At 39.5% G+C, this 144,179-nt stretch overlaps 3 protein-coding genes across 4 annotated transcripts; 1 reads left to right on the top strand and 2 right to left on the bottom strand.

Moving 5' to 3' along the window:
- The first annotated feature begins 46,858 nt into the window (after positions 1–46,858).
- On the top strand, positions 46,859–125,084 carry LOC126817079 (deleted in malignant brain tumors 1 protein). Its single transcript, XM_050543866.2, has 34 exons — positions 46,859–47,413; positions 86,914–87,083; positions 87,791–87,968; positions 88,268–88,431; positions 89,368–89,527; positions 90,202–90,546; positions 91,284–91,598; positions 92,197–92,520; positions 93,068–93,385; positions 93,831–94,139; positions 94,691–94,865; positions 96,263–96,432; positions 97,219–97,533; positions 99,268–99,579; positions 100,176–100,496; positions 101,854–102,162; positions 103,269–103,419; positions 104,431–104,603; positions 105,477–105,806; positions 107,552–107,872; positions 108,255–108,572; positions 109,139–109,456; positions 110,018–110,122; positions 110,619–110,834; positions 111,867–112,196; positions 112,812–113,135; positions 113,976–114,308; positions 114,747–115,076; positions 115,747–116,097; positions 116,586–116,906; positions 118,105–118,428; positions 119,696–120,019; positions 121,096–121,413; positions 122,655–125,084. Exons 1-34 carry the CDS (start codon positions 47,338–47,340, stop codon positions 123,377–123,379), a joined length of 9,573 nt encoding a protein of 3,190 aa, XP_050399823.1. The 5' UTR covers positions 46,859–47,337; the 3' UTR covers positions 123,380–125,084.
- Positions 125,085–129,978: 4,894 nt separating this feature from the next.
- LOC126817117 (cilia- and flagella-associated protein 161) lies at positions 129,979–136,420 on the bottom strand. 2 transcript variants are annotated; one of them, XM_050543935.2, is made up of 7 exons: positions 136,245–136,420; positions 134,972–135,061; positions 134,140–134,381; positions 133,803–133,881; positions 132,953–133,111; positions 131,982–132,055; positions 129,979–131,294 (listed from the first exon to the last, which is right to left on the bottom strand). In XM_050543935.2, the coding sequence occupies exons 1-7, from the start codon at positions 136,311–136,313 to the stop codon at positions 131,039–131,041; spliced, it is 969 nt and encodes a 322-aa protein (XP_050399892.1). In that variant the 5' UTR covers positions 136,314–136,420; the 3' UTR covers positions 129,979–131,038. The 2 variants fall into 2 exon arrangements, with proteins under 2 accessions (XP_050399892.1, XP_050399893.1); XM_050543936.2 differs by having other exon boundaries at positions 131,231–131,294; positions 132,887–133,111.
- Positions 136,421–138,534: 2,114 nt separating this feature from the next.
- On the bottom strand, positions 138,535–143,425 carry LOC126817098 (hepatocyte growth factor-regulated tyrosine kinase substrate). Its single transcript, XM_050543911.2, has one exon. It carries the CDS (start codon positions 143,282–143,284, stop codon positions 140,906–140,908), a length of 2,379 nt encoding a protein of 792 aa, XP_050399868.1. The 5' UTR covers positions 143,285–143,425; the 3' UTR covers positions 138,535–140,905.
- Between the last annotated feature and the right edge of the window lie 754 nt (positions 143,426–144,179).

The following is a 144,179-nucleotide window of genomic DNA, read 5'->3' as shown; positions in this document are numbered from 1 at the left end:
CGAAATGGCCTAGTTTGTGTCGAGTGGACGTTAAACCCCATCTCTCTCTCTCTCTCTCTCACTTTAAAGAAAGAATGTTATCGTTTCACTGTCAATTGCGTACTATGTAATTGATTTTTCAGTTGAAGAAAAATAAAGATATTTTATAATAGGACGTTTGAATATTCCGATGTTTCGTTCTTTTCTGTTTTTTTAAAACATGAATTAAATTAAACAACAACAGTCTATCCACGGCTAATGGGTTTTAACGTCCTATTCGTCTGCACCGAATGGGCTAATGAACACGGGCATACGCCACACAGTGTACTATGAGGGTAATTTTGCCCTTACAGCGGCACTATGGCCTAATCTTATATCGAATTCCAACTGTCAAGGATTCTTTTACATGCACGCTAATGTGTTCACGGGACCTCGGGTTTTCGTTACATCCCATGGGGAAACGTCTCGGACAACACCGGAAGCGAACTCGAGACCTCCAGGACAGGCGATCCTACGCCTTGTCACATACAACCAGGGATTCGAAACCACGCCAGTTGACTTAATGACAGACCTTATGATACAACGCGCATGCGCTAACCACTCGGCCATCCAACTCCCTGTCCAGGTTAGCGAGCCAATGTCCAACTCACTGATGTTTAATAAACGATAGTTTAAAACACCATGTTCACGTTTCTCAAAATACAAGTCAAAAACACGTCGTTTAATTTAAATAAACAGTGATGGGTGTCGATCACACAGTATGCGATACGTTTTCTTTCAAGACGGCCTCCAATTACTTCTCAATTATCTGATGATGTATCAATCTGTTTCACAGAATATTACGAAAAACTTCTAATATCTCTGTAAAAGATAACTGTCTTCAAGACGTGACGCCACATCACGCGGCGTCAATCATTGGCTCAATGGTGCGTGCATTGTTTACATAAGACATTACTGATTCAAGCAGAATGGTACCTTTTACTCATTCTAATACCCATTTACACTAAATAGGAAATAATTTTTACTTACAAATACTTCAAACCTTTATTTTTCGAAAACAAAAAAAACAATGTTTTAGTTTTTAATTTGTCGGAGTCAAAATGTTAATATTTGGGGCTCCCGGAGAGAACGTGACTCCCTTGGATTTCAGAAGCTGTAGCTACCGCAGAGAGAAATGAAATGAAATGAAATGGAGTTTAACGTCCTACTGTTCTGCTCCTAACCTGGGCTAATGAAGACGGGCATTTGCCATACAGTGTGCAATGAGGGAAATTTTGCACGGGCAGCGGCACTATCGCCTACAAGGGATGTTTTACGTGCACGCCAATGGACTAGACAGCTTTCCTTGTCAGCCCCTCCGTCCTGCATCACTGACAAGGGAGAACCACGCCGGAAAATCTGGATGACTTTCTCGGCCAATGCAGGGATCGAACACCCGACATCCAGGCTAGCGAGCCAGCGTCTTACCCACTTAGCCATCGTGATCCCCTACCGCAGAGAGAGAGAGAGAGAGAGAGAGAGAGAGAGAGAGACCGATGTCGGTTGTCTGCCAAATGACGGCATTGAGAAATCAACTGACCACTAATAAGAAATAGCCGAAGACTGGAGACTGCGAATGAGAAAGAGAGAGAGAGAGAGGGGGGGGGGGGGTTAACGTCCACTCGACACAAACTAGGTCATGTCGGGAGTAACATATGTTTCCATTTTATTTCAATAACTACTCCCTTGCGTGGAGGGGTCTTTAGCAGTGGGAGGAAACAGGATGACCCGGAGAAAACCACCCATCAGCATTATATTACTTTGTAAACATCATGTCGATAGAATTCCAATCGGTATAATAATAGTTAATTTACTAAATAATTGTCTACAAATCTGATAGCTAGGTCGTCCGAGTTGTTGTTTATGATATATCTCATTAAATGGTTGTTTATGGTTTATTCAATGGTCATAACTACTAATTATATAAACCTTATATCCTACACAATCAGTTCATCATTATCAATATGGCCGTCAATAACACTATGTCACATGGGACAGCTCATCTAATTAATCTGACTTTGTTTTTCAGATTTAATGGCCAAAAGACACGCACGTAAGTAGTAATAATTCACACATTTATTTCTTTTATTTCTTTTTCCAGTTCAATTATTGACCATTCGTTGACCCCCGGATGGGAGTTCGTGGCATTTTATGAGCTACGTAGTTTTCATTGAGCAAGATGTCATAATTCTTGTACTTTGAGAATACAGATGGGGAAATAAAATGGGGTTTAACTTCCTACTGTTCTGCACCGACTGGGCTAATGAAAACAGACATACGCCATACTGTCTGCCTTGAGGATAATTTTGCCCGGACAGCAGCTCTACAGCCTACTGTCGATGGGTTTTCTTTTGCGTGCACGTCAATGAGAACGCGGGACCGCGGTGTTTCGTCCCATCCGAGCGACTATAAGTTGTCTCCCTTGCCAGGCCCTCCGTCCTGCACCACTGAAAAGGGGGAACTACGCCGGAATATCCTGTTAAACTTTCTAGGCCAACACCTGGATCAAAGCCGAGATCTCCTGGTTAGCGAGCCAACTCACCGAGTCATCGCGGCCGAATGCAGATACAATTGTCTTGGTTTCCATGTTCTAAATTTATAGATCTTCGCTTTAAAAGCCTGTCTGAAAGGATTATCATGCATATTTTGGGGGAGTTGGGGGGAGGGGGGTAAATTGGTCATTCTAAAATGCACCAAAATGGCTAATGCTAGGTTCCCACTGTCGTGCGCGATGCGTTACGATAGGGTTGTCTCTATTGAATCCACGATCTGGTACGTGCAGATACGTTTGGATACATTTCGGTACGATCAACACGATTGCTATGACAGAAATGAAATAAAATGGGGTTTAACGCCCTACTGTTCGGCTCCTAGATTGCTATGACAGACCTCAATATATGATAAGACCTGATAGGATCACCACGATTTAAATCTAGCACGAATCGTGATATTGGGAACCTAGCATAAGGCGTTTCAGCTTGCTCTGTTCGTCGACCTTCCTTGTATGTGCATTTGAACGGCAGAGGGGTACAGCGAACCACCGTTGCTACTCACCATCAGAAATAGACGAGATGTTTTCTTCATAAGAAAATATCCGGGGCAGTCTTTTATACAATAAAAATTAATTGGCATCCTGGCGGCTCAGCATCTCCACCAATTGCAATTCAATGATGTTTATTATTGTAGGTGTACAGATTATTGGAGCCAATGATATCAGACGAGGTAGTGTGATCTATATCGTATGTAATGTAACAATACTAGAGGGGGAAACAGAGGGTGTACAGTGGCTTAAAGACGATGTAAGGCTAGACAATATAGAAAGCAACAGAGTTAGTATTAAAAATTCTGTGACGTACAACGCTAGAGTTAATGACGTCATAACTAGTAGACTGTCCATTAAAAATGCTGACGTCAGTGATTCGGGGTACTATATGTGTCAATCATCAGATGGTTATCAAATGGCGGGAATTAAAGTACAAATTTTATCAGGTATGTAGACGTGTTTATCCTAAAGGTTGAATTACTCTATTCTTTAGCACCTTAAATGGGTCTAAAGGCAAATATTAATGTAAAATAAATGTAATATGTTAAGAGAGGGATAGAGAGAGAAATGGGGTTTAACGTCCACTCGACACAAACTACGTCATTTCGGAATTAACATATGGTTCTATTTTATTTCAATTTGCTTGCGCGTAGGGGTCTTTAGTAGTGGGAAGAAACCGGAGAACCCGGAGAAAACCCACGGGGTTTGACAGGCGATCCTACTCTTTGTCACGTACAATCGGGGAATCGAAACCACGTCAGTTGAATCAATGACAGACCTAATGATACAACGCGCACGCCCCCCCCCCCCCCGGGTCTAAATGCACCTATTCATGTAACATGAATGTATATAAAGTGATTTATGTTATTTTTTAGAAATATTACTCTAATTTCTAATCAATTATGCTCCGTGAGATACATGAACTAAATAGAACGGCAGTTAATTAAACGAATTTTGTCTCCCGCCTTTCGAAGAATGGGCTTGTCCATCTATATGTCCGTCCGTCTGTCCGTCACACGGTTTGGGACACAATAACTCCTTCTAATTGAGCTAGAATGTTCAAACTTGGTGTAGGTGTTTATTAGGTCAATGCCTTGATTTGACTTTAGTTCTAATTAAGCGAGAGTGATGAAACTTGGTGTATAGTTTAATTACATCAATACCTTCAATTTGACTTTGGAACACAATAACTCTCCTTCTAATTGAGGTAGAATGTTCACACATGGCGTAGGTGTTTATTAAGTGAATGCCTTGATGGAGTTCGATGATGAACACCGTCTGCTTACAGTAAGCAGGGATAAGCAATCTGATTGGTTACTGCTTTGGGACACGATAACAACTTTAGTTCTAATTAAGTGAGAGTGATGAAACTCCGAGTATAGATTAATTTTATCATTACCTTGACTAAGTTCGATGGTGAGAATTGTCTGCTTAGGATAAGGAGCGATAAGCAATTTGATTGGTCAAGACTTTGGAACATAACAACTCTGTTTTTAATTGAGGTAGAATGTTTAAACTTGATGTAGATGTTCATTAGGTGAATGTCTTGTCTGAGTTCAATGATTAACATTTCGAGCTAAAGCTAAGCAGAACCAAACAATTTCATTGATCGATGCTTTGGGTGAAAAGTAACTTTGATTCTCTCTGATAGAGAATGATGAAACTTAGTGTATAGTTGATAATCAGTTTGATTGCTCGATACTTTTGAAAAAAATAAATGTGCGATTAATTAATATTATTTCGGGATTTCGACGGGGGACATCAGCCTCACGGTTGGCTTGTTTTATTATTATTTTGTTGTGTCTGAATCAGACATTACTAATTACTTCCGCATTGTCTTGTAGGAAATATATTTCTTTGTTGATTACGAATGACGCCCGAAACCACAGGGTACATGACCTAAATTTCACGGCAACACAACAACATCAATAATAAAATTCATGTTTTTAATATCGAATATTATGGAATATAATGAGTTAGAGGTTAAGCTCCTTTAACTTACGTCCAACCTCTTGGGTTTTCTCCGGGTCCTCCGGTTTCCTCCCACTGCTAAAGACCCCTACGCGCAAGCGAATTATTGAAATAAAACTGAACCAAATGTTAGTCCCGAAATGACCTAGTTTGTGTCGAATAGACGTTAAACCCCATTTCTCTCTCTTTCTTGCTCCCTTTAACTTACTGTTTCGACGAAGATTTAAATGCAACAACCGCATCATTAATAGCGCATGCGTAGCTTTTATAATCCGAGAACTGACATTCAGTGGCGCGGCAACTTATTCCCTAATTGGCACAAAATATGACGTTTTTTGTCACCCGTAAAGATAAGCTAAATCGCTTGTTTCGCGTAAACACGTTTAATAATTTAAAGTGATTGGGTTATTTGCATAAATCTATCCTTTAAAATAGTCATTACCTGCTGTTGTCGCAATTACTACATAAATAATAGGACTTATTTTAAAGCGGAACGAATTAATAATATGCACTAATAAGCCATGTCTATTGAAAATTGTTACATCTGAGGCGGAAGGATTTGATAATAGGCCTCAATTTAAAACGGACGTCAACTTCGGATGGGTAAATTGTCCTACGTATTGTTCGATTATATAAATAAAATATCTTAAACGATAAATAGCTAAACATTCGATTGCCGCGTGTTCTGAATTATTCATATCACTTAAACTATATTTGCGTCACTTACATTTTCCGGTAGGTACGAGATTTTCTGCGACTTAATTCACGCTAGAAATTACTTAAATGGATGATTTCATATTTAACAAGAACAACATATCTAAATATCAACGGTAGGTAATTCCCCGGAATTAGATTCAATTGGATTAACTGAGATATGGAGTTTAACGTCCACTCGACACAAACTAGGTCATTTCGGGACGAACACATGGTTCAGTTTTAGTTCAATAATTCGCGGAGGAAACCGGAGGACCCGGGGAAATCCCACGAGGATGGACAGGCGACCCTAGTCCTTGTCACGTACAACGAGGGAATCGAAACCACCCCAGTTAACTCAATGACAGGCCGTATGATACAGCGCGCACGTGCGATGAGCGATGATGATCATGTTGTATGTGGTCGGTGGCTTTAACGGGCCTCCACGCCATCACTGGAATTCGGAATCCTGCAATGGGGATTCCGAATTTCATCCGAAAATTTCATCGGATTCACCCGACACTGTCGCCAGAAACGTCTGCCTATGGTTCGTAACTCCCCAAAAAAATTCAATTTTAAGGCCTCGGCAAAATTTGATGATAGTTGGTCTTGGCGATACAATGATAATACGTTAATTAATAATATGACGATATGATAATTTCCCAGGTTCATGGTTGTAAATTACTTGCAGGTCGGGGTTTTGGCCTAAATTAATCGATTTATAAGATATATTATTTGACAGAGATTATAATCAGATATGCCACCAAATCGCATATTTGGGTTCATTTTTCAAAATGTTCATGGGGGAGAGCCACCGGAACCCCCATCCGGGCTCCGCGGTCAGTAAAAGGGGCCGCTTCGACAAGGGAGGCCGGGAACCGGCCCCAATCCGCCCCTGATCCACCCCCCCCCCCCAATGGAGTAGAGCCGCATTACCAATTTTTGGATATGGTGGCCATTCAGGACAGAGAGTTTATTCTCAAGGTAGATAGCCCTCTGTGTGCAGAATGGTGGTGTATGAGAACCAATCTGATTAAAATACAGATCCTATTTCGTTTCGTTTTTTTATACTTTCGACGTAAAGACAAGTAAAACGAAATTTTGAACTATAAAAAGCGAAACGAAATAGGATCTGTGATTTAATCAGATTAGTATGAGGACATTGAATTCTAAATGTCACGGGATATTTTAGATCTGATGAGCTAGGATATTATTTATAACTAAGTAGTATATTTATCTATCAGTGATATAAGATGATATATAATCGAGGTTAAGATAGAATGGCAGGGTTATTGGTGTGGTTTATATCAAGCTATGTACTTGTAACCAGATCAGTCTATAACATAGCACACTGAGAATTAATAAGACCTGTGCTTGGACCGTATATAAATCTCTGTCTGTTGGGTATTTCTACGTCTACCCAGTACATGTAGGTTACACTAAGGTTCACGGACTAACGATATATTATACTAAATAAAATGAAACGGGGTTTCTGTTTGGATGCTAAATTTGTAATAAAAAAACAATAATATCAGTTTAACGTTCAACTTCTGTGCTCCACCAGGGCTAATGAAGAATGGAAATACGCGTTACAGTGTGCTATGATGGAAAGAGAGAGAGGGAGAGAGAGAGAGAGAGAGAGAGAGAGAGAGAGCGAGATTAATATATGGTTCAATTTTATTTCAATAATTCGGTTGCTTGCGCGTAGGCGTCTTTAGCAGTGGGAGGAAACCCACGAAGTCAGACACGCGACCTTACTCCTTGTCACGTACAAGCGGAGATTTGAAACCACGCCACTTAACTCAATGACAGACCTTCTGATCCAAGACGCACGAGTTGACCATTCGACCACCTAACCCCCTAAGATCGTAAAGACATGCCTGTTAAATGGTTCATCAATCACACACACACTGTAAATAAACACATCTGTTATTTACATGTCCTCTCTTACTAACCAATCAATGATCTTATCACAGCCTAATTAAATTAAATCAACCAATCGATAGAACCGACACATTTAATACAAACACCATTACTCTCACATGTCGTCTTGCTGGAATACGATAATACTGTTAATATTATCTTTAAAGACGAAACATGGCAGAATACATGTTAAAATAGAGTTATCGCCAAAATGAATGTTAAAATACAGTTATCGTCCCAAAAATATTCAGGGGGTTTGAAGACCGAATGGTTAGCGCGTGCGCGTTGTATCATGAAAAAAAAACATTTTATTCGTACACGAAGTACAATAAATATCAAAAATCAATGCATATAAATATTCAGGGGGTTTAAAGGCCGAATGGTTAGCGCGTGATCGTTGTATCATAAGGTCTGTCATTGAGAGTCAACTGGTACGCGCAAGTGAATTATTGAAATGAAATTGAACCATAAATTAGTCCCGAAATGACCTAGTTTATGTCGAGTGGACGTTAAACATCACCTGTATTCTGAGTGAAGTTATCACTGTTTAAAGGTGTAGCATGGGTTGTTTGTTTGCAGCCATCCGAAGGCTCTAGAGTTGATTCTGTGAACAAATATTTATGTAACATTTGAAGCCAAATTAAAGACCTGCGATAGGCAGATTTAGCTCGTCCATAATACACCTTTAAAATTCTTTAAAATTGATTTCAAACCGTCATCTTTATGTGTCTTAAGATTTTGTTCTATAACCACATGTACTGAATCACGTTTTCATGGAATAAACCAAGTTGTCATAGATACAAACTACTGAATATGATCAGTGAAATGAAATGAAATGATGTTTTAACGCCCTACTGTTCTGCTCCGACTGGGCTAATGAAGAAGAACATACGCCATAAAGTGTACTATGAGGGACATTTTGCCCAGATGTCGGCAATACGGCCTACACGTATATCGAATTAGAACTGGCAATGGTTATTTTACGTGAACACCCATTACATCCAAACGACTAGACATCTGTCTTTGTCAGAAAATCCGCCCTGCATCACTGACAAGGGGAAAGCACGCCGGAAAATTCCGATGAACATTCTCGGCGAAACCGGGAGCGAACATGAGACCTCCAGCTTAACGAGCCAATGTCTATATCACTGAGTGGTCACGGTTTCTGAAAAAAATGACTTCACAGTATCATGTTGTAGTATAGAGATTTAAACGATCTGGTAGAGATTAATATGTTTTGTTGTATTTTTTGTTTCAGGGTCACAGAATACAAAGCGAGGTAAGTACGTTTAATGATTTAACATAGGTTACTCGTACTAGGCCACTCATTAAAATACTAATATTACTAGGCTACTCATTAAAATACTAACATTACTGGGCTACTCATTAAAATACTAATAATACTAGGCTACTCATTAAAATACTAACATTACTGGGCTACTCATTAAAATACTAATACTACCAGGCTACTCATTAAAATACTAATAATACTAGGCTACTCATTAAAATACTAACATTACTGGGCTACTCATTAAAATACTAATAATACTAGGCTACTCATTAAAATACTAACATTACTGGACTACTCATTAAAATACTAATATTACTAGGCTACTCATTAAAATACTAATAATACTAGGCTACTCATTAAAATACTAACATTACTGGGCTACTCATTAAAATACTAATATTACTAGGCTACTCATTAAAATACTAACATTACTGGGCTACTCATTAAAATACTAATAATACTAGGCTACTCATTAAAATACTAATAATACTAGGCTACTCATTAAAATACTAACATTACTGGGCTACTCATTAAAATACTAATATTACTAGGCTACTCATTAAAATACTAATATTACTAGGCTACTCATTAAAATACTAATAATACTAGGCTACTCATTAAAATACTAATAATACTAGGCTACTCATTAAAATACTAACATTACTGGGCTACTAGGCTACTCATTAAAATACTAATACTACTGGGCTACTCATTAAAATACTAATACTACTGGGCTACTCATTGAAATACTAATACTACTCATTAAAATATCAATACTACTGGGCTACTCATTAAAATACGAATATTACTAGGCTACTCATTAAAATACTAACATTACTGGGCTACTCATTAAAATACTAATAATACTAGGCTACTCATTAAAATACTAATAATACTAGGCTACTCATTAAAATACTAACATTACTGGGCTACTCATTAAAATACTAATATTACTAGGCTACTCATTAAAATACTAACATTACTGGGCTACTCATTAAAATACTAATAATACTAGGCTACTCATTAAAATACTAATAATACTAGGCTACTCATTAAAATACTAACATTACTGGGCTACTCATTAAAATACTAATATTACTAGGCTACTCATTAAAATACTAATATTACTAGGCTACTCATTAAAATATCAATACTACTAGGCTACTCATTAAAATACTAATACTACTGGGCTACTCATTAAAATATTAATACTACCAGGCTACTCATTGAATACTAATACTACCAGGCTATTCATTAAAATACTAATACTACTGGGCTACTCATTAAAATACGAATACTACTGGGCTACTCATTAAAATACTAATACTACTGGGCTATTCATTAAAATACTAATACTAGTACTACCAGGCTATTCAGTAAAATACTTATACTCATTTAAAATACTAAAACCCCTTTAAAGTACAATTATTCATTTAAACATACATTATGCAAGAGCTAAATCTGCCTATTTCAGATCTTTCTTTAGGTCTAAAATGTTATCTAAATTATTAATTAGACATTAGTTAAGATACCCAGACCAAAATCAACTCTCGATGTCATCGCTAGCCAGCATTATTTACTGGCTTAGGATTTGCTGCTCAACTTTCATTCATGATTAAATCGTGAAATGGATAATTGAGACTATGATTTTTGTCATACCGATTTTAGTAATGATAATCGAGGCTAGGTCGAAAATCCAATTGCTGAATTCCCGATTCAGAGTGGATCCCCTTTACATTATCTAATTTTTAACTATTAATAAATTAATAATTTATATAAATTAGGTAACATTTAGCTCTTGAATAATGCATTTTTAAGATATTGGGGGGGTAGATGGCCGAATGGTTAGCACGTGCGAGCTGTATCATACGGTCTGTTATTGAGTCAACTGGTGGGGTTATTGAAATAAAATTGAACCATGTGTTAGTCCCGAAATGACCTAGTTTGTGTCGAGTGAACGTTAAACTCTCTCCCTCTCTCTCTCTCTCTCTCTCTCTCTCTCTCTCTGTTTAAGATATCAATAACTATTAAAATATCAATACTTGTTCTCTTCTGTGGCTCCTTATCCAGTCTTTAGTTTTCGATGAAAAAAACATAAACCGCGTCTTTCATCTCATTGTCACACCAAGTTCTCGCTGAAGATAAAAGAACAAAATTCTATGAATACAGAAATTGATAAACATGACCCACTTGTAGTTTATACGGGAATCCATTTCCCTCCAAAAACACGGCTCTGATTTAATTCCTTTTAATATTCTCTTACATCTCCACATAATCACACAAAGTGCTGAAGCAAAACAAAACAAAATTTCCATGAATATAAAACTTTAATATCAGATAAAAAAACATGGCCGTTTGTGGTGATAATATTTTTATAACTGGCATCATCGTGTGCAAGTACGGGGACACATGGCCAGCTACCATGAAATTAAGTCTGAAAAACTTCAGTGTAAAGGATGCATTATGCATTATTGTTTTGGACGTGAGTAAAATATTCTATCAGAGTTAATTTGAATTCATGACACAGACACGAGAGATATTTTTTTAGACGTTTGCTGTCAGGTTTAGTTTGGGAATTTAATGGAAAGCTGCCGCCATTATGAATACACTGAGTCCCGGAGGAATAGAAGATAGTTCACTGATAGGTCTAATCTTTGACGTAAATATACAGAAACACAATAAAATTAATCACGAGTTGTCTTTTGTTATAAAAGCTTGAATACGAAACAAGGCGTTGTGGAGAGAGAGAGAGAGAGAGAGAGAGAGAGAGATGTTAGTTCCGAAATGACCTAGTTTGTATCGAGTGGACATTAAACTCTCTCTCTCTCTCTCTCTCTCTCTCTCTCTCTCATCGATCGAGACTAGCATATGCCGTTGTATGCAAGTGTTGTGACTAGACACATTGCACGGTTTGTCTCCTCGACATGAATCTTGAAATGAGTTTTGAAAAGTTCTGGAGAATACCTCCCATCGTCGTTATAGGATGATTTTTGAAATACAATATATTTGGACCTGCAAGAGACAGGGTCGATTGTGGTTAGTGCTAAATGATAAGGCCAGCCTACAATCTCGCCAACAAGCACGTGTCCTGACCTTATTTACACCTCAGCGACCTTGAGAAAAATTGAAGGCCTTAACAAATAGATTTAGCCATCGATTATTATCTTAAATGACTAGCACTTCCGGAACCAGACATAACACATTCGTCTCTTTAATAGATCATGCGCAAAGGACATGATAACAGAAACATTAATTTCGTTTTTATCATCATTTTACATTTAATTTAACATGATAATCTTTGTATTTTCAGCAGGAAAAATGCAGGAAATGAAAGTCGTTGGCTCAAAATCTAATGGCAGTTTAAGCAGGGCATTCCATTCACTCCCTCTGTTAAAATATGTCTACGTTTTAGTGTTAATATTCTACACAATATTATGATAAATGAAATAACCCAGGGGTTATGTTTGATTAAAGACAGAGAGATGTGTAGTGTGTGAACAACGGGCTGACGTATTCTAATGCATTTATTACGTCACTAAAGGACACTAAAACGTCAGAATCAAGTGACGTTGTCGACGACGTTTAAAACTTTTAAACGCCAACCGTATAATCAAAATAAATGTCATGCGAGTTGTTGTTAATTACAAAAATAATACATAACAAAAGCGAAGATATTCGAAATTGATTTGCCCCTGCACAAACTTACAGCAAACGTGCATTATTTATGTGAACCACTTGAACACTTTTAAAATCATTGCCCAGGATCCATGTTCACGAAATGTTACCATTTCTAAACGTCTATGCTCATATATGTTCATGTTCAGTAGACACTTGTCTTAGGTTCCGTGACAAATAAGACTCACTTTAAATGGATATTTCTGTTCATGTAGCACTGTCACCATATGTGCAATTTCCGTAGGCAATTGGTGATTCGTTCGTCAACACGGCTGTTGTACTTTCGTGGCTCTTATGCGCCATTTCCGTAGGCAATTGGTGATTCGTTCGTCAATACGGCTGTAGGCTACTTTCTTGAAATTTAAGTTGAATCATCACAAAGACATGTATTTGTTGATTAAATGTTCTAACATTCGACACGGCGAGTACCATCTTACAACATCAGGACTATAACATAGGCTCGTGATTTTATGAAAACATATTTCATCAACATTTGGTTCGATTAGGGCTTTAGTAGTTTTACTCTACCGCTTATATAATCCACTACCGGCCGGTGTAGCCATGAACCGGAAGTAGATAACGCCACCTCGCCTGCGATAGTCCAACGCCACTTAGTCTGTGTTACTCCCGGGTCCGAGCTACCCCTTTAGGCCTACACCAAATTTCAGCCTCGGACAATCCTAGTGTAGCCGCCAACCCTGAACAGGCAGACAAAAAAACGAGTCACAAATATTAGTGGAAACAGGGCTTTAGACTGTGGATTTGGTTACGCGGAGACACCTGGTTAAACTACGATTGTAGATTTTCTGATACTATAGTGAACATTTTACCGAAAAAAACGAGAATTTCCGATTGAACATACTCTGAAAGTCGTATTGACGGAACACCCGACAAACTTCAATTATATACAGAGCTGTAACTAGCTCAGAGCAATGTATATCTATTGTTTTTATGGTCGACAATTTTTTCACGGGGGGGGGGGGGATTATATACCAGAATATAAAGTCATATTATCATGTAAAATGTTATCATTGAGAAGTGTCATTGAGTGTTCCAGCAGGAGTAAGCAAGATCACCCCGTTTTCACGATATTACCAACTGGAATGATGGTTAAAAATTAGAATCAAATGCGAATAGAGGTCAATGTGTGCACCGGATGTGGTTAGTGTAGATGACGTCACGACACCTGAACCCGTCTGCACGGTATAAACAATTTGATCGATCGCTTAAAATTGGAATCAAATACAAAAAGAGGTCAATGTGTGAACCGGATGTTGTTAGTGTGAATGATGGTGGTTGGTGCTAATGACTTAGGTAGAAGAACTACTTTGATAGTGAAAAGTATGTTATGAATGTGTGAACCCGCGCGTTGCTTGTCAAAACCTTGACAACTGTGTGTTAATGTCGTCACGATAACTCGGGTGGGAAGAACTACTTTGTTAATGAACATTCTGTTGTGAAGGCGTATGAACTTGTGAAAACCTGATCACTGTGTGTTAATCAATGATGTATAATTGATGTGTTATGACAAGAGGAAGTGACGTGTATCAACAGTAAATACAAATTACAAATGACGTCCAGTAATCATACAATCAGATAACACGTGTACGACTGTCAGAATGACCCATTTAGAGGTTTGTAAATGAAAGGCATGAACTACGTGAACTGAATACATATATATGATAAGTGTTATTAGATTTTCTAGGAGAATCAGCGTATTGGTAAAAGGTGAACTTAATCAAAATATACGAGTAGTGGTATCCGGTGTAGAAGCAGAACGTGACATGAATTAAGGGGGTGGGGGCTGTCATTGAGTCAAGCGGCATGGTTTCGATTCTCCACTTGTGTGTGAAAGAGTGATAGGGTCGCCTGTCCAACCTCGTGGGTTTTCTGCGGGTCCGCCGGTTTCCTTCCACATCTAAAGATCCCCACGCACAAGAAAAGTATTGGATTAGAATTGAACCATATATTAGTCCAGGAATGACCTAGTTTGTTTCTAGTGGACGTTAAACCCCATTGTACTAAAATTACTATTGTTAATCGACTCTCTCTCTCTGGGGGTTGGATGGCTGAATGGTTAGCGTGCGCGCGCGCTGTATCATAAAGTCTGTCATTGAGTCGACTGGCGTGGTTTCGAATCCCCGGTTGTACTTGACAAGGAGTAGGGTCGCCTGCCCAACCTCGTGGGTTTTCTCCGGGTCCTCCGGTTTCCCCCCACTGCTAAAGACCCCTACGCGCAAGCGAATTATTGAAATAAAATTAAACCATATGTTGGTCCCAAAATGACCTAGTTTGTGTCGAGTGGACGTTTAACCCCATTTCTCTCTCTCTCTCTCTCTCTCTGTCGATGAAAATTTAACCTATAGATGGGCATTGCAGGGTACGACGGAATTGCGGTGTCACGTGCGTTACAATAAGATTTATATGTGGTTAGATTTGTTATTCAAGCGCACAAATCCAATGGTTTTAAGGCGATTATTAGTTGTGCATAATAGTAGAAATCCCGATAAGCGCGCATGGTGTGAAATAAACCATTGAACGTGAGTTGAATAAAGATGTAATCCTTCAGTTACAATGTATTCAACTTTATAAAATGTCACTTGTATGACGTATGTCCATCCTAATTAGCCCAGCCGGCGCAGACCAGTGGGACGTTAAACCCCATTTCATTCAGTTTCATGGTTTTATCCGCGGTTTCAGTTTTTTCATATAACTATCGATATAACATTCCCTATTTCTACTTCCGGTCATGGTGTTCAGTGATACATAATATCTTTGTTATGTTCGTGGTCATTAATACTATGCATTCATTGCCGGTGCATGCAATATGCAAATATACCCCACCACAATATCGGGTACGGGGGGGGGGGGGAATGGTTAGCACGTGTGCGATTTACCGTAAGCTCTGTCATTGAGTCAACTGGCGTGGTTGCGATTCCCCGGTTGTACGTGACATGGAGTAGGTTCGCATGTCCAATCGGTTTCCTCCAAATGTTAAAGACCCCTACGCGCAATCGAATGATTGAAATTAAAAATTGAACCATATGTTAGTCCCGAAATGAACTAGTATATAAAATACTGTTCAGTGACTGGGATGAAGCGAAACATATTACGAGCATATTTTATTTTCCAAGCTTGATTCGTATTGAAGTCTTGCTGAATATTCTAAATATACATTAAAGTTATTGAACTAAATGTACTAGGTATGTTTTATTTGTATTCCAAAATGTCTAATTATATCGTTTAAACTGGGACACGTGCCCATTTATCAACCAATCAGTGTATAGAATAGTATTATGTAGACTATTGTACGTAAAACAAGAAATATTATAATACGTTTCTTAGTTATACAATGTTATAACTAGAAATATTGTGTTATATGATAAAGATTACAATGTTATCACTAAAAATATTGTGTTATATGATAAAGATTACAATGTTATAACTAAAAATATTGTGTTATATTATAAGGAATACAATGTTATAAATAAAAATATTATGTTATAATAAATAATACAATGTTATAATAAGTAATGCAATGTTATTTTATTTTAAAGAACGTTGTGTGATATTATAAATGGAATGTTGAAATACGAAATGCAGTGTTATAACTAGAAATATATTATAGATAGAGAATTGAATGTTAAAATAAGGAATCCTACTTTTTCAATATAAATTAAAAAGTATAATGTACATATATTTTGTTGATGGGGGATGTAGAATGCGGGGGGTGGGGGTATATGGTCGAGAAGTTCACGTGCTTTAGAAACCGCCATCCTTCAATCTTTGATGTATATTTACTTGTAATAATAATATATATTAACAGAAGACTATCGTGACGTATCAATGACGTTAGTCAACCATTTCATCAACGTATCTGTGATTTTCATTTATTTATGGTATCGTGCCACATTCATTATATGATATGCATGGTGTTTCATTGTGCCACATTCACGATATTTATTACATTTATGTTACATTCATTACACTCATGATATTTATTACATTTATGTTACATTGTGTCACGTTTATAATATTTATTACATTTATAGTGTTACATTATACTCATATTTATTTCATGGCGTTACATTGTGCCACATTCGTGATATTTATTACATTTATGTTGTTACTCCGTGCCACATTTAGGATATACATGGTGTTACATTGTGTCACATAAATTGTATTTATTACATTTATGTGAAATTGTGTCACATACATGGCATTTATTAAATTTATGGTGTCACATTATGTCACTTTCATAATATTTATTACATCATAGTGTCGAAATAGTCCACATTCATTGTATTTATTACATTTATGTTTTTACATCGTGTCACGTTCTTTATGTTTATGATTTTAAAACGACAGGTGTCAAGGTGGATCGGATATGTCGAAGACGGTTAGTGCTAAATGATAAGACCAGCTCAATTTTTCATCATAGGTTACGAGGTGTAAACAGGACAAGCGCTAATCCCGACCCTAACCCTAACCCTGGACCTAGCTCCAATACTTACCCTAACCCTAACCTTCATTCTCGCCAACAATCACGTGCCCTAACCGTATTTATATCTCAGCGACCTTCACAAAAATAGAACTGGACTTAACAAATAGATTAAGCCGTCGAAAAATGTGAGAAAGTGCGAATTTGGCGCTAGATACAAAAAATACAAGTTCCTGACAATTTCAGCTACTTTTTAATGCCATGACATTTAATCCTCGCTTCACCAGTTTTAACATGATCGACAGGCACGTTGGCAATTATTCGCATGTTACATGCAAATTAATCATTCCTTTTGACTGTTTGAGAAAGTTATGTCCTTTCACCAAACTCCATTAAATGTATTTATTATTCATATTCCTACGTTTATAAATTATTTATATGTAAATAGGTGTTTAGAAGAAAAGCACTTTGTCCTGAAATATATATGAACACCGCCCACGAGAGAGTTTACAGGTGGCAAATAACGAAATGAAAATAAATGAGGTTTGACGTCCTACTTGTCTGCCACAATCGTGTAGGCAGTGCTGTGTAATTCGAAAATATTAGAAAAAAAAACCGCCGCTGTCCGGGCAAAATTTCCCTCATAGCACGGTTCAAGGTGTATACCTATTCTCATTAGTCCGGTTGGTGTGGAACAGTAGGACTTTAAACCCCATTTCAGGAACTGGCAAGCAGTACGGTCGCCTGTTCAACTTCGTGGGTTATATCTGGGTCCTCCCACTTTCACCCTCTGCTTAAATTGAACCATATGTTAATCCCAAAATTACCTAGTGTATGCCGAGTGGACGTTAAACCCCATCTTCTTCTCTCATTAGCCCAGTCGTAGCAGAACAATAGGACGTTAAACACCATTTCATTTCATTTATTTTGTTTATAGTTATAACGTTTATTGGACGTTAATTCCACGTCGTGTAACTACGAAGTATGGAATGACTGGACAGTCAAATAGTACATAACCGCATATTTCTAACGTGCTGTGGCGTTTATTCAAACAATATGTGTTTTAATACTTCGTTCTTTTCGTGTTCACGATAATCACGAAGTTTCTCCACTTAGAAATATATATCACTTTCGAATTTGTCTGGTAGAAAACTCGTGGTTACCGTTAGCACGAGATGATTGGAACGCAGCATTATTTTGAATATGGTACTTTTATCATTGTATATCACTAATGTTATATATTCACATCCGGGCGATTATCATAATGTAAATACATATTTTGTTACAAATATTTCATTATGCAATAAAATTATTCATGGTTTTACAATTTTCTCTCATTTTATCATGTTACGTTGCCATGACAACAAGGTAGGGGTGGGGGTGGGGCCCACACTGGAGAACCGAGATATTCTTGTGTTATTCGCCCAGAATATAACTTAGAATGCAACCAATCGAATCTAGTTTTCAAACTTTTGTCTTTTGTGAGGGAGGACACACACACACCCTTCCCCGGTGGCGTCCCGTGACTCGGGATCCTACGCCTTTTTTCATAATTCAGCCCCCCCCCCCACGCTCCACCACCCACTGACTTGTTCCAGGGGCCTGTTTCACGAAATTTTAACTAAGATAAAATCCAAATTTTTTCAATTTGATGGGATAATATTAGATTGATTTTAGTGCTTAGCCAATCAAAATTGAAGTATCTACTAAAATTTGGATTTTATCTTTAGTTAAGATTTCGAGAAACAGGACCCCCACCCAGGCCCCTAAGGGTTAATCCGGCCCTGCAATAATGGCGTAAGAAGTGCCTGGGCAGCGGCGTTTCGAATCCTCGTTTCTACGTGACAAGGAGTAGAATCGCCTGTCCAACTTCTTGGGTTTTCTGCGGTTTACTCCCACCGCTACGCACAAACGAATTATTAAAATAAAATTGAACAATATATTAGTCCCGAAGTGACCTAGTTTGTTTCGAGTGGACGTTATACCCCATTTCTCTCTTTCTCTTTCTCTCTCACCTTTACATGCACGCCAACGTGTACACGATGATTACATGCACGCCAACGTGTACACGATGATTACATGCACGCCAACGTGTACACGATGATTACATGCACGCCAACGTGTACACGATGATTCTGTCCCCAACCAGGACAAGAAGAAATCATGATGGAACATTCAGTGAAACTTTCTCGGTCAACACAGTGATGGAGCACCAGGGATAATGGGGGATTTAACAAGCAACTTAACCGCTGAGCCACCGTGTCCTCCCAAGTATAATAACTCCTAGACACTTTACCTGGGCCTTTTTTAGACTTGCATGTATGTGCTTATTTATCTATGATTATGGAAATAATATTATTCGCACTAATTTAAAAGGACGTCGGCGTTTTCGTATTTCAACTGCTGAGGAATCTTTCACGTTTGTTACAATGTGTACATGGAACTAGTCGCACTTTCCTTGTCCGACCGACTGGCTCCGTCCCTGACTTGTTAAAACCGGGCTTAGAAAAAATCTTCCTGTTGGAGCAGAACAGTAGGACGTTAAACCCCATTCATTTCACTTAGAAAATGCGGAAAATTCTGCACGGCCAGCATCATATAGTTCTACTAATCTGATTAAAACACAGATCCTATTTCGTTTCGTTTTTTATAGTTCAAAATTTCATTTTACTTGTCTTTATTCTGGAAGAGTTGTTATATAACCCGCGTTCTGGATTATGTGAGGGATTAGCCAATGAAACGGTCTTCTACGGTGCGTTTTTGGCGTGAGGTGCACGGAATTGTGGGTATCCTACTAGAAACGTCAACGCTGATTGGTTAATCTTAGAGTCAAAAGTCGCTCGTATTACCCCTGACGCGACCTTCCACTGCATCCAGCCAGATCTTCATGTAGTAGAGGTCATCGAAAAAATAAAATAAAAACGAAACGAAATATAGATTGAACAAAATTATGTGGATTCTGCTTGGCCAGCAACCGATTACTACATCCAGCAATTATAACCCGGGAAGTTTCCTTTAAACCAAACATCCTCGTTACAGCGATTGACCATTATATCAATGACAATAGTGTGTATGTTGATACAGAAATCTAATTAACAGTATGAAAAGATAGCATCACCTCTAGTAATTATATCAAATAAACCTATATTGACATGGGGTACTGTATATATAGCAATTATACTCATAAACTATATTGACATAAGACATTAAATAGCAGAGAGAGAGAGTAGAGAGAGAGAGAGAGAGAGAGAGTAGAGAGAGAGAGAGAGAGATGGGGGTAACATGTTTCAATTTGATTCCATTAATTCGCTTGTGTGTCGGGCATTACAGATGGGGTTTAACATCCAATCGACACAATCTAGGTCATTTCAGGACTAACATACGAGCGTATGTTGCAATTGAATGTCAATAAATTAGTTGCTCGTAAGGGTCTTTAACAGTTGGGGGTGGGGTGGGGTGGGGTGGGGGCTTGAGTACCCGGAGAAAACCCACGAGGTTTGACAGGTGACCCTATGACAGACTTTATGATTAACTATAAGGTATTATTATCTAAACAGTTAGATTATAGTGGGCATTATGTACGGGGGATAACAGTAGCTAAGTGGGTAACACGCTGGCTCGCTAGCCTGGAGATCGGGCCTGCATTGGCCGAGAAAGTTCATCCAGATATTCCGGCGTGTTTTCCCCTTGTCGGTGGTAGGACGTTAAACCCCATTTCATTTCATTTCACGGAACTGTGGGTAATCCACTAGTAACATCAATGCTGATTGGTTAATCAAATGTCTGACATCATAGGTCAAAAAATGCTCGTATGACCTCTGACGCGACCTATCGCTACAACCGGTCAGATCTTCATGTAGTGCAGATTGACAAATTTCCTGCTGCTAAAGTAGAAAGGCGAAACTCAAAAAGAAGCCTGGATACATATTTTGTTTACTAAATTGTCATTTGTGCTTGATAACGATAAGGGGATACTTGTCGAAACGTCGTGCTTTTAGAATAAAACTAGTGATTGTATCCCATAAAAACTGTGTTCTGTTAAAGCCTGGATACGGTTTTAAAAACCATTACATGTTAAAGAGACATGCACCCAACGCCGCAAGGTAGATCATGAATTGATGCCGAGCGTGAATCTTATAAAAAAAATAGTATCCAAAACAGTGGCGGTGCCAAAGGGGGGGGGGACAAGGGGGGTCTGCCCTCTGTTTGCCCACACCCCCCCCCCCCAATAATTTTAGAAAATAAAAAAAAGTATTTGTGATACCTTTCGGTAATCAATACCTTCTACAGTGATTAAATCCCACATCCCCACTCCGTCATCTTGCATGTTGTAGAGCATTTCCGACAGTCTATGGAGGTCCCCCACAACGACTCGCTACTTTGGCTCTCACAAGGAGACTGATTTCGTTGAGGTTCGTAAGTCCGTTCGTTTGACACTTTACCTCAACGATCAGTACCTGAAATACTGCCAAGTTGCATTTCCGGCAGCCTGTTTTTCAAACTTTTCTGGGGGAGGCCCCCCTACCCCTTAACCTTGGGATATGCCCCAGCTTTGCCTCTCCAACCAACGACGGCTGGCGCCGCCACTGATCCAAAATTATAACATACCTCAAAATGTCACAATTCTAGAAAAAAACGAAACAAAAGGGATGGGCATATTTAAAGTGCCATATATTATTTATAGCTGATTAAATGTTTCTCTTTCATCAGTTATGAACAATCAGAAACATTATAAAACAGCATGTAGTGAATCATGTAATACCATTAATGGACGTATGATTCTATGTATTTGGAACCGTAAAACAGACGAACATGGATCTAAAAGTACATATTAATTATAAATGTATACAAGGTGATTCATATTCAATTGTTCAAAACTTGATTTTAATTTCTGATTAAAGATACATTATGGGAGATAAGATAAAGAGATGGCAGTTCTCGCTATAATAGTTAAAAACCAGAATGTGTGAAGGTAATTTGCTGAAAATTTCAGTCAAATTGATCCACTATGAGCCGAGAAAGAAGCGGGTGAAATTTTTGCATAGTCTCGGTCATCATTACTAAAATCATTAATATAAACAGCATAGTCTCGATTATCCACTTTTATTGATTTAATTATCAATAGCCGTTAGCGGCATATAGGAATCTAATCCAGCCAACATCGAAGGCTAGCCTTGACATCGAGAGTTTATTATGGTCTGGATAAGTTAATTAATGTCTAATTGATAATTAATTTAGATAACATTTCAGGCCTAAAGAAAGACATGTAATAAGCAGATTTTTGCTCTTGCATAATGCATGTTTAATAATTCGGTGAAATACGCGAACGGTCCAAATTGAACGACAGTCATTGACGCCTGCTTAGTCCTGCCGTTAGCCTTAAAATCTGCTCCGTCACTTTCAATATATAAATCTAAATTAAAGACATGCCTATTTTCTAAATATTAAGAAAAATGAGAAAAAAAACCAAACAAACTGTAACGTAACTTAGAATTAACGTTGTGTGCGCTTTAAGCATAATTTATTGCTTGGAGTTTACTTCTATGTGAAAATCCTTTTATTTTATTTGAAAATAATATATGTGTATATGTATGTATATGTGTATGTATCGGTGTATATATTTATATATACAAGTTTTAAACTGTAAATATCCTGTAAGATTATTCTTGTAGAATGAAAATGAATTTTGTATTCTGTATATTTTGTGAATATTATCTAAAAGAAAAAAAAGGAAATAAAAATTATCCTTTTACACGTTTTTTTTTATTATTATTATTCTTTTGGTGTTTGTGAATCAGCATAATAATTACTTCCGAATTGTCTTGTTTTTCTTTTTTCATTACAAATAGTACCTGAAACCATAGATTAGACGACTCGTGTACTAATTATAAAATATTCATTGTGTCGTGAAAACTATTGAATTAGAGAGTCATTCCCTTTAATATTAACCATTTCATACTTCTATTGCTCACTAGTTCAACTATACAAATATTGTAAACAAATATGAAACCATTTAAAACTAGTCTAATGTGTGGTATTGAATAAGATATTGGGACAGCTAACTATATATTAATATTTACCCTATCACCATTCATCTATTAAACAGTGGTTTATTTTCAATATGCCATCATGTCATTAATAATAGTACAAGTTGCTATATAATAGTTGATTGTGTTTGAAGAGTAGCGCCGGGATGCATGAAAGCGAGATTAGTAAATGTTATCAAATATTGATACAACTAAATTGAAATGAAGTGGAGTTTAACGTCCCCAAACGCCATGCAGTGTGCTAAGATGGGTATTTTGCCCGGGCAGCGACGCTATCACCTACACTAAACGCCAAAGAAATTGAGATTAGTAAAAGTCATCAAATATTAATACAAATAAAATAAAGTGGAGTTTAACGTCCTGCGTTTCTGAGGGGGTTGGGTGGCCGAATGGTTAGTGCGTTCGTGCTGTATCATAAGGTCTGTCATTGAGTCAACTGACGTGGTTTCGATTCCCCGGTTGTACACGACAAGTAGTAGGGTCGCCAGTCACACCTCGTAGGTTTTCTGCGGGTCCCCAAGGTTCTTCCCACTGCTAAAGACCCCTACGTGCAAGCGAATTAGGAATTAGTGAAATACAATTGAACCATATGTTTGTCCCGAAATGAGTGGACGTTAAATCCAATCTCTCTCTCTCTCTCTCTCTCTCTCCCCCCTACGTTTCTGCACCGACGCCATGCTGCCCGGGCAGCGACGCTATCGCCTACTTTAAACCGCAACGCGTAATTTATCAAATATTTATATAACTGAAATCAAATGAAGTTGGGTTTATAACGTCCAACGTTTTTGCACCAACCGGGATAATAAAGATTGGCATACGCCATGCAATGTACGATGAGGGATGTTTTGCCCGGGCAGCGGCGCTACTGTCGACCCTAAACGCAAACGTAATCAATCAACTGAAATCAAATGAAGTGAGTTTCTACATCAACCGGGATAATACAAATCGGCATACGCTATGCAATGTACTATGATGGACGTTTTGCCCGGGCAGCGACGCTACTACCTATACTAAACGCCAACGTATACATGGGAGTTGTTCGGGGTTTTTTTTCGAACGATCCGAACGACTGGGGACTGTTCATCACCAGGTACTCCGTCTTGTGCTACTGACAAGGGGGACCCACGCCGTAAATCATCTAAGAACGTTCTAAGCCAACACCTGGATCGAACCCAGAATATCCTGGGCCACCGTGCCCTTAATTTTTATAGTAGTTTTGTGTATAACAGTCTTTCTTCAATTCCACATTTAATTTAAAAATAAGAAAAAAAATAATACAATACCAAGTATCAACGGAAGATAATCTTCCATTTGGATTAAAACAATTACAAATTATAAGTTGCATCATAAGGTCTGTCGTTGAGTCAACTGGCGTGGTTTCGATTACCCAGTTGTAAGTGACAAGGAGTGAGGCCGCCTGTCCAACATCGTAGATTTTAACCGCTTTCCCCCCACTGCTAAAGATACCTACGCACAAGCGAATTATTGAAATAAGATCAAGATCGAACCATATGTTAGTCCCGAAATGACTTAGTTTGTGTCGAGTAGACATTAAACCCCATAACCCCCCTCTCTCTCTCTCTCTTTCTCTCTCTCTCTCTCCCTCCGTCTCGTGGGTTTTCTCCGGGTCCCGAAATGACCTAGTCCCTCTCTCTCTCTCGCTGGTTGCTGACAGTGTCGGTATAGTTTGTGTGTCTTGTCTTATAGGTTTTGTTTACTTACTATTTGGTATCTGTATGCAAGTTGGGATTCCGGTATATAAAGGGAGATTACTACAGTAACCTTAACCCTAATTATTGGGCCAAAGACTTTAATTTATTTCTTTAACAATCCATGGAGTCAAACAGTTCGATTTATAACTACACGAATTCAGATGAGGGGGGGGGGGTAACGTCAACTCGACACAAACTAGGTCATTTCAGCATAAAGTTCAATTTTATTTCAATAATTCGCTTGCTTGTAGGGGTCTTTGGCAGTGGTAGGAAAACGGAGAAAACCCACGAGGTTGGACAGGCGACCCTAATCCTTGTCACGTACAACCGGGGAATCGAAACCTCGCCAGTTGACTCAATGACAGGCCTTATGATACAACACGAGCTAATCATTCGGCCATCCCCCGCCCCCCGAATTCTGATGAACCTACATAGAACATGTTCCCCAACTGGACGTCTGTTTGTCTCTTCATGATTCCCCTCAAAAGTATTAATATTCACCGAGGTCTGGTAGAAAATTAAAATTTCAAAGCCTTTTCACCCGTTGTATAGACTTAAAGACATGACAATAATACGGTCATTTTGAGACTGGTAATATCATTTCCGTTTCTATGATAACGTGTGGACGACTTTTACCGCATGACATGTAAGAAAATGAAGTGAAATGAAATGGGGTTTAACGTCCTACTGTTCTGCCACGACAGGTTATAATGAAGACGGGCATACACCATACATTGTGTTGTGAGGGAAATATTGCCCGGACAGCGGCGCTATAGCTTAATCTTATATCATACTCCAACTGCCAAATAATTTCAAAGTGTACACGGGATCTCTGTTTTTTCGTCCCATCCGAACGACTAGACAGCTGTCCTTGGCAATCCCTTCGTCCTGCACCACAGGACTTGACGACCCACATCGGGATTCGAACTCGGGAATCTATAGGCTTTGCCAACACATTTACAAACGATAATACAATACGGAATAATGTCAAACAGCGAGGGGGAAAGAGAGTACAGTACTCGGGTCAAAAGTTTCACTGTGTATGAAATAGTGTTATTTAACGAGTGAAATTTTAATAAGGTGATTTATTCAACCGCTTTAATAGTGTAAATGGTTGTAAGGGGAAATAACTCTAGTCAGTATCCAAGAACCGGTTTCCGCATTAGGCAACAGCACTAAATATTTGCCCATTGACTTTAATGTTAATTCTCGTCTCTTAGACCGGCTCTAATTTTTTCCCAAATTTTCGTTGGTTAGAACGCTTTCTACCACATATGGAGCAACATGTGGCAACCTCTTGCCCAAAAGCACGTATGAGGTTCACCATGGAAAACTTGAGATACACAAGCTGGAAGTAGAGACAAGAAAACATGCAATTTTGGACCATACATTTTAACCTAACCAACCTCTCAACTCTTGTATCCTTCCGCCTCAAATCATGACTATTCACCAAAACCTGGTAGAAAATGTATTTTCAAACCCTTTTCTTCGATTCTACACCAAAAAGTCAACAAAAATCGCCATGCAAAAGGGGGAAAAGGGAAAGGGAGAGAAAGACTAAAAAACTTTTGCCCTACATTCGTTGAGCTGTGTCCATTAGAAATGACTTCTAACCGGAAACGAATTTCTAGGTAGATTCAAATACAATTCGGTAACCTCGAACATGTTGTCAAAACTCTTAAAAACTCTCCATTTGGGGAAATTGTGCTTCTGCAAACATTCTTGCGATTCAACTCTAAGAGTTCATTTAGGAAATGAAATGAAATGGGGTTTAACGTCCAACTTGTGTTCACTGTATGAGCTAATGAAGACGGGCATACGCCTTGCAGCGTGCTTTGGGGGAAATGTTGCGGCCTCTTTTACGTGCATGTCAATGCGACACAGGACCTCCGTCTTTCCTCCCATCCTAACAACTAGACAGCCGTCCCTGCCAGACCCCCTCCCCCTCTCCCGTTCTGCGCCATTGACAAGAGAAAACCACGCCGAAAACAATCGAAGAAATTTCTTGTCGAACACCGGGATCAACACCGAGACCTCTGGGCTAGCGAGCAGCGGTTACAGGGGTCTTCGCCACTGGTTTCAAATAACCCGAATATGTAGGCAACTGCGAATGAATGTGTCTTATTCAGGGGCGGATCCAGGAGTTTTTGCAGGCGGGGGTTTGATAGGTACCTCTGATAATGTATCTTTGCCCCCCCCCCACGACCCTGACCCTGACCCCGACCCCTCCGGCCTTAAGAAGTTGTGGGAAATACATGTCTCTGTCGTCTTTTAAAGGTATATTATACACATATACTTTAAAATGTTATTGCATTTCAAATGATTTTGAATTTATCCTGATATTACAATATATGTCGTTGTAGCTTAGGAGGGACCTCTGGAAGATTAGGGTTTTTTGGGGTATTTTGGGGGTTTTTTGCAAACTAAATACGTTGCCTCATTAAATAAAGTTTTTATTATTATTATTATTATTATTATACACTGGGCGTTTTATAGAGAAAACCCCAACATTCTGTATCACGCCAGTTTTTATTATGAATTAATACGATCACATTATGATTCAATTATATTATGAATGAACAGGATCACATTGTGATTCAGTTTCATTGATGCAAGGCATGAATTGTGATATCACATATGTCTATATCACCATTTCGCGCTTTAAATTCCCATCCCATCCCACCATATGACGATAGAGGATAAAGCACACGGTTGTGACACTTTTCTCATAAAGGGTGGGTTTTGGGTTTTTTTTTTAAAATCTGTAGCTGAGCAGGGGGTGGGGGGACCCCCTAACCCACCCTTTGGATGCGCCCCTGTTATTGTGCTCGGTCTATAAAAACCACTCAAAATAAAATCTATTTCACCTGTCACAACCAGGAATGATTGATGTTAATAAAAAAAAACATGTTTATTACGGTGGATACAATATGACTTTATTCTGATAAATTACTTACATCAATTATATTAGAAATTAAATTAAAAAATAAACAGGGTATTTTTTATACCAGGTGAGATATATAATAGATAAAGTGGCGTCGAGGTGTATTTTTAGTTTTTTATGTTGATCAAATATTGTAAAACAAGAAAATAAACAGTGTAGAGTTCTTATTTTGCTAGATGAGAGTTAAAATACATAAGGGAGTCACGGTGGCTAAGTGGGTAAGGCGCTGTTTCGCTAGCCTGGGTGTTCGCCGAGAAAGTTCATCTAGATTTTCCAGCGTGGTTTACCCTTGTAAGTGGTACAGGACGGAGGGACTGACAAGTACAGCTGTCTAGTCCATCGAATGTGACGAAAAACCGAGATCCCGTGTAAGATACCTTAGCAGTTAAACTTAGGACTTAAACCCCGTTTCAGTCTAAGATAAAGCACGAGCCTGAGGTTATGCTGGGGGAAGAACGAGTGAAGAAAATAACCCGAGAAAAAGAAAAACCGAGGTCTTTCTTCCCAGCATAACCGAAGTCGAGAACCTTATCTTGCTTATAAACCGTAAAATGAGAATATCCTAGCATTCCAGTAAGACACACTCTATATCATGTTTTCTTATGGACAAAAAACCTAACATGGAAGAATAACTCATTACAGATTTAAAGGACTAACCTCAAATTCCCCTGTATATATCCAAAGACTTCCCCGATTTATTCCGGTCATAGATTATACCCCAAAGATCAAAGAGATTTACCGTTATATGTTTATAATTTCATTTAAAATACATATAACCGCGTCAAACTTCGGTTGTTTATGTTCTTTAGGTGTTTTTCAGGTGTTTTAAAATAAATACCTAATCTACTAAATATATTTACCTGTAATAGCCAACTGACTTATCAAGTTATGATTATATTGTATCCGAAATACCCGAATAATAGGCTCAACTAATATCCATAATTATTTGGTCAAGCGGTTAGATAGTAGAACTTGGAAATTATTATCACAAGGTACAAATCCTTGGGCTATTTAGAAAAAAAATAGATGTTTTTGTGTGTTTGGGAAAACCATAAAGTCAGTTAATCTCTTCATTATTTTTTATTATTATTATCGCCAGAATTTAAGCTAGGGTTTAATGGTGTTCGTTCGTGTTACAAGGCAAGCATTCTTCGCGTGGTATGTAAACCTAGGGGTTACTGGGCGTGCACATTGGCGTGCACGTAAAAGACCCATTGTCGGAAAGTGAAGAGAGAGAGAGAAATGGGGTTTAAAGTCCACTCGACACAAACTAGGTCATTTCGGGACTAACACATATTTCAATTTATTTCAATAATTCGCTTGCGCGTAGGGGTCTTTAGCAGTGGGAGGAAACCGGAGGACCCGGAGAAAACCACGAGGTTGGACAGGCGACCCTACTCCTTGTCACGTACAACCGGGAATTCGAAACCCCACCAGTTGACTTAATGACAGGCCGTATGATACAGCGCGCACGTGCTAACCATTCGACCATCCAATACAGGAAATGCTGCTGTCTGGGTAGAATTCTCCTACCCCGTATGGCACAGGTAACCACAGAAACAAAATAAAATTATACTGACACTAGATTCATTTAGCCATAGTGGACGACATTCGCAAAGTAGTGAACTATTGACCTTATGGTCGGGTGTTCGATCCCATCATTGCCCGAGAAAGTTCATCCAGATTTCCCGGTGTGGTTCCCCCTTGTCAGTGATGCAGGACGGAGGGCCTGACAAGAACAACTGTCTAGTCTTTCGGATGGGACGAAAAACCGAGATCCAGTGTACACATTGGCGTGCACGTAAAAGATCCATTATACCGTCTTCATTAGCGAAGTTCGGAGCAGAACAGTAGGACGTTAAACCCCATTTCATTTCATTTCATTTTATTGAACTTGAATTTGTATCGGGAGCAGTAGTGACTCGGCGAGTAAGACGTTGGCTCGCTAATCTGGGGGATTCGGTCAAACCCCAAAAATAGTGACAATCGCGTGCAAATGGGAATTTGGGGTTGGAATTCTATATAAGAGTAGAGCACAATTTCCCTCATAACACACTGTATGGCGTATGGCAATCTCTAGTGTCTGGTTATTTCAGTCTACACCGATAGTATTTATTGCGCATGCTTTCCAGATAAGACTATGGCTTCACCGTTTGACATGATTGGAATATGTCTAGCCGCGTTCTTCGAGTTCCGTGTTACAAATGGCGCTGAAATGCATTGTGGTACACGATTCGTGTACCAATGGTAAAATGTTTATTTTGTCTAAAATATTGGATATCAGAAGCCCATCTTTTCCCGCTAAAATAACAACATCAATGTTGATTTATATTGACAAATAATTCGTGTTTTCAATGTCGAAGACTTTGGACGATATTGAGTTAGAAACTTAGCTACCTTAAATAATGTTGTTTATAAAGTCTAACATAATTGATGTCGATAAAAAGAAAATGTAATCCACATAAATTAGTTGTTCAGATTTATCTCCTTTTATCTCCAACACACTGTGAATAGAAGATTAGCACACGGTTGTAAATTATTTTTGTTAAAGTGAAATGAAATGGAGTTTAACGTCCTACTGTTCTGCTCCGTTTGTTAAAAAAAGGTGAGACCTAATTAACTAACCACTACAAAGACTGTATTTATTGTTTTTTTTCTTATTTAAATTGATTTAACACCAGGTAATCAGGAAATACAAAAACACCTGAGGCAAATCAATCAAGTTCTCATACGTAACTTTATTACGCTGTTTGTCAACAATTAGCTCCCCGTGACAACAGACACGAAACTAGTTGGCCGACATTTTAATTCCCCAATCGAGAGTTTTAGTCGAAAACACTAAGTATGCGTCAAGACCCACTGGATAACCTGCTCTAAAAAATCAGACTCGCTCCTACGTCACTCCTTTTCTGACTTGCATTATAGATCTGTATTTGAAGTCAGAATAGCGCAGTGACGTAGGAACCAGCCTAGCGTCATTTAGAGCAGGTTATCCAGTCTAGCGTCAAGACACAGGGTTTAAAGACAGACTAATAAAGACGCGCATATGCCATGACTGTTTCCGTCTACCCGTCATCGAATTTCATAGTCTCGGTCACCCAGAACCTCATAGTCTTCGTGACTTTTCTGCCAGACGGGTAAAGTAAAAACAAAAATTATTATTTCAACTAGTAGGGAAAATAAAATGTCTGAAATCTAATAAAACACTAATTTTACTTTTCTTTTAATTGAATACCACGAATTTGTTCTCAATTGACTATGGATTAAAAAAAAATTGCCCTGAGCCACTTTACTTTGTGCGACATATTTCGGGCAATATGATCCAAATATATAAATGTTGAATCACACCACCTATATATTTAACGTATATAATTTCAGACTTATTCAACAAGGAAGTTACTCAAATATCTATTTGATTTTTACACATGTGACGACGTTAAGGAGCATAAAGGTCGGATTATTAAACACTCGTGCCAATCAGTAATAGAAATAGATGTTAATGCAACGACGGTCTTAATGTAAGGTTCCCAGACTATCACAAAAACGCCGTCAAATTTTATTCAGCAAGACGGGGCGGGGCGGGGCGGGGCAGGGCGCCGGACCTACACAAGCTTCACCTCTTGCAGACAACCGGCACCGCTGTCTGTAACCCGACATTTTTTCGGGCATTTCAGATTCTGCCCCATAACACACATCGAGCCCGTACGCCCATGGACTTGTGTAATTGTGTAGTGCAGTCCTCCCGCACTTAGGGGGGGTTGGATGGCTGAATGGTAAGCACGTGCGCGCTGTATCATAAAGTCTGTCATTGAGTCAACTGGCGTGGTTTCGAATCCCCGGTTGTACGTGACAAGGAGTAGGGTCGCCCGTCCAACCTCGTGGGTTTTCTCTGGGTCCTCCGGTTTTCTCCCACTGCTAAAGATCCCTACGCGCAAACGAATTATGGAAATAAAATTGAACCATGTTAGTCCCGAAATGACCTAGTTTGTGTCGAGTGGACGTTAAACCCCATTTCTCTCTCTCTCTCCTCCCGCACTTATTCATAAAGTGACAATACCTCTTTAACATGACTATCAACAGCAAGAAAAGTTTGGATTTGATTGAAGTGTTAATACCCCTTGAAAGTGACTATCACAGCGTGTGTGTTAAATAGCTTTATTTAACGTCCGCTTCCACCTAAGTGATATCACAGCAAGAGCAATTTAAATTTAATGAAGGATCCGATCACCCAGCTAAGTGCAGATCAAAACAAAAACAAACCAGTCACACGGGGGGAGGGGGCAGTTTAAATTCTTTTTAACAAACAAGGATCAAACAAACCACCAGACACTTGCGACAAAAACTAAAAACATGTCAGATTTGTCCTTCAAATAATTTCCATAACTATTGCGTTATATAACGTACCAGCAAAACACTATAAAAACACCCCTGTAATTGTGTTTTTGATATATAGGTGATTCTATCCAAGTATATATTTTATTGTTAAAAAGTAGGTGTTTCAACTCAAACATAAAAAACCGTAATAGTAGATGTTATTGAAAGCACGTTATGCAGAGAAATAGACGTTATTAAAGGGACGTTATGTAGAGAAAATAGATGTTATTAAAGGGGCGTTATGCAGAGAAAATAGATGTTATTAAAGTGACGTTATGCAGAGAAAATAGGTGTTATTAAAGGGACGTTATGCAGAGAAAATAGGTGTTATTAAAGTGACGTTATGCAGAGAAAATAGGTGTTATTAAAGGGACGTTATGTAGAGAAAATAGATATAATATTACTATAAAGGAACAAATGTTTCTGTCAAGTTTGGTGAATGTTGGGTTCTCTTTCGTAATAAAGATGATCATGCTCTAAACTATGTAGTCTGGAAGTTCCGCGTTCGATTCCTGCGTTGGACGGGAAAGCTCACCCTGATTTTCCAATGTGGCTCCCCTTTGCCAGTGGTGTAGGAAGAAGCGCCTGGCAAGTGACAAGGTATAGTCCTTCGGATTGGACGAAAAACCGAGGTCCCGTGTACATATTGACGTGCACGTAAAAGAAACCTTGACAGTTGGTATTCGATATAAGAGTAGGCCGCTGTCCGGGCAGAATTTCTCTCTTAGTCCACTGTGTGGTATATGCCCGTCTTCATTGGCCCAGTCGGCAGGAAACGTTGGAAGTTGAACCGAAAAACATTGTCGGCAACAAGGGGTCATCTAAGGCCCCAGACATAAATTGGTTTTTGGGTGCATACTTTTATTCAAATGCGATCAATTTACAGCGTCATATATAAATGAAATGAAATGAAATGGGGTTTAACGTCCTACTGTTCTGCTCCTATACTGGGCTAATGAAGACGGGCATACGCCATACAGTGTGCTATGAGGGAAATTTTGCCCGGACAGCGGCACTATCGCCTACTCTTATATCAAATTCCAACTGGCAGGGGATCTTTTACGTGCATTCCAATATATGCACGGTACCTCGGTTTTTCGTATCATCCGAAGGACTAGACAGCTGTCCGTTCTGCACCACTGACAAGAGGAAACCACGTCGAAAGCGTCATATAGACTGAATAATAATCACTTTGATTATTAACGGTGAAGATATGCATTATAAAGTATTTTTGAAACCATAACAAATCTATAAATAACTTAATTTTCATTTCCATGAAGAATCGTCTTTTGACGGGGTTGGTAGAGTACCTAGATTTGTTTTCAGATCTAGATTACTAGAATGGCCAACAATAAGAAGGATTCCAAATACAAAGCTAGCACTGAGCGCAGAGCAGATTAGACACTTGTAACCAGCAAAATGTTGATAGGAAAGGGGAGTCCACAAGACCGATAATGTAATACTCGTAGTTTCTTGTCAAATGATGAATGTTGGCACTGCCTAACTTCCGTTCTATTTGCAGGATTATATTCGACATTAAGTAGCTGACAATGTATAAAATTATTGCTAGACAATTATGAACCAGTTCCTCACAAACGTTAAGGATATGGTCGTGGGGTCCCGAAATATCCCTTGTATACGCACAAGGGTTAACTTTTTTCATTGTAAAATTTCTCTCTTCATGGCCCATATATAGGTTTGTTTAATTAATCGTCACGATTCATGGTTGTTTATATTAAACCAAGAATTATGGGATTTATTGTGGGAAGGAGGCACAACTCTTACTTGACTTGGCCAAAGAAACTGGATAAAAACAAATACTCCCGGTTACGCATGGGCAATGGAACGCTGAAGACTAGGAGGTTCTGGGTGACCGAGACTAATCCCAACCCACCATCTGATGGTTAAAGTACACGACCGTGACAATTTTCTCATAAAAGTGTTGTTTTACAAATTGTTTTCTATGTAGATAAGCAGAGGGGAGGGGGGGGGGGCAACCCCTTCTTCTGGATCCGCCCCCTGACGAAGGTTGTTACGTAACGAAATACGATTCAAACACTATTAACAAGTATAATAGAGATATCATGGAGATTGGAGACATTCTACTGTCTGAACCATTGTAAAAAAAATAAAGTCTTTTCCTCCACTACTATTTTTTAGGCTTGTGTGATTCTTTTTTTTTTAAATGATGTCTTGTCAAAAATATTATTAAACGGAAATGTTTTTGAAATATTTGGCTAAAAAAACCGTCTCTGTTTCAAAATGAAACTAAAAAATATTATTCAACAGGAATGTTTTTTTATAAAAGCTGTCTAAGAAAAACCGTCTCTGTTTCAAAATGAAACTAAAATGAACATCAAAAAACGCGCAAAGGGTGTTGATAATGATTAAAGCAATTTCTGAACTTTGGCGACACGCTCCGCTGATCAGAATTCTATTTTCAACCCTTTTTTAAGTCTTACATAAAGACCACCCCTTTACAAAGTCCGGTGGCTGTGATTCTCATAAAACGGCGAATGTCAAACGCATGCGACTTGATGATCTGGATTCCATGACGCGGGGAATAAAGGAATCTCGATCATTAAGTTGCATTAGTCCTATTTTTTTTGGATTTCGCCATTCGCCGTTCCAAGAGAATCACAGACACCGCACATGGTAGTTCTCGGAGATATTCCAGATGCGTGTACACTTTATCTTTAATTGATATGACAGTTAAAATAGAACGATAGAGGCATTTCAAATCCACTTTCTTTAATAAAATAATTAGAAATTTTAAACAGTATAGTGGGAGCGATGCTCTTCGACAAAAGCCCATGGCTCCGCAAATTCCAGTGCGTCATGGGATGCGTGCACCTTGAACAGTTACACATCGATTGGCGGGCTTTTTGATATGATGTTACAATTTGCAATTTCAAGATGGTGGTGATGACGTCATGCTCGTTTCCTGGCCCATATGATTACTTTCGTATTTGTTTTTTGAAAGACTGGAAAAATATGACTATCAAAGTTTTATGTACTGTACTGCACTACACACTGTCCAAAAGTGGGAGCTACGGTGACTAAGTGGGTAAAACACTGACTCGCTAGCCAGGGGGTCACGTGTTCGATCCCTGTATTGGCCGAGAAAGTTCATCGGAATTTTCCGGCGTGGCATTCTCCTTGTCAGTGGTGCAGGACGGAGGGCCTGACAAGAACAGCTGTCTAGTGGTGCGGATGGGATGAAAAACCGAGCATGCGAGGGGAAAACATGGACATTGCGGCCTACACGCCAATGAGTACAGGAGACCTCGGTTTATCGTCGCATCCGATCATGGCCAATTTTCGATTTTGCATCGTATACTCACCAACATAAGCTGATAGAGTTTTTTGGGGTTTTTTTTACAGAATAAAGTATTGTTTACATAGTGTGCATGTAGTGCTCAGTCACCGAGACAGATTCTGTAGGAGATTATAAACATGTATATATATAATTATATTGCACGAGGTGAAGAATATAGGTTTTTACAGTATAATAACGTAAATAAAATACGTAAATAAATCATTTTACTGGTAGATATTCTTACGACAAGACGGGGTCAAGGTCATAATCCGATCCGGGTACTCGAGGCACGCGGCCAGACAGTGTACAAACTATAGACATTGTATACGACAGCATTACTTTAAGTTAGAGGGAAGGTAGCAATCTGGGCAAGGCAGCGCCTTCCACACAGCACCTGAAACTCTTGACACTGTACCCTGCAGCATTGCGATGGGTTTTGAACGAACCTTTAGACATTTGATATGGTTAAGAGAGAGAGAAAACATACGAGGTTGGACAGGCGACCCTACTCCTTGTCACGTACAACCAGGGGGAGAGAGAGAGAGAGAGAGAGAGAGAGAGAAATGGGTTTAACGTCCACTCGACACAAACTAGGTCATTTCGGGACTAACATATGGTTTAATTTTATTTCAATAATTCGCTTGCTCGTAGGGGTCTTTAGCAGTGGGGGGAAATCGGAGGACCCGGAGAAAACACACAAGGTTGAACAGGCGACCCTACTCCTTGTCACGTACAACCGGGAATTCGAAACCACGCCAGTTGACTCAATGACAGACTTAATGATACAGCGCGCACGTGCTAACCACTAAGCCATTCACCCCCCCCCCCCCCGTACAACCAGGCAATCGAAACCAAACCAGTTGACTCAATGACAGACCTTAAGATACATGCAATTGGTAAGATTTGTAACTATGAGGTAATACTAGTGACAGTACAAGGTCAATAGCTCTCTATGGGACATAATATGATGATGTAGTCTACAGACCACCACGATCATTTAATCCCATCATGTCATTCCATACAATCTGTAATCTACTCTCAGACAACACTTCACATATACATCAACACCAATATCAGGTTAAAGATGATGGCACTGTTAAAGATGGGACCACGGCGGATCAGTGATGTTACCGATGGGACCCCGTCGGATCAGTGATGTTACAGATGATGGGACCACGACGGCTTCAGTGATGTTACAGGTGGGATCACGGTGGTGTTACAGATGGGACGACGGCGGATCAGTGATCTTACAGATGGGACCACGGCGGCTCCGTGATGTTACAAATGGAACCACGGCAGGTCCGTGATGTTAGAGATGGGGCCACGGCGGATCAGTGATGTTACAGGTGGGACCACGGCGGCTCCGTGATGTTACAGGTGGGACCACGGCGGATCAGTGATGTTACAGGTGGGACCACGGCGGATCAGTGATGTTAAAGATGGAGTCGTGTTGGCTTCGTAAATAAGACACAGTCCCGTGGTTCTATCTCAAGGGTGTATTTACTGTTGGCAGACAAAGTTGTTCTGGATTTACCAGTGTTGTCTCCCCTTGTAATAGCCACCGGACGGTGTAGCATGGGGTGAGAAATGGAGCTTCCGTTTACACATATACAGCTAAACGAAAATAATGCCAAAGAGGGCTCCATGGGGGCTCATTGGGTGAGATCCCTCCAGATCTTATTATAGTAAAGACAAGTAAAAGGAAATTTTGAAGTATAAAAAACGAAACGAAATAGGATATGAGTTTAACATCCACTCGACACAAACTAGTTCATTTCGGGACTAACATATGGTTCAATTTTATTTCAATAATTCGCTTGTGCGTGGGAGGAAACCAGGGGGCCCGGAGAAAACCGACGCGGCTCAGGGTGAAGTAATCTGACTGAACTTTTCAACATATTCCCTTTTCATTATCTATTTTTTTAACTATCCTAGCGAGAACTATCAGCTCTTTATCTAAATCTTATATAGTGGTTTCACTAATGTTTTGACTGAACATAATCTATATTTTGTTCCTCCTGGCTGTATCAATGCTGTGCTTGAAGAGAGAGAGAGAGAGAGAGAGAGAGAGAGGGGGGGTTTAACGTCCACCCGACACAAACTAGGTCATTTCGGGACTCACATATGGTTTAATTTATTGTTTTTATTTCAATAATGCGCTTGCGCGTAGGGTTCTTTAGCAGCGGGAGGAAACCGGAGGAAAACCCACGAGGTTGGACGTGCTTACCAGTCGGCCATCTAACCCCCCTCCCCCACCACGACAAGAGAAACACTGTAGAAATGTAGCTCCGATTAAAAATGCAGTAATTGTTTTCCATAGAACTCTTGTGTTTATTTCATTATTTTAGTGAGTCAAACCCTGACTCGCTACCCTGGAGGTTTTGTGTTCGATCCAGGTCCGTTCTAGCGAGAGAGGGGGCGGGGGCAAAGGGGGCAGCCCAACCAATGTCACTCGGCTTTATGGAGCGCCTATACTGGTATGGGCACGTTTGTCGTCGACTTCGTATTGCGTACAAATGGGTGGTGGGAGTTGCAGGGCTGCGATCTCGGTGTCGGCCGAGGTTCATCGGGATTTTTCGGTGTGGTTTCTCCTTGTCATTACGGAGTGTCGGATGCGACGAGAAACCGTGTACACATTGGCGTGCACTTATAAGAACCCTTGACAGTTGGAATTCCATATAGAACTAGATCGTAGAAAAATTTTCCTAGGAGCACACTGCATGGCGTATGCCCGTCTTCATTAGCGAGAGAGAGGCAAAAATGGGGTTTAACGTCCACTCGACACAAACTAGGTCATTTCGGGACTAACATATGGTTTAATTTTATTTCAATAATTCGCTTGCGAATAGGGGTCTTTTGCAGTGGGAGGAAACCGGAGGACCCGGAGAAAACCCACGAGGTTGGACAGGCGACCCTACTCCTTGTCACGTACAACCGGGGATTCGAAACCACGCTAGTCGACTCAATGACAGACTTTATGATACAGCGCGCGCACGCTAACCATTCAGCCATCCAACCCCCCCCCACCCCCGTCTTCATTAGCCCTGTCGGAGCAGAACAGTAGGACTTTAGTAGGACGTTAAACCCCATTTCATTTCATATCAAGATTATCCAGTACTAAATATTAATGAGAAATAACCTCGTCTACTTCGCCCAAGATTGATAATTACTCGAGGATTATCAGATCCGAAATCATGACGTTAAATACCCGACTTCGCCCAAGTAAATTTTCTTGCAGAAGTTAATATGATTTATTGTTAAAGTAGCTAACTCTCTAACTCAATATAATCCAAAGTTTTAAATCAACATTAAATCCAGTAAATATCGCAGGCTAGGGATGACATCGAGAGTTGATTATGGTCTAGATAAGTTAAAGTAGCTAAGTCTCTAACTGAATATCATCCAAAGTCGTCGACATTGAAAACACAAATTATTTGTCAATTTAAATCAACATTGGTGTTGTGATCTTACAGGGAAAGGATGGGCTTCTGATAATCTAATATTTAAGACAAAATAAACATTTTACACACAAATCGTGTACCATAATGTGTTTCAGCGACTTTCATAACAAGGGTTTCGTGCGAAACGGTGACGTCATATTCTTATTTGTGTGTGAGTTAGTTGTATTTTGCGTCCGCTTCCACCGAGGTGATAGCGGACGTAAAATACAACTAACTCACACACAGATATGATCTGGAGAGCATGAGCAATAAATACCCCGGTGTAGACTGGAATAACCAGACGCTAGAGATTGCCATTCGATTGAGACTTCCAGTGTATTTTGCCGAACATAACTGATTTGAAATTAAGAGTAAAAACAGAAACGATTGAATGTAAATCAGTTTATATACATTCATACATTGCGATCCATTTGGTTCAATTTCTAGGTCCCAAATATTAGCGATTTAGCTACTCTAAAAAACTGTCACAATTATGCTGAAGTCACCATGTGTAGACATGTTTTATTTACCGATTAACACTCTTGGATCTGTGCCAGTTGGGTGGTTTCACGGACCGCTTTCTATTTTTCTATTTAAATCAATCACTAAAAGTTTTGGAAATAAAAAAATGTAGTTTATTTACTCTTTTATCTATTTCATAAAACGCTGACAGGGCTGTGATTCATACGACAGTGAAACGAAATCAAACCTTTAGTTTAACGTTTCAAAGGTACTAGCTAACCAATTGAACCTTTTCTTTTTATACAATTTTAAATTCGTGTCGACACATGGTTATATAGATAAAATAAACAAACTATAATAGTTCTTCACATAGAAAAGGAAGATATAGGTTAAGTTTAAAAATTCGTGCATTTACACTTAAAGATACATTATGGGAGATTCGATAAAGAGCTGGCAGTTCTCACTATAATAGTTATTGTAAAGAGAATTTGCTGAAAATTTCAGTCAAATTGATCCACTCTGAACCGAGAATTTAGCGATTGAATTTTCGGTCTCGTCTCGATCACCATCACTAAAATCGGTACGATAAAACACATAGTCTCGATTATCCAGTTCATGATTAAATCATGAATGAAAGTTGAGCAGCAAATTGGATGCTAATCCAGTAAATATCGCAGGCTAGCGATGACATCGAGAGTTGATTATTGTCTGGCTAGGCCTACTGGTGATCTAGAGTGTCGCGCTTCGAGCTCTAGCTGGTCGGTCACCTCTGGCTTGTGGGGGTGGGGAGGGGAGGAGGGGGACTATCAGCCGCCCATTTTCGATCTTTGCAAGGGAAAGGGAAAGTGTCCGAAACTTCTGACTAACTAACTCATCGAAGGGCTGTGTGACATTATAAATAGTTATTGTTATACATGGAAGGGGGGGGGGGGGGTGGAAGGCCGAATGGTTAGCGCGTGTGCGTTGTATCATAAGGTCTGTCACAAAACGAAACGAAATATAGATCTGTATTTTAAACAGATTGGCATGGGTATTTTCTAGTAATATATGCAATTCGCGTCCCTCTTTTTGTTCGGACAATATCGGGATCGAACCCGCTATCTCGCCCAATGAGCCCCCGTGGGCCCCTTCTTTGACATCAGGGGGATTGGATGGCCGAATGGTTAGCGTGTGCGCGCTGCGTTATATGGTCTGTCATTGAGTCAACTGGCGTTGTTTGGATTCCCTGTTTGTACGTGACAAAGAGTAGATTCGCCTGTCCAGCCTCGTGGGTTTTCGCCGGGTCCTCTGGTTTCCTCCCACTGTTAAAGACCCCAATCGAATTAGTGAAATAAAATTGAACCATATTTATGTTGTGTCGAGTGGACATTAAACCTTATCTGGCTGAGAAAGTTCGTCGGGACTTTCCGGTGTGGTTCACCCTTTACAGTGGTGCAGGACAGAGGGCCTGGCAGCGGACAACGTATAGTCGTTGGGGGAGGGGGGGGGCAGAAAACGAGACCCCGTGTAAACATTGGCGGTTGGAATTAGATATAAGAGTGGGCCGTATAGTACACTGTATAGCGTATGTCCGTCTTCATTAGCTCAGTCGGGGCAGAACAGTAGGACGTTAAACCCCATTGCATGCCCATACAAATCCCTGTTGACTGGTTAATTTAGATGATTGGTCATCATGATCCAGTAAATACAAGAGGGTTATAGTTTGTATGATATATTTGCTGGAAAGAATGTATTTGTGTTCTGGTTGCTCATATCCTGGCTGTGCCCACCACTCCACCATTGAAGGCGAAGACCAAAGACAACACAGAAAGTCAATGGTGGTCTGACCCCAATGATTATAATACAGTTATCCCCCGTGTTGTCATTAAAGTTTTGTTTAACTTGAGGGGAACAAGGTTGTTTTAAGAGCTATCAGAATTATCGTTAGGGTTGGAAAGTGACATTTTTGTCGGCTTGAAGCTATTTGATCAACAAGTCTCATCCCCCGGTAAGGTTTACGACAGTCAACATACGGTCGTAGTCAGACCGCGAGTCGATGTTTGGTGAACGTATTTACTAAATTATAGAAAGGCAACCGTTGATTGCTCGAGATCAACCCGTCTTATCCCGCCACAATGGCGATGAGAATAGAAATAAATCGGGCTATAGGGCGGGAAAGGGTTAACGTTCGGATGGGGTGTGGCAGAAAGAAGTCCAAAGACCTAAAAAGACCCCCCACCCACCCCGAATACCACCAGTTTATTCACCAGCAGTGTTCGTAAACAATCCCTGCATTGGCCGAGAAAAGCAATCCAGATTTTCCGGCGTGGTCCCCCCTTGTCAGTGATGCAGGACGGAGGGCCTGACAAGGACAGCTGTCTAGTCGTTCGGATGGGAGGAAAAACCGAGGTCCCGTGTACACATTGGCGTGCACGTAAAAGATCCCTTGACAGATGAAATTCGATATAAGAGTATGCCGTAGCGCCACTGTCTGGGCAAAATGGGTTTAACGTCCTACTTTTCTGCACCGAGTGTGCCAATGAAGTCGGGTATACGTCATACATTGTACTATAAGGACATTTTGCCCGGACAGCGTCACTACCACTTACCTCTATTTCGAATTCTAACTGTCAAAGGTTCTTTTATTTGCACGGGATCTCGGTTTTGTGTCCTATGCGAACGACTAGACCCTGTTCCTTGCCAGGTCCTCCATCCTGCCCCGCTGACAAGAGGAAGCCGCTCCTTAAAACCCTGAGGAACTTTCTCTTGCCAGCACCGGGAGCGAACCTAAGATCCCTGCTTAGAAAGTCAGCGTCTTACATAAATTATTATTAATATCAAGCGTACGTCACAACTGTTATATGGAAAGATGAACTCCATAAAGCACTATGACGTAGGTAGTCTAGTTCGGTTGGTGCTAAATGATAAGGCCAGCTCAAGTTTTCGTCATATCTCACGAGATGTAAACAGGGCTAGCGCTAATCCCAACCCTAACCCTGGACCTAGCCCCAACCCTAACCTACAATCTCGCCAACAATCACGTACCCTAACCTTATTTACATCTTAGCAACCTTGACAAAAATTGGGCTGGCCTTAACAAATAGATTTAGCCGTCGAGTTCGTCCAACGTATATAGATAAATAATAGTACTTTATATAATATAATTATTCCGTAATAGGTCACGTGAACTCGCCAATATATATGATTTATACACAACGTTCAACCTATAAACAATGGCGGATAAATTTGATGACAAACTCAGACTTAATTCATATTAACAAGATGAGTATAATTAATAAAATTGTGACATCCCCAGGGGTTCATGCCCCATATCCCAGGGTTACGTCCGCGTCATAGTATTTATATTATATACCTGTATTTTTAACCCGTAATCAATCAACTTACTAAGCAGAGCGGTAAGTGGCGTGATTCGTTAATTACATCCCACTTCTACTCGTTGACACTGGCAACCTTTGATAAAACTGTCCTGTTTAATTGCAATACATGCTTAAAAGTATCAGAAATGTACAGAAAGAGTACTGATCATTTCTGATACACGGATACTTTTATACCGTTTTAGATATCTATCAAGCAACAAGTAGCGGACGTTTAGTCCGACCCAGATCGCAATTGATAACGAGGCTCTAACCAATGTACATGAAACAACTAGTCAAATTCATAGTAACAAAACAAAATGGGGGGAACTACATGGCAGTTCAAAAACATATACAATGACATTAAATTAACATAACAACATATTACAAAAATCAATTATTATACATACCAATTGGCATCTATTTCATAATTTGGTTTGATTTATATTAATATGCAAAATATATAAATTAGAATATTGAATAATTATTTTAATTAATTGTGATGATAGAAGGCGCAGTTCTCTTGCTGGACACTTCACAGGCATTGAAAATAAGCAGGATGAAAAAAAAAGCCTAGAAAGTCATAAACTTTATTACAAATAAATTTCAACGGAAGAACCATCCGCCGATGCATACTTTCACCAGGAATGACCCACGTTTCGCATTTCCTTTACACTACATTTAATAATATCGCAGTCCTCTACGCCATAGACATTGTTTTGACGATCTGGTCTAAACAAACACGTGGTTGTATCATAGCAAGACGCACGTGTAAATACTACTCAGGTCGTCTCTCCACTGCGAAATCATTCTACCATGAAATGTAACGTGAGGCTCAGAAAGGGATAAATAATGAAAGAACAGAAAGTATTTGTCACTTTTCGGTTGAAACGACTCGATAATAAATACTATTTTTCACATTTTGCTTCACAATACTCGATAGAAATGTGATGTAAGTAACTTATTAGCACCTTTCCTCGGTGTATCGGTGAATATCAGGACAGTTTTGGTCGGGAGCCGCCTCGGCTCCGCCTCGGCTGGGCCCCTCGACCAAAACTGTCCTGATATTCACCGATACACCTCGGAAAGTGTGCTAATAACTACTACTTACAGGCGTCTAGTACAGGTAAATTATTATATTATAAAGGTAGACATAAACTAGGTTATTTGGGGACTAACATATGGTTCAATTTCATTTCAATGGTTCGCTTGCGCGGAGGGGTCTTTAGGTGTCGGAAGAAACTGGAGGACCCGGAGAAAACCCACTAGGTTGGACAGTCGACCGTATTTCTTGTCACGTACACGCGAGGAGTCGAAACGACGCCAGCTGACTCAATGACAGACCATATGATACAACGCGTACGCGCTAACCATTCGAACATGCCCCTCGTCACCCCTGGCAAGGGTCAGCGTAGTGTCGCTATCCGGGTATTGAAATAAATTATTGAAATAAAATTGAACGTCATGCTAGTCCCGAAATGACCTAGCTTGTGTCGAGTGGAAGTTACCCCCCCCCTCTCTCTCTCTCTCTCTCTCTCTCTCTCTCTCTCTCCCTCCCTTAGCAGGACATCGTCTTGCATGGCTGCTAACAAGGGGGTACCCTGCCGGGGAAAATCCCGATGAACTTCCTGGGCTAACACCAGGGGATCCATGACGGTAACCACCTGGTTAGTAACCCAACGTCTTACTCCCTGAGCCCAACCTCGTGGGTTTTCTCCGGGTCCCCCGATTTCCTCCCACTGCTAAAGACCCCTACGCGCAAGCGAATTATTGAAATACAATTAAACCATATGTTTGTCCCGAAATGACCAAGTCTGTGTCGAGTAGACGTTAAACCCCATTTCTCTTTCTCTCTCTCTCTCTCTCTCTCTCTCTCTCTCTCTTTCTCTCTCTCTCCCTACCCCCTGATCCACCGCGTGTTAATATAATAAGGTGCATCAACAATAGACGAAGGTATGGAAGATATGATCACGTGTCTGTGCTTGTCACGGATGTAATCACCTAAAACAAGTCTTTAAACAAATCGAGCAGTGCCTTTAACAGTAAAAAGACACGTAGATGCCCCAGCACATGTGTTAACACAACAATTCATTGCTTTTTATGTTTTATGGCAAACCCTATCCTTAGAAACGTTCAACCATTGCCTTTAAAACTACTATAAAGACATTTTTGCGGGTATTTTATCCCATAGACTAAAAACCAAAAGTTAATGTTAAGTCAACATGGGGACCTATATTACACGACCATAATATTGTTGGTTAAGCTAACGTTATGCCTCTTTCAACGTTCATTCTCAAATACAGTTATGGTCGATAGCCCTCCAGGCAATATACATTATACAAGTTTTACACTAGTTTAGAGAAGAGCCAGTTTTAGAAACCACTAGACAAGTTTACGCTTTAATTTACTTGGACTGTCAAATACACCCCATCTTTTTTACTCTATTTTCGTATCTTTGCATATTTTCTAGAATTGGATACATGAATATTACCATTTTTGATTTAGCTTTATGGACTCCTCGAATAAAAAGGAAGACTAGGTGTTTTCGATAGAGTATAGATTGAAATTAGTCCTTGACGTAAACGCAAACGCACAACAGCAACGGTTAACCATGTGAACTGTTCAAACGTACAAGAGTTATCTGTGTGAACTGTTCAAACATACAACATAAACGTACAAGAGCAAGTGTTATCTATCTATGTGAACTGTTCAAACGTACAACAGCAGGTTTTATCTACAACAACATCAACGGCTATCTATGCGAACTGTACAACAATAAGTTGTATCCATGTGAACTGTTTAAACGTGCAACAAGTGTTATCTAAGTGTTATATATCTATGAGAACTGTCAAACAGCAAGTGTTATCTATCTATGAGAAACAACAATTGTTATCTATGAGAACTGTTCAAACGTACAACAGCAAGTGTTATCTATGAGAACTGTTTAAAACGTACAACAGCAAGTGTTATCTATGAGAACTGTTTAAAACGTACAACAGCAAGTGTTATCTATGAGAACTGTTTAAAACGTACAACAGCAAGTGTTATCTATGAGAACTGTTTAAAACGTACAACAGCAAGTGTTATCTATGAGAACTGTTTAAAACGTACACCATCAAGTGTTATCTATGAGAACTGTTTAAACGTACAACAACAAGTGTTATCTTATGAGAAACAACAAGTGGTACAACAGCAAGTGTTATCTATGAGAAACATGTGAACTGTTCAAACACACGAGAAGTGGTATAAGGTGCTCATACGACGTAAAATAAAAACCCGGAAATATTCTATTCATTTGATTGTGTTTTTGTGTGCTTTACGGTAATTGATACACACGTACGACACAAATCGTCAGCTATATGAATTGTCCAATACATTAGAAGTGATACCAGGTCTTCCCTCTCTGTTAATAGTTAAAGAATAATGATTATTCGATGCCACTAGCTACAGTTAGTTCTTGTGGATATAAAACAATACGGCTGATTGATAATCCATTGTTTTTTATCGGCGATATCACCGTATGTGGAAGCGAACGGCTGTCGTCCAATAGATAAATTTATTACGAAACGTTACGGTTCACATACTGGCTTAAACTTGATCTCGTCACGTGTCAACAAAACAGTCCCTTATTTCTAGCCTGGTGTTGTATGATTGGTTCAGATGACTTCTACTCGATAAATCACCGACCTAGCTGTTGTGTTCATTGGAAAAGAAACTTAAATATGTTTGGAAAATTTTAATTCTGATATATACTCCCATTGACACTGTCCATAATAGCCAAGTTATATTTCTGAGAAACGGTTTATGTGTTTATACGATAACATCAGAAAGATTAACATACAGTTATTGCAGTGTTTAATGTGCCTGTTTGATAGTGTCTATCCATCCGTGAAGATGTCTAACTGTCATCCTCTGATGAGTAGAAATAATTGATCACCTTGAAGGATATTGAGATAGTATTGAAAGATTGAATAGAAAAGATATTTTTATTTTGACATTTTGGGAGACTAATAAGTTAATGAATACATGCAAATCAATAAATAAATAAATAAATAAATAAACTAGTATTTATAGACATGTCATTAAATGATTTAGTTAAATAGTAAACATTTATAATCTACCGTTAGCTGCATCTAAAACACTTGACTCGTTAACCCTCGGTCACGTGATACACGGTGTACTCCATTCAGTTTTACCTGTGCACAGCAGACGAGAGTGGTGTCTCTGGTCGACTCCATTGAAAAGCTGGACAATAGTATTGAGAGCAGCTAGATAATTCGTGAAAATATAGTCAGTAACAATTGGTTGATATTATAATACCTATATATATGTTTTGTTATGGTTGGTTGAATAGTATATATATATATATATATACAACGCACATACAGGTAACAAGACAAACAGGTAGCAGGTACTTGGAGTGATATATATAATATACCGATTCTGTGAGTTACCTGTTTTAGAAAACTTAGTGTTTAATTCAAAATTCCAAATGAAGTAAATTATACAATTTGTGAGGTATACAATGACCATATAAAGACGTATTGTGACGTAGAGGTTATTGTTGAGAAATACCTGTGTTTTAACTTCTAATGGAATAACTATATATTTACTATAACAACTCAGTGATTATGGATCTACACGTATTTTGTGTTTTATTCTATATAATATGTACATATTGTACTATATACACATCAGCCCAGACAGGTAAGTCTAATATTACCTATCTTATAAACGTGGTGGGGGGGGGATATATATATTTATGTATAGTACCAAGTCTAATATATATATTTATGTGTAGTACCAAGTCTAATATTAACTAACTTATAAACGTGGTTTGGGGTGGGGGGATATATATATTTATGTATATCTAATATTACCTATCTTATAAACGCGTGTGTGTAGGGGAGGGGATATATTATATATAGTACCAAGTCTAATATTAACTAACTTATAAACGTGGTTTGGGGTGGGGGGATATATATATTTATGTATATCTAATATTACCTATCTTATAAACGCGTGTGTGTAGGGGAGGGGATATATTATATATATTTATGAATAGTCCCAAGACGGACGAAAAGTACTTTAATATGTTATTAAACCAGTGTTGAAATCAGTTTGTGTCGGCATACACCGTGAAGCAAACTAGTTCAGCTTTACTGCCGTGCTAATATTTTTGGATAGATATAATATTAGCTATGATTTGGATATATATATAATATTAGCTAAGTTTTGGATATATATATATAATATTAGCTATGTTTTGGATATATATATAATATTAGCTATGTTTTGGATATATATATAATATTAGCTATGATTTGGATATATATATAATATTAGCTATGATTTGCTTGATAAAGACGAGAGGACCGTCGTCGAAGCGTCGCTAGAAATAAATTTTTCAAGTAACTTGTATTCCATATAATTGTGCCATGTGTTATTCTCAGTTCTAAATTAACCATTAAGCCAAATAAGCTGGGCCGTAACTAGCTCAGAGCAACGAGGGGGCGGGAAATGTTCTCGGGGGTGCTGTAATATTGACTGCCAATGTGTATCTATTTTTTTATGGTCGAAAATTTTTTCACGGGGGGGGGGGGGGCGAAACTTTTTGCGGGGGGGGGGGGGGGGGGCTTCGTTTTGCTTTATCTTGATCGTCGAAACAAAATAGATGCCAAAATCGTTTCATGTCAACAACAACAACATCCCGGTAATACTGACCCCATCAGTGCTCATTATTGATTTAAGCGGAAGATAAATCGAAAGTAGCGATTTAACCTCGGGTCATCCTTTCATTGTTTTAATCAAGTTAAGTTTTGTCAAGGAGACAATACAACAATAACATTAATAATAACATTTTCACATTTCAATGGTATTTTAGCGGGTGTATATAGATGCCACAGGGGTTCGTGACCATAAAATACTTCCCCTTAATCCACGTAAGATAGCCACAGGCCGTAAATGGAAAAACATTTGCGAAATCATTCTAATATACGGGAGCAAGTTTCTGCTGTATAAGATCTTGTCTGCGATATCTGTACTGTGGAAGCAGACGTTACACGATCTATATAGACTAATACGCTTACTCTACTAGTAAGTGCAGGAGGACCGCACTACACCCCAAAACAAAAATCTACAAGATAAACCTGCGGACAAGACAGAAAATCAAGTGATTGGATCAGCTGGGTCAGCCGTAAGCGTCCACTGCGCTGTACAGTTTCAAATTTGAAAATAATCTGGATTACAAAAAAGACATAACAGACATAATGCGAACTGCAACCATTCTCTTTCTGAAACATTTATTACAGCAGTTTAAAATACAGACCTATATTTCGTTTGTGGGCTGCAACTATTTCTATTGAAATCGATTTCAATTTGATAAAATCTAATCGACCAAGTCAAGGTTGTTATCCATGAGTTGTGATTTACAGAGGTGACGTTTTTTTGTGTTACACATGACAAATGTCCAACATATTTCATTTGTAGTATTTTTAGGTTTTTCTTGTTATTTTTTTTGTTATTATTTTTGTTCTGCATCGTTCAACAATTCCCCTCGGGCTAGATTATATCAAACTGTCAAAACCTAAACAATAGTTCCGTCAAAGATGACGTTTCCCAGATATATTGGTGTATGCGTTTTTATTTCACCTTTTGAAAGACGTTTCTTTTTTCTCTGTGGATGATATTACACTTTGTTATGTATCGGATACTATCAAACAGTCTACTTTTCCGACGTGGTTTTCCCTTGTCAGTGGTGCAGGACGGAGGACCTAACAAGGACAGCTGTCTAGTCGTTCGGATAGGAAGAAAAAAAGGAGGTTCCGTGTACACATTGGGGTGCACGTAAAAGATCCCTTTGTAGTTGGAATTCGATATAAGAGTAGACCATAGTGCCGCTGCCTAGGCAAAATATCTCTCATAGTACACTGTATGGCGTCTTCATTAGCCCATTCGGAGCAGAACAGTAGGACGTCAAACCCCATTTTATTTCATTTTAAGAACAATATAGTGTATTTTAAAGATACATTATGTAAGATTTACTTTGTTCTGGGCGAAGTTTTGACTGTTTGAAGATATAGCGTAGATCGTAGGAACGGTACTGTACAACCGATTATCCATTTATCGTCAAATTTTTAAATCTCGTAGGTGTTCAAATCCATTTAAATCTCAGCCATCCGATGTTCTAGAGAGATGATTATAGGCTTCTCATATGAATAAATGTCTAAATAATAGTTTATATAACATTTGAAGCCAAAATAAAAAAAAAACCTGCAATAGGCAGATATGGGGCTTACATAATGTATGTTCACTAGAGACCATATTAATACTGTATTTTAAGAGAAGAAGTCGGAATTAATATCAAATTCATCGTCGTACTCCATCCAAGTGATGTCAGATACTCGTCATCAAAGATGAGCCCATTGAAGCCTAAACGTAAGGGCCACATTCCCTAACTCCCCGAGGGGGCCCCTAAGGGAGCTTTAATCCACAGTTTTCAATCTAAACGAATGGTAAGTCTACTATAGTGACCAGATCTTTATTAGATAGCTAATTGTACATGTAGGTCTGCTGTAGTGACCAGACCTTTATTACATAGCGAATTGTGGGTCTACTGTAGTGACCGGACCTTTATTACATAGCTAATTGTGGGTCTAGGGTAGTGACCATAGCGAATTGTAGGTCTACTGTAGTGACCAGACCCTTATTAAATAGCTAACTGTGGGTCTAGGGCAGTGACCAGACCTTTATTACATAAAATATGTAAGTTTAGTGTTAATAATGCCGTGTTTGTTGTCCTTGGTGGATGATGCAACAATACAATAAAATCTTATCCCAAGTACAATTATTGAATTTAACTAGTGCTAATTTCGGGGCGGGGGGCGGGGGGAGGGGGGTGACGGGGTGGGGTGGGGTGGTGAGGGAGGATTCTTCTGTCATGAACGAACCCCAGAAACACGATAAATGTCAACACAAAGTATAATTTTATGGATACACAATTACTGAGTTTAATACTAAGCGACGTTTCGACGAGGATACTCTTAGTATTAAATTGTGTATCCATAAAATTGCACCTTGTGTTAATATGTTCAATTACTAAATGCCAATCAAAGACAATAAATGTCGTTACCAGATCTGTTGTTGGTTGTGATGGACCCCACAACAGTTCAAGCTTCACCCAAAATGTGGGTCCGCCATTGCTCGTTATACACATAAAGTTACCCAACATTAATTCAGAAAATATGTATAGAGATGGAGTAAGATTTTAAGAACCTTTTTGGAAATTAAAGAATTAGATACGTGCATTTAATCAATGGTTTTCATTTTATGGGACTGGTTATACTAGACTTAACCTTTGTATGAACAATATGGACTGGTTATACTAGTCTAAACTTTTATGTAAACAATATTTATATATATATATAATATATCATTTCCATAAAGGAAAAACACGTACCGGTAAATACAAGCCTATTGTACCGCTTAACGTAAAGTTTATTTCATCAAATTGTATAAAAACACAAAAACCAAAAAATAATTTGTGGCAATGTACTTCGTATGTACTGAGTCCCCTCACAAAAACCACAAGTTGACACTCTTCAACCTGGCGTTTACTTTGACACATTAAAATCAACATACCTGCATATATATACATACAGGTAGATTGTCTTATATACCTACAGGGAGCCGCGCTGGCTCAGTGGGTAAGACGTTGGCTCAGTGACCTGGAGGTCTACTGTTCGATCATGTTGTGGACTGATATAGTTCATCTATACTGATGTCCAAAAGAAAGTATACACACTAAAAGTATGACCAAGTTTTGATTAGATTAAAAACATTTGATAAAGCTTTACCGAGTTTGTCTCTTCCGTCCAAACTCAACATTTCTAAGCAAAATAAAAATGTGAAACAAATTGACATTCTACCCAAATACCGTATACCATGGAAAAACGACTTTGGTTGATGCAGCACAAAATGCACAGTGTATACTTTCTTTTGGACATTAGTATAGCTCAGTGAGTAAAGTTTATCAAGAGCTGCCGAGTTCGACCACCGTGTTGGTCGAGAAATTTCATCGGGTTTTCCATCGTGGGTTGCCCTTATCAGTGTTGTAGGACAGAGGATCTAACAAGGAGAGTGTCCAGCCCTTCGCATGGGAAGAAAGACAGGTCCCGTATACACATTGTCGTGCCCGTAAGAAAACCCTTGGCAGTTGGAATTCGATATAAGAGTAGGCCATAGCGCACTGTCATTGAGTCAACTGGCGTGGTTTCGATTCCCCGGTAGTACGTGACAAGCCTGTCCAACCTCGTGGGTTGTTTCCGGGTCCTCCGGTTTTCTCCCACTGCTAAAGACCCCTACACGCAAGCGAATTTATTGAAATAAAATAATTGAACTATATGTTAGTCCCGAAATGACCTAGTTTGTTAAACCCATCTCTCTATATATATATATATGAGAGAGAGAGAGAAATGGGGTTTAACGTCCACTCGACACAAACTAGGTCATTTCGGGACTAACATATGGTTTAATTTTATTTCAATAATTCGCTTGCGCGTAGGGGTCTTTGAGCAGTGGTATGAAACCGGAGGACCCGGAGAAAACCCACAAGGTTGGACAGGCGACCCTAGTCCTTGTCACGTACAACCGGTGAATCGAAACTACGCCAGTTGACTCAATGACACAGTATGATACAGGGTGCGCACACGTGTTAACCAGTCGGCCATCCACCCCCCACCCCCCTATATATATATATATGAAGTAAAATCATGGTGCACTATATTATAGCCAACAGTTTTACCCCCACTTTGTCTCTGTTAATACCCCGTCTCGACATATATTGTATTTAATTACAAGATTATGTCCTTAGATGTCGGGCTTGATAAATTATTTGCCTGGAGTTATTTTCACCTGTACACCTGTATTTATATATTATTAATATGTATACCTGTATGAACATCATCTCGGGTTAACCTGGAAACATATTATCAACTTATTTTACCCACCTTTTGTAACGAGAGAGAGGGGGACCCACGAGGTTAGGGTAAGCATTGGGGCTAGGTCCAAGGTTAGGGTTAGGCTTGGGATTAGCGCTAGCCCTGTTTACAGATCGTGACCTATGACGAATAATTGAGTTGGCCTTATCATATGGCACTAACCGTAGGACGTTAAACCCCATTTCATTTCCTTTCATCCAAGATTACTCAGTGATGTAAGTAGCCGTTCAGTTACGTTGCTGTTGTTAAATATGACCCATTAGACCCGTACTCTGATTACTGGGGTAACATCAAATAAAGCCTGTTGGACTCGTACCCTGATTACCAGGGTAACATTAAATAACCAGTCGCCATCTTTATCAGATGAGAACTGTGGCATATAGGTCAGAGTTCACATGATGGTGGAACATTACGTCAGTTTTTGAGTAACTCTTGATAAAATTAGATGCTAAGGAATTTCTAATTACGAGAGAGAGAGAAATGGGGTTTAACATCCACTCGACACAAACTAGGTCACTCCGGGACCAACATATGGTTTAACTTTATTTCAAGAATTCGCTTGCGCGTAGGGGTCTTTAACAGTGGGAGGAAAACGGAGGACCCGGAGAAAACCCACGAGGTTGGACAGGCGATTCTAATTAGGAAGGTGACTGTTGGAATTGCTGAATGTAATTCCATACCGTACACCTCCCCAACATCACTCACATGATACTACGTCTGTTGTTTATCGCTTGCAAATGAAATAAAATGGGGTGTAACGTCCTACTGTTCTGCTCCGAACTGGGCTAATGAACACGGGTATACGCCATGCAATGTGCTATGAGGGAAATTGTACCCGGGCAGCGGCGCTACGGCATACTCTTAAATCGAATTCCAACTGCCAAGGGATCTTTTACTTGCACACCAAGGTGTTTACGGGATATCGGATTTTCGTCCCATTCGAACGATTATACGTTGTCCCTTGCCATGATCTCTGTCCTGCACCACTGACAAGGGGAGAGAAGACTGAAAATCCAGATGCCTTTCTCGCCCAACACCGGGATCGAACACGGGACCCAAGGTTATCGGGGCAGCGTCTTACTCACTGAGCCACCGTGTCTTGTCCTTTGAGTTTGCGTTGGTTTCTGTATAATACGTGCAATTCATCTGTTTCTAGTGTAATAAAGACAAGTAAAACGAAATTTTGGACTATAAAAACTAAACGAAATAAGATCTGTGTTTTAACCAGATTGTAGTGAAGGCTTTCTAAAATCATTTTCCTTTTTTAAACGGTAGCACCTTCATTGTCGCAAGTGAATGACTGAAATAAAATTGAACCATGTGTTAGTCTCGAAATGACCTAGTTTATGTCGAGTGGACGTTAAACCCCCTCCCTCTCTCTCTCTCTCTCTCTCTCTCTCTCTCTCTGATATCACATCACGTGTCCAGGTTTTCTTTACAGTTAGACAGTATAATAATAATAACATGTCACAAACAAAACAAAATGGTCTACAATAAGTAATTATCATACAGAATTTACATAAAATATTGCAATTGGATATAATAAGAATAACATGTCACAAACAAGACAATATGGTCTCCAATATAAAATATTGCAATTGGATATAATAATAATGCGTTATGATATTTTTATCTGATGACATTCTCAATTACATATATCAAACCGTTCAGCTTACACGTAAAAATAAATATCCACACGTTAAACACTGTGATTTAAATATGGTTTATTTTATGGTTTAAGGCAGTGGTTCCCAACTTGTGGTACGCGTAGGCCTTCCAGGTTGTACGCGAGCACTTTTGGGGGCATGACCGATTTTTAGTTATTTTTTACTGCCTAACACAAGATAATATCCATTATTTTCTCAGTGTGTATGTTACTATTCTTATTATTATTTTGTATACTTATTGATATTTTATTTCTATATTTCTTTATTTATTTCTTGATTGGTTGAATCAATTATGCAAATAAAGTGATATTTGATGGAATTGAGTTTCTCTGGAACCAGGTGGTACGCGGCGACTGTACGGGACCTCCAAGTGGTACTCTATCACAAAAAGGTTGGGAACCACTAGTTGAAGGTGTCCGCGTGTTTGCTTTCTGAGTTTCTAATTAATTGTGTGTCGTGTGTTCCTCGTGTAACCTACTTACTATAATAAATAAGTTTGTACTCAGGCGTTAACCAGTGCAAGGCGAACGTACGGCCCGTGACCGGTCAGAGTTGGTATTTTGTGACCATTGAATGGTCAGTCGTGTGGTTCACACTCCCTATAACCATTCAACTATCAAAATACAAAGGTCGTGTATACATATGTAAATGTACTATTGTAAGTAGTCAGGTCGCGGGTATGTAATTTGTTTCTCGAGTATAGTATTTGTATAAAACTATTTTGATGAACTACAAGATGTTGCTGACTACCCCAAGATGATACATGGATTCTGGAAGTCTATATATGAACTGTTCTACATCAAGATGATGCATGAGTTCTGGAAGTCTGTATAATATTACATGAACTACTTCAAAATGATGCATGACTCCTGGAACCCTGTATGTATTACATGTTTTACATCAAGATGATGCATGAGTTCTGGAACTCTGTATATATTACACGAACTACTTCAAAATGATGCATGACTTCTGGAACTCTGTATGTATTACATGAACTACTCAAGATGATGCATGAGTTCTGAACTACCTCATGGCGTTGTTGTAGACGTGACACTCTATGTCCATAATAGTATGCATAATAAATTTATATGCTTAGAAAGTAGGAGAAAATTTGGGCCGGGCAGCGCCGTGTCGTCGACTATCAAGCTGATGATGAAGTTATGGAACTCTGTATGTGTTATAAGACCTTCCTCGTGGCTTACTGGAGTTGTTAAACTCTATATCAATTATAGGAAGATCCCTGCATTTGCCGAAAAAGTTCATCGGGTTTTCAGACGTGGATTCCCATTGTCAGTGGTGCAGTCGTTCGGATATGACGGACAACCGAGGTCCCGTGTATACATTGGCGTGCATGCAAAGATCCCTTGGAATTCGGTATAAGAGTAGGCCATAGTGCCGCTGCCCTGGCAAAACTACCAGCATAGCACACTGTATGGCGTATGTCCGTCTTCTTTAGCCCAGTATAGGAGGAGAACAGTAGGACGTTAAACCCCATTTCATTTCATTATAGGAATTCGGAGAATTTGACCGGACAGCGCCGTTACGTCGATTTACGACTGTCAAGGTTAAGGTTGCGTGTGCACAGATGGACCTCGATTTCTAGAACATTTGATGTCACATCTAATTTGAAAACTAATATTTATTTTACTTTCATATTTATGCGTCTCATCATAATTCTGCAATCCCAAATTTTACAGCACAAAGCAAGACGCCATATGCAATGTACATTTAATCGACCCTCAGGTCACCAGTCAAATGAGATAGAAATGAGACAGAAAGTAATCCGGCACGTGGTTGACAAGTTGACAAGTAGACAAGACCAGGGTCAAGGATTTTATTAGTCCAGATCATATTATAATCACATTAATAAAACCACGCGAGAGAGTGATTAACGCCCACTCGACACAAACTGGGTCGTTTCGGGACCCGGACAAAAACCCACGTCAAGATTTACAGAACACCGTAAATAAATACGTGACAAGGAATAGGGTCGCTTGTCCAACCTCGTGGGTTTTCTCTGGGTCCTCCGGTTTCCTCCCACTGCTAAAGACCCCTACGCGCAAGCGAATTATTGAAATAAAATTAAACCATATGTTAGACCCGAAATGACCTAGTCTGTGTCGAGTGGACGTTAAACCCCATCTCTCTCCTAGCACATTGGCAGTTGGAATTTCTCCCCTAACACACTTTATGGCGTATGCCCGTCTTCATTAGCCCAGTCGGAGCAGAACATTTGGACGTCAAACCCCATATAATTTCACTTTACCAATATTTCACCGGATACCATAAAGAAATATAATTTAAGCCCCCCCCCCCCCCTCTCTCTCTCTCTCTCTCTCTCTGTGGTATGTGTATGTAAAGGTTGATTCAGGTAAAAAGAATTTGAACAGGATATACAATAAATATACCTGTCATCAGGGATGCAGTGTTTATAAATTAATGTCAAGAACTATGTAATAAACATGTTAGTCTTGTGTGAAATGTGCAATATTATGGTCTATGGTTGTATGTAATGTCACTGTTATTTCCACGTATATATTGAACATAATTTCTGCGAAGACTTAATGCGCAAGCGAATTATTGAAATGAAATTGAACTATATGTTGTCCCGAAATGACCTAGTTTGTGTCGAGTGGACGTTAAACCCTCTCTCTTTGAAATGAAATGGGGTTTAACGTCCTACTGTTCTGCTCCGAACTGGGTTAATGAAGACGGGCATACGTCATACAGTGTGCTATGAGGGTAATCGTGCACGGACAGCTGCACTACGGCCTACTCTTATATCGAATTTCAACTGCCAAGGGATCTTTTACGTGCACACCAATGTGTACACGGGACCTCGGTTTTTCGTCACATCGGAACCACTAGACAGCTGTCCTTGTCAGGCCCTCCGTCTTGCATCACTGACAAGGGGGAATGTGTCGGAAAATCTCGGCCACTGCAGGGATCGAACACCTGACCTCCTGCCTAGCGAGCCAGCGTCTTACCCACTTAGCCACTGTGGCCCCCCTCTCTTTGAAATACAATTGTTTGTAGGTTGTAACTATTTTAATATGTACAATTGTCTGCACGGAAAAGAACTCTTGGCAGTTGGAATTCTATATAATAGTAGGCCGTGTAGCGCCGCTGTTCGTACAATATTTTCCTCATATAACACGTATGCCCGTCTTCATTAGCGACGTCGATTCAGACACGTAAGTTAAACCCCATTTCATTTTATTTCGTATCGAATTGTGCAACAATAGGAAATACACACCGACTGAGCAACAAAAACTATATATTTTTTAAAAAGCTATTAAAGAACACAGCGTACGTTCATATTCCAACAGATAATCCATATAAAAAGATATATAATATATGTTTTAAACATATTGTAATTAAATAATTTAATTATATTGTCTTTCAAGTATATACGAAATAAGGAAATTGGGAATAATAATCTAAAAATCTCTTTGCTTTTTTTTCAATACATGAAAGGGTTGCCTCTGTTGGGTGTAGCATTGTTAATGTATCACATGGAGTACAGATAAGAATTCAAATGCACAGCCATTATTTTCAACAATAAAAAATATAAATAAATAAATAATATTTTTTTAAGCAAGGAAATGATAAATTTATTATCTTTCACTTAATTAATATGTACTTGTTATATCTCTTTGAAATTGAACATTTTTATGTCGTTATTTTTTTAGTATTATTTGTTCGATTATTGGGATTTTTTTGTGATTTTCCTTTTTCTTTGTTTCGTTGTTGTATTAGTTCCTCAAATTTGAAAATAGTTAAAATTAAACAATACTCCAGATATTAGTTGAATTTTTAAACTTCTGACTGGATAAACTTGAGTTAAACATCTGGGGCTGTCACCCTAAACTCTAAACAAAATGAAATGAAATTGGGTTTAACGTCCTACTTTTCTGTTCGGACTGGGCTAATGAAGACGGGCATACGCCATACAGTGTGCTATGAAGGAAATTTGTTTCGGGCAAATCATCGAATTGCAACGGCCAAGGGATCTTTTACATGCATACAATGTATACACGGGACCTCGGTTTTTCGTACCATCCGAACGACTAGACAGCTGTCCTTGTCCTGCACCACATCCTAGAGAGACGATTTTACAATGGTCTATATTGAGATGGCTGTGTTTATTTAGATGACGAGCCTATTTGTTGCACTAACTCTATAATTACATCCTTGTAACTATCCTGCACCGAGTACGGAAGAACTGCGGAAGTTTGTCTCGCCCTCACACGAAATTCTAACTCGACTTGACTCTAATCACAGCACAGGCTGATTCCAATACAACTCTACATCACAGATTCGTTAGATATCTGTCATTTTAAACCCTGGATTCGAACCCAAGACACTCTAGTCGTGTAATTCCGAGTGTCTCGGAGTGTGCCTTTAAATACAAGAGCCAAGATTCCTACCCAAACACCTGTATCACACAGTGTGCCTTTAAAGACAAGACACCTGGGCCACGAAGTGTGGGCCTTAAAAATCAAGAGCCAAGATTCCAACCCTAACACCAGTGCCACGAAGTGTACCTTTAAAGACAATAGCAGTGTAATGCCACATACGTTTCTGTATACTTGAGAATGTGTGTTGCCGAGATGTTTCCGACAATGTTACCAAAAATGTTGGCAGTGTGTACAGATCTTTATGGAGAATGTGGTCTATCCTTCACGACAAGAATGTCTGCTAGGGAGAGAGAGAGAGTGAAATGGGGTTTAACGTCCACTCGACACAAACCAGGTCATTTCTGGACTAACATGGTTCAATTTGTTTCAATAATTGGCTTGTGCCTAAGGGTCTTTGGAAGTGGGAGGAAAATGGAGGACCCGGAGAAAACCCACGAGGTTTGACAGGCGACGGTACTCCTTGTCACTGTACAACCGTGGAATCTAAACGACACAGTTGACTCAATGGCAGATCTTATGATGCAACGTGCACGCGCTAACCATTCGGCTACCGCCCCCCACCCCCACAAGTGTTTCAGACAATGTAACAGTTGGGACACTTCCCTCTTACGACAAGGGCCGGAATGTGTAATGCTACTGATACAGATGATTACTACATCAATATAGATTATAATCGATACTGATTCATAATATAGATTACTTGTTCAACTGAGTAGGGCACTAACCGCTACTGGTATTTACAATAATATAACACTACTATCTTAGATACGTCATAGTATATCTCATAAACACAGTGCCGGATTTACCATTGTGCTTAGATGTGTTTGAGAGAGAGAGAGAGAGAGAGAGAGAGAGATGAAATGAAATGAAATGGGGTTTTACGTCCTACTGTTCTGCTCCTAACCTGGGCTAATGAAGACGGGCATAGGCCATACAGTGTGCTATGAGGGAAATTTTGCCCGGGCAGCGGCGCTACGGCCTACTCTTATATCGAATTACAACTACCAAGGGATCTTTTACGTGCACGCCAATGTGTACACGGGACGTCGAGAGCTAGGTCATTTCGTGACTAACACATGGTTCAATTTTATTTCAACAATTCACTTGCGCGTAGGGGTCTTTAGTAGTGGGAGGAAACCGGAGGACCCGGAGAAAACCCCCGAGGTTGGGCAGGCGACCCTACTCCTTGTCACGTGCAACCGGGGAATCGAAACCACGCCGGTTAACTCAATGTTGACTCAGTAACAGACCTTATGATACAGCGCGCACGTGCGTGCTAACCATTCGGCCATCCAACCCCATCCGAGGACTATTGACAGTAAGTAATTCGAAATAAGAGTAGCCCGCGGAGCCGCCGTCCGGGGGGCAACATTTCTCTCATGGCACACTGTGTGACATTATCCCGGTAGTGCCCCAAAAAGTAGGACATCATGCCCCATTTTTATTATTTCAAAATATGGCTGTTTGATGTAAGTTTATTTATTTATTTTCTTTACCTTTTTCACCAGTTGATTGTCAAATCTTCGTTTTTGGAATTTCTCTCATTTCTCTGTGTAACCTTTGACCTGAGCGTAGAGGCTGTGTCCTTCCCGTCCAGTTATATGGGATGACTGAAAATAGAAGATGTGACGGTGCGTGACGTTCTGTGTTTACATGGCGATAGATGAGCGTTAACAATAGAATGGCTGCACGCGTGGAATGAGACCACGTTGTCTTAGACAACAATACAATCACCGACTCATATCTAACGCTCATTACTGTTGACTTATGTTTTAAAGGGATTTTAAACTACAAACGAGGCATTTATGAAAAAACAATAAACCAGTCGTATTGCGTATGTTACTCCATTACAACAACTGTATGGATTGGTCAACGAAGAGTTATGATCACCTCACAAGGGGAAGAACGGCAGCCGGGGCACTTTAAGTTCCTCGGCCCCTCTCCCTTTTGAATGGCGATTTTTGTTGACATATTGGAGTAGAAAGGGGTTTGAATTAACATTTAAGTTCATGGACTCCTCATCATTAAATGACAAATAAAAAAACGTAAACCAAAAATTAAATGTAATGAAATATGCGTTTCTGCAGCAACGGGGCTATGAAGACAAGCGCACGCCATGCGGGGTACTGATGGAATATTTCGAACTTCCAACTATACTATTCAAAAAAAGTAGGGGATATTTGATTTTTAAGTGTTATTAAAGTCACCCAATGAAACTGACGAAGAAACAAATGACAAAATGAAATGAAGTTCACATTCATCGATTTATTCCAAATGATCGTTAGACTAAGTAAGGCACAGACTGACCATTATAAGGCTAAAATGATACCCGGGGTCAAACAGCAAAGTTACCACAGCATCACAACCAAGTCAGTAACGGGTAAATCCTCCTCTGTTTGTCAAACAAGCATTGATCCGACGTGGCATACTCCTAATGAGACGTCTAAGGTCATTTTGGTCCAGATTGTCCCATTCCTGTTGCAACGCAGCAGCAAGTTCTTGGACATTGGCAGGACGTTGTTGACGTTGACGTAACCTCTGTCCAAGCATGTCCCAGACATGCTCGATGGGGGAGAGGTCGGGACTCAGTGCTGGCCAAGGTAATGTGGTTGTTCTGTTGTTGGAGGTAACCTGTAACGATCCTGGCCCTGTGACGCATATCAAAATTTGTTTTCTGGTCACTAAAACAATTAAACTGATGTTTCCACCCTGGAATTCAATGCCACAATGACTGTAACATTCAAAGTCAGAGTCGTGCAAATCTTGGGTTGGACCCCCATGATGATCCCAAGCATCACCTGCATTCCATGCGGTAGCTATTGGTGCGTTTGGGCGTCACATGTAACTGGAAATGTTTCTTCTGTTAGGCTCTATAGTGACTTTTTTCGTAGTCATTTGCATATTTTAGTATTATGCCCCCAAAATCAAATATCCCCTACTTTTTTTGAATAGTATATTAAGGGTTCGTTTACATGTACGCCATCTTGTACACGGGGCTTCAAGTTTTTCGACCCAGCGGAACTACTAGACGCTGTTTACGTGCCCGACCTTCCTTCCTGCATCACTGACAGGGAGAAACCACGCCGAAAATTCCCCTTAAACTTTCTCGGCTAACATCAGAAGTGAACCCGAGCGCCCCGTTTTAGCGAGCCAGCGCTATACTCGCCGAAACGCCCTTCCGTGCGATGTTAGTTCTAATTACATGTAAAGTTATAACCTATGTCCACTCTGGTAATTTTGGGCTTCAATGCTAATGTTTCGTTCTGTCAGTAAAGGGAGTCGCATCAATAGCATGTATAGTGCTTGGAGTCAGACCAGCATTAATGCAGCTTACATGTTAGCCACGAATGTAGTGCCATCTCCCCCTCTCCCTTCTGAATGGCGAATTTTGTTGATGTATGTGGGGTGGGAAAAGGTTCGAATGGACATTTTTTGCCTGGTTTTAGTGATTTTTTATGATTTTGAGACGGGCGATAACAGAGTAAACAAGTTGGTGAAATGTAGGACGGACATATTGCACCAAACCAAACGGCGTATGTAAACTGGAATAACCAGGCGCTAGAAATTTGCATTCGATTGAGACTGCTGGCTTATTTCGCGGAACATAACTTATTTGAAATTAGAGTAAAAACGGAAACCATTGAATGTATATCAGTTTATATACATTCACATTACAGTATTATATGAGTTGCGACCCACTTGTGTCAATTTCTAGGTCCCAAATGTTAGCGATTTAGCTCCTTTAAGGGTAACGGCCTTGGATATAGCAAGAAAAACATGCCTAGTCATCAGGCACAATTACGCTTAATCGAGGTCTCAAACATACATCCGCCTCGTGCACATATTGACAGTTCATGTGAACCATGTAGACCCATACCTTACTATAATTAGTCCACGACGGAAAATCCAAGATGAATTTTCTTGGCCAACATCGTGATCGAACACGGAACCTCTAGTTTACTAAGCCACCATGACTCTCTCCTTATCAGGATCAGTCGGCTAAAGCTATTTGTTAAGGCCAGCTCAATTTTTGTCAATGTCGTTGAGATGTAAATAAGGTTAGGGGACGTGATTGTTGGTGAGATTGTAGATTAGGGTTGGGATAAGCATTGGGACTAGGTCTAGGGTTTGGGTTAGGATTAAGGCTAGCCCTGTTTACATCTCGTTTCCTATGACGAAAAGTTGAGCCGGCCTTATCATTTAGCACTAACAATGATTGGTCCCAGGATGACTGAACCAGAGTAATGGACGATACGTAGACCATTTTAATGTCCCTGAAGTGATGGATCTAATAGATTTTCTTTTTTTTATTTATTTGCACCTTTCTAACTATTATGTAGAGAACCTGCGAAGATCGACCTTGGTGGTAATCAACAATTTTATTCGTGTAGACGTTTCGGACTATAGGTGTCCTTCTTTAGTACACGAATAAATTTGTTGATTATGATTACTACCTGGGAGTTCGTCTATCTTCACTGGTTATAGGGATTGCTTCTCTACATATTTCATCTTCTTCCTGAAACACGTGACAAGGAGTAGGGTCGCCTGTCCAACCTCGTGGGTTTTCTCCGGGTCCTCCGGTTTCCTCCCACTGCTAAAGACCCCTACGCGCAAGCGAATTATTGAAATAAAATTGAACCATATGTTAGTCCCGAAATGACCTAGTTTATGTCAAGTGGACGTTAAACCCCATTTCTCTCTTTCTCTTCTTGAACTCCTTATGTATCGCTGAGATCCCAGTTTAGATGTCCTCCTACCACTGGTCTCCAGCTACCTTAGACCTACTTGTTGTCGTCTTCCACTTCTTATTTCTAACTATTAGATAGATAGATAGATCTTTATGTTTGATATCGGTTTATTTCGCTTTATACTTAATACCCACATATATCAAGTTCACATTTTGCGCATCACAAGGTTTTATGAAATAAAAAAACACAACATAAAAATACATCATTGAATCGTGGTACCTGTCACACCTGGGTCGATTTTGATGCACGCTTTCACAGATTTACGTAAACCGTGCGATATAATGATACTTAACCGATAAATAAGCCTGCATTGTACGTAAGCATAATAAAAAAAACCCCACTTTGTACCAGTTATAAAACAGCCTTATAATTCTGTGCCGAGTTATTATTCAGCCATATAATAACTCGCATTGACCATGTTTACTTATAAATGTATATACCGTTCTATTAAGGTCATGTGGAATGGGACAAACACGATTTTTAATACCCTACTTGTTGGAACGCGACGACCCATGATGTATAGGACGTTTACCCGTCACACTTTTACACATCGTTACAGTTTACAGGTAGCTTACCTTTTCTTTCTAATAAAACATTGACCTGTAATTCTCGAGGGGGAGAAGGTGCGAATGATTTAAATAGAAGGAGAAATGTGGTTTAACGTCCACTCCACACAAACTAGTTTAATTCGCGAGGGGGCGGAGGGGGGGGGGGGCGAGGAGGAGAAATAGGGTTTAACGTCCACTCGACACAAACTAAGCTATTTCGGGACTAACATATGGTTAGTGTCTTTTAGCAGTGGGACGAAACCGGAGGACCTGGAGAAAACCCACGCGTTAGATCATGTCTGTCATTGATTCAAGTCGCGTGGTTGTAATAGAGTGATGGTGTTGGTGTTTGTTCCAAATGTAACGTCCAATACATTACAATATAATAAATTGGGGGCAGGTTGATTTAAATAATTTATTTACATGTGAAGGGGTAATAAAAAACCGTTTTCAATTTCATTTAAAAACATGAAAGCTGAAATCATAACTTGGAACACCACGATATGCCATATGACTAAATGATGTATACATGTATGAACCAACGATGCTTCAAGGAAAAAAAGTACAATCAAAATCTGCAGGTTTCTGTCCAAACTTATTAATTAACCAAGGTAAATTACACTCTCGCTAACATGTTAATAACTATAACAAAATATAAACGGGAAACTTAGCCATTTATCTTGTGTATTTAGCAATGTCCATGTCCACTTTAAATTTTTAGGGGGATATGGGACCGGAGGCATGAATACCTGGCCTCCTGTCACCGTATTTACCATGCAGCATGTGTTATGTAAAATTAAATCTGTATTCACCCTGTACGTGTTATCGAAAATTAAATCTGTATCCACCCTGCACGTGTTATGTAAAAGTTACCATGCACGTGTTATATAAACTTAAATCTGTACTAACTCTCCGCGTGTTATGTGCATTAACATACCAAACTTTCAATGAACCGTAACGTCTGACGATAAGCTTTGAATAAATAAATATATAAATAAAAAAAACAAATAGTTTGTTTCATGTCCGAAAACACCATGGGTTTTCATATTAACCCAGTTGGCTGCACGCATAATAAGGATTTTGTGTAAATATCGTAAATGTAGGCCACTTAGGGTTCCCTGTCAGATTTTAGTCGAGTCACTGGTGCATGTACAATTGACAGTCATTCAAAATAGTCACACGGTATCTAATTACCCTGTATATTCACGTGTATAAAATATTCATTGACAAGGTCGGTTTCGGGGTCAGTCTAATTAAAATACAGATCTATATTTCGTTTCGGTTTTTTTTTATATACTTTCTATGGCCACTACTACATGAAGATCTGCCCGGTTGTAGTGGAAGGTCGCGTCAGGACTTGGCATAGTTCAATCGCGGTGTTAAAATACATAGCAATAGATAGATTGAAATAGTGCCAAATAATAAATAGTTGTTAGATAATGCTGTTGTCGTTATATAAATACTGTAACATTAAGATCTATCTATGATGTATACTCTTCAAAAAAGTAGGGGATATTCAGAAACAATACAAAACTACGGAAATGCACTGCTGTTTTTATTAGAGGTAAACAGTGTATGTTAATAACAGGCCAATTGCCTACACATGAACATAAACAGTTCACATGGGCGGCTTATCTGACGGCTCCATCTCATTCGCATGTCAAAAGTAAAAATGGACATTTTTGATTTTTGTCTTAATAATAAGTAATTGCTCCACCACTTCTCTTGCAGTGCCACGGCCAATTCTTGCAGTGTTGTCGGTTGACGTTGACGTCGACGAACACGTCCCCCGATCAAATTAAACGTAACACACTAAAGCAAAGATACGCTAAACAGTAAATCTTATGCAAGAACCGATTGGAAAGCAAACATGGATAGGATAAACCAGCAAGCGGCGGTTTTCATCAACCCTTCCTTGAAGTGTCAAATTTAACAACGAACCCCTCCCACGTGTATGGCGCTATTGCGTGTCGCACATGCAGCTCAGTGGGTTCTGTTGGGGCGATATGTTCTTCATCTGTGAACATACTCTCAAAGCATGTCAAGTGTCCATGACTATTTATCATATCACAACCTGCATAGGTATTTGCATTTCAATATCCCCTACTTTTTTTGAAGAGTATATATGTTATTACATGATTTAAATATAAAATACTGATATTAAATGTATGAAACTGTAACAGTAAGATCTGAAATGAAATGAAATGAAATGGGGTTTAACGTCCTACTGTTCTGCTCCTATACTGGGCTAATGAAGACGGGCATACGCCATACAGTGTGCTATGAGGGAAATTTTACCCGGGCAGCGGCACTATCGCCTACTCTTATATCGAATTCCAACTGCCAGGGGATCTTTTACGTGCATTCCGGCACTACGGCCTACTCTTATATCGAATTCCAACTGTCAAGGGATCTTTTGCGTGCATTCCAATGTATACACGGGATCTCGGTTTTTCGTCTCATCCGAATGACTAGACAGCTGTCCTTGTCAGGCCCTCCGTCCTGCATCACTGACAAGGGGGAACCACGCCTGAAAATCTGGATGAACTTTCTCGGCCAATGCAGGGATCGAACACCCGACCTCCAGGCTAGCGAGCCAGCGCCTTACCCACTTAGCCACCGTGACCCCCCCCCCCCAGTAAGATCTACCTGTGATACATGTATATATGTTATTACATGATGCAAGACGGATATGAAATATATAATACTGTATCAGTACGATCTATATGTGATATACTGTGTATGTTATTACATGATTTGAACTCGGTATTTAATACGTAGATATAATCATAACCATGGTGGCCTATTTGGAAGAAGGGGGGGGGGTATGTCGCGTAGAATTTGTTGTGTCTATGGTCGTGTAGCATTTTGTTGTGTCTTTGTCGTGTACCATTTATTGTATCTATGTCGTGTAGCATTTGTTGTGTCTATGTCGCGTAGCATTTGTTGTGTCTTTGTCGTGTCGCGTAGCATTTATTGAGTCTATCCCGTGTAGCATAAAGTGTCTATGTCGCATTAATATTTTTTAAAAACTCCCCAAGAACCTTTTGGTCTCTTAAAAGAAACAAACAAACCGGTGACCTTAATTTATAAATTATTTGTTTTTGTTCACGCTGATGTGAATCATACACCTATGGATGATTGGATATCCCCATAGCCCCAGGCAGATCCCTAACTGTTTGATCCACCACAATGGCTTCATTGTTATCCGGGAATTAAACAAGTTTATTGTATTGCAAAGAATTTGTTTTATTGACTCTGTTCCCTGTGGTTTATAGTTTTGACAACTTCCCCATAATTCAAATAAATGTTCAAATCACTCTTAATTCCCCATTAAATAAGAATTAAACGGCGTTTTCTCCAGATTTTAACGATTTTACTAGTCGTATAAATCTTCGCATCGAAGTTTAAGACGGTTAAACTAAGAGTTAAGACGCAGTTTGTTTTATCGTCTGTGACTCGACAACTCTTATAACTGTTCGAATTATAGTTTAAGTGCGTTTAACTGTGGATCTGACTGTGTCTGACATCTGACATTAAATACATATCTAAAACTCAAACTTGTGAATCAGGATAGTTTTATCACGTGATTAACACGGATACATAGTTTAAGTGTTCCATAATAGGGCCACTAAGTCTCGCGACGATTCCTCGGTAATCTACTTCCGGTGACATGCACCGAGCAATGGCGGAATATACGATGCTTCGCAAGGCATTGAGTGGGAATCAATGAAGCGTTCTCGGCACCTATTACTTTCATTTTACAAAAGAAAAATAACAGATATTTTAGTTTGTTTACCAAGGTTTACGAAGGTTTAGCTTTTTGTTTGGTACAGTTTCTATCATAGCACGCTGTATGACGTATGGCCACAGATCACTAATGATTTCCCCATTGACTTTAATGTTAATTCTCGTCTCTTAGACCGGCTCTAACGTTTTCCCAAATTGTCGTTGGGTAGAACGCTTTCTACCACAGATGGAGCAACATGTGGCAACCTCTTGCCCCAAAGCACGTATGGGGTTCATCGTGAAAAACTTGAGATACACAAACTGGCAGTAAAGACCAACCAGTAAACATGCAATTTTCCGCCCTACATTTCAACCAAACCAACCTCTCAACTCTCGTATCCTTCCTCCTCAAAATCATGAATATTCACCAAAATGTGGCGGAAAATGTATTTTCAAACCCTTTTCTTCAATTCTATACCAAATAGTCAACAAATATCGCCAATATCATCCACAGTCTTCGACATTGCACACACGACTTATTGGTCAATTTAAATCAACATTGATGTTGTTATCTTACCGTGAAAAGTTGGGCTTCTGATATCCAATATTTAAGACAAAATCAAAATTTAAAATTGGCACACGAATCGTGGGTCAGAATGCTTTCGAGTACCATTTGTATGAAGAAACTCGATGACCGAGGCTAAACATATCCCATATAGGAGAATACTACCGATGTAGACTGGAAAAACCAGACGCCAAAGACTGTCATTCAATTCAGACTCTTCGCGTATTTCGCTGAACATAACCGATTAGAAATTAAAGTAAAAACAGAAACGATTCAATGTAAATCAGTTTATATACATTAATATTACATTATTATATGCGCCTCGACCCATTTGTGTCTTCGATCCCTGCATTGGCCGAGAAAGTTCATCCAGATTTTCCGGCGTGGTTTCCCCTTGTCAGTGATGCAGGACGGAGGGCCTGGCAAGGAAAGCTGTCTAGTCGTTCGGATGGGACGAAAAACCGAGGTCCCGTGTACACATTGGCGTGCACGTAAAAGATCCCTTGGCAGTTGGAATTCGATATAAGAGTAGGCCGTAGTGCCGCTGTCCGGGCAAAATTTCCCTCATAGCACACTGTATGGCGTATGCCCGTCTTCATTAGCCCAGGTTAGGAGCAGAACAGTAGGACGTTAAACTCCATTTCATTTCATTTCATTTCCATTTGTGTCCATTTCTAGTTGCCAAAGAATAGAGATTTAGCTCCTTTAAAGTTAAATTGAACATGCTGATTGTCTTAATCTTTACAAACCCAAAGAGTCCCACCCTCCAGAACATGTCACAATCAAGTAATAAAAATATTGAAATGGATTGACCGTTCAGATTTTGTTCCTAGATATATTTTTTCTATCATACAATCAAATTCTGGTCTTCTTAAACATACATTGTGCAAGAGCTATATTTGCCTATTGCAGGTCTTTCTTTTGGCCAAAAATGTTATATAAACTATTAAACATACATTATGCAAGAGCTAAATATGCCTATTGCAGGTCTTTCTTTAGGCCTGAAATGTTATCTAAATTATTAATTAGACATTTATTAACTTATCCAGACCATTATAAACTCTCGATGGTATCGCTAGCCTGCGATTTTTATTGGATAAGGTTCCGATTTTCTGCTCGACTTTTCATTCTTGATTAAATCATTAAATGGATAATCGAGACTATATTTTTTTATCGCACCGACTTTAGAGGCTAGTACGAAAATTCAATCGCTAAAATCTTGGTTCAGAGTGGATCAATTTGACTGACATTTTCAACATATTCCCTTTACATTATTTAGTTTTTAACTATTATAGTGAGAACTGCCAGCTCTTTATCTAATCTCCCGTAATGTATCTTTAAGACTAATAACTTTTCGTAAAACGATATGAGTAGACACAGATGAATATAGTCACTAGCCAGTGTGGGTTTTTTTATATTTTATAAACAATATTTTTTTTTACCAGAAAAGGATTGAGGAACAGGATAAGCTTCTGTTACAAAAAAAATATGAACTAAATGACTAAGTACATCTATACAATTTTAGTTTTGTCATACTCATAGTTTGAAATAAATGAGTTCAACAATTTGGTGAATCCGGATCACCATTAAAAAATAGTCACGGAGAGTAAAGGTCCGGTTTATCAAGGACAAGAAAGATTTACGAGAACGTTTAAAGAGATAGAGAGAGAGAAATGGGGTTTAACGTCCACTCGACACAAACTAGGTCATTTCGGGACCAACATATGGTTTAATTTTATTTCAATAATTCGCTTGCGCGTAGGGGTCTTTAGCAGTGGGAGGAAACCGGAGGACCCGGAGAAAACCCACGAGGTTGGACAGGCGACCCTACTCCTTGCCACGTAAAACCGGGGATTCGAAACCACGCCAGTCGACTCAATGGCAGACTTTATGATACAGCGCGCGCACGCTAACCATTCAACCATCCACCCCCCCCCCCCCGAACTTTTAAAATGTCGGATGATAGAATGTAATTACTTGATGAATAATCATCGCTTACTAACGACATTTCGATTTGTAATCGGTCATTGAGTCAAGTGGCATGGTTTCGATCCGGTGAGTCGGGTCGCCTGTGCATCCTCGTGTGTTTTTACGGGTACTCCGATTTCCTCCCACTGCTAGACACCTACACGCAAGCGAATTATTGAAATACTATGTTAGTCCCGAAATGAATTAGTGTGTGCTGCATGGACTTTAAACATCCCCATTCTCTCCGTCGCTATCTGTCCCCTCCCTCGCTATCTCTCCCCTCCCTCGCTCTCTCTCCCCTCCCTCCCCTCTCGCTTTTCTCACCCCACCCCCTCACAAATCTACGTGTAACATGAATCATGTGCGGGAGAATATAATCACTCAGTCTACAAAACAAAACAGGATTAGGCGTAGGCCGCGTGTCATGCAACAGTAAAACATACTTGGAGCGACTTTAAGGCCGAAAGGCATGTATCCTATTAAAACAAGATTGATTTACTTGCTTTGCAACTGAAAAACTGAAATATTTTTAAAAGGACTTCTTAAGAGTTTGGCTTGAAATGGGCGGAGATAAACTCATATTAACTACACCGACTTGTTTAGACAGTAAATTCTTGACGGGCTTGACTCAGAGAAGTCGAGTTGAAGAATCTACTACGTACGTCAAGTAATTACCCTTGAGTGTAACCGAAATATTAAAAAAAAACATGGCTGACCATATCCTAAGTGTGCTACACATACAGTACACGTGTGGCAAGGGCAGTGTCTAGTCGTTCGGATGGGACGGAAAACCGAGTACCACTGAAGGCCTAAACACTGGCGTACACGTATCCGGGCTAAATACACCTCATAGCATATTGCTTGGTGCATGCTCGTCTTCATTGCTGTTGGTCACAGTGGCTAAGTGGATAAGACGCTGGCTCGGTAGCCTGGAGTTCGGGTGTTCGATCCATGCATTGGCCGAGAATGTTCATCCAGATTTTCCGGCGTGGTTCCCCCTTGTCAGTGATGCAGGACGGAGGGCCTGACAAGGACAGCTGTCTAGTCGTTCGGATGGGACGAAAACCCTGTACACATTGGCTTACACGTAAAGGATCCCTTGAATTCGATATAAGAGTAGGCCGTATGATTAATCAATCAGCGTTAACGTTTCTAGGGGTTTACCCACAGTTCTGTGAAGAACAGACCGTTTCAATGGCTAATTCCCCACATCCACTAGAACGCCTGTTATATAACAACTCTCCCAGATCCTAGTATTGTGAAGACAAGTAAAACGAAATTTTGAACTATAGAAAACGAAACGAAATAGGATCTGTGTTTTAATCAGATTGAATTTCACTACAAGTATTGTGGACTGCTCTCTCAATTGTACAAACCAAAACGATTATTTTTCTGTTCGGGTCCACCTGGGCCATGTTTCTCGAAATCTTAACTAAAGATAAAATCCAAATTTTAGTAGATACTTCAGTTTTGATTGGCTAATCACTAAAATCAATCTAATATTAACCAATCAAATTACTAAAATTTGGATTTTATCTTAGTTAAAATTTCGTGAAACAGGCCCCAGGATTAATGAATACAGTTACGGCCTACACAAAACTGTCAAGCGTTCTTTTACGTACTCGTTTTTTGTCCCATCCTAAAGACTACACCTTGTCCCTTGTCAGGACCCCCGTACTGCACCACTGACATGGATGAACCACGCAGGTAAATCACGACGAACTTTCTCGGCAAATACCGGGAATGAACACGTGACCTCCAGGTTAACGAGCCAACGTCTTACTCACCGAACCACCGCGGCTCCTTATTGGTAATGCAGCAGCAGTGGTAATACAAGGGGTTATAGCACGACTCGTGGAATTTGACACAGCTAACAATGTTTAATGTATTCCTCACATACGTATGTTACATTATAACAGGGCGTGATGTGCATGTCAACAGTCAATCTGTCAGATTAGGAGACAAGGTCGGAATGATTGGGGTGTAGGCGTGACCCTAGGTGTTTGGTTTATATCCTATCTATATATATATACACACCGTAGGTAAATATATTATACAACTAGTTTACTTACCTGTACCTGTAATTAACATAGGTCACGTGGTCGGAAATACAGGGGGAAAGGGTACATTGAGAGAGAGAGAGAGAGGGAGAGAGAGAGGGAGAGAGATGGGTTTTTAGCTTCGACTAGACACAAGCTAGGCCATTCAGGAACTAGATCCTAACAATTGTATTTCAATAAGAATTTAAGTACGGCATGAAGAGAGAGAGAGAGAGAGAGAGAGAGAGAGAGAGAGAGAGAGAGCATTTAACGTCCACTCGACGACACAAACTAGGCCATTTCGGGACTAACATACGGTTCAATTTTATTCGCTAGCGTGATGGGGTCTTCAGCAGTGAGAGGTACCCGGTTAATCCGGAGAAAACCCACGAGATTGGGCAGGCGGCCCGACTCCTTATCACGTACAAGCTGGGAATCGAAACAACACCACTAGACTCAATGGCAGACATTATGATCAAACGCGCATGCGTTACCCTCCCCCCCCCCACCACCACCACATTTAGAATGTAGTGACACAGAATCATGTTCAACAACACTGGAAACTTGGTTGGGTCTATCGTCGTAGTTAGTGGATTGTTATTATAAGGTGGTGTATTGTCGTACACGAGGCAGGATATGATTGCTTCTCTGGAACATCTTAGGAATTGGGCTTATATCGTTTTTGACAAGGGCTTTTAATAATATACGGTAAAAATCAACGATATCACACTATGTACTCGATATTCTGCTCCAGTTGGTTCTTTGAAATGAGGGATAGGTTATTGAACTCTAGAACTATCAGAAGTATTGCCATTAGGTTATGACTGGGGTGTCATTTAGTCTATTAAAGTATTTAAATATTTGGTTCTTTAGGGCGGATGGGTCTATTTATAGAACCAAAACAACATACCTTGCTGGATCTTTCCGTGTATATGTTAATTAGTGTACTATTATTTAATTAATTGGTCATCACAAACATCAGATTTATTCTATCGTCATCGTGTGTCCTTGGTGGCTAGATTGATTTTACGGGATCTGCGTAGTGGCTGTTGGCGAACGAACCGGATAGAAACTAACACGAGTCAGACTTAATACATGTGACGTAAATGATCCAAATGACGTAATGATACCGATGATATTATTTGTCTCCCTTTGTTTAAACATCCTTATTTATACTACACGCGAGATGGCCTGACGTACTGCCTAAATACCCCATTAGTAGTCTCTGACAGACATTTTTTTTTCCTAGTAATATCAAAATAAATGTTGACTTTAACTAAAACTCCCAAAACTGAAAAGTTCTAATAAACGTTGAATTCATCTATTACCCTTCAAACGCCCCAAATAACAATAGGACAAACATTTTTATAGCATAAAAACCGGAAGTATTTCTTATATAAGATCTAGATAACGAGCTGACATGGAAACGGAAAACGGGCCTCAGGCTTTTTGTTTTCGAAGATTAGATATAAATAGCTGGCCTTTCTTGTTATAATTGTTCAAAATTAGATAGTGCAAAATGAATATATTGACAATTTCTTTCAAATTACTTTATTCTGAGCCAAGATATTACCTTTTGAAGGTTTGACACGATGTGTGCAATGATTGTAAGCACCGCACTGGTTGTTCGAAACTTAGCATCGCTTCACCATTTTTAGATTAATTCATAAAATGACTGAACTGTTCTTATCTACTCAAAATCGGACCTATCCGATGGCAGCGAGACTTGATTATGGTCTTGTCATGTTAACAAATGCCTATTTAATGGTTTATATAACATTTCAGGCCTAAAGAAAGACCTACATAGGCAGATTTAGCTCTTTCATAATGCATGTTTAACCATTCGTCTCCGGTGTAACGATTTACACAAAAAAGCGTTGCTCATTTCGTGTTTCGTCTCCTTTGGCTTTCTTCTTAATATGATATTTTCACTGAAGGAAGGCTGCACGCAATACAATATAGCCTCTTATTGTCCGTGTAGAATTACTTATTATATAACTGGGTACGAAAGCTAAGTTGTATATAATGAATGGCCGTGGAGTGTACGCATATTAGCACGTTTGATATGTCAACAAGACAATTGACACGTGCTGTGGATCAAGGCTTTTCTTTCCGTCTATATTTAACAAGAATTGTGCTTTATTCTTTACAAGTAGAACAGGGTTTTTTTTATATTCATATAGTCTGGGGCTATTTGCCACGCATGGTAAGTCTGCATACCGCAAGTATTAACCGGTTTCAATGAAACTTACAGATTATGAAATGAAATGAAATGTGGTTTAACGTCCTACTGTTCTGCTCCGAACTGGGCTAATGAAGATGGACATACGCCATACAGTGTGCTATGAGGAAAATTTTGCCTAGGCAGTGGTGCTACAGCCTACTCTTATATCGAATTCCAACTGTCAAGGGATCTTTTACGTGCACGCCAATGTGTACACGGGATCTCGGTTTGTCGTCCCATCCGAACGACTAGACAGCTGGTCTTGTCATACCCTCCGCCCTGCATCATTGACAAGGGGGAACCACGCCGGAAAATCTGGATGAACTTTCTGGGCCATGTAGCGTTTGGTACGGAAACGCATGCGGAACCGTGTCCGTAAACGCACATAAGGAAACACAGTTTGGGTATCAGTATGTATGCTGCAGTCAATATTATCAATGTTTTTTCTTCTTTTACGAACCTTTAATAATTTATAGAACATTTAAGGCCCAAAGAAAGGCCTGCAATAGGCAGATTTAGCTCTTGCATAATGTATGTTTAAATTTGGTTTATTTTCATACCTACATATTGTCACAGCTTCTTACAAATAACAAAACCCCTGGAAAAACGGGCCTTAAATATTCTAGATTATTCTAGAAAGAATAGAGTTATTTACCGATTTATATCTCTTTATTCGTATATCGTATTCAGTCGGGCTGTTGTATTGTACAAATGAAATGGGGCATACGCCAGGCAATGCGCTATGAAAAGTTGAAAACACTTGTACCCGGACTGGCGAGCTCCGACCTACTTATCTATATCAACCGGGACGAATAAGGGCGTGCTATGGGGGACATTTTGCCCAGAGTGCGGTGATTTGGCCTCCTATAATGTCGGAAATGAAATGACATGGAGTTTAACGCCGAAGACGGGCATACGCCATACAGTGTGCTATGGGGACAATTTTGCCCGGACTGGGGCGCTACGGCCTACCCTTATATCGAATTCCAACTACCAAGGGATCTTTTACGTGCACGCCAATGTATACACGGTACCTCAGTTACTCAGAAAATCCCAAAGAACTTTCTTGGCGAACACCGTGATCGAACATCCTGGTTAGCGAGCCAACTTCCTACACACTGAGCCACTGCGGTTTTTGTCTGCTGCAAATGTTGTAAATCCTCCAAACGAATGCAGGACAGGATTAATAATCGGCCTGTTTACTTATTTCAGTTTTTTTAAATGCTTTAACTGCAATCTGGTTAAAACACAGATCCTATTTCGTTTCGTTTTGTATAGTTCAAAATTTCGTTTTACTTGTCTTCACTACACTAGGATCTGGAAGAGTTGTTATATTACCAGCATTTCGGTTGAAGTGAGGGATTAGCCAATGAAACGGTCTGTTAGGGCGACTTCTCGGCGTGCCAGGCATGGAAATCTGGGTAAACCACTAGAAACGTCAACGCTGATTGATTATCCAAATGTCTGACGTCATATGATGAAAAGCCGCTCGTGCGACCCTGTAGGGTAGTTCATCGAAAGTATAAAAAAACGAAACGAAATATAGGTCTGTATTTTAATCAGATTACTTATACTGTCGATAGATAAACACAATATCAGCTCTCCCGTCAAAAGGCAAAACCTAGTAACTCACTTTTTTTCTTATTTTGAGAACACAAAGGAAAACGTAATGAATGAATATTAAACCCCAGCCCATCCATTGATTTTACTATTGAGTTACTAGGTTTTACTGTGGTATACTAGGCAAATGAAGGAAGTTGCTAGGTTGTGGCATGGGTGCAACTGCTTACAAAATCAAACGATTGGAATATCTAGTACAACAACAGGAAGCACATACCCTAGTTACTACAAATTTGGTCCTAACTCAATTTTGATAAAAAAGTGAATTACTAGGTTTTGCCTTTTTACGGGAGAGCTGGTAGCGCGACATTGGTTCTTATATTTTGTAAACTCAAAATATACATTTATACAGATGATATTCAACATAATTAAATCGACAATTGTATTTTCCTCTTATAATACAGCCGTTTCGAGAAAAGTGGGGGGTTGGATGGCCGGATGTTTAGTGCGTGCGCGTTGTATCATAAGGCCTGTCACTGAGTCAACTGGCGTGGTTTCAATTGCCCTCAGTTTTCCACTCATTGCTAAAGATCCCTACGCACAAGCGAATTGTTGAAATAAAATTGAACCATATGTTAGTCCCGAAATGAACTGGTTTGTGTGGAGTGGAAGTTAAACCCCATTTCTCTCCCCCTCTCTCGATTCGAGAAAAAACAAAGATGGTAACCCAACAGATGAGACTTGACATCCACGTGAATATTTTGTCAAATCATGCTACACTGTTGTATTATAGTAGTAGACCTATCGTTTATATGGCATACATGTTTGATAAATGACCCTACTGCAGACCCAGACACTAATCCCCTACCTGATACCTTCAATCCGATTACCAGATAAATGAACGATTAATCGTGCGAGGGGATTTACCATAGGGATTATATAAACAATAATGGGATTAAGAGAACAATAGGAGGTAATAGTAATATAATATTAACCAACTTTAGGTTTTTTCCCTTTCTCCTGCAATGCGACTTGATTTAGTATTTTTACAGTAGCCGGCAGAAATGAAATATTGTGTAATGTTCCATGTGTTCTGCGCCGACTGGGCTAATAAAGACTAGCATACGCCATGTAGTGGGCTATGAAGGACATTTTGATCGCAGAACGGCCTTTCCGCCTACCCTCCGTTAAATTCCATCTGTCAAACGTTCCTGTTCCAGACACGCCAACGTGTACGTGTGACCTAGGTCTTTCGTACTATCCGGACGACTAGACGTTGTTCCTGGTCCGTGAGTCAGCGTCATACTTATGCTGATCACCATTTCATAAAAATGTAAACGTGTTTCGACCTTGACCTTGTTTTCATCGTTTGTTCCTGGAGTTTTACGTCCACTTCCACCAAGAGTGATATCGTAGACAAAGTTTGTTCTCATAGAAAAGTTTCTTTTTATAGCCCCGTCAGACCGCGGTGGCGTCCTTACTGCGCTGCTACGGCGACGAAAACGGTCTCAGGGCGCGTCAAGATCGCCATAAGCGTGGTAAAAGCGTGGAGGAAACGCTAGATATCGTGCTGTGGTCTCCATGATCACCAATGAATCACTGCGTTTGTTTTAAGCATGTTCAAAGCAAACCCCAAGGTTCTGCGATCTGGCCTGGAAAGCTGTGAGAACGCGACTTTTTCAAGTTTGTAATTTTTGGGACATTTTCTCGCGTCGTGTTTACCTTTGACGGTGAGAGAGAGAGAGAGAGAGTGATGGGTTTAACGTCCACTCGACACAATCTAGGTCATTTCGAGACTAACACATGGTTCAATTGTATTTTAATAATTCGCCTGGGAGGAAACCGGATGACCCGGAGAAAACCCACGAGGTTGGAAAGGCGACCCGACTCCTTGTCACGTACAACAGTGGAATCGAAACCACGCCAGTTGACTCAATGACAGACCTTATAATACAGCGTGCATCGGCCATCCCCCCTCCCCTAGCTTTAAGACCCTATACCATATAAATCGACCTTGTTCTCATAGAAATATGTCGTCTTTAATAAGAATACAGAATAAATCATCATTAGCGTTCTAATATGGCAATACATGTCGACAATAATTATGACAAACAAGCGATAATCGGCGTCACATCTTTAATAAGTCTGACATGTCACTTACAAGTGACAGGTTAAGGCCGATATTTCACGCTGACATAAAGTGTTGGGGCATGACCGTGGCACAACTGACATTCCATTGACGCATCAGCTTAAAGATATCTATTAAAGATACATTATGGGAGATTAGATACAGAGCTGGCAGTTCTCATAATTATAGTTAAAAACTAGATAATGTAAAGGGAATTTGCCGAAAATTTCAGTCAAATTGATCCACTCTGAACCGAGAATTTAGTAGCCTAGCCTCGATCATCATTACTAAAGTCGGTACAATAAAAAAAATAGTCTCGTTTATCCATTTCATGATTTTATCATGAATGAAAGTTGAGCAGCAAATCGGATCCTAATCCACTAAATATCGCAGGCTATCCATGCTATCGAGAGTTGATTATGGTCTGTATAGGTTAATTAATGTCTAATTAATAATTTAGATAACAATTCAGGCCGAAAGAAAGACCTGCAACAGGCAGATTTAGCTCTTGCATAATGTATGTTTAAGTGACCACGGTTTGCCACATAATGTAGAATACAAGGTGAACATCGGATAGTAATAGCACAGGTAAATCACACAAGCAAATGGGGTTAATGTTGAAATGGAACATGTAAAAAGGGGGTTAGTGTTGCAATGGAACAGGTAAAAGGGGTTAGTGTTGCAATGGAACAGGTAAAAGGGTTCAATTGAACAGGTAAAAAGAGTTAGTGTTGCAACAGAACAGGACATAAAAAGGGTAGAGTTAAGCTGCATTTCCTTTAGTACGGATCCGGTCCGGCTCCGGTCCGGCTCGGGTCCAGGAGTAGACATAGCACAGGGCAGGTTGTGTATCCTTATATGCGGTTATTCAAGCGGAAGGGCCCTCTTTCAACATGGCACCGGCATTGTCAAGGTTCGTAAAAGACGAAAAAACATTCTAATCTTCCATAATGTATCTTTAATATTTTCCATGAGATTAGAAATTAAAAATACGAATTGGAATCAACATTGGTCCATTTCAATCAATATTGATGTTGTTATCTTGTCGTGAAAATATTGGATCCTAATATCCAATATTTAAGACACAATGAACATTTGAAATGACCTAGTTTGTGTCGAGTGTACATTAAACCTCCTCTCTCTCTCTCTCTCTCTCTCTCTCCCTCCCTCCCTCTCTCTCTCTCTCTCTCTCTCTCGGCCTATTTAAGATTCTGAAGTAATGAAGTAATACGTACCGTTAATGCGTATGGGGATCACGATGGCTAATTGGGTAAGACGCTGGCTCGCTAGCCTGGAGGTCGGGTGTTCGATCCCTGCGTTGTCCGAGAAAGTTCATCCAGATTTTCCGGCGTGGTTCCCCCTTGTCAGTGATGCAGGACGACGGGCCTGACAAGGACAGCTGTCTAGTCGTTCGGATGGGACGAAAAATCGAGGCCCCGTGTATACATTGGAATGCACGTAAAAGATCCCTTGACAGTTGGAATTCGATATAAGAGTAGGCCGTAGTGCCGCTGTCCGGGCAAAATTTCCCTCATAGCACACTGTATGACATATGCCCGTCTTCATTAGCCCAGTTCGGAACAGAACATTAGGACGTTAAACCTCATTTCATTTCATTTCATTTAATGCGTATTAATTTTAATGTTGTAATTGCGGATGTATTTTGTTTTCTATTTCTGTCAATCATTTTATATCGTACTTACGTCAAACAAAATACACGGGACATTTTTCTATGGAATACAATTATTGTTTATTACTGAGCAACACCGCGACTCACTCGGCAAACCTCGACAGATTCTACGCATCTAATCTCGGCTGTATGACGAATTCAGCCATATTGGAACTATTTTAAAGGTCCCGGATGAAAAATAGCTGCGCCAATGGAGATTTCTGTGGAGAGTGTATTATATCAACAAACGTCAAGTTTGGCATTGGGTTTAGGGAATTACCAGGGAATTATATCAAACCAGCAGCCTTGAGACAATATCTCTGCTCGTTTTGTTATATACACTCGACAAAAGACGCCATTTTGGGACCTTTTTGTAAAAGCGGCACGTTTTCCTGTTAAAGTAAACCGGTAGCCGCATCGCAAATGTGTGGGCGTAGGTACATATCAATTACTATCATACAGCCGAGGTTAGATGTAGGGTACCGGAATCTGCCGAGGTTCGCCGAGTGCACCGCGGCCAGGCTGCTTTGCCTTTAGCTAGGCGAAATAATTAGTATTATGTATAACTAAATCCTTGTCATTGGGGGTACATATTCCTGAAGCAATGGCCCGAGCAATCCCTCTCTGGCCATTGCTGGGTTGGCTTCTGATACCTGAGCTTTTGAGGGAGTTTGTCTAATCTTCCCGTTCAATCAAATCTATCTCAAGTACAGCAACATGACATAGCTCTGTTTTAAGCGTAATGCTTTTGTAACGCAGTTAGCTATTGGTTGTTAATCGGACCATTAACCAGTCATAATTTGGAACAGAAATTTGCCTTCGTTAAAGCAGTGTTTAGAGGGATTAGGTTATAATGAAACGAAACACTGTGAGGAGCATGTTAGGGGTAGAGCCAGGACAACGGGGGTTAAAACGCCAGTCTACCATCTAAAAGTAAAAAAGAGGTGACCAAATCAAGCAGCCCACCCAGAACCTTTCGAAACATTCACGAAAAAGAAGTAAAATGTCAAAAAGTCATCTCCAGCCCCCACGTGTTATCTGGGTTCATCTCATCCAAATACTTTATTGCTGTCTGGGAACATCGCATCCAATTACGTTAGTGTTCACTGAGTACATCCCACCCAATTACGTCAGTGTTAACTGGATACATCTGATTCAATTACGTCAGTGTTATCTGGGTATATAATCGCACCCCATTAGGCCTACTTCAGTGTTATCTGGGTACATCGCATCGTATTTCTGTGTATCACGTTATCTTTGTTATTACATAAGTAGTAAACATAATAAGTAAAAAAACCTGCGATGTTGACTGACAAATTAATCCCGACAAAATATGTAATTTTTTTCTTTAGTCTACACAGCCGAAACAACAAAATAACATCGCCATTGTGTACAGATTACATGAATTTAGAATATTTGGTTTTGAAATTTTTTCGTGGTGAAATTTGTTCGACTTGGCGGTAAATAACAAGATTAGTTGACACATCTTTGTGTATTTATATAAACATTGCGGTGATACACGGTCAAACGTTGCTGGTTTATTTGCGGACGTTTGGTGTCGAGCGGCGAGTCCAGTTATCGGCACGTGGACCTCAAAATAGCCACGAGCGATATTTGACACAAAAGAACCATAAACCATAATTTGCATCTTGTTCGAGAGTGCCATTTGTGAATAAATAAATGTATTAGATTCGCGTGGTTACTAATGTTATGCTTCCAACATGCTCGTTCCATTTTCCACGTGACACTTTGGCATGCATAACAAGTATGGAATGAAAACTGGCACCTATAATTTATTCATCAGTTTCTAACATTGCGCGATATATCAGGGACAACGCTAGATCAGAGACGGTCCTGCATGTGGATTGTGCATTAGGGTAAGCGTTAGGCTTGGTTCAGGCTTCTGGCGTGGTTTCGATTCTCCGGTTGTACGTGACAAGGAGTAGGGTCGCCTGTCCAACCTCGTGGGTTTTCTCCGGGTCCTCCGGTTTCCTCCCACTGCTAAAGATCCCTACGCGCAAGCGAATTATTGAAATAAAATTGAACCATATGTTAGTCCCGAAATGACCTGTTTTGTGTCGAGTGGACGTTAAACCCCATTTCTCTCTCTCTCTCTCTGGTTCAGGCTTAGGGTTAGGGTTGGCGCTAGCCCAGTTTACATCTCGAGGCTTCGACGTAATCTGCAGGTCCTAACCCTGACCCTAATAACTCACAATCCAGATATGACGTCATATGTGCTTAAATGTGCAGGACCGTCTCCGCGCACCCGAGGTAACCGGGAAGTTCACCGGATATTGTCAGCGGTGGCCGATGAAGATATTCTAAAACCTACACGAAACTAAATCGGATTAAAATGTGGATCTGTATTTCGTTTCTTTTTTTTTTCTCTATTTTTGATAGCCACTACTGCATGAAGGAGGTCGCCTCAGAGGTCATGCTGGTCAATTTTGACCCCATGACGTCAATCATTCGACTAACCAATCAGCGTCCGTGTTCCAAGTGGTTATTCGGAAATACAATTTTTGCCCTGTTTTGTCTTCTATCACTGCAAATATCTTTCCACAGTTCTGCATGCCGCACGATAAAAACTCAACACGATTGACCATTTGATTGGCTAATTCTTCACATCACCCAGAACACGGGTTATGTTAACAACTCTTCTAGATCTTGGTGTAGAGAAGACAGGCAAAACGAAATTTTAAACTATAACAAACGAAACGAAAGAGAATCTGCGTGTTTTTGGTTTAGTTTTTATTTTGTTTTTGTTTTGTTTTGGGGTTTGTTTGGGTTTTTTAAAAAGTAACATTTTTATTCATAAGACTTTATTTATGATGTTTACTTTTTTTTATTAAATGACTCCTTCACATGTAAATAATCTAAAATAAATCCGCCTGTCGATGATATCCTGTATAATGGTATTGGGCGTTAAATTTGTAATAAACAACAACAACAACAGGATCTGTGTTTCAATCAGTTTGCACGAAACTAGGATGTATATTAACAACATATTCTCACATTATTCTCTTAACACGACACCTACCTCACTGCACATTGTCAATAAGGCAAGGCATGGGTGGTTCAGCCTGCATAAATCTGTTATATAAGAAATCGTGGATATGCATATTAAGATAGACGAAGATTAAGGCCAATTGGATGCATATTGTCCTAGTGCTATGATTGGCACATCCCACAGTGACCCCTATTGACCCCTATTGTAATGTATATCAACCATTTCTATTCATATTTCACGTTCATAGATATAAGTATAATGTATACAGTTTCAAATGATCATCATCCGGCTCACCTTTCATAATAAACACGGTGTGATTAACAAAAAAAAGTAGTTCGTGACAAGAGTATCGTATACACATATCGTAAATAAGGTAAAAAAAAAACCATGCAACTGTACTCGGGGACCGCAGTTATAGGTCTCACTCGTTCTTTCACATCGGGAGGGGGGGGGGCACGGTGGGTAAGACGCTGACTCGCTAGCCTGGAGGTCACGTGTTCGATCCCTGCATTGGCCGAGAAAGTTCATCGGGATTGTCCGACGTTGTTTCCCCTGTCAGTGATACAGAACGGAGGGCCTGACAAGGACAGCTGTCTAGTCCTTCGGATGAGACGAAAAACCGAGGTCCCGTGTATACATTGGTTTGCACGTAAATGTCCCTTGGCAGTTGGAATTCGATATAAGAGTAGGCCATTATATATGGCGCCGTTGCCCAAGCAAAATTTCCTTCATAGGACACTGTATGGCGTATGCCCGTCTTCATTATACCAGTCGGAGCAGAACAGTAGGACATTAAACCCCATTTCATATCATTTTTTTCACATTGACTGAACCGGATATTGGTCTGAAAAAATTCACAAAGGGCATAACTTTTCATTTATTTCATTTTTATTCTGTAGCTGTTTGGGGATTATGGGATGCAAGCACATAGAGCACCTAACTTAATCATCCTATGTATAAATTTTAAATATATCGATACCTACATTAATTTGACTTACGTTACCATACATGAAATTGACTTACGTCACCATACATAAATTTTGACTTACATATCCATATATGAAATTGACATACGTCACCATACATGAAATTGACTTATGTCACCATACATGAAATTGATTTACATTACCATACATTAAATTGACTTACTTCTCCATACACAAAATTGACTTACTTCTCCGTACACAAAATTGCCTGGCGAAGACAGCGTCTAGTTGTTCGCATGGGACGAAACAACGTGGTCACGTATACACGTTGGCGTACGCGTTGATAAAATTCATTTCGAATTCGATATAAGAGTAGGTCATAGCGCAGCTGATCGGGCAACATTTTCCGCCTATCACACTGTATGGCGTTTGCCCGTCTTCATTAGCCCAGTTGGTGCAGATGAGTAGGACGTTAAACCCCAATTCATTTCATTCGATTTACACATCATTAATTCATAGTAAAAGATTTTATTGTCGTTTATACAGATAAATATTACATTAAAGGCTCAATACCACTCTTATTGTAACTGAATAATATGTCCCAATCTTTATTCTGGTCAACAAATTGTACTATTTTACAATATTCCAATTAAATGATGATACAAATTTCATCTTAACACACCTAATTTAAAACATTGGAAAAATTCAATTAAATGATTTGAAAAGCCTGACGTAAACCTTTTCAAATGTGACTTGGATTTAAAAATATTTTTGAACCCTCTGGACAAGTAAAATAGGATTTAATGGATAATTTACACAACAGGTAGGACACTAACACATCTAGTACTTAGAATATGGCTATTTTTTATTTTCTGGGGCTGTCACGCCAGCAAGAGTGTTATTGTCCCTTTAAGTCGTTCGTCTTCATTAGCCCTGTTGGTACAGAAAAATAGGGCGTTAAACTTTCTTTTATTTCATTCAATTGCACATCTATTAATTCATAGCAAAACATTTTATTGTCGTTTATACGAGATAAATATTACATTAAGACATTCGTATGTCCTAAGGGGGGAGTGTTATCGTTTAACTAACTATTAATTCACTACACGACTTTTATCGTCGTCTTTTACAAATTAACCATCGCTTTTCCTGTTTTTATTAAATAATATATTTTATTATTCTATCCACGTCTTTATTCGAAGATTTAATGTTGTTTTGTTCAATAAGGAACTTCCCTCGTAACTTCTCTCCGGCATATTTAATTTCAGCGAACAAATCATATCCGTAATAAACTCTCGTTACACTAGGGAATTGTCAGTAACATGAAATGGGGGTTTGACGTCTTGTTGTGTTGTGCAACCCAAATTAAAATCGAAACAGGACAAATTTTCGGGTTTTTATTGTATTCTAATCGGTGGCTACATCATGTAGCTACCAAAACAATGTTTTATTCCATATGTGAATCGGGGGGGGGGGGGATGGCCGAATGGTTAGCACGTGCGTACTGTATCATAAGACCTGTCATTGAGTCAACTGGCGTGGCTCCGAATCCCCGGTTGTACGTGACAAGGATTAGGGTCGCCTGTCCAACCTCGTGGGTTTTCTCCGGGTCCTCCGGTTTCCTCCCACTACTAAAGACCCCTACGCGCAAGCGAATTGTTGAAATAAAGTTAAACCATATGTTAGTCCCGAAATGACCTTGTTTGTGTCGAGTGGACTTTAAACTCCATTTCTCTCTCTCTCTCTCTGAGTCAACTGGCGTGGTTTCGAATCCCCGGTTGTACGTGACAAGGATTAGGGTCGCCTGTCCGAGCTCGTGGGTTTTCTCTGGCTCCTCCGGTTTCCTCCCACTGCTAAAGACCCCTACGCACAAGCGAATTATTGGAATAAAATTAAACCATATATTAGTCTCGAGTGGACGTTAAACCCCATTTCTCTTTCTCTCCATATGTGAATCACAAAGTCATTGACAACTGGTTGAAGTGTATTTGAAAAGCCTCTGCAAGCAGCGATGAATTTTGTGAATTGTATCATCGTAATCTTTTGTATTTTATTTGGATAAAAAAACTGTAATAAAAAATTAGGCGTAAATAATATATGGTTAATAAATTAAAATGAAAAATCGGTGGAAAAAAATGGAACCCAGAGTGAGAGCTGGCTACATGGGAAACAACACCACAATTTATTCCCGTGTCCCTGCACGGAACCCATTCCTTATCCACGTACACAACCCTGGGAGACACGGTGGCTAAGTGGGTAAGACGCTGGCTCGCTAGCCTGGAGGTCGGGTGTTCGATCCATGCATTGGCCGAGAAAGTTCATCTGGATTTTCCGACGTGGTTTCCCCTTGTCAGTGGTGCAGAACGGAGGGCCTGACAAGGACAGCTGTCTAGTTCTTCGGATGAGACGAAGGCGATAGTGCCGCAGCCCGGGCAAAATTTCCCTCATAGCACACTGTGCGGCGTATGCCCGTCTTCATTAGCCTATAGGAGCAGAACAGTAGGACGTTAAACCCCTTTTCATTTCATTTCATTTCATTTCGTACACAACCCAGGAGCGCGATGACTCATATTTTACATGAGGAACAAGATCCTGTCCTAGAGGGGTGGTGATGGGTCCCTCCCAGTGCCGCCGGGTAATATTGTGCTGTGTGGAACATGCTCGAGTCGATTTGTAGCATATCTCACCCACGGTATATGTTTGACACTGCTTGCGCATTACGATTATGATTATAATATTGAAAACCGCATTGAAACCGCATGATATTTTGCCATTTGCGAGCGGGCGCAAAAACTGAAAACCGTGAGACAAAGCGTGTCATTGTGCCCCTCTCACTTAGCCCCTGACACAACCCATTCTACATTAACATAGACAGTTCGTTTGAAATGATAATAATATAACATACGGTATAATATCATTCTATTTCCAGGAAGTTTAAAGCGAAAATATATAAAGCAACCCGCGTAGTTCTCTCCCTTGTATTAACTATTGGTCTTTGTTTTTTCAGCTATCAGGCTCCGTCTACGAGATGGCATGCAGCCCGGGAACGGTGATTATCGATCGGGTCGGTTAGAAGTGTCATTAGATGGTACAGAATGGGGCACAGTCTGTGATGATTTATTTAGTAAGAATGCCGCTTCAGTAGTATGTCAACATTTTGGATACGCACAAGGCGAGGTGAGTACAAAGCTGAAGGTGCGGATCCAGAGGGTGGGTGGATGGGGGAGGGGGAGAGACAAACCCCACCCTGCTCAGCTATGAGAAAAGTGTAACAGTCCAGTGCTTTATCCTTTATCGTCAGATGGTGGGATGGGATGGACATTCAATGAATGAAATAATCATATAGACATGTGTGATATCACAATTAATGCTTTGTATCAATGAAATTAAATCACAATATGATCCTATTAATTCATAATACAAATTGACGTCAAACGGGGTGTTGGATTTCTCTCTTTAGACAGCCCAGTGTGTATGTATGTCTACGTAATTAAGAGAGGATGATGCCATCATACATTGTCAACTGTCAAATTTCCTTAACAGGAGCCTGAAAATCCCCCTCCTGCAAAAATTCCTGGATGCCCTGTATCTCGGTATGAATTGATAGCTACAAGACGTAGGGTCCTCCGGTTTCCGCCCACTACTAAAATTCACCCCATTGAAATAACCTAGTTGGTGCCGAGTAAACATTAAATCCCATCTCACATATTTAGACTTACATTGACGTAAATCAAACAATTTAGAATAAGTAGGCCTACACAATTTTGTTGAACTTACATGTGCGTAACTTAAGGTATGTACGTGAAACTGTCGCCAAGGTACATGTAGCAGTAACATTTTTGGTTTGGCAGTGTTCACGCATGTATTTGTATGTTTAATTCTAGGTTGTGGCCAAATCCTATTTTGGAACAGTAACAGGTAACAACAACATATTCCTTGATAATGTGGAGTGTAATGGCAGTGAGGCGAGGATTGACGATTGTAAGAAAAATGTCTGGAAACAGAATGACTGTGATCACACAGAAGATGTCGGTGTTTTCTGCTTTAATGATTTATCTAAAGGTAAGCATCATTTTAGTAACACAGTAACACAGGACATATGCTAAGGGGTTGCCATGGAGATAATATACAAATGGATTGCCATGGATACCATATACAAATGGGTTGCCATGGATACCATATACAAATGGGTTGCCATGGCGACCTAATACAAATGGTTTGCCATGTAGACCTAATACAAATGGGTTGCCATGGAGATCATATACAAACGGTTTGCCATGGAGACCATATACAAATGGGTTGCCATGGAGACCATATACATATATTAAAGGGTGGTCATTAACAGTAATATTATATTTCAGTATTTCAGATGCAGCTTGTTAACCGTAAAACAAATAATGGTGGAATATCTGGACGATTGGAAGTGAAGATGGGTAATATGTCGTGGGGGAGTGTCTGTGATGATCTTTTTAACGATAATACAGCAGCCGTTGCCTGTAAATATTTCAACTATAAATACGGCCAGGTAAGCTAATCGGCAATATCACTTCGATGGAAGCGGACGTTACATAAATAGTTTTATTGCAGTATTTAAAAAGATTAGTCAAACCGTTTTTGAAAAATGTTCAAATATGCATAATTTTGTCAATTTTTTTATGAAATCATTTCAGTTTTGGATATGACGTGTAGAACATTCATATCTATAACATATCTTTCCTTTCCTGTCACATTTTGCTATTAACAAAATAACGTTTTTGTCGGCCATTATCGGTTCGTGTCTGTGATTAGTAGGATGCTTGAAACGGATAAACGTGCCGTTGAACCACATTTCATTCCATGGCTGTAATCCCACAGGGGGTTGGATGGTCGAATGCTTAGCACATACGCGTTGTATCATAAGGTCTGTCATTGAGTCAACTGACGTGGCTTCGATACCCTAGTTGTACGTGACAAGGAATTGGATCGCCTGTCCCACTGTGGGTTTCCTCCCATTGATAAAGACCCCTACGCGCAAGCGAGTTATTGAAATAAAATTAAACCATATGTTATTACCGAAATGACCTAGTTTGCGTCGAGTGGATGTTCCCCCCCCCCCCTCTGTCTCTCTCTCGGTTTTAATCCATTTAAGATTCCTTAGTTATGGAGTAATATGCCCTTTACTGCGTATTAATTTTAATGTTGTATGTTGTGAATGCAGATGTATTTTATTTTTTTTTCTAGTTCTGTCTAACCATATGTTAGTACCGAAATGACCTAGTTTTAAATCCATTTAAGATTCCATAGTAATGGAGTAATATGCCCTTTAATGCGTATTAATTTTAATGTTGTATGTTGTGAATGCGGATGTATTTATTTTTTTCTATTTCTATCTAACCATATGTTAGTATCGAAATGACCTAGTTTGCGTCGAATGGACATCTCTGTCTTTCTCTCTCTGTGTAATCCCACCTTTGTATTTTAGCGGATAACACAACAGTATGATGATGGTGTAAGAACGTATCTAGATGAAGTATTATGTACAGGAACAGAAGATAATATATTACAATGTAAACATAATAGTTGGCGAGAACATGATTGTGGAAATGAAGAAGATGTGGGAGTAGCCTGTTTTAATTCAACCAGTAAGTAATCCTCTATATCAGTGATTCTCAACCAGTGTGCCACTGCACACTGGTGTGCCGCAAGATCTTCCTAAGTGTGCTGCGAAATTTTGAACGGCACACTAAGAAAATTTCCCACTAAAGAATCCAGCAAATTCAAAACACTGCAATTAAATTAGTTCATAGGTGTGTTTATTTATTTATTTTTTTAGTTTGAGTAATTCTTGTGTCTATGACTCGTCTGACTTACCATGTTTTTATTTCGCAAAATTCAATTATTTTTCATATAGATTTAGCCAGGTGTGCCGCTATTTTTTCATATGTTCCAAGGTGAGCCGTTGGCAAAAGAAGGTTGAGAACCACTGCATCTATATTGACATTGTGTGTAGGATAAAGACCTTGACTTCGGTTATGCTGGGGAAAGAAAGACTGAAGGGTATTTTCTGAAGTCTTTCTTCCCCAGCATAACCGAAGTACTGCAATGTCTACTGGGCCCAATTAAAGGAGTAACCCCCGATTTCACAGGGTGCACATTGATGAAAGTTGACGTGTATAAACCAATCAGGTTGTATTTGCTAGATATGGCGGTTTGTAAATATATATTTTAACTCCACACAAAAACTGGACGTGTTAGGTTTATAAATTAATTAGAATGTTGCCACTTTCATCTCTAATGTAAATATTTTGTTTTCTAGCCAGATTAAGAACTAAAGGTGATACAGTTGATAACGCTGGAGCGGTGGAACTATGGAAACAGAATAGAGGATGGGTGTTAATTTGTGATGGTGACTGGGACGATCAAGATGCTGCCGTGGCATGTCGTGAATTAGGTTATGTAGATGGCAAAGCGGCGACTGGTTCAGCTTTATTAAGTGAGACGATATTCTTTACGCTTTCTTCGAGCTATCATAACGTCAACTGTACAGGTGATGAAGTCAGTTTAGAAGATTGTAATATGGACTATTATGGTAGTAGATGTCCTTTAAACGGTCGAGCCTCGGCTGTTTGTTATAATACAACGAAAGACAAGGTTGATATGTGTAAGTATTTAATAATACTGTATTTGATCTCATTAATACTGTACCCGATCTTTAATACTGTATCCGATCTTTAATACTGTTCCCGATCTTTAATACTGTATCCGATCTTTAATACTGTACCCGATCTTTAATACTGTATTCGATCTTTAAAACAGTATTGGATCTCTTAAATACTGTATTGGATTTAATACTGTATTGGATCTCTTTAATATTGTATTGGATAATTTCTTTTAATACTGTAATGGAGTTCTTTAATACTGTATTGGGTCTTTAATATTGTATTGGAGCTCTGTAATACTGTATTAGATCTCTTTAATACTGTATTGGAGCTCTTTAATACTGTATCCGATCTTTAATACTGTATTGGGTCTTTAATACTGTATTGGAGCTCGTTAATATTGTATCCGATCTTTAATACTGTATTGGATCTCTTTAATATTGTATTTAATATTGGATAATCTCTATAATGTTGTATTGTAGGATCTATTTAATACTGTATTAGATCATCTCTTGAATGATGTATTGGATCGACTTAATACTGTATTGGATTGACTTAATACTGTATTGGCCATAATATTTAGTACAGTGTTTAAGTGTTTGGCTGGGCGCCATTGTTCGGGCACAGTGTCTCACACCCTGTGACGTTTGTCCATGATCAGTACCCCGGCAAGAGTAGCAAAATTAGGCTGGTAAATCCCCTTTCATTTCATTTATGTCTAAATCTTTTGTTATTTCAGCATTCGATACAAGACTTGTTGATGGTGCCGACTACTGGGGACGAGTCGAAGTCCGTCACCTAGGGCTGTGGAGTCAGGTCTGCATAAAGGGAACATCCCTAGAATGGTCCGAAAATGAAGCCACGGTAGTGTGTAGAATGCACGGCTTTAAGGCTGGAAAAGCGTTTGGTGAAATTGCATCAATGGATCAACCTTCTTGGTTATCCAGCGTGAAGTGTATTGGAAATGAAAGTAGTTTGTTAGATTGTGAATTAGGACAATGGGGACATACCGTATCAATCTGTACCACTGCGCATGTCTTATGTTACAATACTGGTAAGTATATGAATATAAATGAGAGAGAGAGAGAGAGAGAGAGAGAGAGAGAGAGAGAGAGAGAGGTGGTTTAATGTCCACTCAGCACAGAAACTGGGGGTTTTCGGGATTAACATATGGTTCAGTTTGATCGGATTGGACGAAAAACCAAGGTCCCGTGTACACATTGGCATGTACATAAACGAAAACCCTTGGAAGCTGGAATTCGATATAAGAGTAGGCCATAGTGCTCTCCGGACAAAATTTCATTCATAGCACACTGTATGGCTACACCCGTCTTCGTTAGCCCAGTCGAAGCAGAACAGTAGGACGTTAAACCCCATTTCTTTATTTCATTTTTCTATCCCAACCCTGGACATTATCTACCGTTGATAGGTGATTTTGTTGTCTTCATTGAATCATTTGAAGTCCATTTTAAAGTGGATTAGGTCCTGGCTTTTGAAATTGTCCGAAGAATGCTAATAACACTCAACAACTGTATAATCCCTTGCAGGAGCCACGGTGGGTCAGTGAGTAAAACGTTGACTCGCCAACCTGGAAATCAGTAGGACGTTAAACCCTACTTTATTTCATTATTATTTTTTTTTTGTCTTTGTAGATATAACCGTAAGTCTATCAGATCCCAGTAGTGCTTTTGGTCGAGTTATCGTTAATTACGACGGACAACAAGGCTCCATATGTAAAGCCGGTCTGACTCATAAAGAGGCTCATATTATTTGTAAAGATCTAGGCTATACAGATGGCCGCTTGTGGGAACTTCCCCCTGGTGAAGATAGAGGCAATGGTTCAGTGTTTCTCAGCTCTCTCAAGTGTAGTTCCTATGCAGAATCTTTATTTGAATGCGATAGCAAAGGATGGAATGTCACTACCTCAGATTGCGCAAACCATTACCAAGATGTCGGCGTTAACTGTTTCCAAGATGGTAAGAATTAGCCTGTTTTTCCCCCCACATTAAATTGATACAACTTTAACGGCTTTAACCCTCAGTTGACAGTCACTCTATCATCCATTTTAATAAGCCGGTCCTAGGATATTCTTTGAATGGCATTTAGTAATTGGTGCAGTGGGTAAACCACTTATATCATCAACGCTGATTTTTTAATCAAATGTCTGGCGTAAATAGGGTCGAAAGCCGCTCGTATGACCCTGACACGACGTCTCTCTACAACCGACCAGATCTTCATGTAGTGGCGGCCATCGGAAAACGAAAAACGAAACGAAATATAGATCCGTATTTTAATCACATTGACTTATATGTTGTTAGTGGTGTTGAGCAGAGGGCCTAGAAGGAAACAGTGTCTAGACCTTCGGATAGGACAGAAAGCTGGGGTCGTGTCAACAGGTAAAAGAACCCTTGACAGTTGGAATTCGAAATAATATGGTCGATGTTCGGGTAAAATTTCCATCATAGCACACTGCATGGCGTATGCCCAGCTTCATACGTTAAACCCTGTTTCATTTGATTTCAGTGCGTCTGTTCCCTGGTGATGAGAAAGTAGGAGCTGTAGAGATTTATGGGGACGACTGGGAATCTCTGTGTGGTTCTTCAACATTTGGCGATACCGAAGCTTACGTGGTGTGTAAAGAACTAGGATTTAAATATGGTCAGGCTTTGCCCATGAAATCGTTTGGTCGGGTTCCCGGTCCACACCGTCGTTCAGGCATAACCTGCCTGGGTAACGAGACGTCCATATTGGACTGTGATTATGATAAGACTACGGCCTCTTGCTTACCATCGTCAGTGTCGTATGCTAGTGTCTCCTGTTATAACCAACCACTTCCTGCAGGTAAGTTTTTCATTTGTGCAAAATTGATTTAAGAGGTTCTGTTGGTTCGAATTTTAGTAAAGATATCAAAAAGAATTGGGCTTTATTTACGTAAATATCACCTAAAATATTTTGAGAATTAAGCCCTTTCTTGGGCTGAAAGTTAAAGTGTTAGTTCGAATTTAGCTTTAGGCCAACGAATAGACTGCATTCCCTCAAAAGTATTTTAGTTAAGTTTCGGTGAATAAACTCAATGGACCAGGAACAGAGAATGACGTCATCGCAGCCATCTTGAAATTGTGAAGTCATATCAAAGAGTCAATGTCAGTGGTACTTACATTTAGTGAGTCGTTTGTTTTATCGAAGAGCGTCACAGCCAAGAACAAGAAAGACAGTGTTTGGAAACCAGTTCCTGGTCCAAAAATGCTTATACAAGATATTTGAATAGAGTTGTTGCAATTTTCAGGTAGTCCTAAATACCGCTTGTTTGAATCGTCGGCGGAAGCGTCGTTTGGAATTGTGGGGATTAACGACTATAATACCATTGGTTATGCCTGTGATGAGTTTTGGGATGATGATGAAGCCAAGGTTCTGTGTAAAGAACTGGGACATATGGGCGGTGTAGCATTTAAATACTCAACCAGTTACAATGGTCCATTCTTCATCAATGAAATCAACTGCACCGGTGAAGAAACATCATTGGCTGACTGTCCTAAAGGGGGAGAACTCTGTGAGCAAGTGGCTAGTGGTGGAGTTTTGTGTTACAGGCAGAGAGGTAAGCCTAATGTTTTAAACCATATTACAAATATATGTAAATATATTAATATAGTCATGTCAAAATGTTTAAAGAACTTACCTAGGGTAAAGCAATATATATATATACGTGTGTGCGGGGGGGGGGGGGGATCCCAATGCCACAAGCTAATATTGGGCTGTGTGGTACATGCTAGAGACGATTTGTAGTTTATCTGACCCAGGGTTTATGTTTGACACTGGTTGAGCATTATGATTATAATTATAATGTTGAAAACCGCATTGAAACTGCATATTTTTTGCCATTTATAAGGGGCGCAAGACTTAAGGGGGCACAAAAACTTAAAACCATGACGCAAAGCTCGTCATTATGTCCCTCTCACTTAGCCATTGGTCACATAGTCAAATTATTAAAGGCGTTGGCCCAGGTATTTATCACAATGTTTAAAGACACCGCTTCAGGTATGTCTAAATTTTATATACACCCCTGTGTTTTCATATTGAATAACAATTAGGTGAAAATATATACCCATTGTTACAGTGTTTTCATTTTATATTTGTTAATATTTACAGCCCCAGAATTACTGCTAAGACAGGATTCTGTGTCGGAGATGCACCGAGGTCGATTAGAGGTTACTATTGATAATGAAGCTGGTACAATCTGTGGTGATAAAAAGTGGGATAATGAAAATGCTGCTGTAGCCTGTAGACAATTACCTGGGGGTTATCGTGATGGTGTAGCACTCACGTATGTTCACATCATTCTATTGTTTAATAATAATAATAGTTCGATCTTATATTGCGCATAATTTTGGCGTGTTGGATGGCCGAATGGTTAGCGTGTGCGCACTGTATCATAGTGTCTGTCATTGAGTCAACTGGCGTGGTTTTGATTCCCTGGTCGTACGTGACAAGGGGTAGGGTCGCCTCTCCGGGTCCTCCGGTTTCCCCCCACTGCAAAAGACCCCTACGTGCAAGTGAATTATTGAAAAAAAATAAACCATATTATGTTAGTACCGAAATACTCTTCTCTCTCTCTCTCTCTCTCTCTCTCTCTCTCTCTCTCTCTCATATCGAATTCCAACTGCCAAGGGATCTTTTACGTGCATGCCAATGTATACACGGGACCTCAGTTTTTCGTCCCATTCGAACGACTAGATACGCTAGCTGTCCTTTACATATGGAATTCGATATAAGAGAGGCCGTAGCGCCAGTGTCCAGACAAACAATTCCCCTATTGCACACTGCATGGCGCATGCCCGTGGTCATGAGCCCAGTCAGAACATAAAAGTAGGACGTTGAACCCCATTTCATTTCATTTTGGTTTCTGGTTCGGATTAAGTATTTTTATACGCCCACATTTTCATGTGGACGTATATTGTCGTCAACCTTTTCTGGACGTCCGTCCGTCTACAATTTGTTTGTGGACACTCTACAGGTCACAATTCTTATCCGATTTTGACGAAACTTGAAATATAGGTTTATCTCCAAAAGATCTCGGTTCCTTTCGATATTGGCATGTATTGGATCGAAACTTCATGGATAATGGCCCCTGTTTGTACGAAAAATCACGTTTTTAGCTTGTGGACACTATAGAGGTCACAATTTTTATCCGATTTTGTTGAAACTTGAAATGTAACTTTATAAGCCAAAGATCTTGGTTCCTTTCGAAATTCGCTTTCGGAACGTAACTTTCTGAATTATGGCCCCTGATTGTACGAAAAATCGCATTTTTAGCTTGTGGACCCTATAGAGGTCATAATGTTTATCCGATTTAAAAAAACGTATTATTATATCACCGTTACACCCTAAGGATGGCTAAGTTCGAATTTCGTGTAAATCGGCCCAAAATTGACAGACAAAATGGCCGCCGTTCGTTCTCAAATAGCGTAAAAATATGGTATATCAAGGTTGTGGACCCTATAGAGGTCACAATTTTTATCCGATTTTGTTGAAACTTGAAATGTAAGTTTATAACACAAAGATCTCGGTTCCTTTCGATATTTGCGCATATCGAATTGTAATTTCCTGAATTATGGCCCTTGATTGCCAGAAAAATCACTTTCTTTTTAGCTTGTTCTCTATCCATCTCTCGAAAATGTGGGCGTATCCTGCCTGTCAGCCGCTGTTTTTTTCTCTTTTCAGGTACCCCAGAAAACAAAATAGCGCGACTTCGAACTACCTGTCAGGACTACGATGTTTTGGTAATGAGGACTCACTGTTCAAATGTCCCAATCCCGGATGGAAAAATGTTCTTGAAAGTTCTTGTCAAGACGATACGGCACATGTTGCTGGGGCCTTCTGTTTTAAAAATAGTAAGTTGTAACCAAACTCGTGCAGGTTTTACACGTAGATGTACACTTTAAAGCAATTTGATTGGTCAAAACGTGTGAAGTTGTCCATATTTGGCAATTGCGGCTACAATGAGCAATACTATATACCGGGAAACACCGGAAAACAACCGGAAAACACCAGGTTATACTGAATACCGGAAAAACACTAAATACCGGAAAACACACTAAATACCGGAAACCACCCTAAATAGGTAACCCGGAGAAGGGCTATATTATAAACCGGAAACTAACCATAGCCCTAACCCTAACCCAGGCACACAGAGGACCAGGCTCCCGGTTACCTATTTAGGGTACCAGTCTCCGGGTTACCTATTTAGGGTATTTTCCGGTATTTAGTGTGTTTTCCGGTATTTAGTGTTTTTCCGGTGTTTTCCGGTATTCAGTATAAAATACTGTTTTCCGGTTGTTTTCTGGTGTTTTCCGGTATATAGTATTGCCGGCTACAATATTACGGTTGTTTGAAGGTAACACCATTATGAAAGATCATGTGATAGCCTAGGCATGTGCATGGATCATAAAATGAAGAGCTTGCCGTCACTTCTTATTTGAGGAGGCAGTGGTCGCGCACCAGGGCATTGACCCCCTCGATTAAAATGTCCAGGGTTCGAAAAACATGTCGCGGTATTACAGATACGTAATTATTTTAAATTTTTCTCTCATTTACATTAATGTTTGCGTTTAAAACTTATGTCCCGAGAGAACAAATGACTTAAGTATTTTTATCTTGGTATTTTGGTGTCTTTACAGCTCAACTACGTGGCGGTGTCGTGAACACGTCGTCTGCTGTTGGTAAATTAATGATGTATAATGTGGACCGGTGGTTGTGGGTGTGTGACGATGGGGTGGATCAGGTCACTGCATCGGTGGCTTGTAAAGAGATCGGATTTACCGGAGCAGCTATACTGAAGGGTGACGATAATATATATCGACCGACCTATATCAAAAACTTAAAATGTAATGGTTCCGAAAGTCAACTATCAGATTGCGTCCATTCCATTGGTTCGTGTGGCTTCGATGAAGGTGTTCTTCGACTCCTGTGTTATTCACTAGGCGAACAGATGGGTATGTAAAAACTAATCTTAATAATAATCCACACGCATGCTCAAAGCGTCATAAGAGAGAGGGAGAAATGAGATTTAAAGTCCATTCGAAACAAACTAGGTCATTTCTGGACTAACATATGGTTTAATTTTATTTCAATAATTCGCTTGCGAGTAGGGGTCTTTAGCAGTAGGAGGAAACCAGAGGACCTGGAGAAAACCCACGAGGTTGGACAGGCAACCCTACTCCTTGTCATGTACAACCGGGGAATCGAAACCACATCGGTTGACTCAATGACAGACCTTATGATACAGCGCGCACGTGTTAACCATTCAGCCATCCACCCCAACCCCTCCCCTCCCCTCCCCTCCTCAAAGCGCGTTAAGAAAATGATAAGTTCAATTACTGTAGGGTGCCGATAAATTTGTCAATGTTTTATAAAATCTTTTAAATATTGGATATGATATGTAGAATGTGTCTTGACTTGATTTGAAGTTGGGTTTAACGATCGCTTTGACCCGGGTCACATATCGCAGACATGTGTTGCCTGGGAAACTTGCTACAGAGCCAGTGATTAAATGAGAGATTCGTCTAGCGTGGGTTATAGATAGATAAGCGATTATGTAATTTTAACACTTCCATTTCCTTAAGCAAGCGCTAAATCTGCTTGTTTTAGGTCTTTCTTTATACCTTAAATGTTATCTAAATTATTAATTAGACATTTATTAACTTATCAAGACCATAATCAACTATCGGTGCCATGCCATCGTATAGTCTAGATTTTTAACAGATTTAAATCCGATCTGCGGTTAATGGCGGTTGATGATTAACCGTGACAATGGAAAATCGAAACTTTTTTTATTATCGTAACAACGGTAGTAGTAACGATCGAGGCTAGCCTAAAATTGAATCGCTAATATCTAGTTCCAGAGTGAAGCAATTAGACTGAATTTTCAGCATATTCTCTTTTTTATTATCTATTTTATAGGGAGAACTGTCATCTCTTTATCTAATCTTACATAGTGGCGCTTTAAATAAAGGTCATGCCTGTAGAGTTACAGTGTCCATGACTAAAGTATGCAAATTTATAATCTGTCTGTCCTTGTGGGTCTGTTTTGGGTGATATTGACAAACACGTGCCCTTGTCGGGATTTGTACGACCGTAAATAATTGAGTTCTAACTGTTGTTTGAAGTTAATCAGTCTCGCATCCCTAGGGGTAAACCATTTCACAATTGGGGGGTTGGGTTGCCGAACGGTTAGCCTGTGCGCGTTGTATCATAAGGTCATTGAGTCAACTGGCGTGCTTTCGATTCCCTACGGTTGTACGTGACAAGGAGTAGGGTCACCTGTCCAGCCTCGTGGGTTTTCTCCGGGTCCTTCGGTTTTCCTCCCACTGCTAAAGACCCTTACGCACAAACAAATTATTGAAATAAAATTGAACCATATGTTAGTCCCAAAATGGCCTAGTTTGTGTCGAGTAGACGTTAAAACCCATTCCACAATTGACAAACAACTGAAATTTATGTTATCAGACTGTTTTAATTTCGACTGTGGAGCAACATTATGCATCGGGGGTAGTTAAAATTTATCTTAAAGTTCATGAGAGGTCAATTTTTGTGGGGGAAAGGTCATCTCTGAAGTTTCTGCTATCGGCACTAGATAGTCAGAATGTCGTGTTCTTGTTAGAAAATCGAGAGTATCTTTTAAATGACATAGTACATAATCCCAAAATATATTTATTTAATTATTCTAGATACCAAATATCATATCGAGAATGGCGACAATGGACGCGTCTATGTTGAAAGACAAGGTAGAAACGGAACCATCTGTGAAGTTGGTTGGAGTGACACAGATGCCAATGTTCTTTGTAAAACAAAAGGATACGCCGGTGGAGTGGCGTACGGGGCTAAATCGTCTAGTAATGCCAATGAGTTGGTCTGGTTCAAGGATATTAACTGTACCGGAAGAGAGACAGATATAGGCTCATGTAAAGTGAATCTGACTGTGACGACAGAGTGTCGTCGATCAAAATTTCCAGCCAGTGTTCTATGTTACAGCTCCACAGGTAAATACAATCCATTTTATTTTACATATATTCTTTATTTTTTTTATCGTCCTTTAAACATACATTATGCAATATCTGAATCTGCCCATTGCATGTCTTTCTTTAGGCCTGAAATTTTATATCAATTATTAATTAGTCATTTAACAGTTAGGTCTCATCATTGTTCCAGTTACGTCTCATCTTTGCTCCTTTACGATCTCGTTTTTGTTCCATTACGATCCCGTTTTTGTTCCATTACGATCCCGTTTTTGTTCCATTTACGTCTCACCTTCGTTCCATTAAGGTCTCATCTTTGCCCCATTTACCTCTCATCTTTGTTCCTTTAAGATCTTATCTTTGTTCCTTTAAGATCTTGTCTTTGTTCCATTAAGCTCTCAGCTTTGTACCATTTACATCCCAACTTTGTTCTATTTACGTCTCATCTTTGATCCATTTATGTCTCACCTTTGTTCCTTGAAGATCTAGTCTTTGTTCCACTATTGTCTCAGCTCTCGGCTTTGTACAATTTACGTCCCAACTTTTGTTCTATTTACGTCTCATCTTTATTCCATTTATCTTTAATTTTGTTTAAATATGTTTCCGTTTTGTATATGTAGGTGTTGATGTGAGACTGGCTAATGGTGGTGAAAACTATGGTCGTGTTGAGATCCAATACGATGGTGTTTGGGGAACTATCTGTGATTATGCCTGGTCGAGATATGATGCTAGAGCATTATGTAAACAGCTAGGCTATGTAGAAGGTCTGGCCTACGCCCGATCTCGCTATGGTAATGGTGCTGGTCCAGTATATATGGATGAGATGCGATGTCGTGTGGATGACGTGTCAATATTCACCTGCCCTAACCGTGGCTGGAACAACAGTGCTAGATATTGTCTAGATCATGACAATGATGTGGGTGTCTATTGTTATCCCAGAGGTAAATATAAATATAGAGAGTTTATATCCCAGGGGGGAGAGAGAGAGAGAGAGAAAGAAAGAAAAAGAGAGGAAGTGAGAGGGGGTGGGGGTTGAAAGATACCTTCTACTTTTATGTTAAGTATTGAATTACAGAGTTAAATCCACGGTCCGCGGTCAGTACGAACAATTTGAACAAACAACAATGGGGCCCCCGCACAGTTGGTATGTCCCGGGCCCTCCACAAGGTTAATCCTGCACTGCACTGTACCAAACCTTTGGAATTCATTATCCTAGACCAGTGGATCTCAACTTTTTTTTGCCAACAGCACACCTTGGAACACATGCACATGAAAAAATAGCGGCACACATGGCTATTTATATGTATAAAAAATATTTGAATTTTGTAAATTAAAAACTTGGCAAGTCATAGACGGCATATAACCGGAGACACAGACTAGTCATAGTCACATAGAATGACTCAAACTAAATAAAGAAAAACACAGCTATGAACTTACCAGTAAACACCAGTGAATACTCAATTGGGATCACCTGGTTTTTCACATTTCCTTAGTGTGCCGTTCAAAATTTTGCAGCATACTCATGAAGATCTCGCGGCACATTGGTTGAGCAGTCTGAACACCTGAGACACGCTACCTGCGAAGAAGTATCTCAGACACAGTCAGTAGCCATGATATCCATATCATGTGATCTACACATCATTACATTGACGTCAATGGGTCATGAGGTCAACAACACGTTACATTGTAAACAATAGGTTTATCTTCAGCATTGTGTCCTTTGCACCCATAAAGACTATATGATTCGTACAATCCCAACATGTTCGCTCTTCTTCCAATGATTTTTCACAAAAATAACATCTACAACTCGTAGAATTGACGTTGTCTTCAATGACAGCGTCTGCGAATGGTTGTTCATAGAGGCTGCCATCTTGGCACTATTTTGTGCGTCGGTCGTGTCTATTTCAGATATACACAATCAATTCTGTTGATGTTTTTAGCATTGGGATTGACTAATAGTTAATTTATTTCAGTTCTAAAACAATATTTTAAACTTTAACGCAAATTTAGAAAATAGCCAAATTCTGGCTGGGATTACTGAGCAAAATAGACATTCGTGCGAAAAAAAAGCTAGCCACCAATTAATCTTCGTACGTTAGTTACGTACGACTGGTTGAGATCACTGTCCTAGAACATAAAGAATTCATAATTTCTTGGCTGTTTTGAATAACGGTTAAAGACTAATCATTGCCTAGTGCTAATTGGAGATCTAAAGGCACCTTGAGCATTAATATTGATGACATTGTGCGCAATATAAGAACTCGCTTTTATTATAATATTATTATTTTTATTTTTCAGTTCGACTTCCAAATAATGCTACGTTCGGTCCAGTTGAATATTGGACTGGATATTCCTACTCGAAAGTTTGTAGCGAGGGTTTCACTGATACCAACGCCAAGGTGATGTGTCGAGAACTAGGTTTTCTTACAGGCAAGGCGTTGTGTTGTTCGGCTTTTGGTGATATACAAGTGTTCATCGGAGTGTCTAATATCTCGTGTACTGGATCAGAAGCTAAATTAGAAGATTGCAGTATGAAAGAATTCGCACCAGTTTGTAACTCTAACAAATATGCATCGGTGATTTGTTCCAATACCATGGACACAGACAGTAAGGCTTTTACTCTATTCCATTTATTTCCTCAGTGGCAGTGGCTGACAAACTCGGGTTCGACCTCAGTGGGACTGGCTGACAACCCAGGACGGCTCGGGTTCGACCTCAGTGGCACTGGCTGACAAACTAGGACGTCTTGGGTTCGACCTCAGTGCCTCTGGCTGACAAACTAGGACGTCTCGGATTCGACTTCAGTGGCACTGGCTGACAAACCAGGACGGGTCAGGTTCGACCTCAGTGGCACTGGCTGACAACCCAGGACGGCTCGGGTTCGACCTCAGTGGCACTGTCTGACAACCCAGGACAGCTCGGGTTCGTCTTTACTGGCTGACAAACCAGGACGTCTCGGGTTCGAACTCAGTGTTGTCCGAGAAGATTTACTAACCGGTCTCCCAATTGACAGTTATTCAGGACAGCGGAGCTCGCAAAACATAATGTCTGGTCATTCAAATAGTAAAAAAAATCCTTTTGATGGGCCTCTTTTCATTCGATTGCATTGGTGTGCACGTAAAAGATCCCTTGGCAGTTGGACTTTGATATAGGAGTTGGACGTAGAGCTGCAGTTCTGGCAAAATTTCCCTCATAGCACACTGTATGGCGTATGCCAGTCTTCATTAGCCCAATCGAGAACAGGAGGACGTAAAACCCATTTCATTTCATTTTTCTATCTGATTTCCCCCAACCCTGGAGATTATCTACCGTTGATTTAATTTTAAGGTGGATTAGGTCATGAACCTTTTAATATTGCCCGGAAAATGCAAATAACGATCAGCGACTGTAATCCCTTTATGGAGCCGCCGTGGTTCAGTGAGTAAAACATTGGCTTGTTAACCCGGAAATTCCATGTTGGATCCCGGTGTTATTCGAGAACATCGGGATTAACCGTGTTGCCCTTTGTTAGTTCTGCACGACGAGACCCTGTGCACAGAACAGAACCCTTGACAGTTAAAATTTGGTAAAAGAGTAGGCCGAAGTGCCGCTATCCGGACAAAATTTCCTCTTAGCACACTTTATGTCGTATACCCGCCTCCATTAGTCCAGTCCGTGTAGAATGTTAACCCCATTTCATTTTATTTGACCTTGAATTGGTGTTTATATTGCAGCTTATTCTGTGTCGGTGTCTGATAAATATCATGGCCGTGTGATCGTTAAACATATGTTACAAGATGGTTTTATATGTGCTGATGATTTCACACAACATGATGCTGACGTCGTTTGTAAGGAAGCCGGTTATTACGGGGGATTTGGCTATCGGTAAGTTAATGGATAATGTATGCTCCTATTTGGTTACTAACGCTGGTGCCTTTGCAATTGGCGTCAATTCGTTAACATGAATAAAGGCATCACGTGACAAGAGGCGTGTGTCATGTGACTTTATAAATATTCAAAATGGAAGCAAACAAAGACACACACTTTTCAAAATTAATGTTGATGATGTCGACAATGATGTATTAAAAGAATTGTGACAAAACTGACCATGCCTTTGGGATTCTTCTTCTAAGGTATTCGTCATTTTAGTGATCACATGATGAATAAATTAACAGTCACGTGTGAAGTGTAATCGCTATCAGTTCCGAGTTGACATGAGTGCCTGTTGGCAGAGAAAGTTCCCCGTGAATTTCCACTGGGGTTCACCTTGTCAATTGTTTTGACGGGACGTGTACAAGCTGGCGTACACGTAAAAGAACCCTAAATGACAGTTGGAATTTTACGAAGGGTGGGCGAAACGGCATAAAGCTGTCTTCGTTAGCCCGATTGGTGCAAAAACGTAGCACATTAAACCTCATTTTATTTCATTTTAATTCATTTCAAGTCATCATCATCATCAGTCTGATTAACATACAGATCTATATTTCATTTCATATTTTTCTACTTTCGATGGCCTACACTACATGAAGATTTCACTGGTTGTACTGTGAGGTCACGTCAGGAGTCTTACAATCGACTTTTTTCCCTATCACGCCAGACATTGATTATTCAATCAGTGTTGACATTTCTAGTGGTTTACCCACAGTTCCGTGCATCGCACACCAAGAACTCGCCGTAAAAGACTGTTTCATTGGCTAATCCCTCACTTCAACCAGGACGTCTGTTACAGATCCTTGTGTAGTAAAGACAAATAATATGAAATTAGGAACTATATAAAAGGAAACGAAATGTGATCTGTGTTTTAATCAGATGTTCATCATCGTCATCTTGTATTTATTGCTATCATCATCATCATCATCATCATTTAAAACAATTATATTTTTGTGTTGTTTTTAGATACAGTAATAGTCGAATATTGTCTGATATTCAAGAGTTACGATGGGTAGGCAACATGTCCTGTACAGGTCAAGAAACTAGACTTACAGATTGTCCGAATTTTAAATGGGGTAATCTCAAAAGCTGTGGAAACAACGCTAATGATGCTGCTGCTTACTGCTTTAATGACCCTGGTAAGTTTTACAATGGCATCTGGTGTCTTCATAGTCATGGGGGGTTGGTTGACCGAATGGTTAGCACGTGGGTGCGCGCTGTATCATAAGGTCTGTCATTGAGTCAACTGGCATGGTTTTGATTCCCCAGTTGTACCTGACAAGGAGTATTGTCGCCTGTCCAACCTCGTGGGTTTTCTCCGGGTCCTCTGGTTTGCTTCCACTTCTAAAGTCCCCTACGTGCAAGCGAATTATTGAAATAAAAATGAACCGTTTGTTAGTCCCAAAATGACCTAGTTTGTGTCGAGTGGATGTTAAACTCTCTCTCTCTCTCTCTCTCTCTCTCTCTCTCTCTCTCTCTCTCTCTCTCTCCCTCCCTCTCTCTTAATAGTTTAAAACGAGCTACGGTCTGATTGTTGGCAAGGAACCGTGCTCAGTCGTTCGGATGGGATGAAAACTGAGGTCCAGTTTACACACTGACTTACACAATTCCAAGGTGGCTGTGATGACGTCACATTCGATTCCTGGTCTTTGGCACACCTGTACGTGTTGACGAGAACAGCTGGATGTTTTTGGGTTTTTTTTCGCTTATGCTAGGTTCCCACTATCACGAACCGCGCTACGATGGAAATCATGGTTTTAATTGTGGAGTAATCGTGGTGATCCTATCAGATCTTATCATATATTGAGGTCAGTCGTAGAAATCATGATGATCGTATCGAAACATATTCGAACGTATCTACACCTACCAGATCGCGGACTCAATAGGGTCATTCTATCACACTACACTGGGAACCTAACATTAGTCATTCAAATGTAATAATGAATTTGGACAAATGAAATTTTTCTGGATCTTCATTCATTATTCTGATGCCATCTTCCATTTCTTTTCAGCTATGAGAAATGTGTCCTTACGATTACAGAACGGAACACATAACGAGGGTCGTGTTGAGATTCAGATTAACGGAACATGGGGAAGTATTTGTGGATTTAGTGTAGGAGAAAGGGAAGCTAATGTTATATGTCAAGCACTAGACTTTATGGGCGGTATTGTTTTGGACATGGGAAGTTATGGAGAATCGAAGGGACCAATTCACATTACTGAAATGGATTGTGATGAAAATACGAAAAGTATATTCGGTTGTTCTTTAGCAGGCTTTGGACAAGCAGATGATCTATGCGATACTCATATCTATGATGTGGCCGTCAGATGCTATGATAATAGTAAGTATGATAATAGTTCTCTGCCTTGTCGGTGTTACAAGACGGAGGGCCTAACAAGAATGGCTGTCTAGGCGTTCGGATGGTACGAAAACCGAGGTCCTGTGTACACATTGGCGTGCACATAAAAGATCCCTTGGCAGTTGGAATTTGATATAAGAGTAGGCCGTAGTGCCGCTGTCCGAGCAAAATTCCCCTCATAGCACACTGTATGGCGTATGCCCGTCTTCATTAGCCCAGTTAGGAGCAGAACAGTAGGACGTTAAACCCCATTTCATTTCATTTCATGATAATAGTTCTAACTTATCAGATGCTATGATAAAAGTAAGTATACTTTAGTTTACCTAGTTCCAGGTGGGGGATTCAGTCGGTCAAATTTTGACGTATCTAGTTGGTTTACCTCATGGTCCTGTTTCTCCAAATCTTAACTGAAGATAAAATCCAAATTTTAGTAGATACTTCAATTTTGATTGGCTAAGCGCTAAAATCAACCTAATATTATCCAATCAAATTACTAAAATCTGGATTTTATCTTAGTTAAAATTTCTTGAAACAGGCCCCTGATTAGTATGTTTACGCATGAAAACTATAGCTTTAAGTGTATTTTATGCTCCTGGACCTGATAAATGACTATAGCTTTAAGTGTATTTTGTGCTCCTGGCGAAGTAACTTCCGTGTACCCATTTGGAACTGATTAATGACTAAGCGGAAACGGCACTGTCCGGGCAAAGTGTCATATCCGTATTGCATACTTAAACAATGTTCAGCCTGTTTCAAAGGTACTAGATAGTTTAAAGTGTACTATATATTTTGACGGGTACTTTATATTTTGACGGGTACTTTATATTTTGACGGGTACTTTATATTTTGATGGGTACTTTATATTTTGACAGGTACTTTATATTTTGATAGGGGTACTGTGTATTTTGATGGGTACTTTATATTTTTATGGGTACTTTATATTTTTATGGGTACTTTATATTTTGACAGGTACTTTATATTTTGACAGGTACTTTATATTTTGATAGGGGTACTGTGTATTTTGATGGGTACTTTATATTTTGATGGGTACTTTATATTTTTATGGGTACTTTATATACTATTTGATGGGTACAATGTACTTTGAAGAATACTATATTATATTTTGAAGGGTACCATGTATTTAGAAAGGTACTATATATTTAAAAAGTGATCAGAGTCACTTTCTTTTTATCACGCTGACGGCCGTCAACGTGTGTGGAGACGTCTTGGGGAACGTCTTGCAGACTGCTGCATCTTCGAAACGAATCGATGGGGTGGGGGAAGTGTAATGGTGTGGGGAGGCTTCACATTTCATGGGTCGCGTTAATGCTGTAGCCTACCGTGATGATGGCCCATGGAGTACACACGCGCTACTGACATCTGTGCCGTACTTTTGGTTTTGACCCCTCTGACTTTGTACCCTTGATTACAGATTAAACATCCATAAGTGTACAAATGTGTTGTTATTGATGTGTTCCCATTTGAATATTGTTCACAATAAGAAGCAAAATAAATAAGATATGTTTACAGGATCATTTTGTTATACGAAAAACTAAGTGATGCATTTTCCATGGCGCTCAGTATATGTAATTAGAATGGTGTACAGTGTATTTTGAAGTGCACTATATCTTGGGAAGGGTACTGTGTATTTTAACGGGTACTATATTTGAAATGTTCAATGTATTTAGTAACGATATTATATATTTGAAATATCCCATATATTTCAGTACGAATCTCTGGTTCCCTTCACAATAAACGACAAAATGGACGTGTTGAAATAAACAACGGTACCAAGTGGTTGGCAGTGTGTGATAATACCTTCGATGATACCAGTGCTAATGTCTTTTGTCGACAGCTGAAATATACTGGTGGTTCAAGACAATGTTGTTCTAGTCTTGGATCTATAAGTCCCTTGGTGCCTATAGGTATAACTGACGTAATGTGTGCAGGCCAGGAGACTGATATTCAGGACTGTAAAATAAACTACGGTACCTGCTCTAGTGGACAGTACGTTTCGGTTTTCTGTACGGACGAACCCAGAACTACAGGTTAGTAATAATCATATTAATTTCTTGAATAGATAATGCACCATATCCAAACTTTCTGTCCCCACCACGGTGGCTACGAGGGTATGACTCTGACTCGCTAATCAGGAGGTCGCGTGTTCGATCCCGGCATTGGTCGTCATTGGCCGAGAAAGTTCATCGGGATTTTCGAACATGGTTTCCCCTTGTCAGTGGTGCAGGACTGACAAGGACAGCTGTCTAGTCGTTCTGGTGGTACGAAAGAAAGTGGTCCTGTGTACACGTTTGTGTGTAGGTACAAGAAACCATAACAGTTGGAATTCGATAAATAGAAGACGTTCTGGACACAGTTGGCCAGGTTGGTGCAAAAAACTTGAAGTTAATCCACATTTCTTTTTATTTACAGCATTAGACGTTGTTTTATCACAAGGTACACCTTATTCTGGAATTGTAAACGTATCCAGAGAAAACGTTTGGGGCGCGGCCTGTGCTGACGGCTGGACTCACGACGAAGCCTCTACTGTTTGTAAACATATGAATTTTTTGAATGGTTACGCCCTCCCGTCGACAACCTTACCCACCGGAATACCGTTTGTTATTGGTCATGTGAATTGTACGAGTTCTACGAGTCGATTAGATGCCTGTACGTACGATAAGTTTGAAGTTGATCATGGATGTGGTAGCAGTAGGAAGGCGGCACGAGTTATCTGTACAGACTCCAGTGGTAAGGGTGTTTCTTTATTTTCGTGGTTGTTTATTACACAGGTACATGCACGCTGTATCATAAGGTCTGTCATTGAGTCAACCGGTGTGGTTTTGATTCCCCAGTTGTATGTGACAAGGAGTAGGGTCACTTGTCCAACCTCGTGGGTTTTCTCTGAGTCCTCCGGTTTCCTCCCACTGCTAAAGACCCCTACGCGCAAGCGAATTTTTGAAATAAAATTGAATCATATGTTAGTCCTGAAAAGGCCTAGTTTTGTCGAGTGGACATTAAACCCTATTTCTCTCTCTATTACAGACTTAAACAAACATTATGCAAGAGTTAAATCTGCCTATTGCAGTTCTTTCTTTCGGTCTGAAATGAAACAAAAAAACTTTGTGCCATCACTGGCATGCACGTTAAAGACCCCCTTTACAGTTTGAGTTCTCGAAATAAAAGTAGACCGTAGCGACAGTGTCCCGGTTCAATTTACCTCATAGCACACTACATGGCGCATGTCCATCTTCATTAGTCCAATCGATGCAGAAGAGACGTGTAGGACCTTAAACCCTATTTATTTGTATTTACAGTGGGTATCCTCTATAGAATTAATGGAACGGGTACGCAAGGAAGGGCCGAGATTTATTTTAACGGAAGATGGGGAACCGTATCGAAAGTTTTATTCGGTGATTTGGATGCTAAAGTATTTTGTAAAGCTGCTGGCTATAAAGGTGGTGAAGAATATTATCCCATAATAACATCAGACAGCAGGGATAATGTACTAGTGTCAGAGGTTGATTGCGACGGTACGGAAAAGAATTTTCTAGAATGTGGGGCAAACTGGGATATAGATTACAACAAGGCTATTCCTAAATCATATGCTGCTTATGTCAACTGCTTTAGAGAGGGTAAGTACTCGTAGCATTATAATTCAGGTATTAATTCTTAAAAACGTGTCGATATCATAAGTCGGTTAATACCCATTTCATTTCTTTTTTTACGGAATTTAAGACTACGGGAACTTCATGTAAAGATGCAGTATGCGAGATTTAGATAAAGAACTGTTCGCGCTTGCAGATCTAAGCAATTTTGTTGCGGTCCAATAACCATAATAGCACCCAGCTCCAAGAATGTGTTCCCACTAATAAGTATTTTTAAGGTTGTGAATAAAGTCCTTTCTCCCACACTACTACAATGGGTAATGTCGCAAAACGTTAATCACAGCCACAGTAAAGTAGCAAGTTGCTGATTGGTGGAGAGTATTATTAACATCTAATTGTCAGGTGGAATGCATGCTACCATTGTGAAGAAGCCACAATTCCTCAGTCGAAAACCACTTTAAACTTCATTTGTAATCCCACGGTATTGTTCTCTTGGGATGGTATATGTGAAACCTCATTGCCCCCGCCCACCCCCATCTCCCGGACTACCCTATGTGGTAATTTTGTATGTGTTACTGTCTGTTTCAGTGAGGATTGAGAGAGGTGATGGTAAATCTACTGGGAAACTTCATGCTTATCAGAATGAAAGATGGGGAACCATTTGTGAAGCAGGTTTTGATGACAACGATGCTGGTAAGCATTAAGCTCTGTACACATTGCCAATTTTTTCGGAAACATCTCGGCAACACACCTGGGCAACAAAAAATTAGCCCTGTATACCCACGACAACAGTTCGACAACATGTTAGGCAACTTAACAACCATTCCTTGCTGGTAGCTGCCATTTCTGGTTCATTAGCATCTCGGCAACAAAATTGATGTTGTATTTATTCCGGCAACATTTAGACAACATGTTTTCGAATGTTACCGAATGTTTCCGAACTGTACACACTATCAACGTTTTCACCAACATCGCACCTAGTCAAAGTTGCCAGTGTGTACAGGGCTTAACATTACTCTGGGGGCCACTGTGGCTCAGTGAATAATGCACCGAGACTACATTGACATAAATCTATTTTTAATGATATTCCATAATAACAGTTATTCCCCTTGTTTCAAAATCTTGAGAGCATTCCATGGTAAACAGTGTGTGTTTTATTTCATAAAATTTTGTTTTAATTATATTTCAGCTGTTGCATGCAAGGTTTTGGGATTCGAAAGTGGTGTGGCTTTGTGCTGCAGTCCATACGGGTACAACTTCGATTCTGCTGTTATGTCAGAGTTGAACTGTACCGGAAGTGAAACGAGTCTATCTGATTGTAGTTTCAAGAAATATGAATCTCTATCACTGTGTTATAGACAAGAGTACGCCTCAGTGGCATGTTTCAATGGAGTCAAACCGTTAGGTAGGTACACATTCAATATTAACCCCTGGGTGGATGACCGAATGGTTAACACGTGCGCGCGCTGTATCACACGGTCTGTCATTGAGTCAAGTGGCGGTGTTTCGATTCCCCAGTTGTACGTGACAAGGAGTAGAGTCGCCTGTCCAACTTCGCGGGTTTTCTCCAGGTCCTCCGGTTTCCTCCCACTGCTAAAGACCCCTATGCACAAGCGAATTATTGAAATAAAAAAAAAATGAACCATGTGTTAGTCTCGAAATGAACTATTTTGTGTCGAGTGGGCGTCAAACCCTCCCTCTCTCTCTCTCTCTCTCTCTCTCTCCAATACATTAGTTATGATATAACGAATAGATTGAATTATTTAAATATGAAGTGGGCTTAAAAAGATTAAAGTTAAAAAAGGTTCTTGTATGTGAAAAATTTGTGATAAAAGAGGTAGGTACACATTCAAATTTAACCCACTATTCATTAGTTACGATATACACCGCTTGACTTATGTGGTAGTAGAGAAATACATGTCCTTTAAAACATTCAAATCTGTGGGTTTCATTTTGTCTAGAATGTACAGTACAGTATACTGTGTTTAATATGTACAGTACAGTATATTTTGTGTATCGTAAAGTATATTGTGTAGAGAATGTACAGTACAGTAGTTTGAATGTACAATATATAGTGTATAGTATGTATAATACAGTATAATGAATGTACAGAACAGTATACTGTGTTTACAGTACAGTATATTGAATGTACAGTGCAGTATATTGAATGTACAATACAGTATAATGAATGTACAATACAGTATATTAAATGTACAATACAGTATAATGAATGTACAATACAGTGTGTTGAATGTACAATACAGTATATTAAATGTACAATACAGTATATTGAATGTACAGTACAGTATATTGAATGTACAAAACAGTGTATTTTAAACATACATGTATATTTTAAACATACATGTATATTAAATTGCTATGCAATATTTACTTTAAACTATTTGAAACATCAATGAAGGTATATTTGATATTGTAGATTACAACGTGAGTCTTGTTGGTGGCTCCACCTATACTGGTGCTGTACAAGTTATGTATAATGGTGTAGCTGGTCGAATATGTACAGACGGCTGGGACGACGCAGATGCTCTCGTTGTTTGCAAGGAGCTGGGATTCACCAAAGGTCAATCATACCGACATTACAAGTCATCGTTTGAGTTTTTCAATTATGCTGGACCATACTGGACGTCCAATATGAATTGTACTGGAACTGAGTCTAACATAGGGCAATGTGCTCACGATGGATTTGGTAGTGTTGAGACCTGTGAATCGCGGCACTATGCAGGGGTTTTGTGTTATGATAATAGTGGTAAGTTTTAAATAGTTCATAGGTTAAAGATTACCAAAGGTCATAAGGCACGGGATCAAAGCCAGCAACAGTTACGAAAGGTCATAGGATATGGGTGTCGGTAGCAGATAATATGCTAGTGCTAAGATAATTGCGGTGTAAATCCAAATAGTTTATAAAGTTAATGTTACGAAAGGTCATAGGATATGGGTGTCGGTACCAGATAATAGGCTGGTGCTGAGATAATAGCAGTGTAAATTTAAATAGTTCATAAGGTTAAGGTTACAAAAGGTGATAGGATATGGGGTCGGTACCAGGCAATATGTTAGTGCTGAGATAATAGCAGTGCAAGTTCAAATAGTTCATAAGGTTAAGGTTATGAAAGGTGATAGGATATGGGGTCTGTGTTGCAGAACCGAGGTCTTCAACCCCCCTCCCCCACTCCCTCCACTGCAAGTGAATTATTGAAATAAAATTGAACCATATGTTAGTCCTGAAATAATCTAGTTTGTGTTGAAATGAGTGGACGTTAAACCCCATTTCTCTCTCTCTCTCTCTCTCTCCCTTTGCTCAGACAGACTGTGTTTCAACAAGATATGGATAAATGTTTTAATGTATTTGTATTTTTTTTAACAGAATTATTTTACCGACTGGCTGGTGGTGGAGATCAGTGGGGTCGAGTTGAGGTAGCTGTTAACGGTGTTTGGGGTACGGTCTGTGATAGATATTGGGATAAACGTGAAGCAACAGTATTCTGTCGAGGTTTAGGATTTGTTGATGGTGATGCAGATTATAACGACTACAATATGAATGCTACAGGTGAAGTGTGGGAGAGTAATCTGAGATGTACTGGTCCAGAAAAGACCTTGAATGACTGCCCACATGAAGGATGGACTGAAGCTTCAACATTAAGTTGTCAAACACATACCAGAGATGCGCAGGTTTTCTGTTACACTTCCGGTAAGGCAATTTTATTTTGTTATGGATGAAAGGCCTGGCACGAAAATGAAATGAAATGAAATGGGGTTTAACGTCCTACTGTTCTTCTCCGGCCAGGCTAATGAAGATGGGCATACGCCATACAGTGTGCTATGAGGGAATTTTTTCCCGGGCAGCGGCACTATGTCCCACTCTTATATCGAATTCCTACTGCCAAGGGATCTTTTACGTGCACACCAATGTGTACACGGGACCTCAGTTTTTCGTCTCATCCGAATGACTAGACAGCTGTCCTTGCCAAGCCCCCCGTTCTGCATTAAAAAGCCTGGCACCGCGTCTAGTCGTCTGAGTTCCAGGTACACTTTGGTGTGTACTTAACAAAAACCCTGGCCGCGTATTCATAAGTTCGAAGTAGTACGTTAAACCCCATTTATTTTCATTTATACGTTAATTTATTATAGGTTGTGGCTGGGTGGATGCGCTTTTGTCAATGAGTCAAGTGGTATCGTTTCGACCTCTTGCGTGGCAAGGAGTAGGGTCACCTGCCTAACTTCGTGGGTATTCTCCGAGTCATGTGTAAACACAATAGACTTTAGACATCATACCTAGTCACGGCTTAATGTTAGTTTTTGAAAGAGATTTTTCACTTTGCACGAGCCTGTGTTTCAATGAATGTAGTGAACCACTTCTATGGTTCTAAAATCGGAATCTATCAGAGACCTAAATCATAATTTTACACACGAAATTAATAACAAAAAAACATCATGACCGGTGTTCCACAAGGGTCTTTTCTAGTGCCACCCGATTGTTGTATTATGTGTAAATACGCATGCGCTGATGAGCCACATTGTTCTCTTTCAGTAAAACTAAGTACGGGTGTAGGTAAAACTGTAAATAACGGACCAGTTATGATAAACGATGGAGGAAACTGGTACAGGGTATGTGATAAAGGTTTCAACGACAAGGCAGCATCAGTTGTATGCAGAGAATTGAATTACACAGACGGGCGAGCTATCTGTTGTTCTGCTTATGGTACTACCAATGCGCTTTCAACAACGATATTGACCAATAAGACAGTGAGATGTACAGGAGAGGAGAAGTTTGTTAAAGATTGTCTGAAAGTAGAGAAATGTGATTCAGGTTTCTATGCTTCAGTGGTCTGTTTCCAAAATGAAACAGAGGCTACCGCTACAGGTAACATTTGATTTGAATTAACCATGTGATGAAGTGACAGAAAAAATATTTTAGTATTGCTTCGAAAATTGCATTTACATATGGGAGCTCTGTCTTTTATTTTAAGCTTTGGAGATTTAATAGCATATGACCTAATAATTGCGATATCAAGCTTGATTCTAGGTCCATATGCTCCCATCGTGCCAATTTCCGAATCAGAGTTGTCTTCCCTTGCAGTTCGCTCTAATGCTGGATGGCTAAATCTACTTGGTTAAGGCCAGCTCAGTTTTCTTCAAGGTTGGAGAGATGTAAATGAGGTTAGGGCACGTGATTGTTGGCTAGATTGTGAAGGTTAGGGTAAGCATTAGGGCTAGGTCCAGGGTTAGGGTCGGGACTTGCATGAGATAATGTTGTCGTTCATGGTTGTTTAAAAGCTGACGTGTATCGTCTTTGTTTCAGGATATACTATAACTACTGAAGATGGCTCAACGGAAGGCAAGCTGACTGTAGAACATTACGGTGTTGAAGGTAGAATCTGCGGTAGTAACTGGACCGATAAGGAAGCCTTGGTTTATTGTAAAAGTCATGGACATTTAAATGGTATTGCCTATCAACACTCGAATCTAGGCACGTTTGTGTCTGAACGTACATTAGGACCGTATTGGATGAGTAACGTGACTTGTTCCGGAACAGAAGATGATTTGTCGAGTTGCCAGTTTTCAGATAGGATGGGACTAGGTAACTGTACAGGTGACCACACTGCTTCTGTACTCTGCTACAATACATCAGGTAGGTCATAAACTTCTAATCTGATTAAAATACACATTTATATTTCGTTTCGGTGGCCTACACTACATGAAGATCTGACCAGTTTTACTGGAATTTCGCGTCAGTTATCGTAGGAAACGGCTTTTGACCCTATGACGTCAGACATTGATTAATGAATCAGCGTTGACGTTTGTAATGGTTTACCAACAGTTCCATCCATGGCACGCTAAGAAGTCGCCATAACACCTGTTATAAAACAACTCTTCCAGATCCTAGTGTAGTAAAGACAAACAAAACGAAATTTTGATCTATAAAAAACGAAACGAAATAGGATCTGCGTTTTAATTAGATTGATTAACTTTATATAGAGGATAGGTGGACGAATGTTCCTAGGCTTGTGTGTCACAGGTCATAAGTTTATCATCTTTGCAGATCGTATAACTAATAGTGTGTACATTGTTTCAAGTATTGAATGTCGTATATACATTGTTTCAAGTATTGAATATCGTATATTGAATGTTTCAAGTATTGAATATCATATATACATTGTTTCAAGTATTGAATATCGTATATTGAATGTTTCAAGTATTGAATATCGTGTATTGAATGTTTCAAGTATTGAATATCGTATATTGAATGTTTCAAGTATTGAATATTGTATATTGAATGTATCGTATATGAATTGTTTCAGGTATTGAATATCGTATGACTGATGGTGACAGTTATTATGGACGAGTTGAAATAAGTGTGGGTGGTGTGTGGGGTACTGTTTGTGATACGTATTGGAGCTATTCAGACGCAGCCGTTTTCTGTCGTCAACAAGGATTTAATGATGGGGTGGCACAATCAGGCGCCAGATATGGTCAAGGAACCGGACCTATTTGGTTGAGTCACATCCAGTGTACAGGAAGTGAAAGTGCCATCCACCAGTGCCCTCATCGTGGATTTAATGACGACTTTTCATCCAGTAGTCCTAGCTGGCCTTTTAGCTTGCCCTGTACCACCCATCAAGATGACGCCTCGGTATTTTGTTACAAAAATGGTAAGTTAGCAAACTTTTTGTTTTTATATTTCGTCTCTGATTTGTTGTTAGAGTTATAATTTTAATCGGGGGGTTGAATGGCCGAATGGTTAGCATGTGTGCGTTGTATCATAAGGTCTGTCATTGAGTCAATTGGCGTGGTTTCGATTCCCCGGTTGTACGTGACAAGGAGTAGGGTCACCTGTCCAACCTCTCTGGGTTCTCCAGTTTCCTGCCACTGTTAAAGACCCCTACGCGCAAGCGAATTATTAAAATAAAATTGAACCATGTGTTAGTCCTGAAATAACTAGATTGTGTGGAGTGGAGGTTAAACTCTCTCTCTCTCTCTCTCTACTCTCTCTCTCTCTCTCTCTTTCTCTCTCTCTCTCTCTCTGGGTCTTACATAGTCCTATGGCTTGAGTCGGCCTAGATGGCAGTAGATTTAGGTTGGTCCCTTTGTAAAAGTCTTAAACAGATAAAGCCATTTTATGTGCTGTTTTTTTTTACAGTGAGAACCAACACAAGATTTGGAGCTACTATGGGAGGTCTAGAAGTCTACCATAACAAGAAATGGTCAGGTGTTTGTGATACAGGTGTGGACAATACCGTTGCCACTGTAGCCTGTAAGAGCCTTGGACAGAATTTTACTTATGGTCGAGTATTAACAGGGTCTCCGTTTGGTGACCTACGAGCTGATAAAATTGGTATAAAACTAATAGTATGTAAAGAGGGGTATACTGATATCTCTAACTGTACTATTACTGAGGGAGATTGTACTAGCGGTTATTATGCTGGCATAGCTTGTTCCACAACACCATTCAACGATACGGGTAAGTCAACAATCCTATTTCCTTTCGTTTTTTTTATAGTTCATAATTTCGTTTTACTTGTCTTTACTACACTAGAATTTGAAAGAGTTGTTATATAACCCACTTTTTGGTTAATATGGTGGATTAGCCAATGAAATAATCTGTTGCAGCGAGTTCTTGGCGTGCGATGCACGGAACTGTTGGTATCCTACTAGAAACATCAACGCTGATTTGTTAATCAAATGTCTGATGTCATAGGGTCAAAAGCCGTTCGTATAAACCCTGACGCGATGCCCTACTACAACCCTCAGATCTTCATGTAGTAGAGGCCATTGAAAGTATAAAAAAAACGAAACGAAATATAGATCTGTATTTTAATCAAACTGGAATTTTCGTCACGTCTACGTTTTGCAATCTCATTCTGAACACAAGAGATATGCTACTTGTGGAGAAGTACAGTTAGCTATATATGGTTTTCGAGCGATAGTTATGTATTTGTTAATCTTCGTTATGGCTGCGTTTATCATTAATTTTTCTTTTGTTACTGCTTGTGTAAAACTAAGGCTCTGAAACCAAACATTATGAGGCTCGTCGTTGCCCTCGGGTTCAACTTCAAGGGATGGATGATTGAAATATTAATTTATTTACGGAATACCGGAGTAATCCAACAGTATTTTATTTAAATCAGCGACCATAATGAGATGTATAAACGATATATACCTATATCATAGCCCAATATATGCATGTTTATATGGTTGATGGGCTGAGTGAATAAGGCGTGCGTGTTGCATCATATCATAAGGGCTGTCTTTGAGTCAAGTAGTTTGGTTTCGATTCTCCGCTTGTACGTGACAAGGAGTAGGGTCGCCAGGCCTCCGGTTTCCTCCCACAGCCAAAACCCACATACGCGCAAAGCGAATTGTTAAAATAAAATTGAACCATATGTGAGTCTCAAAAATGACCTAGTTTGTGTCGAGTGGAAGTTAAACCTCATCCCCCCCCCTCCTGTATTATTAATTTATTTGAATTATTCCGGTTTCCTCCCGTTGCTAAAGACCCCTACGCGCAAGCGAATTATTGTAATAAAATTAAAACCATGTGTTAGTCCCGAAATGACCTAGTTTGTGTCGAGTGGACGTTAAACCCCATCTCTCTCTCTCTCTCTCTCTCTCTCTCTCTCTCTCTCTCTTTGAATTATGTTATTGTTGTGTATTTACAGGACTGGGTGTACGTCTGGCATCAGATGGATTAAGTGGAGATCATCACGGTATTGTAGAAATTAGACGTAACGGAGTATGGGGCCGTGTTTGTATGCAAGGTTGGGATGACGTCGACGCTAATCTCGCTTGTAAAGATCTGGGATTTAAAGGGGGTGTGTCATATCTACACATAGTTAAAAACACCAAAGCTATATTAATCAGAAATGTGTCGTGTACAGCACAACAGAGCAGTTTTTCAGAGTGTGGCTACGATACCACTCCTGATCGTGAAAAATGTGGATTTGATGCCAATGATGGCGGTGTCATATGTTACCAGAAATCAGGTCAGTAACAACAGAAGATATAGTACCATCGATTCTAAAGCTCCATCACACCTCGAAAAATATCCTGTCTCGCGCATGAAACTCACCATCGATTCTAAAGCTCCATCACACCATGTAAATATCCTTTCTCGCGCGCGAAACCCACCATCGATTCTAAAGCTCCATCACACCTCGTAAATATCCTGTCTCGCGCACGAAACCCACCATGAATTCTAAAGCTCCATCACACCACGTAAATATCCTTTCTCGCGTGCGAAACCCACCATCAATTCTAAAGCTCCATCACACCTCGTAAATATCCTGTCTCGTGCGCGAAACCCACCATCGATTCTAAAGCTCCATCACACCTCGTGAATATCCTGTCTCGCGCACAAAACCCACCATCGATTCTAAAGGTCCATCACACCACTTAAATATCCTATCTCGCGCACGAAGCCCACCATCGATTCTAAAGGTCTATCACACCACATAAATATCCTGTCTTGCGCGCGAAACCCACCACTACTATAATAACACATAAACATCCAGTACGCACACTAGTAGTAGTCTTGAATACAGAGTTGTCTTCCCTTGCAGTCCACTCTTTCAAGACTTGTTTGGAGGATGGTGTTTTATTTCTTTATTTCATAAAAGACAGAGGACAGAGTTTTTTAAGCAGTCCTCGTAAGATTACACAATTTCTAGGTGTTCAAAATGAAAATCAAATGAAATATGTTTTAGTCTATTACATTTCTGCACCAATCAGGCTTGCGAAGACGGGCATACGCGAAAAAGTGTGCTATGGGGGGAATTTTGCCCGAGCAGCGGCGATACATCCTACTCTTATTTCGACAGGGGATATTAAATGTGTGGCCAGTACTTCGGTTTTTCGTCTCATCTGACTGTGTGTTTTCCTCACCTTGGATGAGAGGGCGCCTATTCTGCAGGTACTAATGGCTAAATCTATTTGTTAAGGCCAGCTCAATTTCTGCCCAGGTCGTTGAGATGTAAATAAGGTAAGGGCATGGTGAGTGTGGACGAGATTGTAGGTTAGTGTTAGGGTAAGCATTGGGGCTAGGTCCAGGGTTGGGGTTAGCGTTAGCCCTGTTTACATCTCCTGACCTATGACGAAAAATTGAGCTGGTCTTATCATCAGCTCTTATTTTATCCTAATCCGCATCGGTCAGGGCGCAACCTACGATCATCTATCCCCAGACATCCCCAGACGTTTAAACGCTGACCTTTCTATTTATTTCAAAACGTCTGCTGACCTTTCTATTTATTTCAGGTGTACAGTATCGATTGAATGGAGATAGTACGACTTCCGGTCGGGTGGAAATCGGGTATGATGGAACATGGGGTTCTGTATGCTCCTGGTCCTGGAATACAAACAATGCAAGGGTCTTGTGTCGACGTATGGGCTATAAAGATGGTACACCCAGATATGATATCCTTCCTAATTTACCGAATCTGAGACCAATGTTAAATGGTGTATTCTGTGTTGGTAACGAATCCTCGTTATTAACGTGTTTAAATTCGGGATTTAATTCATCCCTCCTGTCCTATCTGTGTACCAAATCAGCTTATGCCACGTGTTATACAGAAAAACTTAGTAAGTTATATTCTATTTTATTAAAATAATTGGGTTGCCTGTCCAACCTCATGGGTTTTCTCTGGGTCCTCCGTTTTCCTCCCACTGCTAAAGACGCCTACGCGAAGCGAATTATTGAAATAAAATTAAATCATGTTAGTCCCGAGATGACCCATTTTGTGTCGAGTGGACATTAAACCCCATTACCCTCCCCTCCCTCTATTACAATAACACCCTGTTTCAGCTTATATGCCACATGCTATCCTTCAGAACTTAGTAAGTTATATTCCATTTTATTAAAATAACATCCTGTTTCAGTAGTTCTTGGTCGCAATCTAATTAAAACACGGATCCTATTTCGTTTCGTTTTTTATGGTTCAAAATTTTGCTTTATTTGTCTGTACTACACTAGGATGTGGAAGGGTTGTTATATAACAGGTGTTCTGGATGGCGTGAGGGATTAGCCAATGGAGCCATCTGTTATAGCGACTTCTTGGCGTGCGATGCACGGAACTGTGGGTAAACCACTAGAAATGTCAACGCTGATTGATTAATCAATGTCTGGACTCAAAGGGTCAGAAGCCGTTCGTAAGATCTTCAAGTAGTGTAGGCCATCGAAATTATAAAAAACAAAAGGAAATATAGATCTGTATTTTAATCAGATTGTGATTGGTCAGGGAAGGGGGTTGGTCTGACAGATCATCTATGTGGTCGTTTCGCGCCTTGAATCCGATTGTTCCCAACTAAATCTTGTAGGTTTTCTATGGATTCCCGGCGCACTCACACGTTTAAAGCACCCATATTAGTCCTGATATGAACAAGTTTGGTTCAGTGGATATTAAACCCAGTTCCCCTTTGCTCATTTCAAATATCAGTTGACTGAAAGAACCACAAGCTTATGTGGGTTTTTTTTGTTTTCGTTTCATCATGTTCCCTATAACTTTTGGGGCATGGTTGGGGCATGGTACAGGTCTTCAATGGGCATATGTCATGACTCCCCAACTGGCAGGTTTAACAACTCCCAAATGGGTTCTTTGTATAACGTCTCAGAAATACATTCACAAATAAATGCATTTGATATTTTATTTTTGTTGTAGCGTTTACCAAGATTCGTCTAGCAGGAGGTAGTGATAATAGCACAGGACGTGTTGAGATATTAGTTGATAGTGATGGAAGATGGGGAACTGTGTGTGATGATTATTGGGATGACAACGATGCTACTGTAGTATGTACCCAGCTGGGCTGGAACTCGGGGGTTGTCTTTAAAGGAAAGGGATATGCAGCAACTAGTGGACCTATCTGGTTGGATAATGTCAACTGTATAGGAAATGAAACTAATTTCAACCAATGCCAACACAGAGGAATAGGAACACATAACTGTAACCATACTGAAGATGCTGTAGTAATATGTTCCAGTAAGTCTTTAATTTTTTTTGGGAGAAAGAGAGAGAGAAATGGGGTTTAACATCCACTCGACACAAACTAGGTCATTTCAGGACTAACATATGGTTTAATTTTATTTCAATAATTCGTTTGCGCGTAGGGGTCTTTTGCTGTGGGAGGAAACCGGAGGACCCGGAGAAAACCCACGAGGTTGGACAGGCGACCTTACTCCTTGTCTAGTACAACCGGGGAATCTTAACCACGCCAGTCGACTCAATGACAGACTTTATGATACAGCGCGCGCACGCTAACCATTTAGCCATCCAACCTCCCTAATTTTTTTTGGGGGGGGGGAAGTCATATAAAATTCATCGATGCGTCCGAGAAAACCTTTGTTGATGTCCCCTTGCGTCACGCCTTAGTTTATCTTAATGAAAACATGGCATATGATAACATTTATTAAGGCCTGTCCCTACAACCGACCTTAATTTACGTCCTTTTTAGATATCTAATTATAAAGAAACGGCCTATAAGGCTTCTTGGCGGAAGTTTGATTGGCTCATCATGTCAACAATACTTCCTATAGATGTCTAATTATAAAGCAACGGCCTATAAGGCTTCTTAGAATAAGTGTGCTTCACTCATCATATCAACAGTACTTGTCATAGATGTCAAAGAGGAGCCACGGTGACTTAGTGAGTAAGGAGCTGGGTCAATAACCGTGAGGCTCCGGGTGTTGGCCAAGACCTCGCCCCAGAAATTAGCAGCGTAATTTCCCTCTTGTCAGTGTTGCACGATGGTGGTCCCTCGTACACGTTGTCGTGCTGGAAAATGAACCCATGTCAGGGAAATAGACGTTTATCCCATTTTAGATGTCAAAGATCATAATATATTACGTCATAGTGGGCGCTAGTGACCGGTCCTAGGCTATGTTCTGTCAATAGTTATGGCAATATGTCTATAATGAATTAATCGCGTATGTCATGGGGTCGCGGTGGCTCAGTAAGATCTTGGGGCGCTAACCTGGAGGTCCGATGTTCGATCCAGGTTTTCGATCCTGGTGTTGGTCCAGAAAGTTCATTGGGATTGTTCCCCGTCTTCTTTAGCCCAGTATGAGCAGAATAGTAGGTCGTTAAACTCCATTTCATTTCATTTCGTTGGCATTTCGTCGGGGTTTTTTTTGTTCTTTATGGGGATATTTTGTTGTTTGGCTGTTTTTTGTTTATTATATTTATTACCGAATGTATTAACGTATCTATGTGTCATATTTCAGTGGTTACAAAGCCGGCGCCGCCTACAACGGTTCGTCCGTCCACTACAACACTACCATCAACTACACCACCATCAACCCCGACACCAACAACCACACCACGACCACAAACCACAACGTCCGTCACTACAACAAAGTCACCACCGACAACACCACCAGTTCAACCTCCGGTCACTTCAACGAAGCCACTAACATCAACAACTCTACCCACGACAGTTACCCAGGAAGTGACGTCAGTCGTTCCGCCACCCGCCGGTAACCCAGATCCAGCTGCGGCGTCGTCATCGTCGTCATCTACCCTAGCGGTGGCAATTGCGGTACCTTTGGTTTTGCTCCTTGTAATAGTGGTGGTAGTGATCGGCGTGGTCATGTACAGATGTAGATATCACCCTAAACATAATATTCAACATGAACGGTTCCATGATGACATCATAGAACAGACCCATGATGGAAGTATTTCGATGAGTAACCAAATGTTTGATATGAACCTTAATGAACCGGTCGATCCCCTGGGAGATAGTTCGGCGTATATGGCAGAAAACGCAGAGGTCACAATAGGCGGTAATGGATACGCTCATTTCGCAAAATCTCCTGCGGAAACAAACGGGGACGCAAATGGGGGTTTCAGCAACCCTCTGTATAATATAGCCCGTCAAGAGACAATGTCAGATCCGGCCAAGTTAGAAATAGATGTACACGGTATTGATAACAGCCATTCCACGTCATAATGTTTTTATATATCCAGAGTTATCCCCCCACCCCCATGTGTACATAACCCATTTTATACGATACGTGTACATAAAAGAACATTGTAAAATGTCTAGGGAATCGTAGGCTCAACTACGCACAACATCTTCTAATACTTCAACCTAACGTCTTTCAATGTTGTGATATGTTTATAGGCGTTCCCCTTTAAGGTGAAGAAGTTATGTATGTCAGACTTTCCCTTTAACATAAAGATATTCAGAGGACATGTGTAAATCTCGCTCTGTGTGCTGGATTGAATAACCTAAAGAGTTTGATAATACCCTGCAATGGACGTGTCCAAATTTCGGGTCTTTCAATGTACTCGTCAATCCTGCCGAGGTCAAGAAGACACTGTGGGGAGTAATAATCAAGATTCGTAGATAGAATTATATTCTAAAATCCAAACGGTTTAACTTTATTCTTATTGAAATTCAATCCGATTAAAACACAGACCCTTTTTCGTTTCATTTTTATAAAGTTCAAAATTTCGTTTTACTTGTCTTTATGCACACTGATCCGCAGTGAATATTTGCTTGGCCGCGACAATCACTGATAAGGATGACATTGATGCGGCTTAATGAGCTAGAAATATTAACTTTTTTCCTGCGACAAATTAAATTCTAAAACATTTTTTGTATATATTGGAAAAATAAATAAAGGCGTTTGACGTATTTGTAGTTAAAAATTATTTCCAATTTAGTGTAAATGGGTATTAAAATGACTAAAATGCAGCATTCTCTCCGAAGCAGTTATGTCTTATGTAAACAATGCACGCGCCATTCAGCCAATGATTCACACCGCGTGCTGTGACAGCACGTGTTAAGGCAGTCATCTATGACAGAGATATTATACGAGACTAATTCTCTGTGAAACAGATTGGTCTTTATGTAGTGTAGGCCGGAGAAAGTATTAAAAAACGAAACGAAATATAGGTCTGTATTTTAATCGGATAAATTGAAAACTACTGTTTTTAATGAAGAGTTTTGTCAATTTTTATTTAAAAAGATTGTAATTTAATTTTAATTTGATGAGAATTTATTGACCATTTAAATGGTTTGATTTATTTCCACTTTGGTTTATTATTATTTAAGGAAGTGGTGGATTTATGATAATATATGGCTTTATGCATACATTAAAGATATATTATGGGAGATTAGATAAAGAGCTGGCACTTCTCACTATGATAGTCAAAAACTAGATAATGTAAAGGCAATTTGCTGAAAATTTCAGTCAAATTGATCCACTCTGAACCGAGAATTTATCGATTGAATTTTCGGCCTAGCCTCGATCATCATTACTAAAGTCGGTAGGATAAAAAATATAGTCTCGATTATCCATTTCATAATTAAATTATGAATGGAAGACGAACAGCAAATCGGAACCTAATCCAATAAACATCGCATTCTAGCGATGTGAAGCCATCGAGAGTTGATTATGGTCTGGATAATTTAATTGTCTAATTAATAATTTAGAAAACATTTCAGGCCTAAAGAAAGACCTTGCATAATGTATGTTTAACAGTCGTTATAATTGCTCAGAGTTAGCTGTATCTGTGTAAAATAGCTTTATTTAACCTCCGCTTCCACTGAAATAACCTCTCCAACACTCTAGATCTAACTACGTCTTGATATCAATGCTGCCTTCTCTTTGAAGTTTATCTTTAGTCTCCTCATTGATTTAAATCAATGCTGCCTTCTCTTTGAAGTTTATCTTTAGTCTCCTCATTGATTTAAATCATTCTTGTCGAATACACAGGATACCGTATTTGGTATTTTTAAGGCTAAGTTAAAGATACATTATGTAAGATTTAGATAAAGAGCTGGTTGTTCCTGTTATAAAAGTTCCAAAATAGATAATTCAAAATTAATATATTAAAATTTCATTCAAATTAATTTATTCTGAGCCAAGTTGCCACTGTTGGTAGTAAATTCGGATCACGTTCGTTCGTTGAAAATAAACTTCTTAAAGATGTTGTTATATCTTGATGTAGTGTAGGCCTAAATATAAAGGGTGTTGTTGGATATCACCTCGGTAGAAGCGGACGTTAAATAAAGCTATTTCACACACTTACTATAGTGTAGGCCTACATTCCAGCAATAGGCCTATTATTATCCTACAAAGTTGTATATGTTAAGATGATATGAAATTTTAAGAAACCGCAGGGAATATTTGTGGATTTATTTTGTATTATGATTATTCACTATGAATTATTGTGCTTGGTTTTTATTTTATTGTATGTCTATTTTAATTATATGTAAATATATTCAGAATATATTATAATTATACGATTTGTCGTCGTGTGATCATGACGTCAGGTTCTTAACCTGACATCAAAACAATATTATTTTCATTGAACTAATTTACTAATTATTGTATAAGTTTGATTCAATCTGATTAAAATATAGATCTATATTTCGTTTCGTTTTTTTATACTTTCGATGGCCTACACTAGTAAAGACAAGGAAAACGAAATTTTGAACTATAAAAAACGAAACGAAATACGATCTGTGTTAATCAGATTGGTTATCATTACTAAGGAAGATAGATAAAAAAAAAAAGCATAGTCTCGATTATCCAGTTTTTGATTTAATCATCAATGAGCGTTGAGCAGCAGATCGGATTCCAATCCGACACATAAGATGACATCGAAAGTTGATTATGGTTCTTTTTATGTTAATAAATGTCTAATTAATAGGTTATATAACATTTCAGGCCTAAAGAATGGCCTGCAATAAGCAGATTTGACTCTTGCATAATGTATGTTTAAAGGCCCAACATGAGCTATGTATGCCCTCACCAAGGGCCTGATATCAATATCGAGTTCAAGGACCAATATACCAGAATAAATGTTGTTTTGTTTGATGAGTATTTAGACAACTTTCCATCCTACTATCGGGCCATGTCTGAATCTAGATTCCTCTTTTTACATTCCAGAATGTCAAATTTTATTATGTTTATATTTTTCATTTTACATTCTGTGGTTGTATTGTATATTTTAAAGAAACTGGGCGTATATGACTATCGAAATGAAAAGAAATGGGGCTTAAGTTCTCCTTGTCTGTATTGGTTGGGCTAATGAAGACGGACGGACGGACGGGCGGGCGGGCGGGCAGACGCCACGCAGTGTGCTATAAGTGTCAGTTTGCCCGGAGAGCCGTAGGCCTACTACCGCCTTCTCTCTTGTCAAATCCAAACTGTCAAGGATTCTTTTAGTGCAGAGGACCCGTTTTGTTTTTTTTTTTCGTGCCACCCGAAAGACTAGACACTGCCCTTGTCAATCTCGCCGTTCTTCAACCCTAACAAGTCATGAAGGAGAAATATGACTATCACAATCTGTGAAGTTTGGTGGAGTGTTGTATATGTAAATTGTTTTATATGTACATGTAGGCTAATATAAATATATTAACTGTTTATTAACTCGGTGTTTATGAAGCACATCATATATAATGTCTAATATATTATACATATTTTGATAATAGTTGAAATGTAGATATATTTTATCAACTTCCTAGAACCAACTGTAAAATGTTTTTTTTTTCCAAGTATTATGAAATAGATATTTTTGTTTTCTAAAAAAAATCTCTCTATTTTGTTGTGTTTTTTCTATGTTAACGCGAAATGAAATGAAATGGGGTTTAACGTCCACTCGACACAAACTAAGTCATTTCGGGACTAACATATGGTTTAATTTTATTTCAATAATTCGCTTGCGTGTAGGGGTCTTTAGCAGTGGGAGGAAACCGGAGGACCCGGAGAAAACCCATGAGGTTGGACAGGCAACACTACTCCTTGTCACGTACAACCAGGGATTCGAAACCACGCCAGTTGACTCAATGACAGGCCTTATGATACAGCGCGCACGTGCTAACCATTCGGCCATCCAACCACCCGAAATGAAATGAAATGGGGTTTAACGTCCTACTTTTCTGCACTGATGGGTGGGGGCGGATGGCCGAATGGTAAGCACGTGCACGCTGTATCATAAGGTCTGTCACTGAGTCAACTGGGTGGTTTCGATTCCCCGGCACTATGGCCTCAATTTATATCGAATTCCAACTGCCAAGGGATCTTTTACGTGCACGCCAATGTATACATGGGACCTCGATTTTTCATCACATCCCAACTACTAGACAGCTGTCCTTGCCAGGCCCTCCGTCCTACTCCACTGACAAAGGGGAAACCACGTCGGAAAATTCCAATGTACTTTCTCGGCCAATGCAGGGATTGAACACGCGAACTCTGGGCTAGTGTCTCACCCACCGTGAATCCCATACCTTGCTATGAGAGACACTTTGGTCCGACAGACATTTTGGTCCGACAGCGGTGCTATCACCTAATCTTATTTTGAACTCCAACTATAAAGGGATCTTTACATGCACGCGGGGCCTTGTTTATTGTAACAATCTGAATAACTTGACATTGTCCTTGCTAGGTCCTCCGTCCTTCACCACTACAAGGGGGAACCACTCTGGAAAATCCCTAAACTACACTAAAATAGGCAGTGTGAAGTTGAATCGTTATTCGTTATTTCACACTGCCACTAAAGGCAGAATATAGGTGTTCTTCTCCAAACATGTATCCTTTCGATTCTATGTTGGGATCTATCTGCGGTCAAATAATTTTAAAAAGCAACAATCTGGATTTCACACAAACAGGAATGTGTTCACAAATTGTAGTTGCGGTCATCATGTCTGATAAATTGTTTTCATGGCATTTAGTAATTCAACTGGAATATACAGGTCACAATTCTATGGAATACAATTACTGCTTATTACTGAGAAAGTTTCCACTAGGCTTCTCTAGTCATGACCAAGCAATTCTTGATAATGGCTAGAGAAGACTAGTCGAAACGTAGCTCAGTAATAAGCAGTCATTGTATTCCATAGAATTGTGACCTGTATAGGACTTATGTCGTCACTTCTGTAATAATTTTGTTAACGCTTTATGGATTTCAGTCAAATTTGATAGGTCTAGATCTGTTACTAGGGGGTTTTCTATTCAGATTTGTTCAAATAAAGCTACTTACCCTGAGCAGAGCAATCTTATTAAAACAAGGATCCTATTTGATTTCGTTTTTTTATAGTTCAAAATTTCCTTTTACTTGTCTTCACAACACTAGGATCTGGAAGAGTTGTTTAATATAACCCATGTTCTAGTTGATGTGAGGAATAAACCAATGAATTGGTCTGTGTTACGGTGAGTTCTTGGCGTGCTTTACATGGAACTGTGGTTAAACCTCTAGAATATGCCCAAAAGCTGCTCTTATGACCCCTGTAACGCGACCTCCTGGTACAACTGGTCAGATCTTCATGAAGTGTAGGCAATCGAAAGTATAAAAAAATGAAATGAAATATAGATCTGTATTTTAGTCAGATTGGTGAGCAGGGGTGCCTTTCCAGGGGAAATTTAGGTAATCTTTAAAAAGTCTAAAGTCCGGCCCACACCGCCACGACTTGCCCAGACTCTACCCAACGCAACGTCTTGTCTCAGATAATCAGTGCAGTGTGGACAGTCTCACGATCACGATTCAATCGATTTCTGTCGCGTCGTGGCCCGTCGACCGGACTGAGCAAGTTAAGTCGTAGTCGGATGCAGTTGGATGCAGTCGTAACCCATCGTGTTTGTGTGGACACTCACACGACACGATCAATTGTCTTACTGTTGTTTAGCCAGAGATTAGCATTTAGTCATGTGACTGTGCAGGTCATGTGCTCCTTGTTTTCCCGGCAAAATTCAAGATGGCAGATTTTTGGACAGAAGAGAGACGCTACAAGGAAGTGGCGTAACTCACGACGCATAATCTGTGAGAGTTGGGCTGGTGTGGACTGGTACCGTCAGAGGCAAGGGAAGTAAAGATGCGACCCGATTTTTTTTTACAACTACCCAAGACGCTGAGTCCTGTCGGGTTGTGTGTAGTCGTAGCGGTATGGGCCGGGCTTTATTCTTCAGAGGAATACTACCCTTTCCAAGATCAAGATAGAAGTTTGTAAATGCAAAGGAGTTGGATCTGGACGCAAAGGTACCTCACAGGTGAAAGCGCGAACAAGCGTGCAAGAAGGAGGGAGAATTTATGGGGTTTAACGTCCACTTGCCACAAACTAGGTTATTATGGTTCAATTTTATTTCAATAATTCACTTGCCTGTGTGGGTCTTTAGTAGTTGGAGGAAACCTAAGGACCTGGGGAAAAAACACGAGGTTGGACAGGCGACCCTACACTCCTTGTCAGGTACCAGCGGGGAATTGAAACCACACCACATGACTAAGAGAGAAATGGGGTTTAACGTCCACTCGACACAAACTAGGTCATTTCGGGACAAACATATGGTTCAATTTTATTTCCATAATTCACTAGTGGGAGGAAACCGGAGGACCCAGAGAAAACCCACGAGGTTGGACAGGCGACCCTACTCCTTGTCACGTACAACCGGGGATTCGAAACCACGCCAGTTGACTCAATGACAGACTTTATGATACAGCGCACACATGCTAACCATTCAGCCATCCAACCCCCCTACTTGACTCAGTGACAGACCTTATAATGCAAAGTCCCCCCCACCCCCCATTTCATTACAAGAGAACATTATTTATGAGTTTATATGATAAATAGTTACATGTATATATATACAAAAAATCCTACAGAAAAACAAAAATATAACACAAAACAAAATAACCATACCGGTACATAATTATAATTTATAAATATCTTCCCTAATCACACATTCACTTGTTGTAAAAATAGTATTTTTATATAAAATCAAATCATACGGTAATAAAAATATCAAAGGTAATTACAGGTGAGGGTGTGAGTTAAATATTTTCAAACACTGACCAGATCTTATCTAAATTCTTTCAACTGAATCCGAAATATACAGGTGACAATTCTATAGAATACAATTACCTTTCAACAAGGCTTATCTAGTATTTATCAAGCAATGATGTTAAAGATACATTATGGGAGATTAGATAAAGAGCTGGCAGTTCTCACTATAATAGTTAACAACTAGATAATGCAAAGGGAATATGCTGAAATTGCTCCACTCTGAACCGAGATATTAGGGATTGAATTTTAGGTCTAGCCTTGATGATCATTACTAAAGTCAGTACGATAAAAAAAAAAATAGTCTCAATTATCCATTTTTGAATTAAATCATCAATGAGCGTTGAGCAGCGGATCGGATTCAAATCCAGTAAAAATCTAACACATAAGTTAGAATCGAGAGATGATTATGGTCTGGATAAGTTAATTAATGTCTAATTAATAATTTAGAACACATTTCATGCCTAAAGAAAGACCTACAATAGACAGATTTAGCTCTTGTATAATGTATATTTAAGAATCATTATTCCATGGTTATCCAGGAAGTATTCCATGCGTATCCAGGGTGTATTCCATGCTTATCCAGGGACTAATTCAATGTGGAATATGGGTATTCATCACCCTGTCTATCAATGTTTGACTGTAGGGCCGTAGTCACACACAAAATAAAAAATAAAAAATAACAGGTAAAATCTATTAATCTTCTTATATCTTGGATATTTAATGCTGATTTGGTTTTTACAGGTATCCATGTTGTTAAAAAATAAATAATATTTAAAAATCTGTTTTCATATTTTACTTTTGGTAGTTATATATATTTTTTTAATTTTCTGTTGTTGTAGGCTGCTCTGCTGTGTTTTGATTGGCTGTGGATGGTGTTGTTGCAGATGACAAGGGAATTGATTGGCTTTTGAATTCTGATGACATTGCTGATTGGTTGGTGTTCTGTGATAGTGATGTCATCATACTGTCACCAGGAACACCCATGGTAATGGTCCAGATATTGAAGTCTTCTTCAGCTTTATGAGAATTGAGACTAGTATGAGAGGATATCTCGTACTCACGTCCTAGGGGGGTTCTGAAATATTTACAAACAAACTGAAATTAATTCATTATGATAGAGAGAGAGAGAGAGAGATGGAGTTTAACATCCATTCTACACAAACTAGGTCATTCCAGGACTAACATGTGGTTCAATTTTATGTCAATAATTCGCGTGAAGGTAAGGGTCTTTAGCTGTGGGTGGAAACCGAAGAACCCGAAGAAAACCCATGAGGTTGGACAGACGAGCCTACTCCTTGTCACCTACTTACATGCAGGGAATCGTTATGGTTTTGGGTTCCATTTGTAATAAACAAAGATTGTAACAATGGGAGGAAACTAGAGGACCCAGAGAAAACTGAAGGACCCAGAGAAAACTGAAGGACCCAGAGAAAAACCATGAGGATAGGCAGGCGACCCTACTCCTTGTACAATATTTTGTCCCTTCCGAACAACCACTGTTCCTTGTCAGGCCCTTCGTCCTGCAAAACTACAAACTAGGTCATTTCGAGACTAACATATGGTTCAATTTTATGTTAATAATTTGCTTGTGCGTAAGGATCTTTTAGCAGTGGGAGAAAAACAAAGAGGAACAAGAAAAAAAACAGGAGGTTCGAGTCCTTGTCACCTACATGCTGCATGGGAGTCAAAACCACGCCACTTGATTTAATGACAGACCTTATGATCTAACATGCTTGCTTTAAACGATTCGGCCACTACTTACCTAACACGGAAGGCTTCCTCTACAGATAAATTCTGATTGGTTTTACAGTGAGTAACAATTACTGGTTCATTAGCCTATATCAACAGAATATATTCAAATTACAATAATGAAATGAAATGAAATGGGGTTTAACTTCCTACTGTTCTGCTCCGAACTGGGCTAATGAAGATGGGCATACGCCATACAGTGTGCTATGAGGGAAATTTTGCCCAGACAGCGGCACTAAGGCCTACTCTTATATCAAAATCCAACTGTCAAGCGATCTTTTGCGTGCACGCCAAAGTGTACACAGGACCTTGGTTTTTCGTACCATCCGAAAGACTAGACAGCTGTCCTTGTCAGGCCCCCCGTTCTGCATCACTGACAAGGGGAAATCACTGAACTTTCTCGGCCAATACAGGGATCCAACATCCGACCTCCAGACTAGCGAGCCAGTGTCTTCACTTGTGCGTAGGGATCTTTAGCAGTGGGGGGAAAACGGGGGACCCAGAGGTTGGACAGGTGATCATACTCCTTGTCATGAACAACCAGGGATTCAAAACCACGGCAGTTAACTCAATACGATACGTATTGCGATTCAGGTGCTACCTACAATTTTGACAAAACTTGAAATATAGGTTTATCTCCGAAAGATCTTGGTTGCTTTCAATGTTGGCATGTATCAGACCGTAACTTTACAGGTTATGGCCCCTGATTGTACAAAAAATTATGTCTTTAGCTTGTGAACACTCTAGAGGTCACAATTTTTATCTGATTTCGATGAAACTTGTTTTGGTCCTTATTTCTTCAAGTTAACAATTATTCATTTAGCCTGTTATTTTCTTGATAAATATTAACCTGGTTATTAAATATTTGGCATTCCGTCTGTGAAACAGATTGAGCTACTACTAAGTGATATAACTTACCGGAACAGGTGCCCCTTCAAACTAGGACTGAAACAGATCGAGCTACTACTAAGTGATGTAACTTACCGGAACAGGTGCCCCTTCAAACTCCATGCGTAATCTGGGATCTTTATGTAAAATCATCCACTGAGTTAAAAACGATGCTTCACTAACTAACGATACAAGCTGATGACGAGATTTCTTCGTACATTTCATAAACGTAAGCTGATCACTGTGTAACAATAACTGTTAAATAACAAAAAATATCATTAGTTGACATATTGAGAGTAGAGAGAGAGAGAGAGAGAGAGAGAGAGAGAGGGGGGGGGGGGGAATGTCCAATCGACACAACCTAGGTCATTACGGGACTAACATATGGTTCAATTTTATTTCAATAATTCGCTTGCGCAGTGGGATGAATCCAGAGGACCCGGAGAAAATCAGCAAGGTTGGACAGGCAAACCTATGCCTTGTCACGTACAACCGGGGAATCGAATCTTAACATAAGTAGATAACTGTGTAATGAAATGGAGTTTAACGTTCTACTGTTCTTCACCGACTGGGCTAATGAAGACGGGCATACGCCATGCAAGGGATATTTTTCTCTGACAGCGGCCCTATAGCCTACAATTATTTCAAATTGCCAAGGTGCCTTTTACTTGCACGCCGATGTATACACAGGACCTCTGTCTTTCATCTAAACTGAACGACTGTACGTTGTCCCTTACCGGCCTTCCCTCCTGCACCACTGGCAAGGGCGGGGGTGGGGGGGGGGGACATGAGGAACTTTATCTACCAACACCCGGATTGAACACCCTAAAATATTATACATATACATGACCACTATAATACATAATATGTCTAATAAAACTCATTCACTTGAATCCATATAAGGAAATCTATTAAGAAATAAGATATAGATATTGCATCGTCTTACATTTCCAGCTTCTGGTAAAGTTGATAAATAAAATGGCTGACCATATCTTAAAACATCTCCATCATTACATCCTTCAATACTACAACACAAAAATATTTACAGAATCATCCATAGAATCAGGAGGGTGTGTATTACATAGAATCAGGAGGGTGTGTATTACATAGAATCAGGGGTGTGTGTATTACATAGAATCAGGAGAGTGTGTATTACCTATCCATGTAATCAGAAGGGTGTGTTTTACATATCCATAGAATCATAGTCTCAATAAGAAACAGTGTTTTAATCAGATTGATTTTATTTAAGGTTTTTTTTTAATTATAAGTAATAATGAAATTACCTTTTAACACAGAAAACATTTCTTAAAACTGGCTCCATTGATACGCAACCTGACACTCCACATATGTCGGCAAATTTATCTTGTGTTAGTTGCATGGGATCTGTTAAATTGAGGGCCAGGGAACAATCATCACGGGGGTCGACTCCAGTAAAATATTTTGTTCTATCGGCAGCACCTTTACAACATAACATGACCATGTGGCCATAGTGAACATAACCATCTTGAGAAATACTCAGTTGTTTCTGAAATAAAGTAATGTCTCAGTAACAAATGAGATTTATAATGGTAGACATTTTAGATTTGAAACAAAAGACTTTCCAGCTGAACAAATGAAAAGGGATTTAATGTCCCTACTTTTCAGCTCCAACCGGGCTAATGAAGGAAATTTTGCCCTGTGACAGAGAGAGAAATGAGGTTTAACTTCCACTTGACACAAACTAGGTCATTTCGGGACTAACATATGGTTTACTTTCATTTCAATAATTCGCTTGCGCGTAGGGGTTTTTAGCAGTGAGAGGAAACCGGTGGATTCAGAAAACGCATGAGGCTGGACAGACGACCCTATACTCATTGTCATGTACTACCGGGGAATCGAAACCACGCCAGTTGACTCAATGCGTGCATGTGCTGATCATTCGGCCATCCAACCCCCACAATTTTGCCTGGACAGTGACGTTTATGCTTAGTTTTTAACTATTATAGTGAGAACTGCCAGCTCTTTATCTAATCTCCCATGATGCATCTTTAATTGGGATTTCTGACACTATTAGTATTTCAGACTACACAATATTTATATGTTGGAAATAATCATCAAAATACAAGAATAAATTACCTTCTGTAATGCTACACCAGCTAAATTACCGTTTTTCTGTATCAGTAATTCACCCTTCTCTCTTTTATCTAAAAAATCTTTCAAACTATCCTAAAAATAAAATATATATAAGCTTATATTACTATTACCTGTAGTTTAATAAAATATATATAAGCTTATATTGATAAATAAAACATGTATAAGCTTATTATATTACTATTCCCGGTAGATAAATAAAACTGGGAATTCGAAAAGTATGGAACCCCATTTTTTTTTCCACAATATTCAAAATTAAACACACAAATTAGATTTTTCAAGATTGGTCTAATTCAATCAATTTTTGATCTTATCTTGCCATGAAAATATGAGATCCTAATGTCCTATATTTTTAAAGACACAATGAACATTTTAAAATCAGAATGGACTAAGAAGCAGGTGTAAATGCTGCCGTTCAATTTGGACAGTTTGCATACAATTTTCCCCTTCAACTTATAATTTATCAACATAAACAGGTTAATAGTTTCTTTTGTCACCATAATCATTTCAGTTTTTGAAAGAGCAAAACATTATGATTAATAGACATAGGTTATTAAATAATTAAAGTTACAATTTCATATTTTCTAAGAAAGTCAAAACATAATTATTTCTATGATATGCCTCTTGCTCAATTCAACAGGCTGTCAACTCACTATTATACGATCATAGGTTATCTTTGATTCTTTCTCACACTTAAAAATCTTCACACCGGAAATAATAACACAATTACCTCCCAACGACCTCCCTTGTTTTCCTATCCCCACCATGGAATAGCTATCTTCAAACATTTGAATTTGAAGTTGAAAATGATATTTTTGACAATTTCTCAACTGGCCATAGTGAATTATAGGATTAATAGGATTATTCTTTAACAAGGTAGGACTGTTTATAGATACCATCTTTTTTAGGGCTTTATTTTAATACATTTTAAAAATATAACTTAAAAATATGAAATTGTAACTTTAATAACAATAGACATAGAGCTTGTCAAACAAAATCACACACAAACGTCTCATCAACTGTCATCAAATCAACCCGATTTATTTGAAGTGAGGCTAATTAATTGAATATTGTTGTATTTGAAGCTAGAAACTAAATCACGCTTCCTTGATAATCAGAGGGTTGGGCAAAATTACTCAAATTGAAAAATTTTGATGCACACACAAAAGAATTCCGTACTAGGCCTATTCTGGATCTTAAAAAACAGCGAATCAAAAATGTCAAATTATTAACTGGACTTTTTCAGAAAAATTGTTACCTCCTCGAGCTGAATATCTTCATTCCAATTACCGACTCGAACAGACGGGTTGTATGTCCGTACACTCATGATGAAAACTTTCTTTTATTGGTTATAATTATCCTGTCGATTGAAACAACCCGATGAACGAAATGATTTTCACTAGCCTTATCTGTCAAAGGAAGTTGTTTACCTTGACAACCTTATCCCGCAGAAAACTGTAGTCGTGAATGCCCAGTATTTAATTATTTTGGCGATTTTATAAAACTTATCTATCTAAAAAAAAAAAAAAAAGGTTCATTGATAACAATATTCGTGTACTTACATTTAACGATTGTTTCTTGTAATTAAATTAATAATTCGCTATATGGCTCTAAAATGAAGTAATTTCGCAAATTAAGTCTGGAAAGGAAAGACTACATTAACTTTTTTTTCTTTTTAATGATTCAAGCGACTAATTTCTTATATCAATGAAAATTGAAATAATAAAAACATCGGTTATCTCCCATTAGTCTCCAAGATTAATCACAAACTTTGGTTATTATGGATAATGATGCAGATAAATTTCATATAAAAATAAAACAACCATGAAAGACAAAATATGTTTCAACTCACTAGGATAATTTTTGGTCAAAATGTTTGAAATGTTTTTGGAGAAAATTGCAAAGCAAAACCTTTTTCATTGGGCTATCTCTGCCCCATATAGAGTCTATATAATGTCCGTTTTTACTTCAGTGTTAATGAGGGGGTGGGGGGGGAGGAGGAGCAGGAGCGAAATTTCATCAGAGAGCAGTGTTTGAGTCATCCTTGGTATCCCAAGTGATATCATTCTGCTCTATTCCACTAACCCGTGGGTCCATTGACTGGGGAGACACATATTCAAATTATCTGCCCTTGATGATTGTGCTATTTTTATTGACCAATCGAGTGGGCAAAGGGAAGTAACGCGCATTTTATTGCAACTAAGTTTATTGTATTGAACCTAATCAGTGAAGCTAAGACTGGTATGTAAACTGTTTTTTGATTGGTTTATAGAATTAACCTACGATCAAGGGCAGATAATTTGACTATCTGAAAATCCAGTGAATGGACCCAGGGATTAGAGGGTGTGTTTCGACCTACTCTTCTTTGAAATCCAACTGCCAAGGTTTTTATTTGATGTGCACAGGTTGTCCTAGGTATTTCTATCCATCCAATGTTCTTGTCGTTAGCCCTACGCCCTGCAGCTTGACCCCACACCCCACCAACAAAACATACTCATACTGTACCTTTGTACAGAGAGAGAGAGAGAGAGGTTTAACCTCCAATTGACACAAACTAGGTCATCACAGGACTAACATATGGTTCAATTTTATTTTAATAATTCGCTTGCAGTGGAAGGAAACTGGAGGACACGGAGAAAACCCACAAGGTTGGACAGTCGACCCTACTCCTCATCACCTACACGCTACGGCTTATTCTTATATCGAATAAAGGGATTTTTTACGTGCACCCCAATGTGTACAGGGGACCTTGTTTTTTTGTTGTCCCATCCGAATGACTAGACAGCTGTCCTTGTCAGGCCCTCCATTCTATACAACAGACAAGGGAAAATCAAGCTGGAAAATCCCAATGAACTTTGTCAGCTAACACCGGGAGTGAACTCGCGACCTCCAGACTAGCGAGCCTGCATGTAAATAACTTAGCAACCATGGCCCCCCCATGGTTAGCATGCTTGTTCCTTGGACAACTGTGCATCGATCGACCGACTTCAATTTTTGATAAGCATTAATTTCTCCCTAGCATTAATATCTTCCCAGAATTCCTCTCCCCATCATTTCTTCTGAGAATTAAAGGAGATCAATCACTATTCTTTGGCAGCTAGAAATGGATAAAAATTGGTCGCAAAACATATAATAATGCAATATGAATGAATATAAACTGAATTACATTCAATCGTTTCTGGTTTTACTGTAATTTCTAATCAAATTGAATGTCAGTCTGGTTATTCCAGTCGATATCGGCAGTTTTCTCCTGTGGGATATGTTTAGCCTTGTTCATCGAGTTGCTTCACTATAAATGGCGCTTGAAAGCATTCTGGCACACGATTTGTGTGCCAATTTTAAAATTTTCATTTTGTCTTAATATTGGATATCAGAAGCCCATCTTTTCACGGTAAGATAACAACATCAATGTTGATTTAAATTGACCAATAAGTTGTATTTGCAATGTTGAAGACTGTGGATAATACTGAGTTAGCAACTTGTCTGCCAGAATTTCCACCTAGCATTAATTTATTGTTTAATAGTAAGCAAACTAATTTACGATACAATAATGTTATAAATAATTTTAATACGTCAGATTAACAAGTTTTAAAATACATACAGTAAGATACTGGTAGACCTAGTGTCAATTATACATCAGATTAACCAGGCTTAAATACATCCAGTAAGATACTGATACAGTCAATTATACATGGCTAAATCTATTTGTTAAGGCCAGCTCAATTTTCGTAAAGGTCGCAGAGATGTAAAAAAAAAGGTTAGGGCACTTGATTTTTGCCGAGATTGTAGATTAGGGTTAGGGTAAGCAATGGGGCTAGGTCCAGGGTTAGAGTTAGGGTTGAGATTAGAGCTAGCCCTGTTTACATGTTGTGACTTTGACCAAACTTGAAGTTGGCCTTATCAATTAGATCTAACCATTATACACAGTTTACAATATTATGAAGGAATAAATAGTAACAAAATTCCCATTGGTTAATTTACTATTTCCATAATGTAACATAAATTCTAAATATCACCTTCACTTTTAAACTCAATATTTTGTAGAATTGTCATAATAATTTGACACTTCTCAGAATTTTCGTAATTACTAGAAGCACTCCCATTCCAAATTGACCAGCTAGACAGTATATTTATAAGCTATGATTCCATTTAAAAGATAAATTTGTCTAGTCACATACAATAATAATACCTTAACAATAGCAGGGAATACATTATTCTAATGTAAACAATAAAATTTCACAAAACTGATAGCTTTAATCAACAACAAGTTACTAATAAACAATACAATTTATGGCCTCTTGTCTGAAACACATGGCTAAATATCAGGTTTTCTTTGAAAATTATTCCAAAGGGAGAGAGAGAGAAATGAGGTTTAACGTCCACTCCACTTAACACAAACTAGGTCATTTCGGGACAAACACATGGCTCAATTTATTTTCAATAATTCGCTTGCACGTAGGGGTCTTTAGAAGTGGGAGGAAACCGGAGGACCTGGAGAAAACCCACAAGGGTGGACAGGCGACCCTACTCTTTGTCACGTACAACCGAGGAATCGAAACCATGCCAGTTGACTCAATGATAGACCGTATGATACAGTGCGCACGTGCTAACCATTCGACCCCCTCCCCATCCCAAAGGGTAAAAATATTAAAGATACATTATGGGAGATTAGATAAAGAGCTGACAGTTCTCACTATAATAGTTAAAAACTAGTTAATGTAAAGGGATATAATCTTTAAATGGCATTTAGCGATTGAACATAATATAACACGACACAGTTTTATGGATAACAATCACTGATATCAGTACAAAAATGGTCGACTTCCATTCAGTATTTACAAAGACAAGAGGAAATGAAAATTTTCCAAGATTTGGTATTGACTGCGAGCGATATTCACAGTGCCACCTATAATGGTGGAGCAAAATCTTTTGATTGACTTCTTTATAAACCGATTGAATCCATATTGGGTTTCATTTCTTAATTAAATCTTAAACATACTATTGATTAGACATTCATTAACATGACAAGATCATAATCAACTCTCTTCGCCGTCGGACATCTCCGATATTAAACAGATCAGAACGGTTCAGTCATATTTTGATTTAATCTAAAAATGGAGGAGCGAGAGATAGCTTCGAACAACCAGTACGGTGGTTGCAATTAGTGCACTCATCTTGTCAAACGTTCAAAGGCTAATATCTTCACTCGCAATAGAGTAATTTGAATGAAATTTTCAAATTACATGTATTCATTTTACATTATCTATTTTCAAACTATTATAGCAAGAATGGCTAGCTCTTTATCCAAATCTTACATAATGTATCTTTAAATAACAAATACAAGTAGATTTCCGCATGGATTAACCCCTGAAATATTAGAAAATACTATCTGAACAATACCAATGATGAATAGACAGTGGTCTTAATATTATATAATTTATTTAATATGATTTGGGAGTTCAAAATAGAAAAAATTATCTTAAAAATTAAACTGATGGTATAAAGTGACTTCTACTGAGTTAAGCAAAAAAGCTTAAAGGTGCATTATGTAAGATTTATATAAAGAGGAGAGACAGTTCTCCCTAAAATACTTTAACTATAGATAATGAAAAAGGAATATGTTAAAATTTAAGTCTGATTTCTTCATTCTCGATTTTCAATTGCTACAGTTGTAACAATAACAAACAAAGTCTCGACTATCCATTTTGAAATCAAATTATTTAATGATGATTGGGTTTCAACCTGTTCAAAATCAAAACCATCCGATGGTCTAGGTAATTAATTACCGGCTTTTCATGTGAATAAATGTCTAAATAATAATTTATATAATCTGTCAGGCCAAAAGAAAGATCTGCAATGGACAGATTTAGCTCTTACATAATGCATCTTTAATTATATATATTATTATTGACTTTGTAATCAATCAAAACATATAAGTGAAGCTTCTTGTTGAGTTTGTGGAGGTGGTTGTTGGGGTGCTTGCTGGTAACCTTGAGGTGCATTTTGCTGTTGAGGGGGTGCATTCATCTGTTGGTGAGGAGCTCCAGGAGGGACCGAATACTGCCCTGGATGATTCATCATTCCTCCCGCGTGTTGCTGGGGTGGTGGATTTTGATACATCGGCTGTTGACCAGGTTGCTGGGGTAACGCTTCTGACATTTTTTGCATCGAAAAAGAACTTGGATCTACATTTTGTGGGTGACCCACGTATCCCTGTGGTGCCGACATGTTAGGATCTGGATTCATCTGTCCACTATAACCAGGCGGCATATGATGTTGATTTGGTCCGCCATCAGTTTGTAAGGGATAATGACTGCCTGGTGGAGGCTGCTGGTGCTGGAGTCCTGGACCACCAGGAGGAATCTGTTGCATCATCTGAGGTTGATACATATTTTGGGGATGACCATACATTCCTGGAGCTTGCGTGTTCTGCATACTCTCCGGTGGAAGATTCTGGGGAGGCATGTTTGGATGTTGCTGTTGTTGTTGATAAACCCCCGTTTGATGAACCGGTGATCCTTCTTGGGATCCATTTGGACTAAACGTATAACCTGGACCACCTTGAATATGTTCTGGAAGAGGTTGGGGCTGACCTTGTCCTGGTGCGTACATTTGTTGGGGCATGCCCTGTGGTTGTCCCGGTCCTCCCTGGTACATCTGTTGAGGATATCCGTATGATTGATATTGACGAATCTGTGTCAACTGTCGCTGTTGCTCGAACCTCATCTGCATCTCTCGCTCCTGTTCCTGTAATCTCTGCAATGCCATTTGTCTCTGCATTTCTAGATACTCGTGTTTCTTCTGTCGCATAATTTCTAATTTCTGCGCCATCTGAATCTGTCTCTGCCTTTCTAATTCCTCAGCTTCTCTCCTCTTCTTTTCCTGATGTTCGTCTCTCAGGGAATCGAGAGCTTCACGGGCGTCGCGCAGCTGGGCCAACTTGTCTTGAAGACCTTCGTAAAAACTCCTCAATTCTTCTTGTTCCTGCATGTAATTCATCAACTGTGGATTCATGTTGCTGATGACATTAAACAACGATTGCACGGACGAATCATTAGCAATGCTTCGACCTCGGATTGAATTACTCTGCATTCTGTTAATGAAGATCTGGATACTTGTACTGAGAGCATGAAGGAACTGACTCTGGTCCGTGTCAGTTTCGCCATTTTGATAAACCACTGGTGGGCTACTAACATTTACTTCACTTTGACGTACCGATGTTGAGATAGACTCTGACGTGACCACAGGGGCTGATGGTGTAGTTGTCGGAGCTTTCGTCTCTTCTGATCGCTGAACCCAGTAATTACGATTAAGGTATCTCGCGAGTTCAGGATCCATGTCAGCCGTATCAACCATTGGTACATTGGCGTTTGAACTCTGAGAATAATTAGATGACTTGCTCTGTGGCGAGGAGGATCGTTCGTTCTTACTGATACTAGAATAATTAGTCTTCATTCGGTTTCTTTCTTTTTCGCTTGTCTCGTGCTCACTTTTTGACAAGGCCAGAGCCAATTGTAGCTCTTCTTCTTCTTGAATTTCTTGTTCCGATTTTGCAGGCGGTGTCTGGACTTGTTTTGAGAGAGGACTAGCTAAATATTCTTGTGGCAGACCATCTTCTGTTGTCGCCTTTCCACCAGCGGTGGGTTTATTTATTTTTTCAAAGCAGGAATCGCAGACCCGTACTTCACGTTCAATACCATATTTGGGGATGATCGATGTCTTCGATGAGCATTTGTGACAGTAGATTTCCCCACAAGCACGACAGTGGTGTTTTCTCTGTACCACGCTAAATTGAACTCTGCATCGTGTACAAACATCCGAATCTTTCCACTCGGGTGCTCTTTCGGCCACAAACATGGCATCTGCTTCTTTTAAAACAGGAAACTTAAATCCCTCCATTTTCATCAAATGAAAGGTGTCTTGAACAACTTTATAATTTGGTTCGTTACGGAACGCATGAGACCATGCCTGTACCAACTCCAATATCTTTCCTTTAACTGGATCATTCCGTGCCTTGGCTTGATCTTTGAGAAACTCCATGTATTCTTTCGTCGCTATCTCTTCATGGACACTGTTTCCACAGTTCTTGACAACTGACTCCAAGACTTGAAGTGCGTACATGGCGACGTGAGGGTTGTCAACCGATATTTTCTTCTTGATGCTAGCCAGGGCGATCTTGGCTGTGACATCCTTTTGTCGTATACTATCACATATTTGAAGGATGGAATCCCAGTCTGGCTCCAATAATAACTGGCTTGTCGCTTTTTCTAGCGTTTTATCAAACGGACTTTTGAACATTTCTGGTTTCTTTCTTTACTCCGTGAGAATAAATCAGTGGTCAATCTTCAATATTCGTCTTATAATTACAAATAGTCAGAAGAAAACTTGTGATTTTGTGACATCAGTGATTCACTATCTTTTTTTGATACTAATAATATCTTCCGGACAAATGTAAATAAAGTGGATTGACTACAGGAATGCGGATCAGAGATTATTTGGAGGTATAGGGGAGACAACTCCATTTTATCGCATGAAAATTATTTTTTCTTTTTTTTTTACCATACAATAAATTCGGGAAGCGCGATCGATGTCTGTCACATATTAAGTATACACTATGCCTACCCACAGGGGCGGTAATAGTGTGGCGAGTGGTGGCGCTTCACCTCTTTTTTATTGCCATTTTTTTTTTAAATACCTTCACTACTATAAAAACGAAAACTGTTATTTAGAGCTAATTTCTCCTAGGATTACCCAACTAATCTGAACTGTCGAAACGGTGGGTGGGTGGTCCGGGTTTCGGGATTTTAGGTGGACCGATTATTTGGAAAATTAAAATTTAACTACTGTTTTAAGAAAATTGTTTCGCATCGCTATATCAAGAAAAACAATTTGGGTGTACCAGCTCGAGGCTTTTTCTTTCCTTATACTTCTGTGCTCGGGGGGGGGGGGGCTGAATGGTTAGCGTGCGCGCGCTGTATCATAAAGTCTGTCATTGAGTCGACTGGCGTGGTTTCGAATCCCCAGTTGTACGTGACAAGGAGTAGGGTTGCCTATCCAACCTCGTGGGTTTTCTCCGGGTCCCCCGGTTTCCTCCCACTGCTAAAAAGCCCTACGCGCAAGCGAATTATTGAAATAAAATTGAACCATATGTTAGTCCCGAAATGACATAGTTTGTGTCGAGTGGACGTTAAAC

This window comes from Patella vulgata, chromosome 4 (genome assembly GCF_932274485.2).
Source record: "Patella vulgata chromosome 4, xgPatVulg1.2, whole genome shotgun sequence".
Classification (NCBI taxonomy): Eukaryota; Metazoa; Mollusca; class Gastropoda; family Patellidae; genus Patella; species Patella vulgata.
Note: the sequence above shows the minus strand (reverse complement) of the source record. Positions and strands in the feature narration are given on the sequence as shown.

Coding starts and splice junctions, on each gene's coding strand:
- LOC126817098 (XM_050543911.2), bottom strand. CDS start 143,284: ATGTTCAAAAGTCCGTTTGATAAAACGCTAGAAAAAGCGACAAGCCAG.
- LOC126817117 (XM_050543935.2), bottom strand. CDS start 136,313: ATGAGTGTACGGACATACAACCCGTCTGTTCGAGTCGGTAATTGGAAT. Junction 133,882..134,139: donor AATGTTTTCTGTGTTAAAAG/GTAATTTCATTA, acceptor TTTGTGTTGTAG/TATTGAAGGATGTAATGATG. Junction 133,112..133,802: donor CTTTACCAGAAGCTGGAAAT/GTAAGACGATGC, acceptor GTTATTTAACAG/TTATTGTTACACAGTGATCA.
- LOC126817079 (XM_050543866.2), top strand. CDS start 47,338: ATGGATCTACACGTATTTTGTGTTTTATTCTATATAATATGTACATAT. Junction 110,123..110,618: donor TTTTGATGACAACGATGCTG/GTAAGCATTAAG, acceptor ATTATATTTCAG/CTGTTGCATGCAAGGTTTTG. Junction 114,309..114,746: donor AACAGAGGCTACCGCTACAG/GTAACATTTGAT, acceptor TCTTTGTTTCAG/GATATACTATAACTACTGAA.